The following is a 142,886-nucleotide window of genomic DNA, read 5'->3' as shown; positions in this document are numbered from 1 at the left end:
CTGCCCCACGGGGTTGATATGGGGATCCCAGGAGGTGGTAACAGGACTTCCCCATGAGCTGTAAAGCGTCCTAGCCATGGACAGGATGAAAAGGAAGCTTCCATCCTCCTTTGTCCTGTAGCCATCCAAGTCCCCACTCTAGATTCAACCACTACCAAGTGTTTAGGTTAATGTTCCAGACATTTAGTGACTGAACACTTAAACACACTGCTTCTGAACCATCGGTCATTTTTTTTCCGAAGACTTTTTCTGCATTTAGTCACTTTCAACTTCATACCATAGCACTAGTAAGCAGCCCCTAAGAAAGTTTTCATTGTGCAGTACAGGGAACTTAGGCACAGCCCAACAGGCACCAACCCCATGCTCTCAATGACTGGATTGTTCTGATTTCTATACTGTCTCACCCAGATAAAGGTATTTGCCCAAACAGTGTCTGTTGGAGCTTTTCTTCTTTTTCTTTCGTGGTAAGGGGACTCAACCTACAAACTCACTCTTACTGATTTTCAAGCAGTTCATCACAGGCCCTATGTGGCAAGGTAGGTTTCCAGAACTGACTTCTTTTGTATAAATGAAACTTGGTGCCCCGAACACCAACATTTCCTCCCTTTCCCCTCCCTCCAGCCCCTATTCTATTCTCTGTTCCTATGCATTTGACTATTTTAGGTTCCACATGTAAGTGTCATCCTGCAGTATTTGTCTTTCTGTGTCTGGCTTATTTCGCTTAACACCAAGTCCCCCAGGGCCATCCATGTTGTCACAACTGACAGGATTTCCTTCCTTTTGAAGGCTGAATAGTCACCCATTGTATGGACACACCACATTGTCTTTGTGCATTTGTTCATCAATGGACCTTCAGTTGTTTCGCTATATTAGCTTTTGTGAATGCAGAACACGGGAGTGTAGGTATCATTCAGAAGACCAGATTTCAATACTTTTGGATGTGTTAGCCCAAAGTGGGATTGCTAGATCAAATGGTACTTCTTTTTTAAATGTCTTGAAGCACTTCCATATTGTTTTTTCATATTGACTGCGTCAGTTTACATACTCTGTTGGGCAACTTTTAAAAGGTCATTGATTGATTGATTGATTGATTGAATGAATGATTGAGGGAGCGGGGTGGAATCCCAGGCAGGGATTTGATCCCAGACACCTTGAGATCATGACCTGGGTCGAAATCAAGAGAGGGACACTTAACCAACTGATGAAATAATCAATATGGTCAGGAAGATCGGGCATTCCTGCTGGAATCAGTGTGGAAGCTACCCTTAACCCAGGTTCCCTGCAGGACAGAGGCTTGATGGTGTGGAGAAAAGACAGATTTCTGAGGGGGAAACCTGTGTCTATGTTTACAGTGAGAGAAGACAATGTACTCACGGTGCTGTTGTGTGTGTGTGTGTGTGTGTGTGTGTGTGTGTGTGTTTGAGACAGGCAAAAACTGAGGGACAGGGAAGCACACAAAGAGAATGAGACACACTCATAAGAGAGAGAGAGACAGGTGAGAGAGAGAGGAGAGATGTGTGTTGACCCAGGAGACACGTACCACTGACACTACACATTACCAATGTCTACACTCTCAAAAAACTACTCATACTGCACACGCCAAGAAATACACTTGAGCGTGGCTCCTCAGTACCATTCAGTCCATGCAGGTAACCAAAGCCTCTGTATGCTCTGGCCAATGTTCACATGTGGAAAAGTCCCTGAGTTATTCTTGAGCACCTCAAACAATATACTGAGGTATATTCTGTGTCCTTCTAGGTGTCCGAAATGAGGAAACACTGCGCGCCAATCATGCAAGGAGGTATGAGGTTGCTGCTGAGGTGAGCTTGCCAGTCTTTCCCTGAGAAACACAAGTGCTATGTTAGAGTCTTTCCAATCAGCTTCTGTGGTAAATATGACAATGTATATTTTCGATGATACTGTTACTATCCGTGATGGGGAGAGTGGAGAGTGGTTGCCTCTAGCCAACGGTCACCTTGGTCAGGGAGACATTGACCACTGGCAGTGCCAAACCTGGTAACAAACAGCGTCCTAGGATGTTTTTCAGCAGCCGCACTTTTTCCTTCTGGGTGAACCATTTTGTAGTCTGCATCCTCAGTGTTCTTTAGAGACACATATCCAGGAGAAACAACTTCTGACAGGCATCCTATTCATTGGCTTTTGTGGCCTTTCACTCGACTGCTGAGTCCCATCTTGTATCGTAAAGACGCAAAGGGAACTGAAGACTGGTGCCAATAGTGTATGTCATGATCTCACCCTGATGGTGTTTCCTTTCCTAACATTCAGGTGGCCGAAGGAGCACAGGACACGGGTATGTATCCCGGAAACTGTCTCTTGCTGAGAAAAATGTTTAGATGGTGATGCAGGTGGGGCATTGTTGTTGACTTCAGTCTAGAGAGCTACCCTAATTCCAGAGGCCTGGGAGGACTGGTGCTTGTGAGGTGGGGGGGAAGGACCTACGTCCCAGGTGAGAAAACTATGGGATGCTTCTACAGTAGGAGAAAGATAATGAATTCCTCGACTGTGGTGTGTTTTTGTGGGCAAGAGTCCCGGGGTGGTTCTGTGTGTGTGTGTGTGTGTGTGTGTGTGTGTGTGTGTGTCACGTGATTGTGACTGTGAATGTGTGTTGAGTGTGTTTTCTTGGGAGACACACAGACTAAGCCACACAAAATGAGACAGACACACTGCAAGAGAGACAGAGAGAGAAAGATACATGTGGGTTTGCCCAGAGAATACGTGTCACTGACACTGCACAATGATTAATGTCTACATTCTCACACACTCCTCCTACTGCACACCTCAAGGAATACTGCTGTGCACGGCTCAGCAGTAACATTTAGTCCATGCAGGTCACCGAAGCCTCAATATGCTCTGGCCCATGTTCATATCAAGGAACAGTCCCTGAGGTATACTTGAGCAGCACCAACATGGTACTGACAGGTGTTGTGGTCTTTCTAGGTGTCCCCGAGGAGGAAAGACGGCGGCCCCGTCCTGTGCCCAGTCACCAGGCTGTTGCTGAGGTGAGCTTCCTGTCTTTCCTTGAGGAACACAAGTGCTTCCGTAGAGTCTTTGCAATCAACATCTGTTGTAAATGTGACAATGTACCGTTGAGGTGATAATGTTATTTTCCCTGTGGGGAGAAACATGTTGTCAATTTCCATGGTTGTTTCTTGCCAACTGTCCCCTTGGTCAGGGGGACATTTTCCACTGGCAGTGCCAAACCTGCTAGTAAACAGCGTCCTAGGATCTTTTTCGGCAGCCGCACTTTTTCCTTCTGGGGGAACCATTTTGTAGTCTGCATCCTCGGTGTTCTTTAGAGACACGTCTCCAGGTAAAACGACTTCTGACAGGCATATTATCTTTGCTTTTGTGGCCTTTGACTCAAACACTGTGTCCCATCCTGAATCCCAAAGTCACGAAGCGAACCGAAGGATGGTACACATACTGTACATCATGATCTCACCCTGATGGTGTTTTCTTTTCTAACATTCAGGTGGCCGTAGGAGCACGAGAAGAAGGTATGTGTCCTGGAAACTGTTTCTTGCTGAGGAAAATGTTTCGGGTGAGGTGTAGGTGGGGCATTCTTGCTGTCTTCAGTCTGGAGAGTACCCGGATATCAGGGTCCTGGGGGGACAGGTGATTGAGTGTGGGGGGGGAAAGACCGACATCCCCGGTGAAATCTATGTCCATGTTTCTGTAGTATGAGAAAGACAAGGGATTCCATCTGTGCGGTGTGATTGTGTGTGCATGAGTCTTGGGGTTGTTCTGTATCTCTGTATGTCGCATGATGGTGAGTGTGTATGCGTGCGTGCGTGCGCGCGTGCGTGTGCATTTTTGAGAGGCTCAGAGACAAAGAGAGCCACACACAGGAAGAGACAGACACAGTGAAAGAGAGGGAGAGAGAGAGAGAGAGAGAGAGAGAGAGAGAGATGTGGGTTTTCCCAGAGATATGGGCCACTGACATTCGACAATGACCGATATCTACAATGCAGAGTCCTGGGAGGACTGGTGCTCGAGGGTGGGGGCGAAAGACCGACGTCCCAGGTGACAAACTAGGTGATGTTTCTACAGTATAAGAAAGATGCTGTATATCTTTTGTGCGGAGTAATTTTGTGTGTTGAGTCTGGGGGTTGTTCTGTATGTGGGTGTATGTCGCGGGATCGTGACAGTGTATGTCTGCGTGTGTGTGTGTTTTCTTGAGAGACACAGAGAAAAAGCCACACAGAGAAAGAGACAGACACATTTCAAGAGAGGGAGAGCGAGAGCGAGCGACAGAGAGAGAGACAGACGTGGGCTTGCCCACGAGATATGTGCCACTGACACTGAAAACTGACCAAAGTCTACATTCTCAAAAATCTCTGCGTACTGCACACTTCCAGGAATACTGCTGAGCGTGGCTCAGCAGTAACATTCCGTCCATGCAGTTGGCAAAAGCCTCCGTACGCTCTCGCCCATGTTCCTATAAGGAACAGTCCCGGAGGTATTCTTGAGCAGCACCAAGAAGATAGTGACATGTATTCTGTGTCCTCCTAGGTGTCGCTAAGGTGAAAAAGCGGCGGCCCCTTCCTGAAAGGAGGCAGCAGGCTGGTGCTGAGGTGAGCTTTCCTGTCTTTCCCTGAAGGAGCACAATTGCTTTCTTAGAGGCTTTCCAATCCACCTCTGTTGTACCTATGACAGCCTACATTTTCGAGGATACTGTTGCTTTCCCGGATGGGGACAGTGGTGAGTGGTTGCCTCTTGCCAACGGTCACCTTGGCCAGGGGGACATTGACCACTGGCAGTGCCAAACCTGGTAACAAACAGTGTCCTAGGATCTTTTCCGTCAGCAGCCATCTGTCCTGCTTGGGTGAAGAATTTTGTAGTAGGCATCCTCAGTGGTCCTGAGAGACACATCCCCAGGAGAAACAACTTCTGACAGGCATCCTATTCATTGGCTTTTGTGGCCTTCGACTCAACCGCTGAGTCCCATCTTGTATCGTAAAGACGCAAAGGGAACTGAAGAGTGGTGCCAATAGTGTATGTCATGATCTCACCCTGATGGTGTTTTCTTTCCTAACATTCAGGTGGCCGAAGGAGCACAGGACACGGGTATGTATCCCGGAAACTGTCTCTTGCTGAGAAAAATGTTTAGCTGGTGATGCAGGTGGGGCATTGTTGTTGACTTCAGTCTGGAGAGCTACCCTAATTCCAGAGGCCAGGGAGGACTGGTGCTTGTGAGTGGGGGGGAAGGACCTACGTCCCAGGTGACAAAACTATGGGATGCTTCTACACTAGGAGAAAGATAATGAATTCCTCGAGTGGGGTGTGTTTTTGTGGGCATGAGTCCCGGGGTGGTTCTGTGTGTGTGTGTGTGTGTGTGTCTGTGTGTGTGTGTGTGTCTGTGTGTCACGTGATTGTGACTGTGAATGTGTGTTGAGTGTGTTTTCTTGGGAGACACACAGACTAAGCCACACAAAATGAGACAGACACACTGCAAGAGAGACAGAGACAGAAAGATACATGTGGGTTTGCCCAGAGAACAGGTGTCACTGACACTGCACAATGATTAATGTCTACATTCTCACACACTCCTCCTACTGCACACCTCAAGGAATACTGCTGTGCACGGCTCAGCAGTCACATTTAGTCCATGCAGGTCACCGAAGCCTCAATATGCTCTGGCCCATGTTCATATCAAGGAACAGTCCCTGAGGTATACTTGAGCAGCACCAACATGGTACTGACAGGTGTTGTGGTCTTTCTAGGTGTCCCCGAGGAGGAAAGACGGCGGCCCCGTCCTGTGCCCAGTCACCAGGCTGTTGCTGAGGTGAGCTTCCTGTCTTTCCTTGAGGAACACAAGTGCTTCCGTAGAGTCTTTGCAATCAACATCTGTTGTAAATGTGACAATGTACCGTTGAGGTGATAATGTTATTTTCCCTGTGGGGAGAAACATGTTGTCAATTTCCATGGTTGTTTCTTGCCAACTGTCCCCTTGGTCAGGGGGACATTTTCCACTGGCAGTGCCAAACCTGCTAGTAAACAGCCTCCTAGGATCTTTTTCGGCAGCCGCACTTTTTCCTTCTGGGGGAACCATTTTGTAGTCTGCATCCTCGGTGTTCTTTAGAGACACGTCTCCAGGCAAAACGACTTCTGACAGGCATATTATCTTTGCTTTTGTGGCCTTTGACTCAAACACTGTGTCCCATCCTGAATCCCAAAGTCACCAAGCGAACCGAAGGATGGTACACATACTGTACATCATGATCTCACCCTGATGGTGTTTTCTTTTCTAACATTCAGGTGGCCGTAGGAGCACGAGAAGAAGGTATGTGTCCTGGAAACTGTTTCTTGCTGAGGAAAATGTTTCGGGTGAGGTGTAGGTGGGGCATTCTTGCTGTCTTCAGTCTGGAGAGTACCCGGATATCAGGGTCCTGGGGGGACAGGTGCTTGAGTGTGGGGGGGGAAAGACCGACATCCCCGGTGAAATCTATGTCCATGTTTCTGTAGTATGAGAAAGACAAGGGATTCCATCTGTGCGGTGTGATTGTGTGTGCATGAGTCTTGGGGTTGTTCTGTATCTCTGTATGTCGCATGATGGTGAGTGTGTATGCGTGCGTGCGTGCGTGCGTGCGTGCGCTTTCTTGAGAGGCTCAGAGACAGAGAGACAGAGCCACACACAGGAAGAGACAGACACAGTGAAAGAGAGGGAGAGAGAGAGTAGAGAGAGAGATGTGGGTTTGCCCAGAGATATGGGCCACTGACATTCGACAATGACCGATATCTACAATGCAGAGTCCTGGGAGGACTGGTGCTCGAGGGTGGGGGCGAAAGACCGACGTCCCAGGTGACAAACTAGGTGATGTTTCTACAGTATAAGAAAGATGCTGTATATCTTTTGTGCGGAGTAATTTTGTGTGTTGAGTCTGGGGGTTGTTCTGTATGTGGGTGTATGTCGCGGGATCGTGACAGTGTATGTCTGCGTGTGTGTGTGTTTTCTTGAGAGACACAGAGAAAAAGCCACACAGAGAAAGAGACAGACACATTTCAAGAGAGGGAGAGCGAGAGCGAGCGACAGAGAGAGAGACAGACGTGGGCTTGCCCACGAGATATGTGCCACTGACACTGAAAACTGACCAAAGTCTACATTCTCAAAAATCTCTGCGTACTGCACACTTCCAGGAATACTGCTGAGCGTGGCTCAGCAGTAACATTCCGTCCATGCAGTTGGCAAAAGCCTCCGTACGCTCTCGCCCATGTTCCTATAAGGAACAGTCCCGGAGGTATTCTTGAGCAGCACCAAGAAGATAGTGACATGTATTCTGTGTCCTCCTAGGTGTCGCTAAGGTGAAAAAGCGGCGGCCCCTTCCTGAAAGGAGGCAGCAGGCTGGTGCTGAGGTGAGCTTTCCTGTCTTTCCCTGAAGGAGCACAATTGCTTTCTTAGAGGCTTTCCAATCCACCTCTGTTGTACCTATGACAGTCTACATTTTCGAGGATACTGTTGCTTTCCCGGATGGGGACAGTGGTGAGTGGTTGCCTCTTGCCAACGGTCACCTTGGCCAGGGGGACATTGACCACTGGCAGTGCCAAACCTGGTAACAAACAGTGTCCTAGGATCTTTTCCGTCAGCAGCCATCTGTCCTGCTTGGGTGAAGAATTTTGTAGTAGGCATCCTCAGTGGTCCTGAGAGACACATCCCCAGGAGAAACAACTTCTGACAGGCATCCTATTCATTGGCTTTTGTGGCCTTCGACTCAACCGCTGAGTCCCATCTTGTATCGTAAAGACGCAAAGGGAACTGAAGAGTGGTGCCAATAGTGTATGTCATGATCTCACCCTGATGGTGTTTTCTTTCCTAACATTCAGGTGGCCGAAGGAGCACAGGACACGGGTATGTATCCCGGAAACTGTCTCTTGCTGAGAAAAATGTTTAGCTGGTGATGCAGGTGGGGCATTGTTGTTGACTTCAGTCTGGAGAGCTACCCTAATTCCAGAGGCCAGGGAGGACTGGTGCTTGTGAGTGGGGGGGAAGGACCTACGTCCCAGGTGACAAAACTATGGGATGCTTCTACACTAGGAGAAAGATAATGAATTCCTCGAGTGGGGTGTGTTTTTGTGGGCATGAGTCCCGGGGTGGTTCTGTGTGTGTGTGTGTGTGTGTGTGTGTGTGTGTGTCTGTGTGTCACGTGATTGTGACTGTGAATGTGTGTTGAGTGTGTTTTCTTGGGAGACACACAGACTAAGCCACACAAAATGAGACAGACACACTGCAAGAGAGACAGAGACAGAAAGATACATGTGGGTTTGCCCAGAGAACAGGTGTCACTGACACTGCACAATGATTAATGTCTACATTCTCACACACTCCTCCTACTGCACACCTCAAGGAATACTGCTGTGCACGGCTCAGCAGTCACATTTAGTCCATGCAGGTCACCGAAGCCTCAATATGCTCTGGCCCATGTTCATATCAAGGAACAGTCCCTGAGGTATACTTGAGCAGCACCAACATGGTACTGACAGGTGTTGTGGTCTTTCTAGGTGTCCCCGAGGAGGAAAGACGGCGGCCCCGTCCTGTGCCCAGTCACCAGGCTGTTGCTGAGGTGAGCTTCCTGTCTTTCCTTGAGGAACACAAGTGCTTCCGTAGAGTCTTTGCAATCAACATCTGTTGTAAATGTGACAATGTACCGTTGAGGTGATAATGTTATTTTCCCTGTGGGGAGAAACATGTTGTCAATTTCCATGGTTGTTTCTTGCCAACTGTCCCCTTGGTCAGGGGGACATTTTCCACTGGCAGTGCCAAACCTGCTAGTAAACAGCCTCCTAGGATCTTTTTCGGCAGCCGCACTTTTTCCTTCTGGGGGAACCATTTTGTAGTCTGCATCCTCGGTGTTCTTTAGAGACACGTCTCCAGGCAAAACGACTTCTGACAGGCATATTATCTTTGCTTTAGTGGCCTTTGACTCAAACACTGTGTCCCATCCTGAATCCCAAAGTCACCAAGCGAACCGAAGGATGGTACACATACTGTACATCATGATCTCACCCTGATGGTGTTTTCTTTTCTAACATTCAGGTGGCCGTAGGAGCACGAGAAGAAGGTATGTGTCCTGGAAACTGTTTCTTGCTGAGGAAAATGTTTCGGGTGAGGTGTAGGTGGGGCATTCTTGCTGTCTTCAGTCTGGAGAGTACCCGGATATCAGGGTCCTGGGGGGACAGGTGCTTGAGTGTGGGGGGGGAAAGACCGACATCCCCGGTGAAATCTATGTCCATGTTTCTGTAGTATGAGAAAGACAAGGGATTCCATCTGTGCGGTGTGATTGTGTGTGCATGAGTCTTGGGGTTGTTCTGTATCTCTGTATGTCGCATGATGGTGAGTGTGTATGCGTGCGTGCGTGCGCGCGTGCGTGTGCATTTTTGAGAGGCTCAGAGACAAAGAGACAGAGCCACACACAGGAAGATACAGACACTGAAAGAGAGGGAGAGAGAGAGAGAGAGAGAGAGAGAGAGAGAGAGAGAGAGAGATGTGGGTTTGCCCAGAGATATGGGCCACTGACATTCGACAATGACCGATATCTACAATGCAGAGTCCTGGGAGGACTGGTGCTCGAGGGTGGGGGCGAAAGACCGACGTCCCAGGTGACAAACTAGGTGATGTTTCTACAGTATAAGAAAGATGCTGTATATCTTTTGTGCGGAGTAATTTTGTGTGTTGAGTCTGGGGGTTGTTCTGTATGTGGGTGTATGTCGCGGGATCGTGACAGTGTATGTCTGCGTGTGTGTGTGTTTTCTTGAGAGACACAGAGAAAAAGCCACACAGAGAAAGAGACAGACACATTTCAAGAGAGGGAGAGCGAGAGCGAGCGACAGAGAGAGAGACAGACGTGGGCTTGCCCACGAGATATGTGCCACTGACACTGAAAACTGACCAAAGTCTACATTCTCAAAAATCTCTGCGTACTGCACACTTCCAGGAATACTGCTGAGCGTGGCTCAGCAGTAACATTCCGTCCATGCAGTTGGCAAAAGCCTCCGTACGCTCTCGCCCATGTTCCTATAAGGAACAGTCCCGGAGGTATTCTTGAGCAGCACCAAGAAGATAGTGACATGTATTCTGTGTCCTCCTAGGTGTCGCTAAGGTGAAAAAGCGGTGGCCCCTTCCTGAAAGGAGGCAGCAGGCTGGTGCTGAGGTGAGCTTTCCTGTCTTTCCCTGAAGGAGCACAATTGCTTTCTTAGAGGCTTTCCAATCCACCTCTGTTGTACCTATGACAGTCTACATTTTCGAGGATACTGTTGCTTTCCCGGATGGGGACAGTGGTGAGTGGTTGCCTCTTGCCAACGGTCACCTTGGCCAGGGGGACATTGACCACTGGCAGTGCCAAACCTGGTAACAAACAGTGTCCTAGGATCTTTTCCGTCAGCAGCCATCTGTCCTGCTTGGGTGAAGAATTTTGTAGTAGGCATCCTCAGTGGTCCTGAGAGACACATCCCCAGGAGAAACAACTTCTGACAGGCATCCTATTCATTGGCTTTTGTGGCCTTCGACTCAACCGCTGAGTCCCATCTTGTATCGTAAAGACGCAAAGGGAACTGAAGAGTGGTGCCAATAGTGTATGTCATGATCTCACCCTGATGGTGTTTTCTTTCCTAACATTCAGGTGGCCGAAGGAGCACAGGACACGGGTATGTATCCCGGAAACTGTCTCTTGCTGAGAAAAATGTTTAGCTGGTGATGCAGGTGGGGCATTGTTGTTGACTTCAGTCTGGAGAGCTACCCTAATTCCAGAGGCCAGGGAGGACTGGTGCTTGTGAGTGGGGGGGAAGGACCTACGTCCCAGGTGACAAAACTATGGGATGCTTCTACACTAGGAGAAAGATAATGAATTCCTCGAGTGGGGTGTGTTTTTGTGGGCATGAGTCCCGGGGTGGTTCTGTGTGTGTGTGTGTGTGTGTGTCTGTGTGTGTGTGTGTGTCTGTGTGTCACGTGATTGTGACTGTGAATGTGTGTTGAGTGTGTTTTCTTGGGAGACACACAGACTAAGCCACACAAAATGAGACAGACACACTGCAAGAGAGACAGAGACAGAAAGATACATGTGGGTTTGCCCAGAGAACAGGTGTCACTGACACTGCACAATGATTAATGTCTACATTCTCACACACTCCTCCTACTGCACACCTCAAGGAATACTGCTGTGCACGGCTCAGCAGTCACATTTAGTCCATGCAGGTCACCGAAGCCTCAATATGCTCTGGCCCATGTTCATATCAAGGAACAGTCCCTGAGGTATACTTGAGCAGCACCAACATGGTACTGACAGGTGTTGTGGTCTTTCTAGGTGTCCCCGAGGAGGAAAGACGGCGGCCCCGTCCTGTGCCCAGTCACCAGGCTGTTGCTGAGGTGAGCTTCCTGTCTTTCCTTGAGGAACACAAGTGCTTCCGTAGAGTCTTTGCAATCAACATCTGTTGTAAATGTGACAATGTACCGTTGAGGTGATAATGTTATTTTCCCTGTGGGGAGAAACATGTTGTCAATTTCCATGGTTGTTTCTTGCCAACTGTCCCCTTGGTCCGGGGGACATTTTCCACTGGCAGTGCCAAACCTGCTAGTAAACAGCGTCCTAGGATCTTTTTCGGCAGCCGCACTTTTTCCTTCTGGGGGAACCATTTTGTAGTCTGCATCCTCGGTGTTCTTTGGAGACACATCTCCAGGCAAAACGACTTCTGACAGGCATATTATCTTTGCTTTTGTGGCCTTTGACTCAAACACTGTGTCCCATCCTGAATCCCAAAGTCACCAAGCAAACCGAAGGATGGTACACATACTGTACATCATGATCTCACCCTGATGGTGTTTTCTTTTCTAACATTCAGGTGGCCGTAGGAGCACGAGAAGAAGGTATGTGTCCTGGAAACTGTTTCTTGCTGAGGAAAATGTTTCGGGTGAGGTGTAGGTGGGGCATTCTTGCTGTCTTCAGTCTGGAGAGTACCCGGATATCAGGGTCCTGGGGGGACAGGTGCTTGAGTGTGGGGGGGGAAAGACCGACATCCCCGGTGAAATCTATGTCCATGTTTCTGTAGTATGAGAAAGACAAGGGATTCCATCTGTGCGGTGTGATTGTGTGTGCATGAGTCTTGGGGTTGTTCTGTATCTCTGTATGTCGCATGATGGTGAGTGTGTATGCGTGCGTGCGTGCGTGCGTGCGCTTTCTTGAGAGGCTCAGAGACAGAGAGACAGAGCCACACACAGGAAGAGACAGACACAGTGAAAGAGAGGGAGAGAGAGAGTAGAGAGAGAGATGTGGGTTTGCCCAGAGATATGGGCCACTGACATTCGACAATGACCGATATCTACAATGCAGAGTCCTGGGAGGACTGGTGCTCGAGGGTGGGGGCGAAAGACCGACGTCCCAGGTGACAAACTAGGTGATGTTTCTACAGTATAAGAAAGATGCTGTATATCTTTTGTGCGGAGTAATTTTGTGTGTTGAGTCTGGGGGTTGTTCTGTATGTGGGTGTATGTCGCGGGATCGTGACAGTGTATGTCTGCGTGTGTGTGTGTTTTCTTGAGAGACACAGAGAAAAAGCCACACAGAGAAAGAGACAGACACATTTCAAGAGAGGGAGAGCGAGAGCGAGCGAGAGAGAGAGACAGACGTGGGCTTGCCCACGAGATATGTGCCACTGACACTGAAAACTGACCAAAGTCTACATTCTCAAAAATCTCTGCGTACTGCACACTTCCAGGAATACTGCTGAGCGTGGCTCAGCAGTAACATTCCGTCCATGCAGTTGGCAAAAGCCTCCGTACGCTCTCGCCCATGTTCCTATAAGGAACAGTCCCGGAGGTATTCTTGAGCAGCACCAAGAAGATAGTGACATGTATTCTGTGTCCTCCTAGGTGTCGCTAAGGTGAAAAAGCGGCGGCCCCTTCCTGAAAGGAGGCAGCAGGCTGGTGCTGAGGTGAGCTTTCCTGTCTTTCCCTGAAGGAGCACAATTGCTTTCTTAGAGGCTTTCCAATCCACCTCTGTTGTACCTATGACAGTCTACATTTTCGAGGATACTGTTGCTTTCCCGGATGGGGACAGTGGTGAGTGGTTGCCTCTTGCCAACGGTCACCTTGGCCAGGGGGACATTGACCACTGGCAGTGCCAAACCTGGTAACAAACAGTGTCCTAGGATCTTTTCCGTCAGCAGCCATCTGTCCTGCTTGGGTGAAGAATTTTGTAGTAGGCATCCTCAGTGGTCCTGAGAGACACATCCCCAGGAGAAACAACTTCTGACCGGCATCCTATTCATTGGCTTTTGTGGCCTTCGACTCAACCGCTGAGTCCCATCTTGTATCGTAAAGACGCAAAGGGAACTGAAGAGTGGTGCCAATAGTGTATGTCATGATCTCACCCTGATGGTGTTTTCTTTCCTAACATTCAGGTGGCCGAAGGAGCACAGGACACGGGTATGTATCCCGGAAACTGTCTCTTGCTGAGAAAAATGTTTAGCTGGTGATGCAGGTGGGGCATTGTTGTTGACTTCAGTCTGGAGAGCTACCCTAATTCCAGAGGCCAGGGAGGACTGGTGCTTGTGAGTGGGGGGGAAGGACCTACGTCCCAGGTGACAAAACTATGGGATGCTTCTACACTAGGAGAAAGATAATGAATTCCTCGAGTGGGGTGTGTTTTTGTGGGCATGAGTCCCGGGGTGGTTCTGTGTGTGTGTGTGTGTGTGTGTGAGTGTGTGTGTGTGTGTGTCACGTGATTGTGACTGTGAATGTGTGTTGAGTGTGTTTTCTTGGGAGACACACAGACTAAGCCACACAAAATGAGACAGACACACTGCAAGAGAGACAGAGACAGAAAGATACATGTGGGTTTGCCCAGAGAACAGGTGTCACTGACACTGCACAATGATTAATGTCTACATTCTCACACACTCCTCCTACTGCACACCTCAAGGAATACTGCTGTGCACGGCTCAGCAGTAACATTTAGTCCATGCAGGTCACCGAAGCCTCAATATGCTCTGGCCCATGTTCATATCAAGGAACAGTCCCTGAGGTATACTTGAGCAGCACCAACATGGTACTGACAGGTGTTGTGGTCTTTCTAGGTGTCCCCGAGGAGGAAAGACGGCGGCCCCGTCCTGTGCCCAGTCACCAGGCTGTTGCTGAGGTGAGCTTCCTGTCTTTCCTTGAGGAACACAAGTGCTTCCGTAGAGTCTTTGCAATCAACATCTGTTGTAAATGTGACAATGTACCGTTGAGGTGATAATGTTATTTTCCCTGTGGGGAGAAACATGTTGTCAATTTCCATGGTTGTTTCTTGCCAACTGTCCCCTTGGTCAGGGGGACATTTTCCACTGGCAGTGCCAAACCTGCTAGTAAACAGCGTCCTAGGATCTTTTTCGCCAGCCGCACTTTTTCCTTCTGGGGGAACCATTTTGTAGTCTGCATCCTCGGTGTTCTTTAGAGACACGTCTCCAGGCAAAACGACTTCTGACAGGCATATTATCTCTGCTTTTGTGGCCTTTGACTCAAACACTGTGTCCCATCCTGAATCCCAAAGTCACCAAGCGAACCGAAGAATGGTACACATACTGTACATCATGATCTCACCCTGATGGTGTTTTCTTTTCTAACATTCAGGTGGCCGTAGGAGCACGAGAAGAAGGTATGTGTCCTGGAAACTGTTTCTTGCTGAGGAAAATGTTTCGGGTGAGGTGTAGGTGGGGCATTCTTGCTGTCTTCAGTCTGGAGAGTACCCGGATATCAGGGTCCTGGGGGGACAGGTGCTTGAGTGTGGGGGGGGAAAGACCGACATCCCCGGTGAAATCTATGTCCATGTTTCTGTAGTATGAGAAAGACAAGGGATTCCATCTGTGCGGTGTGATTGTGTGTGCATGAGTCTTGGGGTTGTTCTGTATCTCTGTATGTCGCATGATGGTGAGTGTGTATGCGTGCGTGCGTGCGCGCGTGCGTGTGCATTTTTGAGAGGCTCAGAGACAAAGAGACAGAGCCACACACAGGAAGAGACAGACACTGAAAGAGAGGGAGAGAGAAAGAGAGAGAGAGAGAGAGAGAGAGAGAGATGTGGGTTTGCCCAGAGATATGGGCCACTGACATTCGACAATGACCGATATCTACAATGCAGAGTCCTGGGAGGACTGGTGCTCGAGGGTGGGGGCGAAAGACCGACGTCCCAGGTGACAAACTAGGTGATGTTTCTACAGTATAAGAAAGATGCTGTATATCTTTTGTGCGGAGTAATTTTGTGTGTTGAGTCTGGGGGTTGTTCTGTATGTGGGTGTATGTCGCGGGATCGTGACAGTGTATGTCTGCGTGTGTGTGTGTTTTCTTGAGAGACACAGAGAAAAAGCCACACAGAGAAAGAGACAGACACATTTCAAGAGAGGGAGAGCGAGAGCGAGCGACAGAGAGAGAGACAGACGTGGGCTTGCCCACGAGATATGTGCCACTGACACTGAAAACTGACCAAAGTCTACATTCTCAAAAATCTCTGCGTACTGCACACTTCCAGGAATACTGCTGAGCGTGGCTCAGCAGTAACATTCCGTCCATGCAGTTGGCAAAAGCCTCCGTACGCTCTCGCCCATGTTCCTATAAGGAACAGTCCCGGAGGTATTCTTGAGCAGCACCAAGAAGATAGTGACATGTATTCTGTGTCCTCCTAGGTGTCGCTAAGGTGAAAAAGCGGCGGCCCCTTCCTGAAAGGAGGCAGCAGGCTGGTGCTGAGGTGAGCTTTCCTGTCTTTCCCTGAAGGAGCACAATTGCTTTCTTAGAGGCTTTCCAATCCACCTCTGTTGTACCTATGACAGTCTACATTTTCGAGGATACTGTTGCTTTCCCGGATGGGGACAGTGGTGAGTGGTTGCCTCTTGCCAACGGTCACCTTGGCCAGGGGGACATTGACCACTGGCAGTGCCAAACCTGGTAACAAACAGTGTCCTAGGATCTTTTCCGTCAGCAGCCATCTGTCCTGCTTGGGTGAAGAATTTTGTAGTAGGCATCCTCAGTGGTCCTGAGAGACACATCCCCAGGAGAAACAACTTCTGACAGGCATCCTATTCATTGGCTTTTGTGGCCTTCGACTCAACCGCTGAGTCCCATCTTGTATCGTAAAGACGCAAAGGGAACTGAAGAGTGGTGCCAATAGTGTATGTCATGATCTCACCCTGATGGTGTTTTCTTTCCTAACATTCAGGTGGCCGAAGGAGCACAGGACACGGGTATGTATCCCGGAAACTGTCTCTTGCTGAGAAAAATGTTTAGCTGGTGATGCAGGTGGGGCATTGTTGTTGACTTCAGTCTGGAGAGCTACCCTAATTCCAGAGGCCAGGGAGGACTGGTGCTTGTGAGTGGGGGGGAAGGACCTACGTCCCAGGTGACAAAACTATGGGATGCTTCTACACTAGGAGAAAGATAATGAATTCCTCGGGTGGGGTGTGTTTTTGTGGGCATGAGTCCCGGGGTGGTTCTGTGTGTGTGTGTGTGTGTGTGTCTGTGTGTGTGTGTGTGTGTGTGTGTGTGTCTGTGTGTCACGTGATTGTGACTGTGAATGTGTGTCGAGTGTGTTTTCTTGGGAGACACACAGACTAAGCCACACAAAATGAGACAGACACACTGCAAGAGAGACAGAGACAGAAAGATACATGTGGGTTTGCCCAGAGAACAGGTGTCACTGACACTGCACAATGATTAATGTCTACATTCCCACACACTCCTCCTACTGCACACCTCAAGGAATACTGCTGTGCACGGCTCAGCAGTCACATTTAGTCCATGCAGGTCACCGAAGCCTCAATATGCTCTGGCCCATGTTCATATCAAGGAACAGTCCCTGAGGTATACTTGAGCAGCACCAACATGGTACTGACAGGTGTTGTGGTCTTTCTAGGTGTCCCCGAGGAGGAAAGACGGCGGCCCCGTCCTGTGCCCAGTCACCAGGCTGTTGCTGAGGTGAGCTTCCTGTCTTTCCTTGAGGAACACAAGTGCTTCCGTAGAGTCTTTGCAATCAACATCTGTTGTAAATGTGACAATGTACCGTTGAGGTGATAATGTTATTTTCCCTGTGGGGAGAAACATGTTGTCAATTTCCATGGTTGTTTCTTGCCAACTGTCCCCTTGGTCAGGGGGACATTTTCCACTTTCAGTGCCAAACCTGCTAGTAAACAGCCTCCTAGGATCTTTTTCGGCAGCCGCACTTTTTCCTTCTGGGGGAACCATTTTGTAGTCTGCATCCTCGGTGTTCTTTAGAGACACATCTCCAGGCAAAACGACTTCTGACAGGCATATTATCTTTGCTTTTGTGGCCTTTGACTCAAACACTGTGTCCCATCCTGAATCCCAAAGTCACCAAGCGAACCGAAGGATGGTACACATACTGTACATCATGATCTCACCCTGATGGTGTTTTCTTTTCTAACATTCAGGTGGCCGTAGGAGCACGAGAAGAAGGTATGTGTCCTGGAAACTGTTTCTTGCTGAGGAAAATGTTTCGGGTGAGGTGTAGGTGGGGCATTCTTGCTGTCTTCAGTCTGGAGAGTACCCGGATATCAGGGTCCTGGGGGGACAGGTGCTTGAGTGTGGAGGGGGAAACACCGACATCCCCGGTGAAATCTATGTCCATGTTTCTGTAGTATGAGAAAGACAAGGGATTCCATCTGTGCGGTGTGATTGTGTGTGCATGAGTCTTGGGGTTGTTCTGTATCTCTGTATGTCGCATGATGGTGAGTGTGTATGCGTGCGTGCGTGCGTGCGTGCGTGCGCTTTCTTGAGAGGCTCAGAGACAGAGAGACAGAGCCACACACAGGAAGAGACAGACACAGTGAAAGAGAGGGAGAGAGAGAGTAGAGAGAGAGATGTGGGTTTGCCCAGAGATATGGGCCACTGACATTCGACAATGACCGATATCTACAATGCAGAGTCCTGGGAGGACTGGTGCTCGAGGGTGGGGGCGAAAGACCGACGTCCCAGGTGACAAACTAGGTGATGTTTCTACAGTATAAGAAAGATGCTGTATATCTTTTGTGCGGAGTAATTTTGTGTGTTGAGTCTGGGGGTTGTTCTGTATGTGGGTGTATGTCGCGGGATCGTGACAGTGTATGTCTGCGTGTGTGTGTGTTTTCTTGAGAGACACAGAGAAAAAGCCACACAGAGAAAGAGACAGACACATTTCAAGAGAGGGAGAGCGAGAGCGAGCGACAGAGAGAGAGACAGACGTGGGCTTGCCCACGAGATATGTGCCACTGACACTGAAAACTGACCAAAGTCTACATTCTCAAAAATCTCTGCGTACTGCACACTTCCAGGAATACTGCTGAGCGTGGCTCAGCAGTAACATTCCGTCCATGCAGTTGGCAAAAGCCTCCGTACGCTCTCGCCCATGTTCCTATAAGGAACAGTCCCGGAGGTATTCTTGAGCAGCACCAAGAAGATAGTGACATGTATTCTGTGTCCTCCTAGGTGTCGCTAAGGTGAAAAAGCGGCGGCCCCTTCCTGAAAGGAGGCAGCAGGCTGGTGCTGAGGTGAGCTTTCCTGTCTTTCCCTGAAGGAGCACAATTGCTTTCTTAGAGGCTTTCCAATCCACCTCTGTTGTACCTATGACAGTCTACATTTTCGAGGATACTGTTGCTTTCCCGGATGGGGACAGTGGTGAGTGGTTGCCTCTTGCCAACGGTCACCTTGGCCAGGGGGACATTGACCACTGGCAGTGCCAAACCTGGTAACAAACAGTGTCCTAGGATCTTTTCCGTCAGCAGCCATCTGTCCTGCTTGGGTGAAGAATTTTGTAGTAGGCATCCTCAGTGGTCCTGAGAGACACATCCCCAGGAGAAACAACTTCTGACAGGCATCCTATTCATTGGCTTTTGTGGCCTTCGACTCAACCGCTGAGTCCCATCTTGTATCGTAAAGACGCAAAGGGAACTGAAGAGTGGTGCCAATAGTGTATGTCATGATCTCACCCTGATGGTGTTTTCTTTCCTAACATTCAGGTGGCCGAAGGAGCACAGGACACGGGTATGTATCCCGGAAACTGTCTCTTGCTGAGAAAAATGTTTAGCTGGTGATGCAGGTGGGGCATTGTTGTTGACTTCAGTCTGGAGAGCTACCCTAATTCCAGAGGCCAGGGAGGACTGGTGCTTGTGAGTGGGGGGGAAGGACCTACGTCCCAGGTGACAAAACTATGGGATGCTTCTACACTAGGAGAAAGATAATGAATTCCTCGAGTGGGGTGTGTTTTTGTGGGCATGAGTCCCGGGGTGGTTCTGTGTGTGTGTGTGTGTGTGTGTCTGTGTGTGTGTGTGTGTGTGTGTCTGTGTGTCACGTGATTGTGACTGTGAATGTGTGTCGAGTGTGTTTTCTTGGGAGACACACAGACTAAGCCACACAAAATGAGACAGACACACTGCAAGAGAGACAGAGACAGAAAGATACATGTGGGTTTGCCCAGAGAACAGGTGTCACTGACACTGCACAATGATTAATGTCTACATTCCCACACACTCCTCCTACTGCACACCTCAAGGAATACTGCTGTGCACGGCTCAGCAGTCACATTTAGTCCATGCAGGTCACCGAAGCCTCAATATGCTCTGGCCCATGTTCATATCAAGGAACAGTCCCTGAGGTATACTTGAGCAGCACCAACATGGTACTGACAGGTGTTGTGGTCTTTCTAGGTGTCCCCGAGGAGGAAAGACGGCGGCCCCATCCTGTGCCCAGTCACCAGGCTGTTGCTGAGGTGAGCTTCCTGTCTTTCCTTGAGGAACACAAGTGCTTCCGTAGAGTCTTTGCAATCAACATCTGTTGTAAATGTGACAATGTACCGTTGAGGTGATAATGTTATTTTCCCTGTGGGGAGAAACATGTTGTCAATTTCCATGGTTGTTTCTTGCCAACTGTCCCCTTGGTCAGGGGGACATTTTCCACTGGCAGTGCCAAACCTGCTAGTAAACAGCCTCCTAGGATCTTTTTCGGCAGCCGCACTTTTTCCTTCTGGGGGAACCATTTTGTAGTCTGCATCCTCGGTGTTCTTTAGAGACACATCTCCAGGCAAAACGACTTCTGACAGGCATATTATCTTTGCTTTTGTGCCCTTTGACTCAAACACTGTGTCCCATCCTGAATCCCAAAGTCACCAAGCGAACCGAAGGATGGTACACATACTGTACATCATGATCTCACCCTGATGGTGTTTTCTTTTCTAACATTCAGGTGGCCGTAGGAGCACGAGAAGAAGGTATGTGTCCTGGAAACTGTTTCTTGCTGAGGAAAATGTTTCGGGTGAGGTGTAGGTGGGGCATTCTTGCTGTCTTCAGTCTGGAGAGTACCCGGATATCAGGGTCCTGGGGGGACAGGTGCTTGAGTGTGGAGGGGGAAACACCGACATCCCCGGTGAAATCTATGTCCATGTTTCTGTAGTATGAGAAAGACAAGGGATTCCATCTGTGCGGTGTGATTGTGTGTGCATGAGTCTTGGGGTTGTTCTGTATCTCTGTATGTCGCATGATGGTGAGTGTGTATGCGTGCGTGCGTGCGTGCGTGCGTGCGCTTTCTTGAGAGGCTCAGAGACAGAGAGACAGAGCCACACACAGGAAGAGACAGACACAGTGAAAGAGAGGGAGAGAGAGAGTAGAGAGAGAGATGTGGGTTTGCCCAGAGATATGGGCCACTGACATTCGACAATGACCGATATCTACAATGCAGAGTCCTGGGAGGACTGGTGCTCGAGGGTGGGGGCGAAAGACCGACGTCCCAGGTGACAAACTAGGTGATGTTTCTACAGTATAAGAAAGATGCTGTATATCTTTTGTGCGGAGTAATTTTGTGTGTTGAGTCTGGGGGTTGTTCTGTATGTGGGTGTATGTCGCGGGATCGTGACAGTGTATGTCTGCGTGTGTGTGTGTTTTCTTGAGAGACACAGAGAAAAAGCCACACAGAGAAAGAGACAGACACATTTCAAGAGAGGGAGAGCGAGAGCGAGCGACAGAGAGAGAGACAGACGTGGGCTTGCCCACGAGATATGTGCCACTGACACTGAAAACTGACCAAAGTCTACATTCTCAAAAATCTCTGCGTACTGCACACTTCCAGGAATACTGCTGAGCGTGGCTCAGCAGTAACATTCCGTCCATGCAGTTGGCAAAAGCCTCCGTACGCTCTCGCCCATGTTCCTATAAGGAACAGTCCCGGAGGTATTCTTGAGCAGCACCAAGAAGATAGTGACATGTATTCTGTGTCCTCCTAGGTGTCGCTAAGGTGAAAAAGCGGCGGCCCCTTCCTGAAAGGAGGCAGCAGGCTGGTGCTGAGGTGAGCTTTCCTGTCTTTCCCTGAAGGAGCACAATTGCTTTCTTAGAGGCTTTCCAATCCACCTCTGTTGTACCTATGACAGTCTACATTTTCGAGGATACTGTTGCTTTCCCGGATGGGGACAGTGGTGAGTGGTTGCCTCTTGCCAACGGTCACCTTGGCCAGGGGGACATTGACCACTGGCAGTGCCAAACCTGGTAACAAACAGTGTCCTAGGATCTTTTCCGTCAGCAGCCATCTGTCCTGCTTGGGTGAAGAATTTTGTAGTAGGCATCCTCAGTGGTCCTGAGAGACACATCCCCAGGAGAAACAACTTCTGACAGTCATCCTATTCATTGGCTTTTGTGGCCTTCGACTCAACCGCTGAGTCCCATCTTGTATCGTAAAGACGCAAAGGGAACTGAAGAGTGGTGCCAATAGTGTATGTCATGATCTCACCCTGATGGTGTTTTCTTTCCTAACATTCAGGTGGCCGAAGGAGCACAGGACACGGGTATGTATCCCGGAAACTGTCTCTTGCTGAGAAAAATGTTTAGCTGGTGATGCAGGTGGGGCATTGTTGTTGACTTCAGTCTGGAGAGCTACCCTAATTCCAGAGGCCAGGGAGGACTGGTGCTTGTGAGTGGGGGGGAAGGACCTACGTCCCAGGTGACAAAACTATGGGATGCTTCTACACTAGGAGAAAGATAATGAATTCCTCGAGTGGGGTGTGTTTTTGTGGGCATGAGTCCCGGGGTGGTTCTGTGTGTGTGTGTGTGTGTGTGTCTGTGTGTGTGTGTGTGTGTGTGTGTGTCTGTGTGTCACGTGATTGTGACTGTGAATGTGTGTCGAGTGTGTTTTCTTGGGAGACACACAGACTAAGCCACACAAAATGAGACAGACACACTGCAAGAGAGACAGAGACAGAAAGATACATGTGGGTTTGCCCAGAGAACAGGTGTCACTGACACTGCACAATGATTAATGTCTACATTCTCACACACTCCTCCTACTGCACACCTCAAGGAATACTGCTGTGCACGGCTCAGCAGTCACATTTAGTCCATGCAGGTCACCGAAGCCTCAATATGCTCTGGCCCATGTTCATATCAAGGAACAGTCCCTGAGGTATACTTGAGCAGCACCAACATGGTACTGACAGGTGTTGTGGTCTTTCTAGGTGTCCCCGAGGAGGAAAGACGGCGGCCCCATCCTGTGCCCAGTCACCAGGCTGTTGCTGAGGTGAGCTTCCTGTCTTTCCTTGAGGAACACAAGTGCTTCCGTAGAGTCTTTGCAATCAACATCTGTTGTAAATGTGACAATGTACCGTTGAGGTGATAATGTTATTTTCCCTGTGGGGAGAAACATGTTGTCAATTTCCATGGTTGTTTCTTGCCAACTGTCCCCTTGGTCAGGGGGACATTTTCCACTGGCAGTGCCAAACCTGCTAGTAAACAGCCTCCTAGGATCTTTTTCGGCAGCCGCACTTTTTCCTTCTGGGGGAACCATTTTGTAGTCTGCATCCTCGGTGTTCTTTAGAGACACATCTCCAGGCAAAACGACTTCTGACAGGCATATTATCTTTGCTTTTGTGGCCTTTGACTCAAACACTGTGTCCCATCCTGAATCCCAAAGTCACCAAGCGAACCGAAGGATGGTACACATACTGTACATCATGATCTCACCCTGATGGTGTTTTCTTTTCTAACATTCAGGTGGCCGTAGGAGCACGAGAAGAAGGTATGTGTCCTGGAAACTGTTTCTTGCTGAGGAAAATGTTTCGGGTGAGGTGTAGGTGGGGCATTCTTGCTGTCTTCAGTCTGGAGAGTACCCGGATATCAGGGTCCTGGGGGGACAGGTGCTTGAGTGTGGGGGGGGAAAGACCGACATCCCCGGTGAAATCTATGTCCATGTTTCTGTAGTATGAGAAAGACAAGGGATTCCATCTGTGCGGTGTGATTGTGTGTGCATGAGTCTTGGGGTTGTTCTGTATCTCTGTATGTCGCATGATGGTGAGTGTGTATGCGTGCGTGCGTGCGTGCGTGCGTGCGCTTTCTTGAGAGGCTCAGAGACAGAGAGACAGAGCCACACACAGGAAGAGACAGACACAGTGAAAGAGAGGGAGAGAGAGAGTAGAGAGAGAGATGTGGGTTTGCCCAGAGATATGGGCCACTGACATTCGACAATGACCGATATCTACAATGCAGAGTCCTGGGAGGACTGGTGCTCGAGGGTGGGGGCGAAAGACCGACGTCCCAGGTGACAAACTAGGTGATGTTTCTACAGTATAAGAAAGATGCTGTATATCTTTTGTGCGGAGTAATTTTGTGTGTTGAGTCTGGGGGTTGTTCTGTATGTGGGTGTATGTCGCGGGATCGTGACAGTGTATGTCTGCGTGTGTGTGTGTTTTCTTGAGAGACACAGAGAAAAAGCCACACAGAGAAAGAGACAGACACATTTCAAGAGAGGGAGAGCGAGAGCGAGCGACAGAGAGAGAGACAGACGTGGGCTTGCCCACGAGATATGTGCCACTGACACTGAAAACTGACCAAAGTCTACATTCTCAAAAATCTCTGCGTACTGCACACTTCCAGGAATACTGCTGAGCGTGGCTCAGCAGTAACATTCCGTCCATGCAGTTGGCAAAAGCCTCCGTACGCTCTCGCCCATGTTCCTATAAGGAACAGTCCCGGAGGTATTCTTGAGCAGCACCAAGAAGATAGTGACATGTATTCTGTGTCCTCCTAGGTGTCGCTAAGGTGAAAAAGCGGCGGCCCCTTCCTGAAAGGAGGCAGCAGGCTGGTGCTGAGGTGAGCTTTCCTGTCTTTCCCTGAAGGAGCACAATTGCTTTCTTAGAGGCTTTCCAATCCACCTCTGTTGTACCTATGACAGTCTACATTTTCGAGGATACTGTTGCTTTCCCGGATGGGGACAGTGGTGAGTGGTTGCCTCTTGCCAACGGTCACCTTGGCCAGGGGGACATTGACCACTGGCAGTGCCAAACCTGGTAACAAACAGTGTCCTAGGATCTTTTCCGTCAGCAGCCATCTGTCCTGCTTGGGTGAAGAATTTTGTAGTAGGCATCCTCAGTGGTCCTGAGAGACACATCCCCAGGAGAAACAACTTCTGACAGGCATCCTATTCATTGGCTTTTGTGGCCTTCGACTCAACCGCTGAGTCCCATCTTGTATCGTAAAGACGCAAAGGGAACTGAAGAGTGGTGCCAATAGTGTATGTCATGATCTCACCCTGATGGTGTTTTCTTTCCTAACATTCAGGTGGCCGAAGGAGCACAGGACACGGGTATGTATCCCGGAAACTGTCTCTTGCTGAGAAAAATGTTTAGCTGGTGATGCAGGTGGGGCATTGTTGTTGACTTCAGTCTGGAGAGCTACCCTAATTCCAGAGGCCAGGGAGGACTGGTGCTTGTGAGTGGGGGGGAAGGACCTACGTCCCAGGTGACAAAACTATGGGATGCTTCTACACTAGGAGAAAGATAATGAATTCCTCGAGTGGGGTGTGTTTTTGTGGGCATGAGTCCCGGGGTGGTTCTGTGTGTGTGTGTGTGTGTGTGTCTGTGTGTGTGTGTGTGTGTGTGTGTCTGTGTGTCACGTGATTGTGACTGTGAATGTGTGTCGAGTGTGTTTTCTTGGGAGACACACAGACTAAGCCACACAAAATGAGACAGACACACTGCAAGAGAGACAGAGACAGAAAGATACATGTGGGTTTGCCCAGAGAACAGGTGTCACTGACACTGCACAATGATTAATGTCTACATTCTCACACACTCCTCCTACTGCACACCTCAAGGAATACTGCTGTGCACGGCTCAGCAGTCACATTTAGTCCATGCAGGTCACCGAAGCCTCAATATGCTCTGGCCCATGTTCATATCAAGGAACAGTCCCTGAGGTATACTTGAGCAGCACCAACATGGTACTGACAGGTGTTGTGGTCTTTCTAGGTGTCCCCGAGGAGGAAAGACGGCGGCCCCGTCCTGTGCCCAGTCACCAGGCTGTTGCTGAGGTGAGCTTCCTGTCTTTCCTTGAGGAACACAAGTGCTTCCGTAGAGTCTTTGCAATCAACATCTGTTGTAAATGTGACAATGTACCGTTGAGGTGATAATGTTATTTTCCCTGTGGGGAGAAACATGTTGTCAATTTCCATGGTTGTTTCTTGCCAACTGTCCCCTTGGTCAGGGGGACATTTTCCACTGGCAGTGCCAAACCTGCTAGTAAACAGCCTCCTAGGATCTTTTTCGGCAGCCGCACTTTTTCCTTCTGGGGGAACCATTTTGTAGTCTGCATCCTCGGTGTTCTTTGGAGACACGTCTCCAGGCAAAACGACTTCTGACAGGCATATTATCTTTGCTTTTGTGGCCTTTGACTCAAACACTGTGTCCCATCCTGAATCCCAAAGTCACCAAGCGAACCGAAGGATGGTACACATACTGTACATCATGATCTCACCCTGATGGTGTTTTCTTTTCTAACATTCAGGTGGCCGTAGGAGCACGAGAAGAAGGTATGTGTCCTGGAAACTGTTTCTTGCTGAGGAAAATGTTTCGGGTGAGGTGTAGGTGGGGCATTCTTGCTGTCTTCAGTCTGGAGAGTACCCGGATATCAGGGTCCTGGGGGGACAGGTGCTTGAGTGTGGGGGGGGAAAGACCGACATCCCCGGTGAAATCTATGTCCATGTTTCTGTAGTATGAGAAAGACAAGGGATTCCATCTGTGCGGTGTGATTGTGTGTGCATGAGTCTTGGGGTTGTTCTGTATCTCTGTATGTCGCATGATGGTGAGTGTGTATGCGTGCGTGCGTGCGTGCGTGCGCTTTCTTGAGAGGCTCAGAGACAGAGAGACAGAGCCACACACAGGAAGAGACAGACACAGTGAAAGAGAGGGAGAGAGAGAGTAGAGAGAGAGATGTGGGTTTGCCCAGAGATATGGGCCACTGACATTCGACAATGACCGATATCTACAATGCAGAGTCCTGGGAGGACTGGTGCTCGAGGGTGGGGGCGAAAGACCGACGTCCCAGGTGACAAACTAGGTGATGTTTCTACAGTATAAGAAAGATGCTGTATATCTTTTGTGCGGAGTAATTTTGTGTGTTGAGTCTGGGGGTTGTTCTGTATGTGGGTGTATGTCGCGGGATCGTGACAGTGTATGTCTGCGTGTGTGTGTGTTTTCTTGAGAGACACAGAGAAAAAGCCACACAGAGAAAGAGACAGACACATTTCAAGAGAGGGAGAGCGAGAGCGAGCGACAGAGAGAGAGACAGACGTGGGCTTGCCCACGAGATATGTGCCACTGACACTGAAAACTGACCAAAGTCTACATTCTCAAAAATCTCTGCGTACTGCACACTTCCAGGAATACTGCTGAGCGTGGCTCAGCAGTAACATTCCGTCCATGCAGTTGGCAAAAGCCTCCGTACGCTCTCGCCCATGTTCCTATAAGGAACAGTCCCGGAGGTATTCTTGAGCAGCACCAAGAAGATAGTGACATGTATTCTGTGTCCTCCTAGGTGTCGCTAAGGTGAAAAAGCGGCGGCCCCTTCCTGAAAGGAGGCAGCAGGCTGGTGCTGAGGTGAGCTTTCCTGTCTTTCCCTGAAGGAGCACAATTGCTTTCTTAGAGGCTTTCCAATCCACCTCTGTTGTACCTATGACAGTCTACATTTTCGAGGATACTGTTGCTTTCCCGGATGGGGACAGTGGTGAGTGGTTGCCTCTTGCCAACGGTCACCTTGGCCAGGGGGACATTGACCACTGGCAGTGCCAAACCTGGTAACAAACAGTGTCCTAGGATCTTTTCCGTCAGCAGCCATCTGTCCTGCTTGGGTGAAGAATTTTGTAGTAGGCATCCTCAGTGGTCCTGAGAGACACATCCCCAGGAGAAACAACTTCTGACAGGCATCCTATTCATTGGCTTTTGTGGCCTTCGACTCAACCGCTGAGTCCCATCTTGTATCGTAAAGACGCAAAGGGAACTGAAGAGTGGTGCCAATAGTGTATGTCATGATCTCACCCTGATGGTGTTTTCTTTCCTAACATTCAGGTGGCCGAAGGAGCACAGGACACGGGTATGTATCCCGGAAACTGTCTCTTGCTGAGAAAAATGTTTAGCTGGTGATGCAGGTGGGGCATTGTTGTTGACTTCAGTCTGGAGAGCTACCCTAATTCCAGAGGCCAGGGAGGACTGGTGCTTGTGAGTGGGGGGGAAGGACCTACGTCCCAGGTGACAAAACTATGGGATGCTTCTACACTAGGAGAAAGATAATGAATTCCTCGAGTGGGGTGTGTTTTTGTGGGCATGAGTCCCGGGGTGGTTCTGTGTGTGTGTGTCTGTGTGTGTGTGTGTGTGTGTCTGTGTGTCACGTGATTGTGACTGTGAATGTGTGTTGAGTGTGTTTTCTTGGGAGACACACAGACTAAGCCACACAAAATGAGACAGACACACTGCAAGAGAGACAGAGACAGAAAGATACATGTGGGTTTGCCCAGAGAACAGGTGTCACTGACACTGCACAATGATTAATGTCTACATTCTCACACACTCCTCCTACTGCACACCTCAAGGAATACTGCTGTGCACGGCTCAGCAGTCACATTTAGTCCATGCAGGTCACCGAAGCCTCAATATGCTCTGGCCCATGTTCATATCAAGGAACAGTCCCTGAGGTATACTTGAGCAGCACCAACATGGTACTGACAGGTGTTGTGGTCTTTCTAGGTGTCCCCGAGGAGGAAAGACGGCGGCCCCGTCCTGTGCCCAGTCACCAGGCTGTTGCTGAGGTGAGCTTCCTGTCTTTCCTTGAGGAACACAAGTGCTTCCGTAGAGTCTTTGCAATCAACATCTGTTGTAAATGTGACAATGTACCGTTGAGGTGATAATGTTATTTTCCCTGTGGGGAGAAACATGTTGTCAATTTCCATGGTTGTTTCTTGCCAACTGTCCCCTTGGTCCGGGGGACATTTTCCACTGGCAGTGCCAAACCTGCTAGTAAACAGCCTCCTAGGATCTTTTTCGGCAGCCGCACTTTTTCCTTCTGGGGGAACCATTTTGTAGTCTGCATCCTCGGTGTTCTTTAGAGACACGTCTCCAGGCAAAACGACTTCTGACAGGCATATTATCTTTGCTTTTGTGGCCTTTGACTCAAACTCTGTGTCCCATCCTGAATCCCAAAGTCACCAAGCGAACCGAAGGATGGTACACATACTGTACATCATGATCTCACCCTGATGGTGTTTTCTTTTCTAACATTCAGGTGGCCGTAGGAGCACGAGAAGAAGGTATGTGTCCTGGAAACTGTTTCTTGCTGAGGAAAATGTTTCGGGTGAGGTGTAGGTGGGGCATTCTTGCTGTCTTCAGTCTGGAGAGTACCCGGATATCAGGGTCCTGGGGGGACAGGTGCTTGAGTGTGGGGGGGGAAAGACCGACATCCCCGGTGAAATCTATGTCCATGTTTCTGTAGTATGAGAAAGACAAGGGATTCCATCTGTGCGGTGTGATTGTGTGTGCATGAGTCTTGGGGTTGTTCTGTATCTCTGTATGTCGCATGATGGTGAGTGTGTATGCGTGCGTGCGTGCGTGCGTGCGTGCGCTTTCTTGAGAGGCTCAGAGACAGAGAGACAGAGCCACACACAGGAAGAGACAGACACAGTGAAAGAGAGGGAGAGAGAGAGTAGAGAGAGAGATGTGGGTTTGCCCAGAGATATGGGCCACTGACATTCGACAATGACCGATATCTACAATGCAGAGTCCTGGGAGGACTGGTGCTCGAGGGTGGGGGCGAAAGACCGACGTCCCAGGTGACAAACTAGGTGATGTTTCTACAGTATAAGAAAGATGCTGTATATCTTTTGTGCGGAGTAATTTTGTGTGTTGAGTCTGGGGGTTGTTCTGTATGTGGGTGTATGTCGCGGGATCGTGACAGTGTATGTCTGCGTGTGTGTGTGTTTTCTTGAGAGACACAGAGAAAAAGCCACACAGAGAAAGAGACAGACACATTTCAAGAGAGGGAGAGCGAGAGCGAGCGACAGAGAGAGAGACAGACGTGGGCTTGCCCACGAGATATGTGCCACTGACACTGAAAACTGACCAAAGTCTACATTCTCAAAAATCTCTGCGTACTGCACACTTCCAGGAATACTGCTGAGCGTGGCTCAGCAGTAACATTCCGTCCATGCAGTTGGCAAAAGCCTCCGTACGCTCTCGCCCATGTTCCTATAAGGAACAGTCCCGGAGGTATTCTTGAGCAGCACCAAGAAGATAGTGACATGTATTCTGTGTCCTCCTAGGTGTCGCTAAGGTGAAAAAGCGGCGGCCCCTTCCTGAAAGGAGGCAGCAGGCTGGTGCTGAGGTGAGCTTTCCTGTCTTTCCCTGAAGGAGCACAATTGCTTTCTTAGAGGCTTTCCAATCCACCTCTGTTGTACCTATGACAGTCTACATTTTCGAGGATACTGTTGCTTTCCCGGATGGGGACAGTGGTGAGTGGTTGCCTCTTGCCAACGGTCACCTTGGCCAGGGGGACATTGACCACTGGCAGTGCCAAACCTGGTAACAAACAGTGTCCTAGGATCTTTTCCGTCAGCAGCCATCTGTCCTGCTTGGGTGAAGAATTTTGTAGTAGGCATCCTCAGTGGTCCTGAGAGACACATCCCCAGGAGAAACAACTTCTGACAGGCATCCTATTCATTGGCTTTTGTGGCCTTCGACTCAACCGCTGAGTCCCATCTTGTATCGTAAAGACGCAAAGGGAACTGAAGAGTGGTGCCAATAGTGTATGTCATGATCTCACCCTGATGGTGTTTTCTTTCCTAACATTCAGGTGGCCGAAGGAGCACAGGACACGGGTATGTATCCCGGAAACTGTCTCTTGCTGAGAAAAATGTTTAGCTGGTGATGCAGGTGGGGCATTGTTGTTGACTTCAGTCTGGAGAGCTACCCTAATTCCAGAGGCCAGGGAGGACTGGTGCTTGTGAGTGGGGGGGAAGGACCTACGTCCCAGGTGACAAAACTATGGGATGCTTCTACACTAGGAGAAAGATAATGAATTCCTCGAGTGGGGTGTGTTTTTGTGGGCATGAGTCCCGGGGTGGTTCTGTGTGTGTGTGTGTGTGTGTGTGTCTGTGTGTGTGTGTGTGTGTGTCTGTGTGTCACGTGATTGTGACTGTGAATGTGTGTCGAGTGTGTTTTCTTGGGAGACACACAGACTAAGCCACACAAAATGAGACAGACACACTGCAAGAGAGACAGAGACAGAAAGATACATGTGGGTTTGCCCAGAGAACAGGTGTCACTGACACTGCACAATGATTAATGTCTACATTCCCACACACTCCTCCTACTGCACACCTCAAGGAATACTGCTGTGCACGGCTCAGCAGTCACATTTAGTCCATGCAGGTCACCGAAGCCTCAATATGCTCTGGCCCATGTTCATATCAAGGAACAGTCCCTGAGGTATACTTGAGCAGCACCAACATGGTACTGACAGGTGTTGTGGTCTTTCTAGGTGTCCCCGAGGAGGAAAGACGGCGGCCCCGTCCTGTGCCCAGTCACCAGGCTGTTGCTGAGGTGAGCTTCCTGTCTTTCCTTGAGGAACACAAGTGCTTCCGTAGAGTCTTTGCAATCAACATCTGTTGTAAATGTGACAATGTACCGTTGAGGTGATAATGTTATTTTCCCTGTGGGGAGAAACATGTTGTCAATTTCCATGGTTGTTTCTTGCCAACTGTCCCCTTGGTCCGGGGGACATTTTCCACTGGCAGTGCCAAACCTGCTAGTAAACAGCCTCCTAGGATCTTTTTCGGCAGCCGCACTTTTTCCTTCTGGGGGAACCATTTTGTAGTCTGCATCCTCGGTGTTCTTTAGAGACACGTCTCCAGGCAAAACGACTTCTGACAGGCATATTATCTTTGCTTTTGTGGCCTTTGACTCAAACTCTGTGTCCCATCCTGAATCCCAAAGTCACCAAGCGAACCGAAGGATGGTACACATACTGTACATCATGATCTCACCCTGATGGTGTTTTCTTTTCTAACATTCAGGTGGCCGTAGGAGCACGAGAAGAAGGTATGTGTCCTGGAAACTGTTTCTTGCTGAGGAAAATGTTTCGGGTGAGGTGTAGGTGGGGCATTCTTGCTGTCTTCAGTCTGGAGAGTACCCGGATATCAGGGTCCTGGGGGGACAGGTGCTTGAGTGTGGGGGGGGAAAGACCGACATCCCCGGTGAAATCTATGTCCATGTTTCTGTAGTATGAGAAAGACAAGGGATTCCATCTGTGCGGTGTGATTGTGTGTGCATGAGTCTTGGGGTTGTTCTGTATCTCTGTATGTCGCATGATGGTGAGTGTGTATGCGTGCGTGCGTGCGTGCGTGCGTGCGCTTTCTTGAGAGGCTCAGAGACAGAGAGACAGAGCCACACACAGGAAGAGACAGACACAGTGAAAGAGAGGGAGAGAGAGAGTAGAGAGAGAGATGTGGGTTTGCCCAGAGATATGGGCCACTGACATTCGACAATGACCGATATCTACAATGCAGAGTCCTGGGAGGACTGGTGCTCGAGGGTGGGGGCGAAAGACCGACGTCCCAGGTGACAAACTAGGTGATGTTTCTACAGTATAAGAAAGATGCTGTATATCTTTTGTGCGGAGTAATTTTGTGTGTTGAGTCTGGGGGTTGTTCTGTATGTGGGTGTATGTCGCGGGATCGTGACAGTGTATGTCTGCGTGTGTGTGTGTTTTCTTGAGAGACACAGAGAAAAAGCCACACAGAGAAAGAGACAGACACATTTCAAGAGAGGGAGAGCGAGAGCGAGCGACAGAGAGAGAGACAGACGTGGGCTTGCCCACGAGATATGTGCCACTGACACTGAAAACTGACCAAAGTCTACATTCTCAAAAATCTCTGCGTACTGCACACTTCCAGGAATACTGCTGAGCGTGGCTCAGCAGTAACATTCCGTCCATGCAGTTGGCAAAAGCCTCCGTACGCTCTCGCCCATGTTCCTATAAGGAACAGTCCCGGAGGTATTCTTGAGCAGCACCAAGAAGATAGTGACATGTATTCTGTGTCCTCCTAGGTGTCGCTAAGGTGAAAAAGCGGCGGCCCCTTCCTGAAAGGAGGCAGCAGGCTGGTGCTGAGGTGAGCTTTCCTGTCTTTCCCTGAAGGAGCACAATTGCTTTCTTAGAGGCTTTCCAATCCACCTCTGTTGTACCTATGACAGTCTACATTTTCGAGGATACTGTTGCTTTCCCGGATGGGGACAGTGGTGAGTGGTTGCCTCTTGCCAACGGTCACCTTGGCCAGGGGGACATTGACCACTGGCAGTGCCAAACCTGGTAACAAACAGTGTCCTAGGATCTTTTCCGTCAGCAGCCATCTGTCCTGCTTGGGTGAAGAATTTTGTAGTAGGCATCCTCAGTGGTCCTGAGAGACACATCCCCAGGAGAAACAACTTCTGACAGGCATCCTATTCATTGGCTTTTGTGGCCTTCGACTCAACCGCTGAGTCCCATCTTGTATCGTAAAGACGCAAAGGGAACTGAAGAGTGGTGCCAATAGTGTATGTCATGATCTCACCCTGATGGTGTTTTCTTTCCTAACATTCAGGTGGCCGAAGGAGCACAGGACACGGGTATGTATCCCGGAAACTGTCTCTTGCTGAGAAAAATGTTTAGCTGGTGATGCAGGTGGGGCATTGTTGTTGACTTCAGTCTGGAGAGCTACCCTAATTCCAGAGGCCAGGGAGGACTGGTGCTTGTGAGTGGGGGGGAAGGACCTACGTCCCAGGTGACAAAACTATGGGATGCTTCTACACTAGGAGAAAGATAATGAATTCCTCGAGTGGGGTGTGTTTTTGTGGGCATGAGTCCCGGGGTGGTTCTGTGTGTGTGTGTGTGTGTGTGTGTGTGTGTGTGTGTGTGTGTGTCTGTGTGTCACGTGATTGTGACTGTGAATGTGTGTTGAGTGTGTTTTCTTGGGAGACACACAGACTAAGCCACACAAAATGAGACAGACACACTGCAAGAGAGACAGAGACAGAAAGATACATGTGGGTTTGCCCAGAGAACAGGTGTCACTGACACTGCACAATGATTAATGTCTACATTCTCACACACTCCTCCTACTGCACACCTCAAGGAATACTGCTGTGCACGGCTCAGCAGTCACATTTAGTCCATGCAGGTCACCGAAGCCTCAATATGCTCTGGCCCATGTTCATATCAAGGAACAGTCCCTGAGGTATACTTGAGCAGCACCAACATGGTACTGACAGGTGTTGTGGTCTTTCTAGGTGTCCCCGAGGAGGAAAGACGGCGGCCCCGTCCTGTGCCCAGTCACCAGGCTGTTGCTGAGGTGAGCTTCCTGTCTTTCCTTGAGGAACACAAGTGCTTCCGTAGAGTCTTTGCAATCAACATCTGTTGTAAATGTGACAATGTACCGTTGAGGTGATAATGTTATTTTCCCTGTGGGGAGAAACATGTTGTCAATTTCCATGGTTGTTTCTTGCCAACTGTCCCCTTGGTCAGGGGGACATTTTCCACTGGCAGTGCCAAACCTGCTAGTAAACAGCCTCCTAGGATCTTTTTCGGCAGCCGCACTTTTTCCTTCTGGGGGAACCATTTTGTAGTCTGCATCCTCGGTGTTCTTTAGAGACACGTCTCCAGGCAAAACGACTTCTGACAGGCATATTATCTTTGCTTTTGTGGCCTTTGACTCAAACTCTGTGTCCCATCCTGAATCCCAAAGTCACCAAGCGAACCGAAGGATGGTACACATACTGTACATCATGATCTCACCCTGATGGTGTTTTCTTTTCTAACATTCAGGTGGCCGTAGGAGCACGAGAAGAAGGTATGTGTCCTGGAAACTGTTTCTTGCTGAGGAAAATGTTTCGGGTGAGGTGTAGGTGGGGCATTCTTGCTGTCTTCAGTCTGGAGAGTACCCGGATATCAGGGTCCTGGGGGGACAGGTGCTTGAGTGTGGGGGGGGAAAGACCGACATCCCCGGTGAAATCTATGTCCATGTTTCTGTAGTATGAGAAAGACAAGGGATTCCATCTGTGCGGTGTGATTGTGTGTGCATGAGTCTTGGGGTTGTTCTGTATCTCTGTATGTCGCATGATGGTGAGTGTGTATGCGTGCGTGCGTGCGTGCGTGCGTGCGCTTTCTTGAGAGGCTCAGAGACAGAGAGACAGAGCCACACACAGGAAGAGACAGACACAGTGAAAGAGAGGGAGAGAGAGAGTAGAGAGAGAGATGTGGGTTTGCCCAGAGATATGGGCCACTGACATTCGACAATGACCGATATCTACAATGCAGAGTCCTGGGAGGACTGGTGCTCGAGGGTGGGGGCGAAAGACCGACGTCCCAGGTGACAAACTAGGTGATGTTTCTACAGTATAAGAAAGATGCTGTATATCTTTTGTGCGGAGTAATTTTGTGTGTTGAGTCTGGGGGTTGTTCTGTATGTGGGTGTATGTCGCGGGATCGTGACAGTGTATGTCTGCGTGTGTGTGTGTTTTCTTGAGAGACACAGAGAAAAAGCCACACAGAGAAAGAGACAGACACATTTCAAGAGAGGGAGAGCGAGAGCGAGCGACAGAGAGAGAGACAGACGTGGGCTTGCCCACGAGATATGTGCCACTGACACTGAAAACTGACCAAAGTCTACATTCTCAAAAATCTCTGCGTACTGCACACTTCCAGGAATACTGCTGAGCGTGGCTCAGCAGTAACATTCCGTCCATGCAGTTGGCAAAAGCCTCCGTACGCTCTCGCCCATGTTCCTATAAGGAACAGTCCCGGAGGTATTCTTGAGCAGCACCAAGAAGATAGTGACATGTATTCTGTGTCCTCCTAGGTGTCGCTAAGGTGAAAAAGCGGCGGCCCCTTCCTGAAAGGAGGCAGCAGGCTGGTGCTGAGGTGAGCTTTCCTGTCTTTCCCTGAAGGAGCACAATTGCTTTCTTAGAGGCTTTCCAATCCACCTCTGTTGTACCTATGACAGTCTACATTTTCGAGGATACTGTTGCTTTCCCGGATGGGGACAGTGGTGAGTGGTTGCCTCTTGCCAACGGTCACCTTGGCCAGGGGGACATTGACCACTGGCAGTGCCAAACCTGGTAACAAACAGTGTCCTAGGATCTTTTCCGTCAGCAGCCATCTGTCCTGCTTGGGTGAAGAATTTTGTAGTAGGCATCCTCAGTGGTCCTGAGAGACACATCCCCAGGAGAAACAACTTCTGACAGGCATCCTATTCATTGGCTTTTGTGGCCTTCGACTCAACCGCTGAGTCCCATCTTGTATCGTAAAGACGCAAAGGGAACTGAAGAGTGGTGCCAATAGTGTATGTCATGATCTCACCCTGATGGTGTTTTCTTTCCTAACATTCAGGTGGCCGAAGGAGCACAGGACACGGGTATGTATCCCGGAAACTGTCTCTTGCTGAGAAAAATGTTTAGCTGGTGATGCAGGTGGGGCATTGTTGTTGACTTCAGTCTGGAGAGCTACCCTAATTCCAGAGGCCAGGGAGGACTGGTGCTTGTGAGTGGGGGGGAAGGACCTACGTCCCAGGTGACAAAACTATGGGATGCTTCTACACTAGGAGAAAGATAATGAATTCCTCGAGTGGGGTGTGTTTTTGTGGGCATGAGTCCCGGGGTGGTTCTGTGTGTGTGTGTGTGTGTGTGTGTGTCTGTGTGTGTGTGTGTGTGTGTCTGTGTGTCACGTGATTGTGACTGTGAATGTGTGTCGAGTGTGTTTTCTTGGGAGACACACAGACTAAGCCACACAAAATGAGACAGACACACTGCAAGAGAGACAGAGACAGAAAGATACATGTGGGTTTGCCCAGAGAACAGGTGTCACTGACACTGCACAATGATTAATGTCTACATTCTCACACACTCCTCCTACTGCACACCTCAAGGAATACTGCTGTGCACGGCTCAGCAGTCACATTTAGTCCATGCAGGTCACCGAAGCCTCAATATGCTCTGGCCCATGTTCATATCAAGGAACAGTCCCTGAGGTATACTTGAGCAGCACCAACATGGTACTGACAGGTGTTGTGGTCTTTCTAGGTGTCCCCGAGGAGGAAAGACGGCGGCCCCATCCTGTGCCCAGTCACCAGGCTGTTGCTGAGGTGAGCTTCCTGTCTTTCCTTGAGGAACACAAGTGCTTCCGTAGAGTCTTTGCAATCAACATCTGTTGTAAATGTGACAATGTACCGTTGAGGTGATAATGTTATTTTCCCTGTGGGGAGAAACATGTTGTCAATTTCCATGGTTGTTTCTTGCCAACTGTCCCCTTGGTCAGGGGGACATTTTCCACTGGCAGTGCCAAACCTGCTAGTAAACAGCCTCCTAGGATCTTTTTCGGCAGCCGCACTTTTTCCTTCTGGGGGAACCATTTTGTAGTCTGCATCCTCGGTGTTCTTTAGAGACACATCTCCAGGCAAAACGACTTCTGACAGGCATATTATCTTTGCTTTTGTGGCCTTTGACTCAAACACTGTGTCCCATCCTGAATCCCAAAGTCACCAAGCGAACCGAAGGATGGTACACATACTGTACATCATGATCTCACCCTGATGGTGTTTTCTTTTCTAACATTCAGGTGGCCGTAGGAGCACGAGAAGAAGGTATGTGTCCTGGAAACTGTTTCTTGCTGAGGAAAATGTTTCGGGTGAGGTGTAGGTGGGGCATTCTTGCTGTCTTCAGTCTGGAGAGTACCCGGATATCAGGGTCCTGGGGGGACAGGTGCTTGAGTGTGGGGGGGGAAAGACCGACATCCCCGGTGAAATCTATGTCCATGTTTCTGTAGTATGAGAAAGACAAGGGATTCCATCTGTGCGGTGTGATTGTGTGTGCATGAGTCTTGGGGTTGTTCTGTATCTCTGTATGTCGCATGATGGTGAGTGTGTATGCGTGCGTGCGTGCGTGCGTGCGTGCGCTTTCTTGAGAGGCTCAGAGACAGAGAGACAGAGCCACACACAGGAAGAGACAGACACAGTGAAAGAGAGGGAGAGAGAGAGTAGAGAGAGAGATGTGGGTTTGCCCAGAGATATGGGCCACTGACATTCGACAATGACCGATATCTACAATGCAGAGTCCTGGGAGGACTGGTGCTCGAGGGTGGGGGCGAAAGACCGACGTCCCAGGTGACAAACTAGGTGATGTTTCTACAGTATAAGAAAGATGCTGTATATCTTTTGTGCGGAGTAATTTTGTGTGTTGAGTCTGGGGGTTGTTCTGTATGTGGGTGTATGTCGCGGGATCGTGACAGTGTATGTCTGCGTGTGTGTGTGTTTTCTTGAGAGACACAGAGAAAAAGCCACACAGAGAAAGAGACAGACACATTTCAAGAGAGGGAGAGCGAGAGCGAGCGACAGAGAGAGAGACAGACGTGGGCTTGCCCACGAGATATGTGCCACTGACACTGAAAACTGACCAAAGTCTACATTCTCAAAAATCTCTGCGTACTGCACACTTCCAGGAATACTGCTGAGCGTGGCTCAGCAGTAACATTCCGTCCATGCAGTTGGCAAAAGCCTCCGTACGCTCTCGCCCATGTTCCTATAAGGAACAGTCCCGGAGGTATTCTTGAGCAGCACCAAGAAGATAGTGACATGTATTCTGTGTCCTCCTAGGTGTCGCTAAGGTGAAAAAGCGGCGGCCCCTTCCTGAAAGGAGGCAGCAGGCTGGTGCTGAGGTGAGCTTTCCTGTCTTTCCCTGAAGGAGCACAATTGCTTTCTTAGAGGCTTTCCAATCCACCTCTGTTGTACCTATGACAGTCTACATTTTCGAGGATACTGTTGCTTTCCCGGATGGGGACAGTGGTGAGTGGTTGCCTCTTGCCAACGGTCACCTTGGCCAGGGGGACATTGACCACTGGCAGTGCCAAACCTGGTAACAAACAGTGTCCTAGGATCTTTTCCGTCAGCAGCCATCTGTCCTGCTTGGGTGAAGAATTTTGTAGTAGGCATCCTCAGTGGTCCTGAGAGACACATCCCCAGGAGAAACAACTTCTGACAGGCATCCTATTCATTGGCTTTTGTGGCCTTCGACTCAACCGCTGAGTCCCATCTTGTATCGTAAAGACGCAAAGGGAACTGAAGAGTGGTGCCAATAGTGTATGTCATGATCTCACCCTGATGGTGTTTTCTTTCCTAACATTCAGGTGGCCGAAGGAGCACAGGACACGGGTATGTATCCCGGAAACTGTCTCTTGCTGAGAAAAATGTTTAGCTGGTGATGCAGGTGGGGCATTGTTGTTGACTTCAGTCTGGAGAGCTACCCTAATTCCAGAGGCCAGGGAGGACTGGTGCTTGTGAGTGGGGGGGAAGGACCTACGTCCCAGGTGACAAAACTATGGGATGCTTCTACACTAGGAGAAAGATAATGAATTCCTCGAGTGGGGTGTGTTTTTGTGGGCATGAGTCCCGGGGTGGTTCTATGTGTGTGTGTGTGTGTGTGTCTGTGTGTGTGTGTGTGTGTGTGTGTCTGTGTGTCACGTGATTGTGACTGTGAATGTGTGTCGAGTGTGTTTTCTTGGGAGACACACAGACTAAGCCACACAAAATGAGACAGACACACTGCAAGAGAGACAGAGACAGAAAGATACATGTGGGTTTGCCCAGAGAACAGGTGTCACTGACACTGCACAATGATTAATGTCTACATTCTCACACACTCCTCCTACTGCACACCTCAAGGAATACTGCTGTGCACGGCTCAGCAGTCACATTTAGTCCATGCAGGTCACCGAAGCCTCAATATGCTCTGGCCCATGTTCATATCAAGGAACAGTCCCTGAGGTATACTTGAGCAGCACCAACATGGTACTGACAGGTGTTGTGGTCTTTCTAGGTGTCCCCGAGGAGGAAAGACGGCGGCCCCGTCCTGTGCCCAGTCACCAGGCTGTTGCTGAGGTGAGCTTCCTGTCTTTCCTTGAGGAACACAAGTGCTTCCGTAGAGTCTTTGCAATCAACATCTGTTGTAAATGTGACAATGTACCGTTGAGGTGATAATGTTATTTTCCCTGTGGGGAGAAACATGTTGTCAATTTCCATGGTTGTTTCTTGCCAACTGTCCCCTTGGTCAGGGGGACATTTTCCACTGGCAGTGCCAAACCTGCTAGTAAACAGCCTCCTAGGATCTTTTTCGGCAGCCGCACTTTTTCCTTCTGGGGGAACCATTTTGTAGTCTGCATCCTCGGTGTTCTTTGGAGACACGTCTCCAGGCAAAACGACTTCTGACAGGCATATTATCTTTGCTTTTGTGGCCTTTGACTCAAACACTGTGTCCCATCCTGAATCCCAAAGTCACCAAGCGAACCGAAGGATGGTACACATACTGTACATCATGATCTCACCCTGATGGTGTTTTCTTTTCTAACATTCAGGTGGCCGTAGGAGCACGAGAAGAAGGTATGTGTCCTGGAAACTGTTTCTTGCTGAGGAAAATGTTTCGGGTGAGGTGTAGGTGGGGCATTCTTGCTGTCTTCAGTCTGGAGAGTACCCGGATATCAGGGTCCTGGGGGGACAGGTGCTTGAGTGTGGGGGGGGAAAGACCGACATCCCCGGTGAAATCTATGTCCATGTTTCTGTAGTATGAGAAAGACAAGGGATTCCATCTGTGCGGTGTGATTGTGTGTGCATGAGTCTTGGGGTTGTTCTGTATCTCTGTATGTCGCATGATGGTGAGTGTGTATGCGTGCGTGCGTGCGTGCGTGCGTGCGCTTTCTTGAGAGGCTCAGAGACAGAGAGACAGAGCCACACACAGGAAGAGACAGACACAGTGAAAGAGAGGGAGAGAGAGAGTAGAGAGAGAGATGTGGGTTTGCCCAGAGATATGGGCCACTGACATTCGACAATGACCGATATCTACAATGCAGAGTCCTGGGAGGACTGGTGCTCGAGGGTGGGGGCGAAAGACCGACGTCCCAGGTGACAAACTAGGTGATGTTTCTACAGTATAAGAAAGATGCTGTATATCTTTTGTGCGGAGTAATTTTGTGTGTTGAGTCTGGGGGTTGTTCTGTATGTGGGTGTATGTCGCGGGATCGTGACAGTGTATGTCTGCGTGTGTGTGTGTTTTCTTGAGAGACACAGAGAAAAAGCCACACAGAGAAAGAGACAGACACATTTCAAGAGAGGGAGAGCGAGAGCGAGCGACAGAGAGAGAGACAGACGTGGGCTTGCCCACGAGATATGTGCCACTGACACTGAAAACTGACCAAAGTCTACATTCTCAAAAATCTCTGCGTACTGCACACTTCCAGGAATACTGCTGAGCGTGGCTCAGCAGTAACATTCCGTCCATGCAGTTGGCAAAAGCCTCCGTACGCTCTCGCCCATGTTCCTATAAGGAACAGTCCCGGAGGTATTCTTGAGCAGCACCAAGAAGATAGTGACATGTATTCTGTGTCCTCCTAGGTGTCGCTAAGGTGAAAAAGCGGCGGCCCCTTCCTGAAAGGAGGCAGCAGGCTGGTGCTGAGGTGAGCTTTCCTGTCTTTCCCTGAAGGAGCACAATTGCTTTCTTAGAGGCTTTCCAATCCACCTCTGTTGTACCTATGACAGTCTACATTTTCGAGGATACTGTTGCTTTCCCGGATGGGGACAGTGGTGAGTGGTTGCCTCTTGCCAACGGTCACCTTGGCCAGGGGGACATTGACCACTGGCAGTGCCAAACCTGGTAACAAACAGTGTCCTAGGATCTTTTCCGTCAGCAGCCATCTGTCCTGCTTGGGTGAAGAATTTTGTAGTAGGCATCCTCAGTGGTCCTGAGAGACACATCCCCAGGAGAAACAACTTCTGACAGGCATCCTATTCATTGGCTTTTGTGGCCTTCGACTCAACCGCTGAGTCCCATCTTGTATCGTAAAGACGCAAAGGGAACTGAAGAGTGGTGCCAATAGTGTATGTCATGATCTCACCCTGATGGTGTTTTCTTTCCTAACATTCAGGTGGCCGAAGGAGCACAGGACACGGGTATGTATCCCGGAAACTGTCTCTTGCTGAGAAAAATGTTTAGCTGGTGATGCAGGTGGGGCATTGTTGTTGACTTCAGTCTGGAGAGCTACCCTAATTCCAGAGGCCAGGGAGGACTGGTGCTTGTGAGTGGGGGGGAAGGACCTACGTCCCAGGTGACAAAACTATGGGATGCTTCTACACTAGGAGAAAGATAATGAATTCCTCGAGTGGGGTGTGTTTTTGTGGGCATGAGTCCCGGGGTGGTTCTGTGTGTGTGTGTCTGTGTGTGTGTGTGTGTGTGTCTGTGTGTCACGTGATTGTGACTGTGAATGTGTGTTGAGTGTGTTTTCTTGGGAGACACACAGACTAAGCCACACAAAATGAGACAGACACACTGCAAGAGAGACAGAGACAGAAAGATACATGTGGGTTTGCCCAGAGAACAGGTGTCACTGACACTGCACAATGATTAATGTCTACATTCTCACACACTCCTCCTACTGCACACCTCAAGGAATACTGCTGTGCACGGCTCAGCAGTCACATTTAGTCCATGCAGGTCACCGAAGCCTCAATATGCTCTGGCCCATGTTCATATCAAGGAACAGTCCCTGAGGTATACTTGAGCAGCACCAACATGGTACTGACAGGTGTTGTGGTCTTTCTAGGTGTCCCCGAGGAGGAAAGACGGCGGCCCCGTCCTGTGCCCAGTCACCAGGCTGTTGCTGAGGTGAGCTTCCTGTCTTTCCTTGAGGAACACAAGTGCTTCCGTAGAGTCTTTGCAATCAACATCTGTTGTAAATGTGACAATGTACCGTTGAGGTGATAATGTTATTTTCCCTGTGGGGAGAAACATGTTGTCAATTTCCATGGTTGTTTCTTGCCAACTGTCCCCTTGGTCCGGGGGACATTTTCCACTGGCAGTGCCAAACCTGCTAGTAAACAGCCTCCTAGGATCTTTTTCGGCAGCCGCACTTTTTCCTTCTGGGGGAACCATTTTGTAGTCTGCATCCTCGGTGTTCTTTAGAGACACGTCTCCAGGCAAAACGACTTCTGACAGGCATATTATCTTTGCTTTTGTGGCCTTTGACTCAAACTCTGTGTCCCATCCTGAATCCCAAAGTCACCAAGCGAACCGAAGGATGGTACACATACTGTACATCATGATCTCACCCTGATGGTGTTTTCTTTTCTAACATTCAGGTGGCCGTAGGAGCACGAGAAGAAGGTATGTGTCCTGGAAACTGTTTCTTGCTGAGGAAAATGTTTCGGGTGAGGTGTAGGTGGGGCATTCTTGCTGTCTTCAGTCTGGAGAGTACCCGGATATCAGGGTCCTGGGGGGACAGGTGCTTGAGTGTGGGGGGGGAAAGACCGACATCCCCGGTGAAATCTATGTCCATGTTTCTGTAGTATGAGAAAGACAAGGGATTCCATCTGTGCGGTGTGATTGTGTGTGCATGAGTCTTGGGGTTGTTCTGTATCTCTGTATGTCGCATGATGGTGAGTGTGTATGCGTGCGTGCGTGCGTGCGTGCGTGCGCTTTCTTGAGAGGCTCAGAGACAGAGAGACAGAGCCACACACAGGAAGAGACAGACACAGTGAAAGAGAGGGAGAGAGAGAGTAGAGAGAGAGATGTGGGTTTGCCCAGAGATATGGGCCACTGACATTCGACAATGACCGATATCTACAATGCAGAGTCCTGGGAGGACTGGTGCTCGAGGGTGGGGGCGAAAGACCGACGTCCCAGGTGACAAACTAGGTGATGTTTCTACAGTATAAGAAAGATGCTGTATATCTTTTGTGCGGAGTAATTTTGTGTGTTGAGTCTGGGGGTTGTTCTGTATGTGGGTGTATGTCGCGGGATCGTGACAGTGTATGTCTGCGTGTGTGTGTGTTTTCTTGAGAGACACAGAGAAAAAGCCACACAGAGAAAGAGACAGACACATTTCAAGAGAGGGAGAGCGAGAGCGAGCGACAGAGAGAGAGACAGACGTGGGCTTGCCCACGAGATATGTGCCACTGACACTGAAAACTGACCAAAGTCTACATTCTCAAAAATCTCTGCGTACTGCACACTTCCAGGAATACTGCTGAGCGTGGCTCAGCAGTAACATTCCGTCCATGCAGTTGGCAAAAGCCTCCGTACGCTCTCGCCCATGTTCCTATAAGGAACAGTCCCGGAGGTATTCTTGAGCAGCACCAAGAAGATAGTGACATGTATTCTGTGTCCTCCTAGGTGTCGCTAAGGTGAAAAAGCGGCGGCCCCTTCCTGAAAGGAGGCAGCAGGCTGGTGCTGAGGTGAGCTTTCCTGTCTTTCCCTGAAGGAGCACAATTGCTTTCTTAGAGGCTTTCCAATCCACCTCTGTTGTACCTATGACAGTCTACATTTTCGAGGATACTGTTGCTTTCCCGGATGGGGACAGTGGTGAGTGGTTGCCTCTTGCCAACGGTCACCTTGGCCAGGGGGACATTGACCACTGGCAGTGCCAAACCTGGTAACAAACAGTGTCCTAGGATCTTTTCCGTCAGCAGCCATCTGTCCTGCTTGGGTGAAGAATTTTGTAGTAGGCATCCTCAGTGGTCCTGAGAGACACATCCCCAGGAGAAACAACTTCTGACAGGCATCCTATTCATTGGCTTTTGTGGCCTTCGACTCAACCGCTGAGTCCCATCTTGTATCGTAAAGACGCAAAGGGAACTGAAGAGTGGTGCCAATAGTGTATGTCATGATCTCACCCTGATGGTGTTTTCTTTCCTAACATTCAGGTGGCCGAAGGAGCACAGGACACGGGTATGTATCCCGGAAACTGTCTCTTGCTGAGAAAAATGTTTAGCTGGTGATGCAGGTGGGGCATTGTTGTTGACTTCAGTCTGGAGAGCTACCCTAATTCCAGAGGCCAGGGAGGACTGGTGCTTGTGAGTGGGGGGGAAGGACCTACGTCCCAGGTGACAAAACTATGGGATGCTTCTACACTAGGAGAAAGATAATGAATTCCTCGAGTGGGGTGTGTTTTTGTGGGCATGAGTCCCGGGGTGGTTCTGTGTGTGTGTGTGTGTGTGTGTCTGTGTGTGTGTGTGTGTGTGTCTGTGTGTCACGTGATTGTGACTGTGAATGTGTGTTGAGTGTGTTTTCTTGGGAGACACACAGACTAAGCCACACAAAATGAGACAGACACACTGCAAGAGAGACAGAGACAGAAAGATACATGTGGGTTTGCCCAGAGAACAGGTGTCACTGACACTGCACAATGATTAATGTCTACATTCTCACACACTCCTCCTACTGCACACCTCAAGGAATACTGCTGTGCACGGCTCAGCAGTCACATTTAGTCCATGCAGGTCACCGAAGCCTCAATATGCTCTGGCCCATGTTCATATCAAGGAACAGTCCCTGAGGTATACTTGAGCAGCACCAACATGGTACTGACAGGTGTTGTGGTCTTTCTAGGTGTCCCCGAGGAGGAAAGACGGCGGCCCCGTCCTGTGCCCAGTCACCAGGCTGTTGCTGAGGTGAGCTTCCTGTCTTTCCTTGAGGAACACAAGTGCTTCCGTAGAGTCTTTGCAATCAACATCTGTTGTAAATGTGACAATGTACCGTTGAGGTGATAATGTTATTTTCCCTGTGGGGAGAAACATGTTGTCAATTTCCATGGTTGTTTCTTGCCAACTGTCCCCTTGGTCAGGGGGACATTTTCCACTGGCAGTGCCAAACCTGCTAGTAAACAGCCTCCTAGGATCTTTTTCGGCAGCCGCACTTTTTCCTTCTGGGGGAACCATTTTGTAGTCTGCATCCTCGGTGTTCTTTAGAGACACGTCTCCAGGCAAAACGACTTCTGACAGGCATATTATCTTTGCTTTTGTGGCCTTTGACTCAAACTCTGTGTCCCATCCTGAATCCCAAAGTCACCAAGCGAACCGAAGGATGGTACACATACTGTACATCATGATCTCACCCTGATGGTGTTTTCTTTTCTAACATTCAGGTGGCCGTAGGAGCACGAGAAGAAGGTATGTGTCCTGGAAACTGTTTCTTGCTGAGGAAAATGTTTCGGGTGAGGTGTAGGTGGGGCATTCTTGCTGTCTTCAGTCTGGAGAGTACCCGGATATCAGGGTCCTGGGGGGACAGGTGCTTGAGTGTGGGGGGGGAAAGACCGACATCCCCGGTGAAATCTATGTCCATGTTTCTGTAGTATGAGAAAGACAAGGGATTCCATCTGTGCGGTGTGATTGTGTGTGCATGAGTCTTGGGGTTGTTCTGTATCTCTGTATGTCGCATGATGGTGAGTGTGTATGCGTGCGTGCGTGCGTGCGTGCGTGCGCTTTCTTGAGAGGCTCAGAGACAGAGAGACAGAGCCACACACAGGAAGAGACAGACACAGTGAAAGAGAGGGAGAGAGAGAGTAGAGAGAGAGATGTGGGTTTGCCCAGAGATATGGGCCACTGACATTCGACAATGACCGATATCTACAATGCAGAGTCCTGGGAGGACTGGTGCTCGAGGGTGGGGGCGAAAGACCGACGTCCCAGGTGACAAACTAGGTGATGTTTCTACAGTATAAGAAAGATGCTGTATATCTTTTGTGCGGAGTAATTTTGTGTGTTGAGTCTGGGGGTTGTTCTGTATGTGGGTGTATGTCGCGGGATCGTGACAGTGTATGTCTGCGTGTGTGTGTGTTTTCTTGAGAGACACAGAGAAAAAGCCACACAGAGAAAGAGACAGACACATTTCAAGAGAGGGAGAGCGAGAGCGAGCGACAGAGAGAGAGACAGACGTGGGCTTGCCCACGAGATATGTGCCACTGACACTGAAAACTGACCAAAGTCTACATTCTCAAAAATCTCTGCGTACTGCACACTTCCAGGAATACTGCTGAGCGTGGCTCAGCAGTAACATTCCGTCCATGCAGTTGGCAAAAGCCTCCGTACGCTCTCGCCCATGTTCCTATAAGGAACAGTCCCGGAGGTATTCTTGAGCAGCACCAAGAAGATAGTGACATGTATTCTGTGTCCTCCTAGGTGTCGCTAAGGTGAAAAAGCGGCGGCCCCTTCCTGAAAGGAGGCAGCAGGCTGGTGCTGAGGTGAGCTTTCCTGTCTTTCCCTGAAGGAGCACAATTGCTTTCTTAGAGGCTTTCCAATCCACCTCTGTTGTACCTATGACAGTCTACATTTTCGAGGATACTGTTGCTTTCCCGGATGGGGACAGTGGTGAGTGGTTGCCTCTTGCCAACGGTCACCTTGGCCAGGGGGACATTGACCACTGGCAGTGCCAAACCTGGTAACAAACAGTGTCCTAGGATCTTTTCCGTCAGCAGCCATCTGTCCTGCTTGGGTGAAGAATTTTGTAGTAGGCATCCTCAGTGGTCCTGAGAGACACATCCCCAGGAGAAACAACTTCTGACAGGCATCCTATTCATTGGCTTTTGTGGCCTTCGACTCAACCGCTGAGTCCCATCTTGTATCGTAAAGACGCAAAGGGAACTGAAGAGTGGTGCCAATAGTGTATGTCATGATCTCACCCTGATGGTGTTTTCTTTCCTAACATTCAGGTGGCCGAAGGAGCACAGGACACGGGTATGTATCCCGGAAACTGTCTCTTGCTGAGAAAAATGTTTAGCTGGTGATGCAGGTGGGGCATTGTTGTTGACTTCAGTCTGGAGAGCTACCCTAATTCCAGAGGCCAGGGAGGACTGGTGCTTGTGAGTGGGGGGGAAGGACCTACGTCCCAGGTGACAAAACTATGGGATGCTTCTACACTAGGAGAAAGATAATGAATTCCTCGAGTGGGGTGTGTTTTTGTGGGCATGAGTCCCGGGGTGGTTCTGTGTGTGTGTGTGTGTGTGTGTCTGTGTGTGTGTGTGTGTGTGTGTCTGTGTGTCACGTGATTGTGACTGTGAATGTGTGTCGAGTGTGTTTTCTTGGGAGACACACAGACTAAGCCACACAAAATGAGACAGACACACTGCAAGAGAGACAGAGACAGAAAGATACATGTGGGTTTGCCCAGAGAACAGGTGTCACTGACACTGCACAATGATTAATGTCTACATTCTCACACACTCCTCCTACTGCACACCTCAAGGAATACTGCTGTGCACGGCTCAGCAGTCACATTTAGTCCATGCAGGTCACCGAAGCCTCAATATGCTCTGGCCCATGTTCATATCAAGGAACAGTCCCTGAGGTATACTTGAGCAGCACCAACATGGTACTGACAGGTGTTGTGGTCTTTCTAGGTGTCCCCGAGGAGGAAAGACGGCGGCCCCGTCCTGTGCCCAGTCACCAGGCTGTTGCTGAGGTGAGCTTCCTGTCTTTCCTTGAGGAACACAAGTGCTTCCGTAGAGTCTTTGCAATCAACATCTGTTGTAAATGTGACAATGTACCGTTGAGGTGATAATGTTATTTTCCCTGTGGGGAGAAACATGTTGTCAATTTCCATGGTTGTTTCTTGCCAACTGTCCCCTTGGTCCGGGGGACATTTTCCACTGGCAGTGCCAAACCTGCTAGTAAACAGCCTCCTAGGATCTTTTTCGGCAGCCGCACTTTTTCCTTCTGGGGGAACCATTTTGTAGTCTGCATCCTCGGTGTTCTTTAGAGACACATCTCCAGGCAAAACGACTTCTGACAGGCATATTATCTTTGCTTTTGTGGCCTTTGACTCAAACACTGTGTCCCATCCTGAATCCCAAAGTCACCAAGCGAACCGAAGGATGGTACACATACTGTACATCATGATCTCACCCTGATGGTGTTTTCTTTTCTAACATTCAGGTGGCCGTAGGAGCACGAGAAGAAGGTATGTGTCCTGGAAACTGTTTCTTGCTGAGGAAAATGTTTCGGGTGAGGTGTAGGTGGGGCATTCTTGCTGTCTTCAGTCTGGAGAGTACCCGGATATCAGGGTCCTGGGGGGACAGGTGCTTGAGTGTGGGGGGGGAAAGACCGACATCCCCGGTGAAATCTATGTCCATGTTTCTGTAGTATGAGAAAGACAAGGGATTCCATCTGTGCGGTGTGATTGTGTGTGCATGAGTCTTGGGGTTGTTCTGTATCTCTGTATGTCGCATGATGGTGAGTGTGTATGCGTGCGTGCGTGCGTGCGTGCGTGCGCTTTCTTGAGAGGCTCAGAGACAGAGAGACAGAGCCACACACAGGAAGAGACAGACACAGTGAAAGAGAGGGAGAGAGAGAGTAGAGAGAGAGATGTGGGTTTGCCCAGAGATATGGGCCACTGACATTCGACAATGACCGATATCTACAATGCAGAGTCCTGGGAGGACTGGTGCTCGAGGGTGGGGGCGAAAGACCGACGTCCCAGGTGACAAACTAGGTGATGTTTCTACAGTATAAGAAAGATGCTGTATATCTTTTGTGCGGAGTAATTTTGTGTGTTGAGTCTGGGGGTTGTTCTGTATGTGGGTGTATGTCGCGGGATCGTGACAGTGTATGTCTGCGTGTGTGTGTGTTTTCTTGAGAGACACAGAGAAAAAGCCACACAGAGAAAGAGACAGACACATTTCAAGAGAGGGAGAGCGAGAGCGAGCGACAGAGAGAGAGACAGACGTGGGCTTGCCCACGAGATATGTGCCACTGACACTGAAAACTGACCAAAGTCTACATTCTCAAAAATCTCTGCGTACTGCACACTTCCAGGAATACTGCTGAGCGTGGCTCAGCAGTAACATTCCGTCCATGCAGTTGGCAAAAGCCTCCGTACGCTCTCGCCCATGTTCCTATAAGGAACAGTCCCGGAGGTATTCTTGAGCAGCACCAAGAAGATAGTGACATGTATTCTGTGTCCTCCTAGGTGTCGCTAAGGTGAAAAAGCGGCGGCCCCTTCCTGAAAGGAGGCAGCAGGCTGGTGCTGAGGTGAGCTTTCCTGTCTTTCCCTGAAGGAGCACAATTGCTTTCTTAGAGGCTTTCCAATCCACCTCTGTTGTACCTATGACAGTCTACATTTTCGAGGATACTGTTGCTTTCCCGGATGGGGACAGTGGTGAGTGGTTGCCTCTTGCCAACGGTCACCTTGGCCAGGGGGACATTGACCACTGGCAGTGCCAAACCTGGTAACAAACAGTGTCCTAGGATCTTTTCCGTCAGCAGCCATCTGTCCTGCTTGGGTGAAGAATTTTGTAGTAGGCATCCTCAGTGGTCCTGAGAGACACATCCCCAGGAGAAACAACTTCTGACAGGCATCCTATTCATTGGCTTTTGTGGCCTTCGACTCAACCGCTGAGTCCCATCTTGTATCGTAAAGACGCAAAGGGAACTGAAGAGTGGTGCCAATAGTGTATGTCATGATCTCACCCTGATGGTGTTTTCTTTCCTAACATTCAGGTGGCCGAAGGAGCACAGGACACGGGTATGTATCCCGGAAACTGTCTCTTGCTGAGAAAAATGTTTAGCTGGTGATGCAGGTGGGGCATTGTTGTTGACTTCAGTCTGGAGAGCTACCCTAATTCCAGAGGCCAGGGAGGACTGGTGCTTGTGAGTGGGGGGGAAGGACCTACGTCCCAGGTGACAAAACTATGGGATGCTTCTACACTAGGAGAAAGATAATGAATTCCTCGAGTGGGGTGTGTTTTTGTGGGCATGAGTCCCGGGGTGGTTCTGTGTGTGTGTGTCTGTGTGTGTGTGTGTGTGTGTCTGTGTGTCACGTGATTGTGACTGTGAATGTGTGTTGAGTGTGTTTTCTTGGGAGACACACAGACTAAGCCACACAAAATGAGACAGACACACTGCAAGAGAGACAGAGACAGAAAGATACATGTGGGTTTGCCCAGAGAACAGGTGTCACTGACACTGCACAATGATTAATGTCTACATTCTCACACACTCCTCCTACTGCACACCTCAAGGAATACTGCTGTGCACGGCTCAGCAGTCACATTTAGTCCATGCAGGTCACCGAAGCCTCAATATGCTCTGGCCCATGTTCATATCAAGGAACAGTCCCTGAGGTATACTTGAGCAGCACCAACATGGTACTGACAGGTGTTGTGGTCTTTCTAGGTGTCCCCGAGGAGGAAAGACGGCGGCCCCGTCCTGTGCCCAGTCACCAGGCTGTTGCTGAGGTGAGCTTCCTGTCTTTCCTTGAGGAACACAAGTGCTTCCGTAGAGTCTTTGCAATCAACATCTGTTGTAAATGTGACAATGTACCGTTGAGGTGATAATGTTATTTTCCCTGTGGGGAGAAACATGTTGTCAATTTCCATGGTTGTTTCTTGCCAACTGTCCCCTTGGTCAGGGGGACATTTTCCACTGGCAGTGCCAAACCTGCTAGTAAACAGCCTCCTAGGATCTTTTTCGGCAGCCGCACTTTTTCCTTCTGGGGGAACCATTTTGTAGTCTGCATCCTCGGTGTTCTTTAGAGACACGTCTCCAGGCAAAACGACTTCTGACAGGCATATTATCTTTGCTTTTGTGGCCTTTGACTCAAACTCTGTGTCCCATCCTGAATCCCAAAGTCACCAAGCGAACCGAAGGATGGTACACATACTGTACATCATGATCTCACCCTGATGGTGTTTTCTTTTCTAACATTCAGGTGGCCGTAGGAGCACGAGAAGAAGGTATGTGTCCTGGAAACTGTTTCTTGCTGAGGAAAATGTTTCGGGTGAGGTGTAGGTGGGGCATTCTTGCTGTCTTCAGTCTGGAGAGTACCCGGATATCAGGGTCCTGGGGGGACAGGTGCTTGAGTGTGGGGGGGGAAAGACCGACATCCCCGGTGAAATCTATGTCCATGTTTCTGTAGTATGAGAAAGACAAGGGATTCCATCTGTGCGGTGTGATTGTGTGTGCATGAGTCTTGGGGTTGTTCTGTATCTCTGTATGTCGCATGATGGTGAGTGTGTATGCGTGCGTGCGTGCGTGCGTGCGTGCGCTTTCTTGAGAGGCTCAGAGACAGAGAGACAGAGCCACACACAGGAAGAGACAGACACAGTGAAAGAGAGGGAGAGAGAGAGTAGAGAGAGAGATGTGGGTTTGCCCAGAGATATGGGCCACTGACATTCGACAATGACCGATATCTACAATGCAGAGTCCTGGGAGGACTGGTGCTCGAGGGTGGGGGCGAAAGACCGACGTCCCAGGTGACAAACTAGGTGATGTTTCTACAGTATAAGAAAGATGCTGTATATCTTTTGTGCGGAGTAATTTTGTGTGTTGAGTCTGGGGGTTGTTCTGTATGTGGGTGTATGTCGCGGGATCGTGACAGTGTATGTCTGCGTGTGTGTGTGTTTTCTTGAGAGACACAGAGAAAAAGCCACACAGAGAAAGAGACAGACACATTTCAAGAGAGGGAGAGCGAGAGCGAGCGACAGAGAGAGAGACAGACGTGGGCTTGCCCACGAGATATGTGCCACTGACACTGAAAACTGACCAAAGTCTACATTCTCAAAAATCTCTGCGTACTGCACACTTCCAGGAATACTGCTGAGCGTGGCTCAGCAGTAACATTCCGTCCATGCAGTTGGCAAAAGCCTCCGTACGCTCTCGCCCATGTTCCTATAAGGAACAGTCCCGGAGGTATTCTTGAGCAGCACCAAGAAGATAGTGACATGTATTCTGTGTCCTCCTAGGTGTCGCTAAGGTGAAAAAGCGGCGGCCCCTTCCTGAAAGGAGGCAGCAGGCTGGTGCTGAGGTGAGCTTTCCTGTCTTTCCCTGAAGGAGCACAATTGCTTTCTTAGAGGCTTTCCAATCCACCTCTGTTGTACCTATGACAGTCTACATTTTCGAGGATACTGTTGCTTTCCCGGATGGGGACAGTGGTGAGTGGTTGCCTCTTGCCAACGGTCACCTTGGCCAGGGGGACATTGACCACTGGCAGTGCCAAACCTGGTAACAAACAGTGTCCTAGGATCTTTTCCGTCAGCAGCCATCTGTCCTGCTTGGGTGAAGAATTTTGTAGTAGGCATCCTCAGTGGTCCTGAGAGACACATCCCCAGGAGAAACAACTTCTGACAGGCATCCTATTCATTGGCTTTTGTGGCCTTCGACTCAACCGCTGAGTCCCATCTTGTATCGTAAAGACGCAAAGGGAACTGAAGAGTGGTGCCAATAGTGTATGTCATGATCTCACCCTGATGGTGTTTTCTTTCCTAACATTCAGGTGGCCGAAGGAGCACAGGACACGGGTATGTATCCCGGAAACTGTCTCTTGCTGAGAAAAATGTTTAGCTGGTGATGCAGGTGGGGCATTGTTGTTGACTTCAGTCTGGAGAGCTACCCTAATTCCAGAGGCCAGGGAGGACTGGTGCTTGTGAGTGGGGGGGAAGGACCTACGTCCCAGGTGACAAAACTATGGGATGCTTCTACACTAGGAGAAAGATAATGAATTCCTCGAGTGGGGTGTGTTTTTGTGGGCATGAGTCCCGGGGTGGTTCTGTGTGTGTGTGTGTGTGTGTGTCTGTGTGTGTGTGTGTGTGTGTCTGTGTGTCACGTGATTGTGACTGTGAATGTGTGTTGAGTGTGTTTTCTTGGGAGACACACAGACTAAGCCACACAAAATGAGACAGACACACTGCAAGAGAGACAGAGACAGAAAGATACATGTGGGTTTGCCCAGAGAACAGGTGTCACTGACACTGCACAATGATTAATGTCTACATTCTCACACACTCCTCCTACTGCACACCTCAAGGAATACTGCTGTGCACGGCTCAGCAGTCACATTTAGTCCATGCAGGTCACCGAAGCCTCAATATGCTCTGGCCCATGTTCATATCAAGGAACAGTCCCTGAGGTATACTTGAGCAGCACCAACATGGTACTGACAGGTGTTGTGGTCTTTCTAGGTGTCCCCGAGGAGGAAAGACGGCGGCCCCGTCCTGTGCCCAGTCACCAGGCTGTTGCTGAGGTGAGCTTCCTGTCTTTCCTTGAGGAACACAAGTGCTTCCGTAGAGTCTTTGCAATCAACATCTGTTGTAAATGTGACAATGTACCGTTGAGGTGATAATGTTATTTTCCCTGTGGGGAGAAACATGTTGTCAATTTCCATGGTTGTTTCTTGCCAACTGTCCCCTTGGTCAGGGGGACATTTTCCACTGGCAGTGCCAAACCTGCTAGTAAACAGCCTCCTAGGATCTTTTTCGGCAGCCGCACTTTTTCCTTCTGGGGGAACCATTTTGTAGTCTGCATCCTCGGTGTTCTTTAGAGACACGTCTCCAGGCAAAACGACTTCTGACAGGCATATTATCTTTGCTTTTGTGGCCTTTGACTCAAACTCTGTGTCCCATCCTGAATCCCAAAGTCACCAAGCGAACCGAAGGATGGTACACATACTGTACATCATGATCTCACCCTGATGGTGTTTTCTTTTCTAACATTCAGGTGGCCGTAGGAGCACGAGAAGAAGGTATGTGTCCTGGAAACTGTTTCTTGCTGAGGAAAATGTTTCGGGTGAGGTGTAGGTGGGGCATTCTTGCTGTCTTCAGTCTGGAGAGTACCCGGATATCAGGGTCCTGGGGGGACAGGTGCTTGAGTGTGGGGGGGGAAAGACCGACATCCCCGGTGAAATCTATGTCCATGTTTCTGTAGTATGAGAAAGACAAGGGATTCCATCTGTGCGGTGTGATTGTGTGTGCATGAGTCTTGGGGTTGTTCTGTATCTCTGTATGTCGCATGATGGTGAGTGTGTATGCGTGCGTGCGTGCGTGCGTGCGTGCGCTTTCTTGAGAGGCTCAGAGACAGAGAGACAGAGCCACACACAGGAAGAGACAGACACAGTGAAAGAGAGGGAGAGAGAGAGTAGAGAGAGAGATGTGGGTTTGCCCAGAGATATGGGCCACTGACATTCGACAATGACCGATATCTACAATGCAGAGTCCTGGGAGGACTGGTGCTCGAGGGTGGGGGCGAAAGACCGACGTCCCAGGTGACAAACTAGGTGATGTTTCTACAGTATAAGAAAGATGCTGTATATCTTTTGTGCGGAGTAATTTTGTGTGTTGAGTCTGGGGGTTGTTCTGTATGTGGGTGTATGTCGCGGGATCGTGACAGTGTATGTCTGCGTGTGTGTGTGTTTTCTTGAGAGACACAGAGAAAAAGCCACACAGAGAAAGAGACAGACACATTTCAAGAGAGGGAGAGCGAGAGCGAGCGACAGAGAGAGAGACAGACGTGGGCTTGCCCACGAGATATGTGCCACTGACACTGAAAACTGACCAAAGTCTACATTCTCAAAAATCTCTGCGTACTGCACACTTCCAGGAATACTGCTGAGCGTGGCTCAGCAGTAACATTCCGTCCATGCAGTTGGCAAAAGCCTCCGTACGCTCTCGCCCATGTTCCTATAAGGAACAGTCCCGGAGGTATTCTTGAGCAGCACCAAGAAGATAGTGACATGTATTCTGTGTCCTCCTAGGTGTCGCTAAGGTGAAAAAGCGGCGGCCCCTTCCTGAAAGGAGGCAGCAGGCTGGTGCTGAGGTGAGCTTTCCTGTCTTTCCCTGAAGGAGCACAATTGCTTTCTTAGAGGCTTTCCAATCCACCTCTGTTGTACCTATGACAGTCTACATTTTCGAGGATACTGTTGCTTTCCCGGATGGGGACAGTGGTGAGTGGTTGCCTCTTGCCAACGGTCACCTTGGCCAGGGGGACATTGACCACTGGCAGTGCCAAACCTGGTAACAAACAGTGTCCTAGGATCTTTTCCGTCAGCAGCCATCTGTCCTGCTTGGGTGAAGAATTTTGTAGTAGGCATCCTCAGTGGTCCTGAGAGACACATCCCCAGGAGAAACAACTTCTGACAGGCATCCTATTCATTGGCTTTTGTGGCCTTCGACTCAACCGCTGAGTCCCATCTTGTATCGTAAAGACGCAAAGGGAACTGAAGAGTGGTGCCAATAGTGTATGTCATGATCTCACCCTGATGGTGTTTTCTTTCCTAACATTCAGGTGGCCGAAGGAGCACAGGACACGGGTATGTATCCCGGAAACTGTCTCTTGCTGAGAAAAATGTTTAGCTGGTGATGCAGGTGGGGCATTGTTGTTGACTTCAGTCTGGAGAGCTACCCTAATTCCAGAGGCCAGGGAGGACTGGTGCTTGTGAGTGGGGGGGAAGGACCTACGTCCCAGGTGACAAAACTATGGGATGCTTCTACACTAGGAGAAAGATAATGAATTCCTCGAGTGGGGTGTGTTTTTGTGGGCATGAGTCCCGGGGTGGTTCTGTGTGTGTGTGTGTGTGTGTGTCTGTGTGTGTGTGTGTGTGTGTGTCTGTGTGTCACGTGATTGTGACTGTGAATGTGTGTCGAGTGTGTTTTCTTGGGAGACACACAGACTAAGCCACACAAAATGAGACAGACACACTGCAAGAGAGACAGAGACAGAAAGATACATGTGGGTTTGCCCAGAGAACAGGTGTCACTGACACTGCACAATGATTAATGTCTACATTCTCACACACTCCTCCTACTGCACACCTCAAGGAATACTGCTGTGCACGGCTCAGCAGTCACATTTAGTCCATGCAGGTCACCGAAGCCTCAATATGCTCTGGCCCATGTTCATATCAAGGAACAGTCCCTGAGGTATACTTGAGCAGCACCAACATGGTACTGACAGGTGTTGTGGTCTTTCTAGGTGTCCCCGAGGAGGAAAGACGGCGGCCCCGTCCTGTGCCCAGTCACCAGGCTGTTGCTGAGGTGAGCTTCCTGTCTTTCCTTGAGGAACACAAGTGCTTCCGTAGAGTCTTTGCAATCAACATCTGTTGTAAATGTGACAATGTACCGTTGAGGTGATAATGTTATTTTCCCTGTGGGGAGAAACATGTTGTCAATTTCCATGGTTGTTTCTTGCCAACTGTCCCCTTGGTCAGGGGGACATTTTCCACTGGCAGTGCCAAACCTGCTAGTAAACAGCCTCCTAGGATCTTTTTCGGCAGCCGCACTTTTTCCTTCTGGGGGAACCATTTTGTAGTCTGCATCCTCGGTGTTCTTTAGAGACACGTCTCCAGGCAAAACGACTTCTGACAGGCATATTATCTTTGCTTTTGTGGCCTTTGACTCAAACACTGTGTCCCATCCTGAATCCCAAAGTCACCAAGCGAACCGAAGGATGGTACACATACTGTACATCATGATCTCACCCTGATGGTGTTTTCTTTTCTAACATTCAGGTGGCCGTAGGAGCACGAGAAGAAGGTATGTGTCCTGGAAACTGTTTCTTGCTGAGGAAAATGTTTCGGGTGAGGTGTAGGTGGGGCATTCTTGCTGTCTTCAGTCTGGAGAGTACCCGGATATCAGGGTCCTGGGGGGACAGGTGCTTGAGTGTGGAGGGGGAAACACCGACATCCCCGGTGAAATCTATGTCCATGTTTCTGTAGTATGAGAAAGACAAGGGATTCCATCTGTGCGGTGTGATTGTGTGTGCATGAGTCTTGGGGTTGTTCTGTATCTCTGTATGTCGCATGATGGTGAGTGTGTATGCGTGCGTGCGTGCGTGCGTGCGTGCGCTTTCTTGAGAGGCTCAGAGACAGAGAGACAGAGCCACACACAGGAAGAGACAGACACAGTGAAAGAGAGGGAGAGAGAGAGTAGAGAGAGAGATGTGGGTTTGCCCAGAGATATGGGCCACTGACATTCGACAATGACCGATATCTACAATGCAGAGTCCTGGGAGGACTGGTGCTCGAGGGTGGGGGCGAAAGACCGACGTCCCAGGTGACAAACTAGGTGATGTTTCTACAGTATAAGAAAGATGCTGTATATCTTTTGTGCGGAGTAATTTTGTGTGTTGAGTCTGGGGGTTGTTCTGTATGTGGGTGTATGTCGCGGGATCGTGACAGTGTATGTCTGCGTGTGTGTGTGTTTTCTTGAGAGACACAGAGAAAAAGCCACACAGAGAAAGAGACAGACACATTTCAAGAGAGGGAGAGCGAGAGCGAGCGACAGAGAGAGAGACAGACGTGGGCTTGCCCACGAGATATGTGCCACTGACACTGAAAACTGACCAAAGTCTACATTCTCAAAAATCTCTGCGTACTGCACACTTCCAGGAATACTGCTGAGCGTGGCTCAGCAGTAACATTCCGTCCATGCAGTTGGCAAAAGCCTCCGTACGCTCTCGCCCATGTTCCTATAAGGAACAGTCCCGGAGGTATTCTTGAGCAGCACCAAGAAGATAGTGACATGTATTCTGTGTCCTCCTAGGTGTCGCTAAGGTGAAAAAGCGGCGGCCCCTTCCTGAAAGGAGGCAGCAGGCTGGTGCTGAGGTGAGCTTTCCTGTCTTTCCCTGAAGGAGCACAATTGCTTTCTTAGAGGCTTTCCAATCCACCTCTGTTGTACCTATGACAGTCTACATTTTCGAGGATACTGTTGCTTTCCCGGATGGGGACAGTGGTGAGTGGTTGCCTCTTGCCAACGGTCACCTTGGCCAGGGGGACATTGACCACTGGCAGTGCCAAACCTGGTAACAAACAGTGTCCTAGGATCTTTTCCGTCAGCAGCCATCTGTCCTGCTTGGGTGAAGAATTTTGTAGTAGGCATCCTCAGTGGTCCTGAGAGACACATCCCCAGGAGAAACAACTTCTGACAGGCATCCTATTCATTGGCTTTTGTGGCCTTCGACTCAACCGCTGAGTCCCATCTTGTATCGTAAAGACGCAAAGGGAACTGAAGAGTGGTGCCAATAGTGTATGTCATGATCTCACCCTGATGGTGTTTTCTTTCCTAACATTCAGGTGGCCGAAGGAGCACAGGACACGGGTATGTATCCCGGAAACTGTCTCTTGCTGAGAAAAATGTTTAGCTGGTGATGCAGGTGGGGCATTGTTGTTGACTTCAGTCTGGAGAGCTACCCTAATTCCAGAGGCCAGGGAGGACTGGTGCTTGTGAGTGGGGGGGAAGGACCTACGTCCCAGGTGACAAAACTATGGGATGCTTCTACACTAGGAGAAAGATAATGAATTCCTCGAGTGGGGTGTGTTTTTGTGGGCATGAGTCCCGGGGTGGTTCTGTGTGTGTGTGTGTGTGTGTGTCTGTGTGTGTGTGTGTGTGTGTCTGTGTGTCACGTGATTGTGACTGTGAATGTGTGTCGAGTGTGTTTTCTTGGGAGACACACAGACTAAGCCACACAAAATGAGACAGACACACTGCAAGAGAGACAGAGACAGAAAGATACATGTGGGTTTGCCCAGAGAACAGGTGTCACTGACACTGCACAATGATTAATGTCTACATTCTCACACACTCCTCCTACTGCACACCTCAAGGAATACTGCTGTGCACGGCTCAGCAGTCACATTTAGTCCATGCAGGTCACCGAAGCCTCAATATGCTCTGGCCCATGTTCATATCAAGGAACAGTCCCTGAGGTATACTTGAGCAGCACCAACATGGTACTGACAGGTGTTGTGGTCTTTCTAGGTGTCCCCGAGGAGGAAAGACGGCGGCCCCATCCTGTGCCCAGTCACCAGGCTGTTGCTGAGGTGAGCTTCCTGTCTTTCCTTGAGGAACACAAGTGCTTCCGTAGAGTCTTTGCAATCAACATCTGTTGTAAATGTGACAATGTACCGTTGAGGTGATAATGTTATTTTCCCTGTGGGGAGAAACATGTTGTCAATTTCCATGGTTGTTTCTTGCCAACTGTCCCCTTGGTCCGGGGGACATTTTCCACTGGCAGTGCCAAACCTGCTAGTAAACAGCCTCCTAGGATCTTTTTCGGCAGCCGCACTTTTTCCTTCTGGGGGAACCATTTTGTAGTCTGCATCCTCGGTGTTCTTTAGAGACACGTCTCCAGGCAAAACGACTTCTGACAGGCATATTATCTTTGCTTTTGTGGCCTTTGACTCAAACTGTGTCCCATCCTGAATCCCAAAGTCACCAAGCGAACCGAAGGATGGTACACATACTGTACATCATGATCTCACCCTGATGGTGTTTTCTTTTCTAACATTCAGGTGGCCGTAGGAGCACGAGAAGAAGGTATGTGTCCTGGAAACTGTTTCTTGCTGAGGAAAATGTTTCGGGTGAGGTGTAGGTGGGGCATTCTTGCTGTCTTCAGTCTGGAGAGTACCCGGATATCAGGGTCCTGGGGGGACAGGTGCTTGAGTGTGGGGGGGGAAAGACCGACATCCCCGGTGAAATCTATGTCCATGTTTCTGTAGTATGAGAAAGACAAGGGATTCCATCTGTGCGGTGTGATTGTGTGTGCATGAGTCTTGGGGTTGTTCTGTATCTCTGTATGTCGCATGATGGTGAGTGTGTATGCGTGCGTGCGTGCGTGCGTGCGCTTTCTTGAGAGGCTCAGAGACAGAGAGACAGAGCCACACACAGGAAGAGACAGACACAGTGAAAGAGAGGGAGAGAGAGAGTAGAGAGAGAGATGTGGGTTTGCCCAGAGATATGGGCCACTGACATTCGACAATGACCGATATCTACAATGCAGAGTCCTGGGAGGACTGGTGCTCGAGGGTGGGGGTGAAAGACCGACGTCCCAGGTGACAAACTAGGTGATGTTTCTACAGTATAAGAAAGATGCTGTATATCTTTTGTGTGGAGTAATTTTGTGTGTTGAGTCTGGGGGTTGTTCTGTATGTGGGTGTATGTCGCGGGATCGTGACAGTGTATGTCTGCGTGTGTGTGTGTTTTCTTGAGAGACACAGAGAAAAAGCCACACAGAGAAAGAGACAGACACATTTCAAGAGAGGGAGAGCGAGAGCGAGCGACAGAGAGAGAGACAGACGTGGGCTTGCCCACGAGATATGTGCCACTGACACTGAAAACTGACCAAAGTCTACATTCTCAAAAATCTCTGCGTACTGCACACTTCCAGGAATACTGCTGAGCGTGGCTCAGCAGTAACATTCCGTCCATGCAGTTGGCAAAAGCCTCCGTACGCTCTCGCCCATGTTCCTATAAGGAACAGTCCCGGAGGTATTCTTGAGCAGCACCAAGAAGATAGTGACATGTATTCTGTGTCCTCCTAGGTGTCGCTAAGGTGAAACAGCGGCGGCCCCTTCCTGAAAGGAGGCAGCAGGCTGGTGCTGAGGTGAGCTTTCCTGTCTTTCCCTGAAGGAGCACAATTGCTTTCTTAGAGGCTTTCCAATCCACCTCTGTTGTACCTATGACAGTCTACATTTTCGAGGATACTGTTGCTTTCCCGGATGGGGACAGTGGTGAGTGGTTGCCTCTTGCCAACGGTCACCTTGGCCAGGGGGACATTGACCACTGGCAGTGCCAAACCTGGTAACAAACAGTGTCCTAGGATCTTTTCCGTCAGCAGCCATCTGTCCTGCTTGGGTGAAGAATTTTGTAGTAGGCATCCTCAGTGGTCCTGAGAGACACATCCCCAGGAGAAACAACTTCTGACAGGCATCCTATTCATTGGCTTTTGTGGCCTTCGACTCAACCGCTGAGTCCCATCTTGTATCGTAAAGACGCAAAGGGAACTGAAGAGTGGTGCCAATAGTGTATGTCATGATCTCACCCTGATGGTGTTTTCTTTCCTAACATTCAGGTGGCCGAAGGAGCACAGGACACGGGTATGTATCCCGGAAACTGTCTCTTGCTGAGAAAAATGTTTAGCTGGTGATGCAGGTGGGGCATTGTTGTTGACTTCAGTCTGGAGAGCTACCCTAATTCCAGAGGCCAGGGAGGACTGGTGCTTGTGAGTGGGGGGGAAGGACCTACGTCCCAGGTGACAAAACTATGGGATGCTTCTACCCTAGGAGAAAGATAATGAATTCCTCGAGTGGGGTGTGTTTTTGTGGGCATGAGTCCCGGGGTGGTTCTGTGTGTGTGTGTGTGTGTGTGTGTGTCTGTGTGTGTGTGTGTGTCTGTGTGTCACGTGATTGTGACTGTGAATGTGTGTTGAGTGTGTTTTCTTGGGAGACACACAGACTAAGCCACACAAAATGAGACAGACACACTGCAAGAGAGACAGAGACAGAAAGATACATGTGGGTTTGCCCAGAGAACAGGTGTCACTGACACTGCACAATGATTAATGTCTACATTCTCACACACTCCTCCTACTGCACACCTCAAGGAATACTGCTGTGCACGGCTCAGCAGTCACATTTAGTCCATGCAGGTCACCGAAGCCTCAATATGCTCTGGCCCATGTTCATATCAAGGAACAGTCCCTGAGGTATACTTGAGCAGCACCAACATGGTACTGACAGGTGTTGTGGTCTTTCTAGGTGTCCCCGAGGAGGAAAGACGGCGGCCCCGTCCTGTGCCCAGTCACCAGGCTGTTGCTGAGGTGAGCTTCCTGTCTTTCCTTGAGGAACACAAGTGCTTCCGTAGAGTCTTTGCAATCAACATCTGTTGTAAATGTGACAATGTACCGTTGAGGTGATAATGTTATTTTCCCTGTGGGGAGAAACATGTTGTCAATTTCCATGGTTGTTTCTTGCCAACTGTCCCCTTGGTCCGGGGGACATTTTCCACTGGCAGTGCCAAACCTGCTAGTAAACAGCCTCCTAGGATCTTTTTCGGCAGCCGCACTTTTTCCTTCTGGGGGAACCATTTTGTAGTCTGCATCCTCGGTGTTCTTTAGAGACACGTCTCCAGGCAAAACGACTTCTGACAGGCATATTATCTTTGCTTTTGTGGCCTTTGACTCAAACACTGTGTCCCATCCTGAATCCCAAAGTCACCAAGCGAACCGAAGGATGGTACACATACTGTACATCATGATCTCACCCTGATGGTGTTTTCTTTTCTAACATTCAGGTGGCCGTAGGAGCACGAGAAGAAGGTATGTGTCCTGGAAACTGTTTCTTGCTGAGGAAAATGTTTCGGGTGAGGTGTAGGTGGGGCATTCTTGCTGTCTTCAGTCTGGAGAGTACCCGGATATCAGGGTCCTGGGGGGACAGGTGCTTGAGTGTGGGGGGGGAAAGACCGACATCCCCGGTGAAATCTATGTCCATGTTTCTGTAGTATGAGAAAGACAAGGGATTCCATCTGTGCGGTGTGATTGTGTGTGCATGAGTCTTGGGGTTGTTCTGTATCTCTGTATGTCGCATGATGGTGAGTGTGTATGCGTGCGTGCGTGCGTGCGTGCGTGCGCTTTCTTGAGAGGCTCAGAGACAGAGAGACAGAGCCACACACAGGAAGAGACAGACACAGTGAAAGAGAGGGAGAGAGAGAGTAGAGAGAGAGATGTGGGTTTGCCCAGAGATATGGGCCACTGACATTCGACAATGACCGATATCTACAATGCAGAGTCCTGGGAGGACTGGTGCTCGAGGGTGGGGGCGAAAGACCGACGTCCCAGGTGACAAACTAGGTGATGTTTCTACAGTATAAGAAAGATGCTGTATATCTTTTGTGCGGAGTAATTTTGTGTGTTGAGTCTGGGGGTTGTTCTGTATGTGGGTGTATGTCGCGGGATCGTGACAGTGTATGTCTGCGTGTGTGTGTGTTTTCTTGAGAGACACAGAGAAAAAGCCACACAGAGAAAGAGACAGACACATTTCAAGAGAGGGAGAGCGAGAGCGAGCGACAGAGAGAGAGACAGACGTGGGCTTGCCCACGAGATATGTGCCACTGACACTGAAAACTGACCAAAGTCTACATTCTCAAAAATCTCTGCGTACTGCACACTTCCAGGAATACTGCTGAGCGTGGCTCAGCAGTAACATTCCGTCCATGCAGTTGGCAAAAGCCTCCGTACGCTCTCGCCCATGTTCCTATAAGGAACAGTCCCGGAGGTATTCTTGAGCAGCACCAAGAAGATAGTGACATGTATTCTGTGTCCTCCTAGGTGTCGCTAAGGTGAAAAAGCGGCGGCCCCTTCCTGAAAGGAGGCAGCAGGCTGGTGCTGAGGTGAGCTTTCCTGTCTTTCCCTGAAGGAGCACAATTGCTTTCTTAGAGGCTTTCCAATCCACCTCTGTTGTACCTATGACAGTCTACATTTTCGAGGATACTGTTGCTTTCCCGGATGGGGACAGTGGTGAGTGGTTGCCTCTTGCCAACGGTCACCTTGGCCAGGGGGACATTGACCACTGGCAGTGCCAAACCTGGTAACAAACAGTGTCCTAGGATCTTTTCCGTCAGCAGCCATCTGTCCTGCTTGGGTGAAGAATTTTGTAGTAGGCATCCTCAGTGGTCCTGAGAGACACATCCCCAGGAGAAACAACTTCTGACAGGCATCCTATTCATTGGCTTTTGTGGCCTTCGACTCAACCGCTGAGTCCCATCTTGTATCGTAAAGACGCAAAGGGAACTGAAGAGTGGTGCCAATAGTGTATGTCATGATCTCACCCTGATGGTGTTTTCTTTCCTAACATTCAGGTGGCCGAAGGAGCACAGGACACGGGTATGTATCCCGGAAACTGTCTCTTGCTGAGAAAAATGTTTAGCTGGTGATGCAGGTGGGGCATTGTTGTTGACTTCAGTCTGGAGAGCTACCCTAATTCCAGAGGCCAGGGAGGACTGGTGCTTGTGAGTGGGGGGGAAGGACCTACGTCCCAGGTGACAAAACTATGGGATGCTTCTACACTAGGAGAAAGATAATGAATTCCTCGAGTGGGGTGTGTTTTTGTGGGCATGAGTCCCGGGGTGGTTCTGTGTGTGTGTGTGTGTGTGTGTCTGTGTGTGTGTGTGTGTCTGTGTGTCACGTGATTGTGACTGTGAATGTGTGTTGAGTGTGTTTTCTTGGGAGACACACAGACTAAGCCACACAAAATGAGACAGACACACTGCAAGAGAGACAGAGACAGAAAGATACATGTGGGTTTGCCCAGAGAACAGGTGTCACTGACACTGCACAATGATTAATGTCTACATTCTCACACACTCCTCCTACTGCACACCTCAAGGAATACTGCTGTGCACGGCTCAGCAGTCACATTTAGTCCATGCAGGTCACCGAAGCCTCAATATGCTCTGGCCCATGTTCATATCAAGGAACAGTCCCTGAGGTATACTTGAGCAGCACCAACATGGTACTGACAGGTGTTGTGGTCTTTCTAGGTGTCCCCGAGGAGGAAAGACGGCGGCCCCGTCCTGTGCCCAGTCACCAGGCTGTTGCTGAGGTGAGCTTCCTGTCTTTCCTTGAGGAACACAAGTGCTTCCGTAGAGTCTTTGCAATCAACATCTGTTGTAAATGTGACAATGTACCGTTGAGGTGATAATGTTATTTTCCCTGTGGGGAGAAACATGTTGTCAATTTCCATGGTTGTTTCTTGCCAACTGTCCCCTTGGTCAGGGGGACATTTTCCACTGGCAGTGCCAAACCTGCTAGTAAACAGCCTCCTAGGATCTTTTTCGGCAGCCGCACTTTTTCCTTCTGGGGGAACCATTTTGTAGTCTGCATCCTCGGTGTTCTTTAGAGACACATCTCCAGGCAAAACGACTTCTGACAGGCATATTATCTTTGCTTTTGTGGCCTTTGACTCAAACACTGTGTCCCATCCTGAATCCCAAAGTCACCAAGCGAACCGAAGGATGGTACACATACTGTACATCATGATCTCACCCTGATGGTGTTTTCTTTTCTAACATTCAGGTGGCCGTAGGAGCACGAGAAGAAGGTATGTGTCCTGGAAACTGTTTCTTGCTGAGGAAAATGTTTCGGGTGAGGTGTAGGTGGGGCATTCTTGCTGTCTTCAGTCTGGAGAGTACCCGGATATCAGGGTCCTGGGGGGACAGGTGCTTGAGTGTGGGGGGGGAAAGACCGACATCCCCGGTGAAATCTATGTCCATGTTTCTGTAGTATGAGAAAGACAAGGGATTCCATCTGTGCGGTGTGATTGTGTGTGCATGAGTCTTGGGGTTGTTCTGTATCTCTGTATGTCGCATGATGGTGAGTGTGTATGCGTGCGTGCGTGCGCGCGTGCGTGTGCATTTTTGAGAGGCTCAGAGACAAAGAGACAGAGCCACACACAGGAAGAGACAGACACTGAAAGAGAGGGAGAGAGAGAGAGAGAGAGAGAGAGAGAGAGAGAGAGAGAGATGTGGGTTTGCCCAGAGATATGGGCCACTGACATTCGACAATGACCGATATCTACAATGCAGAGTCCTGGGAGGACTGGTGCTCGAGGGTGGGGGCGAAAGACCGACGTCCCAGGTGACAAACTAGGTGATGTTTCTACAGTATAAGAAAGATGCTGTATATCTTTTGTGCGGAGTAATTTTGTGTGTTGAGTCTGGGGGTTGTTCTGTATGTGGGTGTATGTCGCGGGATCGTGACAGTGTATGTCTGCGTGTGTGTGTGTTTTCTTGAGAGACACAGAGAAAAAGCCACACAGAGAAAGAGACAGACACATTTCAAGAGAGGGAGAGCGAGAGCGAGCGACAGAGAGAGAGACAGACGTGGGCTTGCCCACGAGATATGTGCCACTGACACTGAAAACTGACCAAAGTCTACATTCTCAAAAATCTCTGCGTACTGCACACTTCCAGGAATACTGCTGAGCGTGGCTCAGCAGTAACATTCCGTCCATGCAGTTGGCAAAAGCCTCCGTACGCTCTCGCCCATGTTCCTATAAGGAACAGTCCCGGAGGTATTCTTGAGCAGCACCAAGAAGATAGTGACATGTATTCTGTGTCCTCCTAGGTGTCGCTAAGGTGAAAAAGCGGCGGCCCCTTCCTGAAAGGAGGCAGCAGGCTGGTGCTGAGGTGAGCTTTCCTGTCTTTCCCTGAAGGAGCACAATTGCTTTCTTAGAGGCTTTCCAATCCACCTCTGTTGTACCTATGACAGTCTACATTTTCGAGGATACTGTTGCTTTCCCGGATGGGGACAGTGGTGAGTGGTTGCCTCTTGCCAACGGTCACCTTGGCCAGGGGGACATTGACCACTGGCAGTGCCAAACCTGGTAACAAACAGTGTCCTAGGATCTTTTCCGTCAGCAGCCATCTGTCCTGCTTGGGTGAAGAATTTTGTAGTAGGCATCCTCAGTGGTCCTGAGAGACACATCCCCAGGAGAAACAACTTCTGACAGGCATCCTATTCATTGGCTTTTGTGGCCTTCGACTCAACCGCTGAGTCCCATCTTGTATCGTAAAGACGCAAAGGGAACTGAAGAGTGGTGCCAATAGTGTATGTCATGATCTCACCCTGATGGTGTTTTCTTTCCTAACATTCAGGTGGCCGAAGGAGCACAGGACACGGGTATGTATCCCGGAAACTGTCTCTTGCTGAGAAAAATGTTTAGCTGGTGATGCAGGTGGGGCATTGTTGTTGACTTCAGTCTGGAGAGCTACCCTAATTCCAGAGGCCAGGGAGGACTGGTGCTTGTGAGTGGGGGGGAAGGACCTACGTCCCAGGTGACAAAACTATGGGATGCTTCTACACTAGGAGAAAGATAATGAATTCCTCGAGTGGGGTGTGTTTTTGTGGGCATGAGTCCCGGGGTGGTTCTGTGTGTGTGTGTGTGTGTGTGTCTGTGTGTGTGTGTGTGTGTGTCTGTGTGTCACGTGATTGTGACTGTGAATGTGTGTTGAGTGTGTTTTCTTGGGAGACACACAGACTAAGCCACACAAAATGAGACAGACACACTGCAAGAGAGACAGAGACAGAAAGACACATGTGGGTTTGCCCAGAGAACAGGTGTCACTGACACTGCACAATGATTAATGTCTACATTCTCACACACTCCTCCTACTGCACACCTCAAGGAATACTGCTGTGCACGGCTCAGCAGTCACATTTAGTCCATGCAGGTCACCGAAGCCTCAATATGCTCTGGCCCATGTTCATATCAAGGAACAGTCCCTGAGGTATACTTGAGCAGCACCAACATGGTACTGACAGGTGTTGTGGTCTTTCTAGGTGTCCCCGAGGAGGAAAGACGGCGGCCCCGTCCTGTGCCCAGTCACCAGGCTGTTGCTGAGGTGAGCTTCCTGTCTTTCCTTGAGGAACACAAGTGCTTCCGTAGAGTCTTTGCAATCAACATCTGTTGTAAATGTGACAATGTACCGTTGAGGTGATAATGTTATTTTCCCTGTGGGGAGAAACATGTTGTCAATTTCCATGGTTGTTTCTTGCCAACTGTCCCCTTGGTCAGGGGGACATTTTCCACTGGCAGTGCCAAACCTGCTAGTAAACAGCGTCCTAGGATCTTTTTCGGCAGCCGCACTTTTTCCTTCTGGGGGAACCATTTTGTAGTCTGCATCCTCGGTGTTCTTTAGAGACACGTCTCCAGGCAAAACGACTTCTGACAGGCATATTATCTTTGCTTTTGTGGCCTTTGACTCAAACACTGTGTCCCATCCTGAATCCCAAAGTCACCAAGCGAACCGAAGGATGGTACACATACTGTACATCATGATCTCACCCTGATGGTGTTTTCTTTTCTAACATTCAGGTGGCCGTAGGAGCACGAGAAGAAGGTATGTGTCCTGGAAACTGTTTCTTGCTGAGGAAAATGTTTCGGGTGAGGTGTAGGTGGGGCATTCTTGCTGTCTTCAGTCTGGAGAGTACCCGGATATCAGGGTCCTGGGGGGACAGGTGCTTGAGTGTGGGGGGGGAAAGACCGACATCCCCGGTGAAATCTATGTCCATGTTTCTGTAGTATGAGAAAGACAAGGGATTCCATCTGTGCGGTGTGATTGTGTGTGCATGAGTCTTGGGGTTGTTCTGTATCTCTGTATGTCGCATGATGGTGAGTGTGTATGCGTGCGTGCGTGCGCGCGTGCGTGTGCATTTTTGAGAGGCTCAGAGACAAAGAGACAGAGCCACACACAGGAAGAGACAGACACTGAAAGAGAGGGAGAGAGAGGGAGAGAGAGAGAGAGAGAGAGAGATGTGGGTTTGCCCAGAGATATGGGCCACTGACATTCGACAATGACCGATATCTACAATGCAGAGTCCTGGGAGGACTGGTGCTCGAGGGTGGGGGCGAAAGACCGACGTCCCAGGTGACAAACTAGGTGATGTTTCTACAGTATAAGAAAGATGCTGTATATCTTTTGTGCGGAGTAATTTTGTGTGTTGAGTCTGGGGGTTGTTCTGTATGTGGGTGTATGTCGCGGGATCGTGACAGTGTATGTCTGCGTGTGTGTGTGTTTTCTTGAGAGACACAGAGAAAAAGCCACACAGAGAAAGAGACAGACACATTTCAAGAGAGGGAGAGCGAGAGCGAGCGACAGAGAGAGAGACAGACGTGGGCTTGCCCACGAGATATGTGCCACTGACACTGAAAACTGACCAAAGTCTACATTCTCAAAAATCTCTGCGTACTGCACACTTCCAGGAATACTGCTGAGCGTGGCTCAGCAGTAACATTCCGTCCATGCAGTTGGCAAAAGCCTCCGTACGCTCTCGCCCATGTTCCTATAAGGAACAGTCCCGGAGGTATTCTTGAGCAGCACCAAGAAGATAGTGACATGTATTCTGTGTCCTCCTAGGTGTCGCTAAGGTGAAAAAGCGGCGGCCCCTTCCTGAAAGGAGGCAGCAGGCTGGTGCTGAGGTGAGCTTTCCTGTCTTTCCCTGAAGGAGCACAATTGCTTTCTTAGAGGCTTTCCAATCCACCTCTGTTGTACCTATGACAGTCTACATTTTCGAGGATACTGTTGCTTTCCCGGATGGGGACAGTGGTGAGTGGTTGCCTCTTGCCAACGGTCACCTTGGCCAGGGGGACATTGACCACTGGCAGTGCCAAACCTGGTAACAAACAGTGTCCTAGGATCTTTTCCGTCAGCAGCCATCTGTCCTGCTTGGGTGAAGAATTTTGTAGTAGGCATCCTCAGTGGTCCTGAGAGACACATCCCCAGGAGAAACAACTTCTGACAGGCATCCTATTCATTGGCTTTTGTGGCCTTCGACTCAACCGCTGAGTCCCATCTTGTATCGTAAAGACGCAAAGGGAACTGAAGAGTGGTGCCAATAGTGTATGTCATGATCTCACCCTGATGGTGTTTTCTTTCCTAACATTCAGGTGGCCGAAGGAGCACAGGACACGGGTATGTATCCCGGAAACTGTCTCTTGCTGAGAAAAATGTTTAGCTGGTGATGCAGGTGGGGCATTGTTGTTGACTTCAGTCTGGAGAGCTACCCTAATTCCAGAGGCCTGGGAGGACTGGTGCTTGTGAGTGGGGGGGAAGGACCTACGTCCCAGGTGACAAAACTATGGGATGCTTCTACACTAGGAGAAAGATAATGAATTCCTCGAGTGGGGTGTGTTTTTGTGGGCATGAGTCCCGGGGTGGTTCTGTGTGTGTGTGTGTGTGTGTGTGTGTCTGTGTGTGTGTGTCTGTCTGTCTGTGTGTCACGTGATTGTGACTGTGAATGTGTGTTGAGTGTGTTTTCTTGGGAGACACACAGACTAAGCCACACAAAATGAGACAGACACACTGCAAGAGAGACAGAGACAGAAAGATACATGTGGGTTTGCCCAGAGAACAGGTGTCACTGACACTGCACAATGATTAATGTCTACATTCTCACACGCTCCTCCTACTGCACACCTCAAAGAATACTGCTGTGCACAGCTCAGCAGTAACATTCAGTCCATGCAGGTCACCGAAGCCTCAATATGCTCTGGCCCATGTTCATATCAAGGAACAGTCCCTGAGGTATACTTGAGCAGCACCAACATGGTACTGACAGGTGTTGTGGTCTTTCTAGGTGTCCCCGAGGAGGAAAGACGGCGGCCCCGTCCTGTGCCCAGTCACCAGGCTGTTGCTGAGGTGAGCTTCCTGTCTTTCCTTGAGGAACACAAGTGCTTCCGTAGAGTCTTTGCAATCAACATCTGTTGTAAATGTGACAATGTCCCGTTGAGGTGATAATGTTATTTTCCCTGTGGGGAGAAACATGTTGTCAATTTCCATGGTTGTTTCTTGCCAACTGTCCCCTTGGTCAGGGGGACATTTTCCACTGGCAGTGCCAAACCTGCTAGTAAACAGCGTCCTAGGATCTTTTTCGGCAGCCGCACTTTTTCCTTCTGGGGGAACCATTTTGTAGTCTGCATCCTCGGTGTTCTTTAGAGACACATCTCCAGGAAAAACGACTTCTCACAGGCATATTATCTTTGCTTTTGTGGCCTTTGACTCAAACACTGTGTCCCATCCTGAATCCCAAAGTCCCCAAGCGAACCGAAGAATGGTACACATACTTTACCTCATGATCTCACCGTTATGGTGTTTTCTTTTCTATCATCCAGGTGGCTGGAGGAACACGAAAAAAAGATATGTGGCTTGCAAAGTCTTTCTTGCTGAGAAAAATGTTTCGGAGGCGGTGTAAGTGGGATATTCTTGTTGTCTCCAGTCCGGAGAGTCCCTGGATATCTGGGTCCTGGGGGAATGTTGCTTGAGTGTGGGGTAGAAAGTATGACATCCCAGGGGAAATCTATGTCCATGTTTCTACAGAGGAGAGAGATAATGTATTCTTTCTGTGCAGTGTGATTCTGTGTGCACGAATCTTGGGGTTGTTTTGTATGTGTCTGTATGTGTCATGATTGTGAGTGTGTATGCGCATGTGTGTGTGTGTATGTTTCTTTGTGTTTGTGTGTTTTCCTAGGAGACTCAGAGCCAGAGAGACAGAGCCACACACAGAAAGAGACAGACACATTGGAAGAGAGGGAGAGAGAGTGAGAGATGTGGGTTTGCCCAGAGATATAGGCCACTGACACAGGACAATGACCAACATCTACCATGCAGAGTCCTGGGAGGACTAGTGGAAAGACCGAAGTCCTAGGTGACAATCTAGGTTATGTTTCTACAGTATAAGAAAGCAACTGTATTCCTTGTGTGTGATGTAATTTTGTGTATTGACTCTGGGGGTTGTTCTGTATGTGTGTGTATGTCGCAGGATCGTGATTGTGTATGTTGTGTCTGTTTGTGTCTTTTCTTGAGAGACTCAGAGACAAAGCCACATACAGAAAGAGGCAGATACATTGAGAGAGAGAGAGAGAGAGAGAGAGAGAGAGAGATAGAGAGAGAGAGATGTGGGTTTGCCCATGAGATATGTGCCAATGACACTGAAAAATGACCAACGTCTACATTCTCAAAACTCTCTGCATACCGCACACTTCAAGGAATACTGCTGAGTGTGGCTCAGCAGTAATACTCAGTCCCTACAGGGAACAAAAGCCTCCATATGCTCTGGCCCATGTTCATGTAAGAAGAGTCCCGGAGGTAATCTTGAGCAGCACCAAGAAGATACTGACATGTGACCTGTTTCCTTCTAGATGTCCCTAAGGTGGAAGAGCTGAGGGCCCTTCGTCAAATGAGGCAGCAGGCTTTTGCTGAGGTGACTTTACCTGTCTTTCCCTGAGGAACACAAGTGCTTTCTCAGAGTCTTTCCAATCATCTTCTGTTGTAAATATGACAATGTACATTTTAGTTGGTATTGCTACTTTCCCTGCTGGGTAGAATGGTGAGTGGGTGGCTCTTGCCATTTTTAACATTGGTCAGGGGGCATTTACCACTGGCCATGCCAAAGCTTGTAAGAAAGAGTGTTATCAGCACTTTTTCATCAGCAGCAATTTTTCCTACTTGGGTGAAGAATTTTGTACTCAGCATCCAAAGTGTTCACGAGAGACACATCCACAGGAAAAACAACTTCTGACAGGCATCCTATTCATTTGCTTTTGGGGCCCTTGACTCAAGCACTGTGTGCCATCTGGTTTCCTAAAGTCAAGAGGAGAACCAAAGAGCAGTGCTATGAGTGTACATCATGGTCTCACCCTGATGGTGTTCCTTTTCTCTACATTTAGGTCCTGGCAAGAGCAATGGAATGTGGTATGTATTTTGGAATCAGTCTCTTGCTGATGAAATAATCTATATGGTCAGGACGCTGGGGCATTCCTGCTGGCCTCGTTCTGGAGAGCTACCCTGACTCTAGGTTCCTTGTAGGACCAAGGCTTTAGGAGGTAGAGAAAAGACAGATTTCCCAGGGGAAAAGCTATGCCCATGTTTACAGTGTGAGAAGACAATGTATTCACTATGTGTTGTGTGTGTGCGTGTGTGTGCGTGTGTTTGTGTATGCCCGTGTGTGTGTTTGAGAGAGACAGAAATGAGAGTCAGGGAAACACACAGAGAACAAGACACACTCATAATAGAGAGAGAGAGTGAGGTGAGAGGGAGAGAGATGTGTTTTCCCCAAGAGACATGTGCCACTGACACTGCACAAGACGAATGTTTACATTCTCAAAAAACTCCTCTTATTGCACATTTCAAGGAATAATGCTGACGGTAGCTCAGCAGTAACATTCAGTCCATGCAGGTGACCAAAGACTCAATATGCTCTGGCCCATGTTCATATCAAGCAACAGTCCATGAATTATTCTTGAGCAGCACCAACAAGGTACTGAGGTGCATTCTGTGTCCTTCTAGAAGTCCCTAAGGAGGAAACGCTGCAGGAACTTCCTGAAAGGAGACAGCAGGCTGTTGCTGAGGTGAGCTTGCCTGTTTTCCCCTGAGGAACACATGTGCTTTCTTAGATATTTCCAATCACTTCTATTGTAAATGTGACAATGTATGTTTCAGATGATATGGTTATTTCCCTGGTGGGGAGACTGGTGAGTGGTTGCCTCTTGCCAACTGTCACCTTGGTCAGGGGGACGTTTACCACTGGCAGTGCCAAACCTGGTAAGAAGCAGTGTCAAAGGATCTTTTTCCTCAGCAGCAATTTTTCCTGCTTGGTGAAGAAATTTGTAGTCGCCACCCTAGTGGTCTTGGAAGACACATCTCCAGGAAAAACAACTTCTGACAGGCATCCTATTCATTTGCTTTGGGGGACCTTTGACTCAACCACTGTGTCCCATCTTCTATCCTTGAGTCACCAAGAGAACTGAAGAGTGGTGCAAATAGCGTATATCATGATCTTACCCTGATGGTGTTTTCTTTCCTAACATTCAGGTTGCCGCAGGAGTACAGGAGAAAGGTATGTATTCTGGAAAAAAATTTCCTGCTGAGGAAAATGTTTAGATGGTGATGTAGGTGAGGAATTCTTGTTGTCTTCAGTCTGGAGAGTTACACTGATTCCAGAGTCCTGAGAGGACTTAGTCTAAGGTGGGGGGGGGGGAGGAAGACCGATGTCCCAGGTGAAAAACTATGTCCACGTTTCTACACTATGAGAAAGATAATGTATTCTTTGAGTGTGGATTGATTTTGTGTGCATGAGTCTTGGGGTTGTTCTCTATGTGTCTGTGTAGCATGACTGTTAGCGTGTGTGTGTGTGTGTGTGTGTGTGTGTGTGTGTTTCAGAGAGTCAGAAACGAGACAGTCACATTGAGAGAGAGAGAGAGAGAGAGAGAGAGAGAGAGAGAGAGAGAGGAGAGATAGCAAGAGATGTGTCCTTCCCCAGGAGATATGTGCCACTGACACTGCACAATGGCCAATGTCTACATTCTCCAAACACTCCTCATACTTCACACTTCAAGGAATACAGCTGAGCGTGGCTCAGCAGTAACACTCAGTCCATGCAGGTAACAAAAGCCTCCATCAACTCTGGCCCATGTTCATATCAAGGAACAGTCCCTGAGTTATTCTTGAGCAGCATCAACAAGGTACTGACGTGTATTCTGTGTCCTTTTAGATGTCCCTAAGGAAGAAAAGCTGCGTGCCCTTCCTGAAAGGAAGCAGAAGGCTGTGGCTGAGGTGAGCTTGCCTGTCTTTCCCTGAGGAACACAAGTGCGTACTTAGTGTCCTTCCAATCATCTTCTATTGTAAATATGACAATGTACATGGTAGATGATATTGTTACTTTTGCTGGTGGGGAGAGTGGTGAGTGGCTGCCTCTTACAAACTGTAACCCTGGTCAGGGGGATATTTACCACTGGCAGTGCCAAACCTGGTAAGAAACAGTGTTATTGGGTATTTTTCGTCAGCAGCAATTTTTCCTACATAGGTGAAGAATTTGGTAGTTGGCATCCTAATCGGTCTTGAGACACATCCCAGGGAAAAACAACTTCTGACAGGCATCCTATTCATTGGGTTTTGTGGCCTTTGACTCAACCACTGTGTCCCATCTTGTATCCGAAAGTCACCAAGAGAACCGAAGAGTGGTGCAAATACTGTATATCATTATCTCACCCTGATGGTGTTTTCCTTCCTAACATTCAGGTGGCCGTAGGAGCACGGGAGAAAGGTATGTATTCTGGAAACAGTTTCTTTCTTTTCTTTTTTTTTTTTTCAACGTTTATTTATTTTTGGGACAGAGAGAGACAGAGCATGAACGGGGGAGGGGCAGAGAGAGAGGGAGACACAGAATCGGAAACGGGCTCCAGGCTCTGAGCCATCATCCCAGAGCCTGACGCGGGGCTCGAACTCCCGGACCGCGAGATCGTGACCTGGCTGAAGTCGGACGCTTAACCGACTGCGCCACCCAGGCGCCCCAATTCTGGAAACAGTTTCTTGCTGAGGAAAATGTTTAGATGGTGATTAGGTGGGCATTCTTGTTGTCTTCAGTCTGGAGACCTACCCTGATTCCAGAGTCCTGGGAGGACTTAGTCTAAGGATGGGGGGGAAAGACCAATGTCCCAGGTGAAAAACTATGTCCATGTTTCTACACTATGAGAAAGATAATGTATTCCTTGAGTGCGGAGTGATTCTGTGTGCATGAGTCTTGGGGTTGTTCTGTTTGTGTATCTATGTCGTGTGATTGTGTGTTTGTGTGTGTGTGTGTGTTTGCTTCAGAGACTCAGAGACAGAGACACAGAAACACACACAGAAAGAGACAGTAACATTAGAGAGAGAGAGAGAGAGAGAGAGAGAGAGAGAGAGAGAGAGAGATGTGGGTTTGCCCAGGAAATATGTGACACTGACACTGCACAATGACCAGTATCTACATTCTCAAAAGACTCCTCATACTGCGCACTTCAAGGAATACAGCTGAGTGTGGCTCAGCAGTCACATTCAGTCTATGCAGGTAACCAAAGCCTCCGTATGCTCTGGCCCATGTTCATATCAAGCAACAGTCCTTGAGTTATTCTTGAGGAGGACCAACAAGGTACTGACGTGTATTCTGTGTCCTTCTAGGTGTCCCTAAGGAGGAAGAGCGGCGGCCCCTTCCTGAAAGGAGGCAGCAGGCTGTGGCTGAGGTGAGCTTGCCTGTCTTTCCCTGAGGAACACAAGTGCTGTCTTAGAGGCTTTCCAATCAACTTCTGTTGTACATATGACAGTCTACATTTTTGAGGATACTGTTACTTTCCCTGATGGGGACAGTGGTGAGTGGTTGCCTCTTGCCAACTGAAACCTTGGTCAGGGGGACATTGACCACTGGCAGTGGCAAACCTGGTAACAAACAGTGTCCTAGGATCTTTTTTGGCAGCAGCAACTTTTCCAGCTTGGGTGAAGAATTTTAGAGTCGCCATCCTAAGTGGTCTTGGCACATACATCCCAGGGGAAAAAAAACTTTTTACAGGCATACTATTCATTTGATTTGGGGACCTTTGACTCAAGCACTGTGTGCTATTTGGTTTCCTAAAATCAAGGGGAGAACCAATGTGCAGTGCTATGAGTTTATATCATGATCTCACCCTGGTGTTGTTTCCTTTCTCTACATTCAGGTCATCAAGAGAGCAATGGAATATGGTATGTATTTTGGAATCTGTCTCCTGCTGATGAAAGAATCTATATGTTCAGGAAGCTGGGGCATTCCTGATGGCATCAGTCTGGAGAGCTACCCTGAAGCCAGGGTTCTGGTAGGACAGAGGCTTGAGGGTGTGGAGAAATGACAGATTTCCCAGGGGAAACCTATGTCCATTTTTAGAGTGTGAGGAAGACAATATAATCAGTGTGTGGGGTGTGTGTGTGTACGCACAAGTGTGTTTGAGAGAGGCAGAACCTGAGGGACAGAGAAACTTACAAAGAGAATGAGACACACGAGAGAGAGATAGAGAGAGAGAGAGAGAGAGAGAGAGAGAGGAAAGAGAGAGAGAGAGAGAATGCGTGTTTCCCCGGGAGATATGTGCCACTGACACTGCACAATGTCTGATGTTTAGTGTCTCAGCAAACTCCTCCTACTGCAGACTTCAAAGATTATTGCTGAGTGAGGCTCAGCAGTCACATGCAGTCCATGCAGGTTACCAAAACCTCTGTATGGCCTGGCCCATATTCATTTCACAGAACAGTCCCTGAGTTATTCTTGAGCAGCACCAACAATGTACTGACCTGTTTTCTGTGTCCTTTTAGGAGTCACTGTGGAGAAAAAGCTGCAGTCCGTTACAGTAAGGAGGCAAAAGACTGTTGCAGAGGTGAGCTTGCCTGTCGTTCCCTGAGGCATACAAGTGCTTTCTTAGTGTCTTTCCAATCAACTTCTGTTCTAAATATGATGGTGTACATTTTAGATGATATTGTTACTTTCCCTGGTGGGGAGAGTGGGGAGTGCTTGCCTCTTGCCAACTGTAACCTTGGCCAGGGGGACACTGACCACTGGCAGTGCCAAGCATGGTAAGAGACAGTGTCAAAGGATCTTTTTTGTTCGCAGCAATATTCCCTCCTTGGGGGAAGAATTTTGCACTCTGCATCTTAAGTGTTCTTTAGACACATCCCCAGGGAAAACAACATCATACAGGCATCTTATTCATTTGCTTGTGTGGCCTTTGACTCAACCACTGTGTCCCATCTTGTATCCTAAAGTCACGAAGAGAACTCAAGAGTGGTGCAAATACTGTATATCGTGATCTCACCCTGATGGTGTTTTCTTTCCAAACATTCAGGTGGCCATAGGAGCTCGAGAAGAAGGTACGTATTCTGGAAACAGTTTCTTGCTGAGGAAAACATTTAGATGTTGATGTAGGTGGGACATACTTATTGTGTTCAATCTGGAGAGCCACCCTGATTCCAGAGACCTGGGACGTCTTAGGCCAAGTGTGTGTGTGGGGGGGTGTGATGTATTCCTTGATTGCAGAGTGATGCTGTGTGCATGAGTCTTGGTGTTGTTCTGTATGTGTCTGTATGCAGTGCAACTGTGAGTGTGTACGTGTGTGTGTGTGTGTGCGTGTGCGTGTTTACTTGAGAGCCTCACAGACAGAGACACAGAGGCACATACAGAAAGAGATAGACATATTGAAAAAAGTGAGAGAGAGACAGAGAGAGAGATGTGAGTTTCCCCAGGTGATCTGCGCCACTGACACTGCACAATGGCCAATGTCGACTTTCTCCAAAAGCTCCTCATAGTGCACACTTCAAGAAATACAGCTGAGTGTGGTCAGCAGTGACATTCAGTCCATGCAGGCACCAAAGCCTCCATATGCTGTGGCGCATTTTCTTATCAAGGATCACTCCCTGCGGTATTCTTGAGCATTACAGACAACGTACTGACATGTATTCTTTATGCCTCTAGGTGCTTGTAAGGAGGAAAATGTGTGGGCCGTTCCTGTCAGGAGACACCAAGGTGTTGCTGAGGTGAACTTGCCTGTCTTTGCCTATGGAAGACACGTTGATTACTTAGTGTACCTCCAGTCATATTCAGTGCCATAGGACTATGTACATTTTACATGATAGCATTCAATTCCGTGGTAGACAGATTGGTGAGTGGTTGTCCCTTGCCAACTGTAACTTGATCCAGAGGACATTAACCACTGGCAATGCCAATCCTGCTAAGAAACAGTGTCATAGGATCTTTCCTGAGCATCAATTTTTCCTGCTTGGGTGAGGAAGTTTGTAGTCGGCACCCTAAATGGTCTTCAGAGACACATCCCCAGGAAAAAACAACTTCAGACAGGCATCCTATTCATTTGTTTTTGGGGACCTTTGACTCAAGCACTGTGTGCATCTGGTTTCCTAAATTCCAGAGGAGAACCAAAGACCAGTGCAATGCGTGTTCATCATGGTCTGACCCTGATGGTGTTTCTTTTCTCTACATGCAGGTTGCCGCGGGACAAACAGGATATGGTATGTACTTTGGAATCAGTCCCCTGCTGATAAAATAATCTAGGTGGTCAGGAAGATGGGGCATTCCTGCTGGCATCAGTCTGGGGAGCTACCCTGACTCCAGGTTCCCTGTAGTACAGAGGCTTGAAGGTGTGGGGAAAAGACAGATTGCCCAGGGGAAAACCTGCGTCCATGTTTACAGTGTGAGGAAGACAATGTATTCACTGTGTGTGTGTGTGTGTGTGTGTGTGTGTGTGTGTGAGTGCATGTATGTTTGAGTCAGACAGAAACTCAGGGACAGGGAAGGAGACAGGGAAACACACCAAGAGAAAGAGACACACACATTCATTAGAGAGATGGAGAGAGACACAGAGAGAGAGGAGAGACAGCGAGAGGTGTGCCCTTCCCTAGGAGATATGTGCCACTGACACTGCACAATAATCAATGTCTACATTCTCAAACAACTCCTCAAACTGCACACTTCAAGGAATACTGCTGAGCGTGGCTCAGCAGCAACCTTCAGTCCATGCAGGTAACAAAAGCCTCCGTACGCTCTGGCCCATGTTCATATCACGGAACAGTCCCTGAGTTTTCTTGAGCAGCACCAACAATGTACTGACGTGTGTTCTGTGTCCTTCTAGGTGTCCCTGAGGAGGAAAAGATGTGGGCCGTTCCTGTCAGGAGGCAGCAGGATGTTGCTGAGGTGAGCTTGCCTGTCTTTCCCTGAGGAACACAAGTCATTTCTTAGTGTCTTTCCAATCAACGTCTGTTGTAAATCGGACAATGTACTTTTTAGATGATATTGTTACTTTCCGGGGTGTGGAGTGTGGAGTATGGGTGCCTCTTGCCAAATGTAACCTTGGCAGGGGGACATTCACCACTGGCAGTGCTAAACCTGGTCATAAACAGTGTCAAAGGATCTTTTTCGTCAGCAGCAATTTTTCCTGCTTGGGTGAGGAATTTTTTAGTCAGCATCCTCAGTGATCTTCAGAGACACATCCCCAGGAAACAACAACTTCTGACGGGCATGCTATTCATTTGCTACTGGGGACCTCTGACTCAAGCACTGTGTGCCATCTGGTTCCTAAAGTCCATAGGAGAGTGAAAGCCCAGTGCAATGAGAGTTCATCATGATCTGACCCTGATGGTGTTTCTTTTCTCTACAATCAGGTGGCCGCGGGAGCAACAAAATATGGTATGTATTTTGGAAGCAGTCCCCTGCTGATGAAATGATCTATGTGGTCAGGAAGTTGGGATATTCCTGCTGGCATCAGTCTGGAGAGCTACCCTGACTCTAGGTTCCCTGTAGGACAGAGGCGTGAGGGTGTGGAGAAAAGATAGATTTCCCAGGGGACAACCTATATCCATGTTTGCAGTGTGAGGAAGACAATGTATTCACTATGTGTTGTGTTTCTGTGTGTGTGCGTGGGGGTCTGAGGGTGACAGAAACTGAAAGACAGAGAAAGAGACAGGGAAACACATAAAGAGAAAGAGACACATGCTTTCATGAGACAGAGAGAGAGGAGAGAGTGAGAGGGAGAGAGAGAGGGGGGAGACAGAGAGAGAGACAGAGAGAGAGAGACAGACAGAGAGAGATTGGGGGGGGGGGTGTATCCCCAGGGGATATGTGTCACTGACCCTGCACAATGCTCAATGTCTAGTTTCTCAACAAAACTCCTCATACTGCACACTATACGGATTATTGCTGAGTGTGGCTCAGCAGTAACATTCAGTCCATGCAGGCAACCAAAGCCTCCATAGGCTGTGGTGCATTTTCTTACCAAGGATCACTCCCTGTTGTATTCTTGAGCATTACCGACAGCGTACTGACATATATTCTGTATGCTTCTAGGTGTCCCTAAGGAGGAAACTATGTGGGCTGTTCCTGTCAGGAGACACCAAGGTGTTGCTGAGGTGAACTTGCCTGTCTTTGCCTATGGAAGACAAGTTGATTACTTAGTGTATCTCCAGTCATATTCGGTGCCATAGGACTATGTACATTTTACATGATTGCATTCAATTCCGTGGTAGGGAGATTGGTAAGTGGTTGTCTCTTGCCAACTGTAACTTGATCCAGAGGACATTAACCACTGGCAATGCCAATCCTGCTAAGAAACACTGTCATAGGATCTTTCCTGAGCATCAATTTTTCCTGCTTGGGTGAGGAGTTTGTAGTTGGCACCCTGAATGGTCTTCAGAGACACATCCCCAGGAAAAACAACTTCAGATAGGCATCCTATTCATTTGTTTTTGGGGACCTTTGACTCAAGCACTGTGTGCATCTGGTTTCCTAAAGTCCAGAGGAGAACCAAAGACCAGTGCAATGCATGTTCATCATGGTCTGACCCTGATGGTGTTTCTTTTCTCTACATTCAGGTTGCCGCGGGACAAACAGAATATGGTATGTACTTTGGAATCAGTTCCCTGCTGATGAAATAATCTATGTGGTCAGGAAGTTGGGATATTCCTGCTGGCATCAGTCTGGAGAGCTACCCTGACTCCAGGTTCCCTGTAGGACAGAGGCTTGAGGGTGTGGGGAAAAGACAGATTGCCCAGGGGAAAACCTGTGTCCATGTATACAGTGTGACAAAGACAATGTATTCACTGTGTGTGTGTGTGTATTGCTGAGTCAGACAGAAACTGAGAGACAGGGAAGGAGACAGGGAAACACACTAAGAGAATGAGACACACACATTCATTAGAGAGACAGAGAGAGAGACACAGAGGGAGGAGAGACAGCGAGAGATGTGTCTTGCCCCAGGAGATATGTGCCACTGACACTGCACAATAACCAATGTCTACATTCTGAAAAAAACCCTCCTACTGCACATTTCAATGATTATTGCTGAGTGTGGCTCAGCAGTAACCTTCTGTCCATGCAGGTAAGGAAATCCGCCGTATGCTCTGCCCATGTTCCTATCAAGGATAAGTCCCTGAGCTTTCTTGAGCAGTACTAACAATGTCCTGATGTGTGTACTGTGTCCTTCTAGGTGTCCCTGTGGAGGAAAAGATGTGGGCTTTTCCTGTAAGGACGCACCAGGCTGTTGGTGAGGTGAGCTGGCCTGTCTTCCCTTGAGGAACACAATTACTTTCTTAGTGTCTTTCCAATCAACTTCTGTTGTAAATTTGACATTATACATGGTAGATGATATTGTTACTTTCCTTGGCGGGGAGAGTGGTGAGTGCTTGTCTCTTGCCAACTGTTATTGGTGAGGGGGACATTTACCAGTGGCAGTGCCAAACCTGGTGATAAATAGTGTGTTAGGATTAATTTTATCAGAAGCAATTTTCCCTGCTTGGGTGAAGAATTTTAGAGTCTCTATACTAAGTGAACTTGAGAGACACATCCCCCAGAATATATAACTTCTGACAGGCATCCTATTCGTTTGCTTTTGTGGCCTTTGACTCAACCACTGTGTTCCCTATTGGATCCTAATATCACCAATATCTAAAGAGTGGTGCAATCAGTGTGCCTCACCTTCTTACCCTTGTGCTGTTTTCTTTTCTATAGTTTCCTGTGGTCTCTGGAACCATGGAGAATGGTAGGTATTCAGGAATCAATCATTTGCTGTCTTTAGTCAGGGGAGTGCTTCTGATTTTGGGTTTCCATTGAAAGGAGGATCACAGACGTAGTCACAAAGCGATTTGTCGAAGGGTAAACCATGTTCATGTGTTTACAGGCACTCGTGTGGCATTCAGGTAGTGAGTTTCTGTGCGTGGAGATTGGGTGAGTCTCTTTGTGAACTGACAAGTGTGTGAAGTGAGCATGTATGTGCTTGTATGTGGTCTCTGTGTGAGAAGTTTATGTTCCTCTAGATTAACATGTCCCTAAAGAGCACAGTTGCTGGTGTGAACTTTGCCATTCATAAGAAAAATCCCATCACCGAGCTTCATGATGTGTGTCTGTATGTCAAAGGATATAAATACGGACAATTTAAATATAGTTAGTATATTATACACCAAATATAGCTTGTTTAGGCTGAAAAAAGTCCTATTAATAGCCAGGAAAACATTCACAGGATTCTGAACGGGAAATATGTTTTCAGAATCCATAGGATTCTGTGAATCAAGACTTCAGTTCAAGGTAGACCTCAACTCTGAGGAGGCTGTTTCATTGCCTTCAGGGCACTTGGATCGATCCTGATTAAGGAGAAGGAGCCCTAATGGTATCTAATTGGACTCTGAGGAAAGGAAGCTTATGGAAGTGATGAATTATGGAGGGGTTGGCACGGGCTGTGGGGATGGGGGCTGGACGGGGAGACGAGGCCCTTTAACCCCCAATTCCTAGCACTTTCTCTCACGCCTCTACTTTCTGAGGCAGACCCTGAATTTCTAGGCTGAGGTTGTCATCAGTAATAATTTCAGTCCTTGCTCCTGATCCTCCTTGTGTGGGGCACCCGCCAGTGCTGAGACTAGAGTGATCACAGAGTCCGTGCTCCATCATACTTCAGCAGTAAAGGGATAACTGCCCCAGGGTTACTGCCTTCCTGCCCCTCCTATCCTTTCTAAAAAGGAGATTCAAGGAGCCTGAGAAGGAATCCTCCCCCTCTTAGCTGGACGGCTGGGGCAGGTGGCCCCTGGTGCAGGCATATGCCACACCCAGTTCTGGAGGGCATCTGAGAAGAGGATCCTCCAGCTTCTAGAAATCCTTTCTTTCAAGCTCTTAGTGTCCCAGGGGTGTGGAAGATAATGCCTGCTGTGTGTGGTCAAATGCAGGAATGAAACCAGCAGCCAGGCTCTAAGGATCCTTGCTCCTTCAAATACTTCAGCCTGAAAGGGTGAGAGCACGGTCCAGGGTCGTGGACTAGATGTTAAGCGGGAAATATTGAGGGGTTGCAGAGGGAAGACACGAAGGACATCCAGGCTATGTGAGGGTGGGAGGGGACACCACGGTGGCAGGATTATTTGAATCAGTGTAGCATCAGCACCTGGGCCCAGCCTTGTCCTCACCGAGGATGACATTTGGGCTCCTTCTGGGTGGGATGAGGCAGGATGAGCCGGCATGCCGGGTGAGGGTACCGTATGGACATCTTCCTAAAAGCCTGGGGAGAGGGGCGTCCTTCCTGTGCCAGCCTCTTCTCCACCTACCAGACACTTTCATTGGTGGACACTGGGGAGGAGCAGACAATGGAGTCAGGTCTCCTGTTCTCCCACCTGGGACACGCCAGCAGGGATGGAACCAGGGTCAGGCCAGACACAAGTACGTTTCCAGGCCTGATCCACCTGGCCAGGAGGGACCAGTTTTCACTTTTCACCTGCTTCTGGCCATCACCTGACAGCCAGTCCTTGTCTACACACTATTGGCCAAGGGTTGTCTGGCTGGAAACACATTCATACAAAAGGGATCTCATCCCATGTGACCAGGGCAGCTGTAGAACATTCTAGTTGCAGAGGAGGTGAGAGGGGCACAGGCTCCAGTGCACAGGGAGCTCAGCAAAGTGGTGGGGGCTGATCCCAGAGTGGAGGTGGTCCTTGCTGTGCTCTTTCCTGGCCCGAGGACATCGGTGTGAGAGTTTGTCTGAAAGGTATGGGAACTGACAGGTCCAAATACTGTCTCTGACCTTCCTTCCACTCACGGGCACAGGAGCCATAGCTCTGGATGGTCACTGCAAGGGCACCGACAGCCTCTCTGTCATTGCTCGTCCCCCAGGGGCTCAGCCCTAGGCAGCCCATGTTTGGCCCCAATAAGCGCCTGCTGTTCACAGCCTTGGGCTGGGAACTAGTTTAGGGGCAGAAAGGTCCCTCCTCAGCTCACCCAGGCCTGTTGGGCCCCACACTATGCTAGCTGTCTGCCCAGGCACTGGTCCAGATCAGAATGAGAAGGGTGGGCTCCTGAAGACAGTGAGGTACTCCCCCTCTGCCCCGCCGCTCTGATTACACCCAGCATGAGTGTGGGGGTGTCATGCTCTTCACTCTGTTTATAATGTGCCCCTGCTGGGATTCCCCTAAGACCTGGGTGTTGACCTTCCATTCTAAGTGTCCCCAGGGCCTCACGCAGTGGCTGCCACATACGCATGAGCCCAGGGAGAACCTACCAAGGAATGGTCAGCTCAGGCCAGCAAGCTCCTCTGCAGAAACCTCCAGGACTGGGAGGTCACGTCTTCCTCATGTGTACATCCTAAAGCTGTGCTATCCAGGGCAGCAGCCACTTGCCACATAGCCATTAGCCGCCCTAGCCACGTTTCTGGTGCCCGGGAGACGCATGTTTACAACGCAGAACATTTCCACCCTCACAGAGGGTTCTTCTGGGCAGCTGCTCTGAGCCGGGCACAGGGTCTGCTCGTGGAACCCGCCAAACCCTATGTCTGTCTGTAACAGTTGGAATGTCAGGTTGCGCAGGTGGCACCTTCTTGCGAGGGTGAGAGCTATCGTGATCCACTGCAGCTGGGGAAGTACCAGATGAAGGGGGATCCTTTCTCTTGCTTGAAGGTTTGCAACTGTGGTCAATGCCTTGTGGAAGGGCTCTGCCTTTGCCAAGCCCAGGGAAGGTCTGAGGACCCAGAGGAAGGGCAAGTGATGCCGGCTGAGCCAGCATGGCCTCACAGGGAGTTGCAGGAATGGTGGAGCCCCTGTCTCTAATAACCTGCTTGCTCATGCTTGTGTCTCTAAAGATTGGGTGTTGGAGAGCCTGTCTGACTCTGGAACCGATGATGAATAGTCGTCAGATAGGGAACTGCACTCAGGTAGGAATCAATGGGAGAGGGTTTCTGGGAACAGCTGGCTTATACCTGCTGCTTTGTAGACTTAGAATGGGAGGTATGAAATCAGAAAGACAAAGCAAGGATGTGCGAAGCCTTGTTTTGTTCTTTTAATATAATAGTAGCGTCTTTTAATAGAATAGATGTGTTCTCCCTCTGGGCTTTGAATGTACTCTGTCTGTAACCATCTTTTTAAAGTTTTTTTTTTAAACCAAGTTGGTTAACATATAGTGTAATAATGGTTTCAGTAATAGAATTTAGTGACTTATCACTTCCATAGAACACCCAGTGGTCATCCGCACCAAGTGCCCTCCCTAATGCTCATCACCTATTTAGTACATCCCTCTACCCAACACCCTTCTAACAACCCTCAGTGTGTGAAGAGTTAATCAGTCACTTATGGACTGTCTTCATCTCTGTTTTTACCTTATTTTTCCTTCCATTCTCCTATGTTCATCTGTTTTGTTAGATTCCACACATGAGTGAAATCATATGATATTTGTCTTTCTCTGACTGACTTAATTTGCTTACCATAACACATTCTAGTTGCATCCACGTTGTTGCAAAAGGCAAGATTTCATTCTTTTGGATCATGGAATAATATTCTATTCTATGTAGAGAGATAGATAGATAGATAGATAGATATAGATATAGATATAAAAATAGGTATCTATATATAGACAGATATATATATATCTATATATTCCTTATCCATTCATCAGTCACTGGACACCTTGGCTCCTTCCATAATTTGGCTATTATTGACAGTGCCATTATAAACACTGGGGTGCATGTGCCCCTTTGAGTCAGCACTCCCGTATCCTTTGGATAAATATCTAATCATGCAATTGCTAGGACGTAGGGTAGCTCTCTTTGTAATTTTTTTGCAGACCTCCATACTATTTTCCGGAGTGGCTGCACTAGTTTGCATTCCCACCAACAGGCAAAAGTGTTCCCCCTTCTCCGCATCCTCGCCAACATCTATTGTTACCTGCGTTGTTAATTTGAGCCATGCTGACGGTGTGAGGTGGTATCTCATTCTGCTTTTGATTTGTATTGCCCTGATGATGACTGCTGTTGAGCCTCTTTTCATGTGTCTGTTAGCCATCTGGTTGTCTTCTTGGGAGAAACGTCTGTTCATGTCTTTTGACCATTTCTTCCCTGAATTCCTTGTTTTTTGGGTGTTGAGTCTGCTAGTTCTTTACAGATGTTGGAAACTAACCCTTTATCTGATATGTCCTTTGCAAATACCTTCTCTGATTCCACCAGTTTTGTTGGTTGTTTCCGTTGCCGTGCAGAAGCTTTTTTTCATCTTGATGAGGTCCCAAGAGTTTTGTTTTTGTTTGTTTGTTTTGTTTTTGTTGTTGGCTTTTGTTTCCTTTCTCTCCTGAAACATGTCTATCAAGATGTTGCTGTGGCTGAGGTCAAGAGGTTGTTGCCTGTTTTCTCCTCTAGGATTGTGATGGTTTTCTGTCTCACATGTAGCTCTTTCATCCATTTTGAGTTCATTTTTGTGTATAGTAGGTAAGCGGTCCCATTGCATTCTTCTGCATGTCACTATCCTGTTTTCCCAATACCATTTGCTGAAGAGACTGTCTTTTTCCATTGGATATTCTTTCCTCTTTTGTCAAAGATGACTTGGCTATACACTTGTGAGTCCATTTCTGGGTTCTCTATTCTGTTCCATTCATGTATGTCTCTGTGTTCGTGCCAGTACCATACTCTCTTAGTGATTATAGCATTGTAACATAGCTTGAGGTCTGGAATTGTGATGCTTCCATGTTTGGTTTTCTTTTTCAACATCACTTGAACTATTCGGGGTCTTCTCTGGTTCCACACATATTTTAGAATTGTTTGTTCTAGCTCTGTGGAGAATGCTAATGTTACTTGATAGGGACTGCATTGAGGCTGTAGATTGCTTTGGGGAGTATCAACGTTTGAACAGTATTTTTTCTTCCAATCCATGAGCGTGGAATGCCATTCCAATTCTTTGTGTCTTCTTCAATTTCTTCATCAGCTCTCAATACTTTTTAGCGTACAGATCTTTTACCTCCTTGGATACATTTCTTCCTATGTATCTTATGGTTTGGGATGCAATTGTTAATGGGACAGATTCCTTAATTTCTCTTCCTTCTGCTTCATTATTGGTGTATAGAATGCAATTGATTTCTGTACATTGGTTTCATATCCTGTGACTTTGCTGAATTCATGTAACGGTTCTAGCAGTTGTTTGGTGGAGTCTTTTCTTTTTTAAAGATGAAATTCATTGTCAAATTGGTTTCCATACAACACCCAGTGCTCATCCCGAAAGGTGCCCTCCTCAAAGCCCATCACCCACTTTCCCCTCCCTCCCACCCTCCATCAACTCTCAGTTTATCCTCAGTTTTAAAGGGTCTCTTATGGTTTGACTCCCTCCCTCTCTAACTTTTTTTTCCTTCCCCTCCCCCATAGTCTTCTGTTAAGTTTCTCAGGATCCACATAAGAGTAAAACATATGGTATCTGTCTTTCTCTGGATAACTTATTTCACTTAGCGTAACACTCTCCAGTTCCATCCACGTTGCTACAAAAGGTCATATTTCATTCTTTCTCATTGCCAAGTAGTATTCCACTGTGTATATAAACCACAGTTTCTTTATCCATTCACCAGTTGATGGACATTTAGGCTCTTTCCATAATTTGGCTATTGTTGAAAGTGCTGCTAGAAACATCGGGGTACAAGTGCCCCTATGCATCAGCACTCCTGTATCCCTTGGGTAATTCCTAGCAGTGTTCTTCCTGGGTCATAGGGTAGATCTATCTTTACGTTTTTGAGGAACCTCCACACTGTTTTCCAGAGTGGCTGCACCAGTGTGCATTCCCACCAACAGTGCAAGAGGATTCCCATTTCCCCGCATCCTGTCCAGCATTCTATAGAGGTCTCTGGATGTGTTCACTTTAGCCACTCTGACTGTCGTGAGGTGGTATCTCAGTGTGGTTTTGATTTGTATTTCCCTGATGAGGAGTGGTGGCATTGAGTATCTTTTCATGTGCCTGTTGGCCATCTGGATGTCTTCTTTGGAAAAGTGTCTATTCACGTCTTCTGCCCACTTCTTCGCTGGAGAATGTGTTTGTTGGGTGTGGAGTTTGGGGAGTTCTGTATGGATTTTGGAAACTAGCCCTTTGTCTGATATGTCATTTGCAAATATCTTTTCCTATTCCATCGGTTGCCTTTTAGTTTTGTTGACTGTTTCCTTTGCAGTGTAGAAGCTTTTCATCTTGATGAGGCCCCAATAGTTCATTTGTGCTTTTAATTCCCTTGCCTTTGGAGATGTGTCAAGGAAGAAATTGCTGCAGCTGACTTCAGAGCGGTTTTTTCCTGCTTACTCCTCTAGGGTGTTGACGGTTTCCTGTCTCACATTCAGGTCCTTTATCCATTCTGAGTTTATTTTTGTGAATGGTGTAAGACAGTTCTCTAGTTTCATTCTTCTGCATGTCGCTGTCCAGTTCTCCCAGCACCATTTGTTAAAGAGACTGTCTTTTTTCCATTGGATATTCTTTCCTGCTTTGTCAAAGATGAGTTGGCCATACATTTGTGGGTCCAATTCTGGAGTCTCTATCCTATTCCATCGGTCTATGTGTCTGTTTTCGTGCCAATACCATACTGTCTTGATGATTACAGTTTTGTAGTAGAGGCTAAAGTCTGGGATTGTGATGCCTCCCGCTTCGGTGTTCTTCTTCAATATTACTTTGGCTATTCGGGGTCTTTTGTGGTTCCATACAAATTTTAGGATTGCTTGTTCTAGCTTGGAGAAGAATGCTGGTGCAATTTTGATTGGAATTGCTTTGAATATGTAGATTGCTTTGGGTAGTATTGACATTTTAACAACTTTATTCTTCCAATCCATCAGCATGGAATGTTTTTCCATTTCTTTGTATCGTCTTCAATTTCCTTCATAAGCATTCTATAGTTTTCAGCATACAGATCTTTGACATCTTTGGTTAGGTTAATTCCTAGGAATTTTATGATTCTTGGTGCCATTGTGAAAGAAATCAGTCACTTTATTTGTCTTTCTGTTGCTTCATTATTAGTGTATAACAATGCAACTGATTTCTGTACATTAATTTTCTATCCTGCGACTTGGCTGAATTCATGTGTCAGTTCTAGCAGGCTTTTGGTGGAGTCTGTTGGGTTTTCCATGTAGAATATCATGTCATCTGCAAAAAGTGAAAGCTTGACTTCATCTTTGCCAATTTGGATGCCATTGATTTCCTTTTGTTGTCTGATTGCTGATGCTAGCACTTCCAACACTATGTTAAACGACAGTGGTGAGAGTGGACATCCCTGTGGTGTTCCCGATCTCAGGGGGAAAGCTCTCAGTTTTTCCCCATCGAGGATGATATTAGCTGTCAGCTTTTCATAAATAGCTTTTAGGATGTTTAAGTATGTTCCTTCTGTCCCAACTTTCTCAAGGTTTTTCTTTATTAAGAAAGCATGCTGGTCTTGTCAAATGCTTTTTCTGCGTCGATTGACAGGACCATATGGTTCGTATCTTTTCTTTTATTAATGTGATGTATCCCATTGATTCATTTGCAAATGTTGAACCAGCCCTGCAGCCCAGGAACGAATCCCACTTGATCATGGTGAATAATTCTTTTTGTACGCTGTTGAATTCGATTTGCTAGTATCCTGTTGAGAATTTTTGCATCCATATGCATCAGGGATATTGGCCTGTAGTTCTCTTTGTTTGCTGCGTCTCTGTCTGGTTTGGGAATCAAAGTGATGCTGGCTTCATAGAATGAGTCTGGAAGCTTTCCTTCCCCTTTCTATATTTTGGGACAGCTTGAGAAGGATAGATATTATCTCTGCTTTAAATGGCTGATAGAATTCCCCAAGGGAAGCCATCTGGTCCTGGACTCTTATTTGTTGGGAGATTTTTGATAACTGATCCAATTTCTTCGCTGGTTATGGGTCTGTTCAAGTTTTCTATTTCTTCCTGTTTGAGTTTTGGAAGTGTGTGGGTGCTGAGGAATTTGTCCATTTCTTCCGGGTTGTCCCGTTTGTTGGCCTATAATTTTTCATAGTATTCCCTGATAATTGCTTGTATTTCAGAAGGATTGGTTGCTGATCGCTTAGATTCCACCCACATCTGCCTAATTTACCCCAATAACCACCAGAAGCCTAGCAGAACAGACTCTCCGGAGCCAAGCATAGACGAGAGGCCCACGGAAGAGGGTAGGAAGGGTGGAGAGGCGGTGCGCGCTACACGTATTGGCGGGAGGGAGCCAGAGCGGTGGAGGGGCAGCCAGCACACCCGGCAAGGAGGAGCCCCTGAGTCTGGCTTGCAAAAGCGGAGGGGCCGGATGGAGTGTGTTCTGACAGCCAGTGGGACTTAACATCTGGAATGTTATAAGTCAATTGCTATGCTCGGAGAGCGGGAGGGAGAGTTGTTGAGCCCCGGACAACAGAGCTCAGCTTGGCGGGGAACAAAGGCGCCCGAAGCGCCATCTCCCTCGCCCACCCCCCAGCCAAAATCCCAAAGGGAGCCAGTTCCCGTCACGGAACTTGCTTGCACCCGCAAACACCCAATGCTGTGCTTATGCGGATCCATCCCTCCGACAGGTCTGCCTCCCTCCCGTTGCCACTAGGCCCCTCCAAAGCGGACCACCGAAGGCAAAGCGAGCTGAGCCTGCACCTCCCGCCCCTGTGCACCTTGCAGACCCACCCCGGCTAATACGCCAGATCCCATCGAAGCAGCACCACAAGCCTGGCAGTGTGCAAGTAGCCCAGACAGAGGCCACACCACTCCACAGTGAGTCCTGCTCCTGGGAGAGGGGGAGATAAGGTACAGGCCAGTCTGACTGTGGCCTCAGCGGTGGGCTGGGGGCAGACATCAGGTCTGACTGCGGCCCCGCCCACCAACTCAAGATACTCCAGACAGCACAGAGGAAGAGCCCTGCAGTTCCGCGCCACTCCAGGGACTATCCAAAATGACGAAACGGAGGAATTCTCCTCAAAAGAAACTCCAGGAAGTAGCGCCAGCTTACGAACTGATCAAACACGATGTAAGCAATAGAGCAGAAAATGAATGCAAAATAATAGCCATAAAATTAATTGCTGGGCTTGACAAAAGTATAGAGGCCAGCAGAGAATCTATTACTACAGAGATCAAGGGACTAAGAAACAGTCAGGAGGAGCTAAAAAATGCTATAAGCGAGCTGCAAAATAAAATGGAGGTGACTACAGCTCGGACTGAAGAGGCAGAGGAGAGAATAGGTGAATTAGAAGATAAAATTATGGAAAAAGAAGAAGCTGAGAAAAAGAGAGATAAAGAAACATGGCCACTTTGAAATGGTCTTACCGCTCTGCTTCTTTGAAGAATTCTTACTTCTTTCATAATTCTTCCTGAGAAGGACACGAAGTTGGGGTCAAATTTCAAATCCCAAAGTTGGAGTTCCTTTTGTGCACTCTTATTTCTGAAAGTTAAAATTTCCACAAATCAATCCAAATGAAATAAGCAGAGGCAATGATCCACTTATAAAATTCTCCTCTAGGGGCGCCTGGGTGGCGCAGCCGGTTAAGCGTCCGACTTCAGCCAGGTCACGATCTCGCGGTCCGGGAGTTCGAGCCCCACGTCGGGCTCTGGGCTGATGGCTCGGAGCCTGGAGCCTGTTTCTGATTCTGTGTCTCCCTCTCTCTCTGCCCCTCCCCCGTTCATGCTCTGTCTCTCTCTGTCCCAAAAATAAATAAAAAACGTTGAAAACAAAATTTAAAAAAATAATAATAAAATAAAATAAAATAAAATTCTCCTCTAATCTAACGATGTCTTCTATCGTCCTCTGTGCTGACATGGTACCCTGAAATCATGATGTCTTCGCTCTGACATTTGCCTAGGGTCTTAGGATCTTTCTATATCATTCTCCCCCTCCAGACTTCCCCTAACTTTGCACTGACAGAAAAAAACAGAGTTGTTTCCTCCAAGATATCGTTTTCGTCCCAACTGTCACATTTTAGTTGGAGCATCTGAGATGCCAGGGGTTCTACGCAGTCTCCGCTTCAGGACACACACACACACACACACACACAAACACAGAAAAATAACACTTACTTTTGTACAATAGTCATGAATCTTCGTAACTCATGCTGCCTTTTTTTCTGGATCCAACGTTGTATGCATAGCCATGTCTCTCTTCACTCTGTAGTCTTTATGCATTTCATCTGTTAGACCTTTACAAAAAAAAAGTTTAGAAAAGATATAGCTAAAGAAGCAAGAATAGTGTAAACTCTCTCGTGTAAACGAGAGAAGCCTTGACCACTGCACCTGCAAGAGGAAGAACCAGCAGAGAGAAGGCAGCTCTGGGCCATATGGAGTATTATGAAAAGCCGGTACTTCTACATCCTAACACCTGGGGCTCACAAGGGGTGGACTTCTCTGAAGACTGCATAAATCTGTAGTACCTGTCAGGTAGCATAGCTCAGGAACCAGCATTATAGGCTCATGGGGCGTGTCCTGTTGGCTCTTTTTCCATTTGCCTTTGCTGACCAAAAGTGGCTGAGTTAGGTCAGTGACCACTAGACCCTGTTGCTGCTCAACAGAAACAAGAAAGAACACTGATGTACTATCAGTGAAGCCTCAGCAAAGTCACATAAATATGTACAGAAGTGCATTTTGGGGTCACCAACAGAGGCCTGGGGGTGTGCTGGTGATACGGTTTCCTCAAGTTTAAGAACGCATTAAAGATACTCTTAATATTCTCTTAGATAGACGTCCCGCAGATGGCCTCTTTTTTTCGGTCAACACACGTAGCCAAGGAGAGCGGGATTCTCACAGACATTATATTGGGGGTCATTGTACGATCCTTTCACTACCTATAAGTAAACGTATGACAGACTCTTAGGATCTGTATTTCTCACTACAGCACTGTCTTAAAGATTCCTCAAACATACTTGAGAACTTTCAAGAGGATTCCCAGACGAAGGGGTGGGCAACAAACCCAGTCAACTTTTTAGAGTTGCAATTCCACATCTATTCCCAACATGCCTCCCGCATCATTTCTCCTAAACTCTCAGTCCCTGCTTCCAGGAGGAAGAGATATTTGCCAAGACTTCCTACTCCTGGGCTGCAATTTCCGTGCCACAAACTGCCTTTACTCTCCAACACACAGCAATGGTTCTTCATAGATCCTTCCATGCCGATCAGCAAGGTCCTCATCAGTAGGAATTTAGCCACATGAATTCTGGTATTATTTGCCTGCTAAACATCCCGAGAACTTCAAAGGAGTTCCTACCCGCGACAAAACTTCACATCCAGTGTTCATGGCTCTTTTTCTCTTAAGCTGAACTATTAGTTTTAATTCGTATGATCTCATTGCAGACTATACGTGGGGTTTTTTTCACACATAGAGTAGTCTTTACTTATTTGAAAGACAGCTGGGATTCACCCCCATTTTCCTGGTTCTAGAGTCTTCAGGCCCAAGCTTGTGCAGGTGTCTACATGTGTGTAGAATCATGGCATCCTTTTAGGGCCTCATCTATCAAAACCTTTGGACGAGCTATTCTTCCTGTCAAAAACTTTGGGAAACACGCTTCTTATTTCCCATAGCTGCCATGCAACATCCTAGAAGGATCTCCTCCTCCAACATCAACTTCTGCATCTAAACAGGAGTTCTGTGGTCCTTCTTTGCAGCATTATGAAACCTTTTTTAAAGGCCAGGATGGTACTTTCCTTCTAAGGGCTCATCGATCGATTCCAGGATTTTTCTAGAGATCATGACAACAGGGCAACTAAATTGCCATCTGTCATTAGACTGAGTTCCCACCAGGGCATCCCAAGACGACCCAAATCGTTTCAAATATTTCAGCCCATCTGTTTTTTTTCCTCAATTAAACCTGCTGAAACCACAGTCTTAGGTTTCTTTTACATCCAAGGCTCCTGCCTATCAACTCGTGCCAAGAAGGTAGTTTGTCTTCATGTGATAAATCGTCTAATTATCCCCAAACCCACTGCTCTGTGATGCCAGCATGTGTGAATTTACTACAACCTATATATATTTGAACTTCTATGTGCTAGTCATGGTATCAGACAGAAGAGGTATTTACAAGGAGCAAAACCAACATTGTCATGCCCTGGTAGAACTCTGTCTACAGAGAGGGGAGAGATTCATAAAATAACCACTCAAATACAGAATTCCGAATTGGGATAGACGCTATGAAATGCAAGAGCACAACAGAACAGGGGGACCCCACAGAGGCCTGAGGTTGCAGGTTGGTGTGGGGGTGGGGCGGATGTACTCTGGATACCCAGCACGGTTCTTCTCAGTCAAGGACATTTGAGGTCAATTTGGAGAATGAACAAGCAAATATCAGCCTGGTATCTCCATCTACCACCTCCATCAGAGCCTAAGTCAACCCCAAAGTCCCTAATCTTCTCACACCGACTCCCCCATTGTAGTAAATAACTCTGGGCATCCACTCACTTCCTACCTCTCCCACCCTAATCCTGGTCACCATTATCATTGACCTAAAGTGACTTAGCCACCTCCTCACTGATGTCTCTGCCTCCCTTTTTACCCACATACAGCCCGTTCCTTGTAATTAGACACATATCTGTAAAATAAAACGTATCACTTCATCCATCTGTATAACATCTGACAATATCTCATTTGTCTCAGTGGACAGAACTTTATACAACGTGGCCCCCACTTCATCCTCTGATTTCATACCCTACAACCCAAGGATGTCCTCCCCGCAACCATGTGCACTTCTTCACAGAATAATCTAGCCTTGTTTGGGATCTGGATACATCTCGCCCATCTGGAAAGTGGGGTCTTTTCTCTTCTCCCTCATTTGCACACAGCTTGCTCCTTTCAGACCTTCACATACCAGCTTCTCAGAGCTTTCCATGACCACCTACCCTGAACCACCAGACACCGTCCATAATACCTCTCAGTGTTCATTATGTGGATATATCCCTCATAACCCTTAGAACAGTCTTGTCTGCCGTATCTCTTCCTGCTGTAAGGATGCAAGTTCCTTAAGAACAGACAACTCAGTAGTCTTACCAATGTATACCCAAGATGTGTAATGGGCACTCATTAAGTGCTTTTTTGGACTGAATGAACAAGAACTAAGTATGAAGCACAAGTGAGGATAATGTAATAGCACCATCCCCTTGAAGGGATGCCAGAAGGCTGTGTAGCCTTAGTGGTTCCAAGTAGCCATGGTTTGGATTCCAGTATAAAAATACAAGCTGTTTTTTTAAAAAATATTTATAAGTTCTTTCCATTTGCTACAGATATCTGTAATTCCTTTCTCTCATCTGCCAAAGCTAGAAAACTAATCTCGTCAACTAGCGTATCTTTGTGCACCAAGCTAAGTTTACTTAGGTTTTTCTGAACAGAGATTGAGGAATCCATGAGTTCTGCGATTCCACACACAGCTGGCATGGTTCCAGGTGGTAATTAGTCATTTGTTTCTTCTTTTCAAACCAAATTCTATAGGGCTCAAACTTCTATATAAGGAAAGTGTTCACATATGAAGTCTTGCCATATTTTCTACCCAATGTTCCATCAACATGTTTCAAACTACCATAGCCTCCTCTTAGGCCCACGGGAGAGGCCATATTGGAGCCATTCTAATCATGTGACATTACCCTATATATGAGGCACTCGAATGCATGGATAATAGATCTGTCAAGTTACACTACCACTACGGAGAAATTTTATAATAGATTATATATATGTTATAGGTTAATAGATGACGTTATATTATTAGAATCTAACATACAGGACTCTATATTGCACATGTATTTTTATGAGACGTATATTTGACTACATAATAAGAACAAAATGAGATTTAAATACATTGAAAGACAGGAGATTTCCTACCTCCTTCTGGTAGTCTACAAAGGTGATTTCCTCACCACCTGATTTCTTAAACGTACTTCTGGGAGTCTCCTCCCAATTAATAGTATCCACTCGATAGGTTCTATTGTTATACCTGTGGAATGGTCACAACACCTAGTATTATTCCCAACATATTTATGGCATGGGATCATGTAAGAAGTGAGAAGCTTTAAATCCTACAAGAAATTTCAGGATATATCCACTTTAGTAAATTCATATGACATATAATTCACCTATGTAAGGCTACAATCCAATGGTTTCAGTATATTCACAGAGTTGTAAATCCTATACATTTGCCTACCCACCCTATTTCACATGAATTGAATGATACAGTATGTGACCTTTCCTGACAGCCTTCTTCCACTTCGTGTACTACTTTTCAAGGTTTATCTATGCTGTAGCATGATTGGTATTTCATTCCTTTTTGTTGCCAAATGACACACTATTTTATGGATATACATTTTTATTTCCCTTTGTCAGCTGATGAACATTTGAGTTGTTAACACCTTTGAGCTATTACGAAAAATGAGATCATGGACATTCATGTATCAATTCTGGTAGGCATTGGTGTTCATTTCTCTTGGGTATAAAACTAGGAATAAATTGCTGACTCATATGGTGACACTATATTTAGCATATTGAGAAGGGCCATCCTGTTTTCCAAAGAGACCACACCATTTTTACTTCTACCAGCAGTATTTGACGGGTGGTTCCAACTTTTTCACATCCTTGCTAACACTTAATCTCTGCCTTTTCAAATTTAGCCATCATACTATGAAGGGGTATTTCACTGTGGTTTGACTTTGCATTTCCCTGATGGCCAATAATATTGAGTATCTTTTCATGTGATTATTGGCCATTTGTATATTTTCTTTGGAAGCCTGTCTATTCAGATCCTTTGCCCATTTTTTGAAAGTTGGGTTAAAGAAATAAGTGAAAGTTAGGTTCTCTTTTCATTATTGACTTGTAAACATTTCTTACATATGGAGAAGCAAGTTGTTCCGGAGATATGTGATTTCAAACGTTCTCTCATTCTGTTCCTTTTTTTTTTTCTTTCTTTTTCTTAACTTTAAATTTTTTGTAACGTTTATTTATTGTTGAGACAGAGAGAGACAGAGCATGAACAGGGGAGGGGCAGAGAGAGAGGAAGACACAGAATCTGAAGCAGGCTCCAGGCTCCTAGCCATCAGCCCAGAGCCCGACGCGGACTGCGACATCGTGACCTGAGTTGAGTCGGACGCTTAACCGACTGAGCCACCCAGGCGCCCCCCCCCCTTTTTTTTTTACTTCAAAGAAAGAAAGTTTTCAATTTGGTGAAGTCCAATTTATGTTTTCCTTCTGTCATCCCTTCTCTGTTGGCATTTTATTTTATAAGGTTTTCTCTAAGCCAAAGTCAAGAAAATTTACTCCTAGATTTCCTTCTAGGAATTTTATAGAGTTTTAACGCTTACCTTTAGGTCTATTTTTAGTTAATTTGGGGGATAAATTGGAGTTAATTTTGTATCTTCTGTGAGGAATGGCCAGGTGGATATCCAGTGGTCCCAGCAATATTTGAGGAAACGAGTATTCCTTCCCCAAGAAAGCAGTCTTGAAAGTCTTGAAAATCAATGGCCTATAAATGTGAGGGTTAACTCCAGAATTCCCAATTCTATTCCATTGATTTTTAGGTCTATCGTCATACCAGTATCCCACTGTCCTGATTCCGAGAGCTTTGTCGTAAATTTTGAAATTGGGAAGCAAGAATAAAGTCGAGGACTCCTAAGATGATGCTGGCCAAGCAGCTTTACATCCACGCTCTTCAGCTTAAAATGTCTGGTCTAGAAGAAGATTAAAAGTAAAACACTTCCGTCAAGTGGACATTTGCGAATGGATGATAATTAAGCCCTGATTTTTAAAAATAGTTAGACACAAAGCAAGAGAAATGAAATTTGGAAGGAGCATATTCTGTTACATGTGAGAGCAGGTTCAGAGCAGGTGACTGGATCAACATCAGGAATCACAAGAGCAGCAAAATCTACAACTGAATCTTATCTCTCTCTCATGCTGTAGAGCCAGATGAGGAAAGCGTGGATGGATTCTCACCATTCCCATGCTATTTCTGCCTCTGACCTTTATGTTTATTGATTCGAAAACTGTAGGACCATCTCTTATGGGGGGAAAAGGTTCTCAAAGAGATTGGATAGGTTTGTAAAAAGCAGACTCACAGGACACCTGTGTGGCGCAGTTGGTCAAGTGTCCGACTTCAGCTCAGGTCATGATCTCATGGTTCGTGGGTTCGAGCCCCACATCAGACTCTGTGCTGACAGTGCAGAGCCTGGAGCCTGCTTCAGATTCTGTGTCTCCCTCTCTGTCTCTGTCTCTGTCTCTCTCTCTGCCCCTCCCCCACACTCTCTCTGCTTCTCTCAAAAAAAAGAATAAACATTAAAAAAGTTAATGAACACAGATGTAAAAACAATTGATCCAACTAATTCTTTAAAATTTCCATAGCATCTTTCCTTTGGGATTTGTTATCACCATGCATTATTAGATCAAGCAGTTTGCATTCGGAGCAGTTTGTGGTTCACATCAGCACAGAGGGTAATGCTGGTTTCATACTCAAGAATAGAAGCACTATATCCAGGCCAGATTACCAGCCTGCAAACAGAAGACATTAGATGTAAGGGTCAAAGTCCAAGCTCTGAACAAGGAAGCAAGCGTCCCAGGGTTGGAACTTGGGGTCTAAAATTGGTGCTTAGGAGTCAAGCAGTTTCAATTTCTTATTTCTAGTAAGAACTGATCTTTTGAAGGACCTTTCCAATAGAGATTTACCTGATGGGCTAGTTATAACTCTTACACTCTCTTTGTTAAACCATATTGTTACCACCCACAGGCTCACACACCTATAGCCACACACATGCGTATGTATGTATGTATGTGAGAATATATAGGATATAGGTGTATAAAGTATAAACATATACACAATATATATACATACATACATACATACATACATGTAGCTATAATTACTATGATTGAAAGTAAGAAAAATTTATTATCCAAATTTGAGAAGATTTAGACTTCTTATGAGGTTTATATAACTACCGAATACCTCAAGGTTTATGCTTATCATTCTAGGACTGTAAGAGTGAATCTTTTCACTTCGTTTCAAATTCACATGAAATTCTAACTGAATCGTTCATGGCCAGTGGGTACCACTGAAAAGACCATCACTTATAAATCCTACTGCTTCAAATGAGAGTCACTTTCTCAAATGCTTCTATGGTCAGGTCTGTAGAATGTGAGGCTTTCCACTGTGTACTTACGATTGAGGAACTCCGTGGCCTCATTCTCGTTGTAATAGTTGCGACCAACTTGCTTCAAATCCATCATCTTCAAAATTCTAGAAATTGGAAGAATGGATTTCGTGCCAACCGCAGTGAATATTATTAAGATTTACTAACAAACACGGAGATACACTGGGGCGAAGAAATCGATCAGTGACTTTGTTTTACAAACGATTAACGGGAAGTGCCTGATACAACAAGGAAATGACATTGTAAGGTAGATATTAAGGCCCCTTGAACCTCCATTTTTCCCTCCTTTACATAATCTACAACAAAGGGTCATGGGAAGGTCATCAGAAGGTCCTTCATCCCCAGAAATGAACTGAAACCTCTTTTGCAGACTACGTGCCTCTAATTTTCATTTTCACTATTTGTGCATCACCGTAAGTGTAGACCACCAAACAAATGTAGGGGTGCCTGCGCCAGACTTTGGCTCAGGGCATGATCTTGCACTGAGGGCTCAAGCCCCGCACTGGGCTCTGTGCTGACAGCTCGGAGCCTGGATCCTGCTTCAGATTTTGTGTCTCCCTCTCTCTGCCCCTCCCCTGCTTGTGCTCTTTCTCTCTCTCTTACAAAAATAAAAAAACATTAAGAAAAGAAAACAAATGCACATTTACTCCAGGAGAAAGAGGCATCGCTGTGCACAGTTGACATCTGCCCCTCCCTCGACAGGGAGCAGGCATGGGATGTGGGGGTAGGCAGGAAGAACAATGTCAACAATAAGCCACAGAACTCAAGCACATCTAGGTGAGGTTCCAGTGCCGATGCATCTCAAAGATCGCTTGCCCTCCCAGAACATGAGGAGACCTCGAGAACACAAATTCTAGGACCAAACAGCTATGTACAGTGCCACTGACACACTAACATACAACCAAATCTCAAGCAAATGAAATCTCACAAACACACTTGCTAGAGAGAGTGTTGTAATAACATAAGCAGTCCAGTGAGGTGGGTTTGAGTCACTGAAGAATTCAGTGATGACCTTCACAATCTTGTTGCCCCACCGGCTGACCAGTTCTGTTTTCTGAGGTAAAGAAACAACAAAAAGGTCTAGTGCTCCTTCCAAGGAGAGGACGCTCATTACTGGACCACAAATCAACAGGTCACTTGGGTGTCTGGCAGGAGCAATCTTAACCCCCAGAGACACAGGCAGGTAGAATATACGATTTAGGAGACCCAAATGAGGGTCCGAGTTGAATATTTACAATGATTTTTTTTTAACTTAAGCTCCTGTAAATTATGCACTTGCTAACTAAATACAGGAGTTTATTGAAGTGGGGTGTCTGGGTGGCTCAGTCGGTGAAATGTCTGACTTCAGCTCCGATCATGATCTCACATTTTATGGGCTCTAGCCCTATATCGGGCTTTGTGCTGACAGCTCAGAGCCTGGCGCCAGCTTCAGATTCTGTGTCTCCCTCTCTCTCTGCCCCTCCCCTGCTCACACTCTGCCTCTCTCTCTCTCTCTCTCTCTCTCTCTCTCTCTCTCTCAAAAATAAACGTTTAAAAAAATAGTTTTTAAAGTTTATTGAAGAGGGTCGGCTGGGTGGCTCAGTCAGTTAAGCCTCTGACTCTTGATTTCAGCTCAGGTTATGATCTCACGGTTCAGGGGTTTGAGCCCCACTTCAGGCTCTGTGCTGTGTCAAACCTGCTTAAGATTCTTTCTCTCTGCCCCTCCCCCAATTGCTCACTCTCAAAAATATTAAATTAAGGAAAAGAAATGGAATATTAAGTCCTTCCAGTTCTGTGTGTGTATGCGTGTGTGTGTGTGTGAAGATTTGGAACAAGAAATAAAAACTTTTTCAATACTTCGTTAGCATTTGAGCCCTATTTGCCATTGGAAAGGTAAAAAATATATATTTTGTTCTTAAATTCATTTTAACCACAAAAATGAGGCATGAGGGAACATCAGTGATAGCCAAACACGGCATGTGGGTTTTGTTACAAATCCTATGGGCAAGAGATCGAGAGGTGTCCATGAACCATTGTATGAAAAAGGTATATTTGCTATAATACAGGGAGAATGTGAGAGAAAGAAAGAACAAAGGTCAAGAAAATGTCCACTAACAGGAGTGCCTGCATGGCTCAGTTGGTTAAGTGCCCAACTCTTGACTTCAGCACAGGTCATGATCTTGTGGTTTGTGGGTTCAAGCCCTGTGGCCCTGCACAATCAGTGCAGAGCCTGCTTGGGATTCTCTCGCCCTTGCTCTCTGCTCCTCCCCTACATGTGCTTTCTCTCTCTCAAAATAAGTCAATAAACTTAAAGAAGATGTCCAATCACATTACTTACCCTGCTTTTGTAGTTTATGAGGCAGTAATAAAGAGTTCCCATCTAATGTGGGACACTCTCCAATTACATGTTTATGCTGGCAGAGCAAATCTGTACGAACTTTTCCATCTTCAACCTCTGGCATGTAATCAATGTTGTACTTATACGTGAGGAGTTGAGGGCGAGAGGTCACTCGGAAATGGTTGGTGAATAGCTTCACCACTCTACCTTGCATTCCTGCAAAAACCGAGGCACATGTCAATAATGAAACAAGTTGACCAATCGCTCCCAAAACAATGGAGACACCACAATCTTGAGAGCTTAAGGTAGGTCAAACCAAGACATGAACAAGTAACGTACACTTATACACACCTGATGCCCAGACTATGTACCGGCCTTTTAGAGGAATCCTCACACAAACATACATTTAGAGTTAAAACAGGAGATTAAAATATTAAATTAACAGCAACAAGAGATCAAAAGAAAACCTCTTGTAACACAAAGCTTCCAAAAGGGGAGGGTGAGTGGGGAGCCACTGTTTGTAATAGTGTTTAGCATTCAAAAAAAAAAAAAGGCTCAGCATAACCAAAGAACTGGGTCATTTGATTTTAGTTGCTATAAAAGGAAAAGAAAACTGGCAAGTACATCCAGGTCCCTAAAATAGGTCTCTATTTCTGCAAAGGTGGAGGTTATTACAACATGAGAGGGTGGGAAGGTACCTCTACTCACAGTGATGGGGTGAAGCTCTAAGATTCTCAAACACAAAGGAACCTCAGAACAAGATCAACACGAACAATTCCCTAACGCTAGGTTGTTAAAGGCCACCACACCTGTTGTGGAGTCTTTCACATGTTCCAAGTACTGTCGGGTATTCACCACCTGGTCTTGAAAAATGGCTCCAAGAACCCTTTTCCCCTTCAGCGACAGTGCCTGCAATCCAGCCCCCCGCTGAAGTTCCTCTGCACAGAAACAAATGCAAAAACCATGAATTTTATAGGATAAAAAACAAATGGAAACGTAAACAAAGGACAATGTTAAGTACAACTTAAGTTGAGGTGGTTGGAGGTAGAAAAGAGGGTTGTCAAAGGATCCAAACAACAGTAGTTCGGTAATGGATCACCAGAGAAGGTGAATGTTACCCAGAAGCCTTTCTCAACAAGACCCCATTCCGTGTCAGCGGCTACCCGAGCACCACATTCATTGCTGCTATGGCGTTTGCCTCCTTTCATCCGGTATTTGTTCAGAGGGCAAGCTTCTTCTAATCAGAAACTTTGTCCTTTCTCTACCTTCTTTATAGGCTAATCACCTGGTACCAGAGTGCCCTCTAGTGGGCATCAGAAAATGCTGACTAAATAAACAGTCCTTTCAAAAAAAATGCATGAGAGGTGTTTGAGTGGCCTCAGTGGATGAAGCTGAGGACTCTTGGTTGCAGCTCAGGTCATTATTTCACAGTTCCTGAATTCGAGCCCTGCATCAGAGCTCTGTGCTGACAGCATGGAGTCTGCTTGGGATTCTCTCTCTGCCCCTCCCCTGCTCTTGCTCTCTCGGTCTCTCTACATCAACAAACTGAAAAAAAAATTATCAAAAGCCAGTTTCATGATTTTTTTTTAAAACAACTGATCGATTTTTTTTAACAGCAACTGGGAAAGGCTCTCATGTTATTTTTATCACACTGTAATATTCATCTAATTGAACTATTTTACAAGGTGACTATTTGAGCACAGTGCAAGGCAACCTTTCACAGATTATGAAAGAAACCTCCGTAAATGGGTAATACAGTCCATGCCTTGGGTTGCACAAACTGGTTTTCTTCAAAATGTTACTTCTGGAAGCTATTATCCCTAGCTTATGATGCTCTTAAACAAACACAGTCTGAATTTCCATAATAGAAAATCATTTCATTTTACGCATAAGTTTTTAAATGATTTTTATCAAACTCTCAACTAATTCCTGACACACCCAGCAATCAAATTTATCATATTCAAACTTCAGTGAAAGAAAACACCAAGCATCATTCACTAGTACTTGTTACATACGGTCTACTTACATAAAATAGTAAAAACCCCTGAGATGTAAAAATAGGTGTCTTAATATTGTATATTCATGTTTATCACGTCGTCTTACGGGGTCTGGATTTTGTCTCAGTTTATTATAAAAGTATCTACAACAGAGGATACCAAAAGCAGAGGAAACAGGAGCAAAATAGACAAGTGGGAATTCAACCTAAAAACTTTCTGTACAGCAAATGAATCAATCGACAGAATGATCACAGAGAGGGAAAGGATGAGAAGAGGAATAATTAGCAGGCCTCTGCAAAGTGATGGAGAAACCTGGGTAAAAGGGATGGCCGTCTACACCACCTTCCATAAAATCACATCAAGTGCTCCCTCTCTGCTTCCTTCATGTTTCCCTCCCACACCTTGTTCCCACGCCTCTGCTTCTAGGAGAGAGATCACATGCTACACGTTCCTACCCAAAGAAACAAATAGCCACGAAAGAACACACACCCATTTCTGGAGGTGATGAATATGTTTAGTACCTTCGTTATAGTGATGGTATCACAGGGGAGTGCATAGGAGAAAATTCATCAAGATGTATACAATCAATGTGTGCAATTTGTTGTAAAAAGAGGGAGGCAGAGAACATCAAGTTAAGGCAGCAAATGTTAACAGTTGATGAATCGCAGTTAACAACTGATGAATTCAGTTGATCAATATATCAAGATGCTTTGTGCTGTGCTTGAATTCCTCCGCCCACCACCCCCACAGGTTTCAAATTGTATCAAAATTCAGAGGCCTAGAAGCTGTGAAGAAAGCATTTGTGCATTCCTACTTAGCAAATGCAGGATGTAAGCTGTCAACTGAGAGAAGAGGCAGAGCTGAAATAAAAGCAAGGTTATTTATTTGGGGTCTCAGAATTGCAGTTTGGGAAAGACACCTGTGGGCAGCAACCAAAAGAGTGCCTCTACCCTCCCCACCCCCATCCAGGGAATAAAAGTAAGAGGTTTTTGAAGACAAGAGGGAATGCTTGTATAAGTCATTTACTACGAATTCTGATGACCAAGACTGGTGTTGGTGGCAGGAAAGTAAACTTGGTGACCGTACCTGGTTTCTAAGGCTATCACTAAGCGGGGTCTCTCACTGTAGCAAGCTGCAGGTGTTTGGCCCGGTTCCAACATTTGTGCTTCTCCTACCGGTGAGGATGTGCATAAGGCCCATCTCCTTCCTGGCCTCTGGCTCCATTGGAAAACCTGTTGACATAAGTGACTATTTCATGTCACCTTTCACAATGTAATATATTGAAGAAGATAATATTAAGAGGCCAAAAGTGAAGCTTGGGCTCATGTCCGTGTTGTGGTGAAAGCAGGCAACCCAAACCCTAAAGCCCTTGATGCAGTGGCTGGCACACAGTAGGTCCTCCATATAGGGTTCTAGTATATGGGGGGGGGTGTTGGTTACCAAGCAACCATTTCGCATTCTCTGGGCCCCCCGGGGACTCTCGGTGGAGATAGTGGGGTGGTGGGATTGTGGCTGAGGCTCCCCTTGCCCAGCAAGAAGCAGGCGTAGGTCTCAGGCCAGGCCAGTAGGATGCTCCGTCCTTGGAACGGGAACCTCCAACAGCTGGAGCTCCTTCCCCCTGAGTGGTGGCACCCTAACCACTCTGTCCTTGCCAGGCGACTATTCCCAAGGGTCTCTCTTTCTGGGGCTACCTTGCTTTCAGCCCAGTCCTCCAGGCCCCCCTTGGACTCGGGGAATGCCCATTATCCTTCCAGCTTCTTTTCTTTTCCCTCGGCTAGTCAAAATCCTCTTCTCTGGCTTAGGACACTGACACATGGAGACAAGGGGCTCTGAATCTCCTCAGCAAGAGGGCTGCTCTGAGCTGTCCCCAGTCCTAGTGACCGGAGGGCTGAAACCCGGGGGGGCTCTCGAGGGCAGGATGCAAGTCCTTTAAGCGGACTTCAAAGCCTTAACAGGACCTTGGAAGACTGCCAATCCTTCTTGTTCATGCCACTCCAGCCCCACTGGCCTCCTAGCTAGTTGTCCCACCCAGTGGCACCCTGCTACCTCAGGGCCTTTGCACTTGCTGTTCCCTTTGCCTGGAATGCTCTTCCTCCAGAAATCCCCCAATCTACGCTTCTCCTCTTTGCTCAATGGCATCTCCTCATGGGGCCTCCCTCAAGCACCCTACTTCAAAAATACACCTGTCTCCTTTGCCTACTTCAGTTTTCTCCAGAAACTTCCAACATCCCACATCATCTGCTTATTTGTTTTTCTGTCTACCTCCTACGCCCTGTGAGGGCAGGCTTTTGCCCAACTTGCTCACTCCCGTATCCTCAGTACAGTAACCTGGCCTGTGGTAGGTGTCAATAAACGTTTGTAAACCCGAGGTGCCGTCTGGGTGGACGCGGTCAGGAACCTGGTGGAAGGAGCGTTGGTCGCAAAGGGTCTTGGCTGACTCAGTCCTGGCAGACAAGTGCCCTATTGGGGTCCTGGAAGGATCCCTCTCTGCCACTCTCCCAGTGACCTGCGTGCGGGGGAGGGAGCCACGCAAGGCCCGGCCAATCTGGGTGGAGAGCCACTGTGTCTTGGAGGACTCAGTAATAATAATACTGATGATGATGATGATGATGATGACGGCAGCTTTTATGGTTGCGGGTGTTTTTTCCTAGGTCTCTGTTAAGTGCTTTATATTCACTATCTCGTTTGCGTCTGGTATCGTTCCGAAGAGGTGGTCCTAGTACATCCATTGGATACATACACATATATTTTAATGTTTGTTTATTTTAGAGACAGACAAAGCACAAGCGGAGTCGGGGCACAGACAGAGGGAGACAGAATGGGAAACAGGTTCCAGGCTCTCAGCAGTCAGCACAGAGCCCGACGCGGGGCTCGAACCCGCGAACCGTGAGATCATGACCTGAGCCGAAGTCGGACATTCAACCGACTGAGCCACCCAGGCGCCTCTATTACATCCATTTAAAGACGGGAACCATGGGGCTTGGAGCGTGTCAGTAACAGGCTCCACCGCCTCAGGCCACTTCCCTGCAGCCCGGCCAGGAGCTGCTCTGGGCCTGAACGCTGCATTTCCGCCCTGCCCAAAGGAGGGGGAGTGGGCGCTGGGCCGCCGGGCGTGGGAGGCGGGGCTTCCCGCGGAGGCGGGGCTGCTGGTGGTAGGGGCCCAGAGCGTGCGACGCCCCGAGGACCTTCCCGCCAGGGGCCAGGCTGCGCGGCGGGCGGCGGCGGTTCCTCACCGGAAGCGCGGCGTCTGCGGCGCCGGGTCGTCACCGGAAGCGGGGCCGCGGCGGCTCCTCACCAGATGTGCGGCGGCGGCGGCTCCTCACCGGAAGCGCGGCGACGGCGGCGGCGGCTCCTCATCGGAAGCGCGGCGGCGGCGGCGGCTCACCGGAAGCGCGGCGGCGGCAGCGGCGGCGGCTCCTCACCGGAAGCGCGGCGGCGGCGGCGGCTCCTCACCGGAAGCGCGGCGTCTGCGGCGCCCGGTCGTCACCGGAAGCGGGGCCGCGGCGGCTCCTCACCAGATGTGCGGCGGCGGCGGCTCCTCACCGGAAGCGCGGCGGCGGCGGCGGCGGCGGCGGCTCCTCATCGGAAGCGTGGCGGCGGCGGCGCCTCACCGGAAGCGCGGCGGTGGCGGCGGCGGCGCCTCACCGGAAGCGCGGCGGTGGCGGCGGCGGCGGCGCCTCACCGGAGGCGCGGCGGCGGCGGCGGCGGCGCCCCACCGGAGGCGCCGCGCGGGCGGAGGCGCGGCGCGGCCTGACGTAACCGGGCGCTCGGCCCCGCCGAACGCGGCTGACGCTGCGCGGCCAGAGAGCAGGCCCCGCCGCCGCCTGGGCTTGGAACGCAGCGCGCGCGGCCATGGCCTCCGGCGCCGCAGCTAAGCGGGCGCAGGGCGAGCGGGCGGCGGGACGGCAGCCCCGGCCCCGGCCCCGGCCCCAGCGCGGGGCTGACCGTGTGCCCCCTCGTCTCGTCCCACAGAGGCGGACCCTCGACAGAGGCTGCTGCGCACCGTCAAGAAGGAGGTGGGTGCCGCAGGCGGGGGCGGGGGCTCGGGGCGCGATCCTGGGGGAGGGGGCTTCCAAAGATGGATCCAAAGATCCAGCAGACAGCGTTGGGATCATTAAGGTGCTCATAACAGAAGAGAGCTGTCCCTGCGGTTTTTGAAACAGAAAAGTTTCTGTGGTTTGTAAGAAGAATTTTCAAAGGAGTTTAATTTATTCATGTCCATTTGTTCACTTCACAAGTAACTCTTCAGTGCCTGTTAGCTACTAAGTGTTATCCTGTTGTTGTAGAATACAAACGTTCCAAAACCAGGCTCTGCACCCCAGGAGTTTGTTTTCAGCACTGTCCTTTGTGTTATTTACTCTATTTAGTGCTTACTAGGTGCCAGAGTCTCGTAGAGCTTGTAGTGATCATTGTTATTTTGTATTGGCATTTGTTCCAGGTACCGTAAGTTCCCGGTGAGGAATCCGAGTTTTCAAGGACTGGGTAGAATCGACGGTAAGCGTGCAGAGTGAGTCGTTCAGTTTGCCAGGTAGAGAGGCAGAAGGGCCGACATTTGTGTGTTTGACAGTGTTTGCAAACTGTCACGATTACGTGCTTGGCGGGGTACACAGCAGTGCAGAGGCGAAGGTGTGCGAGTGACCTTAGCGGGATTTATGAGCAGCTGGGTTTTGCTGGTAGAAAACGTGTGCTAGGACAATGGTTGGGAATGGGGTGAATACCTAGGTAAGACAAGCTTATGGAAGTTTCTTAGTGCTGTAGGAAGGAGTAGATCTTCCCCGATAGGCCTCGGGCAATTTCTTCGGTAGAATGCTTTTAGCGGCAAATAATGGGTGACGTCTAACAGTGACTAAAACAGCAGGAACCAGAAATGTTTTGATGGTTCAGTGATGTCATCAGGATGCCAGTCGTCTCTTGTTCAGGTTTGGAGCTGGTGGTATTTTTCTTTCTCCTTTCCGGCGTGGCTAATTAGCCACGGCTCCAGGTGTCACATTCTCGCACGGCAACTTCCAGTGGGTGGGAAGGACTGCTTTCCTTTGGTGTTTCTTTTCACTAGGAAGAGGCTTGCAGCAGACTTCCTCTAACATCTTAAAGACTAGGTTAGGTCACACACTCATTCGCAGCGGGTCCCTGGTAAATCAGGTTCTGTGATTGGCTTAGAATAATCCTTTCTCTTTTTGAAGCCGGGGTGAGGCCACCTTCTCTGTGTATGGAGACAATAAATATCCAAATAAAGTTGTGATTCTCTAGCAAGAATGAAGACTGTGCAATGGCTCTTAGGGAGGGAGCCAGCAGTATTTGATGCAGGGATTTTGGAGGATTTGAGGCAGAAGACTAATAAGATTAGATTTGAGTTAGGACACTCCGGTTGATGCATAAAATACAGATCACCAAGCCTTTTTCCTAAAGAGCCAGTGAATGTTTTAGGTGATGTGGTCTCTGAGCTCTGCCCCTGTAGTGTGAAAGCAGCCATAGCAGTATGCAAGTGAAGACATGGACTATGCCCCAAGAAAACACTGTTTACAGAACCAGATGGCAGGTAGGATTTGGCCTGTGGCCGTAGTTTGCTGAAGCCTCATATGGAGGATAGGTTATAGGAAACCACATAAAGAGACTGGGAGGCAAAGGAAGCTCCTGTTTCCTTAGCCTAGTATTAGGCCATTATGAAACTTTCAGCTGTGTAGATTGAAAACGTCAGGGGGTTCAATTTATTCCATTAATTTTTCATTCTGGGCCTTGTGTCTTTCTCATTTGTTTTGGTTAACTTTGTTTTAATCACTTAAGAAATAAGAATAATATTTGGTGCCTTTTTTTTTCCCTGCGAAAATCATCAGTTAAGAACTCATGTTTGACTAGGGCGCTGGCAAGGGAAAGATAAAGCAGAGACCGAAACAGTATAGTTAATACGAATTTGTGATTCCTGACTCTAAAAAGTTAGAGGGTGAGAGAGAACTCTCAGAAGATTCCGAGGTTTCCAGGTTGTGTGCAGGCATTTAAATTGGACGTGAAGAATGAGTAGGACTTTATCAGATGAACAGAGGAGAGCAGCAGGAATGAGGACACAGTAATTATGACTTTTGATTATCTTGGCAATAACTGCCTTTAATAGGTGAACTTTTTTTAATTTTTTAAGAAATGAAGGAAAGGAAACAAACAAAAAACTATAATTAGTAGTATGTTTGTATACTGGGTCTGATAGTTCTGTTTTTTCTAGAACAATCCCTGTTACTTCTCTTGATTCCTATCTGCCAGAAAAAATGAACTAAGTCCTAGTGTGTGGGAGAAAGTTAACTGATTTTTCATATTTGAGAGGAACTTGTATATGGTAGAACATAGTGGCAACCACCAGGATTCTCTTTTTTTTTTTTTTTTCTGAGTAAAATAGGATTGTTGCTTGTTGCACGCTTTCTGACATCAAGATTTCATCTATTCCTTTTAAACCATTCTTCAAATGGATATATAGGAATGTAGGACTTTTCAAGGCAAATACCAAGAAAAAGAGTTTCCAGGAAAGGTATTCTGTGACATAACCTTCTGACTGTAACCACGTGTAAGACATCAACCCAAATAATAGAAATTTCGTATAACTCAGTTGTGTTGGAGGCACCCTAACGACACCCAGATTTGATTATTGACTAGAAGAGCTCACAGACTTCGGCATATAGTTGTAGTCATGCCTGTGATTTGGTATGGGGCCAGGCTAGAAAGGCCAATCTGCACCGAGCAATATCGTGCATGGGGTGAAGTCCAGAGGAGACCAAGCGCAGGCTTCCAGGAATCCTTTCTGTATGGAGTTAGTAGGATGTGCTAAATTCCTCCAGCATGAAATTAGGACAGCACAAGTGAAATGTTGTGGGCCAGTACGAGGCTTATGGATACTCAGTGCCCGAGGTTTCATCAAATGCTAATCACATAGCCATCTTCTCCTTAGCATGTCCCCAAATTCCAGGTGTCCAGAAGGAAATCAAGTGTGCGGCCTGAAGCACATTGATTGTACCAGCACTTAGGCAGAGTGAGCGACTCTTAACCAGCTAGGGAATGGTGGGAACCCTCCTGAAATCCAAGATCCCAGGGAACCACCAAGGGCCGGTCATTCAAGCAGGATGTTCTGAGGGTAGCCCTCTTTGGCCCGCTGGATGAAACCTGTTCTGCATAGGAATTATAGCCCTGACTTAATTTTTGGTGCTGTCTTAAGAGTTTATTGCACTAGCAAGTAATATGATGGTTACCATGGTACTGGTTTCAGTTTCATCATCCATATGAAGTAGGTATTTGCACAAAAATTACTAGGGCAATATTAGGTCATTATAATCTTTTTTTATGTGGCTAAGCTTTCATTATGACTCTTACATATGGTAAATGTAATGATTTTCGACTTAAAATTAGAATAAAATCTCTTAATTATATGGAAAACCCAGGTTTGATTCATAGTGCTGAATCCCTGTTTAAATTCTTTTTTTCAACGTTTTTTTAATTTATTTTTGGGACAGAGAGAGACAGAGCATGAACGGGGGAGGGGCAGAGAGAGAGGGAGACACAGAATCGGAAACAGGCTCCAGGCTCCGAGCCATCAGCCCAGAGCCTGACGCGGGGCTCGAACTCACGGACCGCGAGATCGTGACCTGGCTGAAGTCAGATGCTTAACCGTCTGCGCCACCCAGGCACCCCTGAATCCCTGTTTATACTTACAAGATATTTGATCATATTCACCAAGTGTTTTCTTGCCTAAGTATACAAATAACTTTTGTATTTTTGTATTTTGCTGTATGTATTTTCATATACTTCCATATAGGAGACAGTCCCCCTATTGTGTTACTTTGATCTCTGTCTTAATTTTCAAGGTGACTGTATCATGCGTTAATATATGCTAAGAGTAGCTTCAGTGGATACCATGTGTTGTTGTTGGTGTTGTTTTATGCATTTAAGAAGCCTTATTTTTACAGAAGTTTTAAGTTCACAGCAAAATATAATCGAAAGTACAGAGTCTCCATATACCATACCCCTGTACACACCTAGCCTCCCCTGTTGTCAACATGTTACACGACAGTGGTCCATTTTTAGTAGTATATTTGTTTCAGTTCCTTGGTTTAGTTTTGAGCAAGAGAGCATGCATGTGTGTGAGCAGCAAAGGGGCAGGGGAGAGGGGGGAAAGAATCCTGTGCTGTCAGGACAGAGCCTGATGTAGGACTTGATCCCATGAACTGTGAGATCATGACATGAGCTCAGATCCAGACTTGGATGCTGAACCAACTGAGCCACCCAGGCACCCTGAGAGCAGTGGTGCATTTTGTATGGACACTAACTCTTCATTTTGAGGCCCAGTCTCTAATTTGCATTAGTGTTCATCCTTGGTGTTCTAGATTCTATGAGTTTTCACAAATGTGTAATGATGTGAATCCACCTTTGTGGTATCGTGTGAAAGAGTTTCACTGCCTTAAAAGTCCTCTGTGCTGTACCCCTTTATCCCTTCATTCACCCCAACCCTTACCTCCATAGCCGTGCTCTTTCCAGAGTGTCATATAGTTAGAATCATACGGTGGATATCTTTGAATGTTTAGAAAGTTAAAATTCCCTGGTAATTGAAGGTCGGCATTCAAGACATTCTTTGCCCTTTGTTTTGTTTTGTTGCTCTTCAGTAGAGGATCTGATGACCTATGCCTTCCATGAAAAAAAGCATGATTTCTCTAGCTGTGTGTCACCTAATGGGGAGGGTTGAGAAAAATGACATCATGAACCACTACATAGCACTCACATTGGGATCATCCTCCTCTGTGATGTGCGGTGGGTGTAGACAGACTCTCTAGCAATGGAAGAAGACAGTCCCAAGAGGTTAGAACTTTATCAAAGCGGAATGCCAAATCCTTCTTACTTACCTTGCCATTGGAAATAAGGTCAGGGAGAGTGTGTTTGCTATGGTGTGGCCATGCTGCAAAGGACAATAGCTATAGAGCACACTTTGTGAGGCAGTGTTTCATCCTAAAAGTGAACAGTCTCTACTGAAGGCTGGGGCAGTTCTGCCGTGTTAGAGCAAAATAAAGATACTGTCTTTTAACTCCTCTAGTAGTGGAAGTCCAGAAAAATCATGCTAGTTTCAGTTTGACATTGTCAGCTTACGACCATCATTCTCCTAACGATACCATTTTTCTCCAGTGTCATAGAGTCAGTCAGTGATGGTCATTGGAAACATCGGTTCACCTGTAGGTGTCAAATTCTGATAAAACCTATTCTTGCTTTTGGTCAATAAGGAGGAGAAAGTAAGATTTCTTAGTGCTTGAACCCTACCAATCGTATAATTACCATTCAGTGTAGTGCGGTTTCCAGGTGTGGTCCCAAAGGCATACTTTTTAACAAATCATAAGCCGTACACTTGTAATTTCCTCTATTTTTCGATTGTTGATTTAACATGTATTTTGCTTTCTTCTCTAGGAGGAGATAAGAATGCTGAGGAAGACTCTATAACCAGGTAGGATTTTTATGGATTTGTAAAAATCACATTTGTTGGGGTACCTGGGGGGCTCAGTCGGTTAAGGGTGTGACTCTTGATTTCCACTCAGGTTTGTGAGTTCAAGCCCCACGTCGGGTTTTGCGCTGACAGGCTCCATGGGATCTCTTCCCCTCTTTCTGTGTGCACTCACTCTCAAAGTATAAAGGAATGAAATGAAATGAAATGAAATGGAAATTGAAAGGAAAGGAAAGGAAAGGAAATGAATGAAGTGAAAATTATGTGTTTCCTAAGGGAACGCAGAGAACAAAAGCAGTTGTTGTGTGTTCTACCCTGGACTAGACACTATGTCTTATGGGTAACGTCTGTTCAGTTATATAGTCACTGCATAGCTTTGCAAAGTAGCTGTGTTATTGTAGCCTACCTTTTATTTCTTTGGCAAATGTGGTTCAGGGAGGTGGATTACTCGCCCCACGATTGCATAGTTAATGAGTAGCTGAGGGCTTTGCCCATCAGCCCGTGAAGCTTCCACATCCATTCTCTGGTTCCTCAGCAGCTCTGAGATGAAGATAGAGATCCTAGTGCAGATCAACTCAGAACGTCAAAGGTAATGATGTCAGAACTCTAATTGAGGGTTTTCTTAAGAATCCAGGTTAGTCCAAGCATTTGCCCTTATATATCTGACCACTAGTGCTGACAAAAGTCATTAGTGCAGTGGTAACTAGTCCCTTGCTTTTACCATCAGAGATTTAAGGGTGGATGTCAACTATGGCCATGGTGTCACAGTTTTTACATAATAAGCAAGATCTTGTCAGGCAGCACCTTAGATGTGGTGATATCTCCTCTTTTGAGCCAAATGATTTTTCTGTAAGGGAAGGATATCTAGTTGTAGACCATGTTACGTTAATTAAATTCAGCCTCTCTTTCGAGGATTTTGCTCTATGATTCTCTGTTGCCTAAGTTCCCAGTCTGGTTTCCCTTTGGGCTAGTACCCTTGACTAGTTCTAGGAAGCTTTCTCTTTGTTTGGAGTTGTGTTTCCCCATGACTTTTCTGTACTGTGTTTTTGCCTTTTAACTTTCTTCTCTGGTTTTCTTGGTATTTTTTTTCCATTAATTTTTCCACTTCTGCCAGCGAAGGACTCTCCATTTTTCCAGAGGCCAAATCAAAAGCACTTAGAATCTCACGATTTAGGGAACCTCAGAGATTAATTCATCAAAATACCCTCTGGTACTTCAACCTCTGTTTAACCTCCTTGCCCAATGGTTGTTTCCATGGAGAACTTGAAACTCAAAAGAGATTGAAGTGACCTATTTGGATATGATAAGTGACAGAAATGAGATTTCAATTCGGGTTCTTTTCTTGGTTTCTTTCTTTCCTTTACTTGTTTCTTTTTTGTCTTCATCTTGCAGGCAAGTGTTTTAATAATAGAAAGCGGGAGAGTGTATCTTATGAATACAATGAAGGAGAGTAAGAATCGAATTAGCAGAGGAGAGCAGGTTTCAAGAAGAACAACACTGAGTTGGATAGGAATAAGAGTTCAAGAAGAGACGTCAGAATATGGGGGTTTATGCCAAGTAAGATAAAGGCGAATGACAGGAATGAAGGACCCAGGATTAGGGGAGTTGTTTAGAAAGGCATTTCTAGGTCTGTTTCTGCTTTTTCTCTGTTTGCTCATTTGTTCCCTTTTTTAGATTCTACATAGAAGTGAAATCATATAGGATTTGTCTTTCTCTGACTTATTTCACTTAGCCTCATACCATCTAGGTATATCCATGTTGTTGCAGACGGCAAGATCTCATTCTGTTTTATAGCTGTGTAATATTCCAGTGTGTGTGTGTGTGTGTGTGTGTGGGTGGGTGTGTGGGTGTGTGTGGGTGTGTGTATACATGGTTTGTTCATCTGTTGATGGACAATTGGGTTGCTTCCATATCTTGTCTATTGTAAATAATGCTATAATAAAGATAGGGGTGCATATATCTTTTCAAATTAGTATTCCATTTCCCTTGGGTAACGAAATACCCAGTAGTGGAATTACTGGATCCTATGGTATTTGTATTTTTAATTTGTTGAGGCCCCTCCATACTGGCTTTCACTGTGGCGATACCAATTTACATCCCGACCAGTGCGCAAGGGTTGTTTTTTCTCCACACCCTGAGCATCCCTTGTTGTTTCCTGTGTGTTGAAATTGTGCCATTCTGACAGATGTGAGGTGAGAAGTCATTGTGGTAACGTTTGTAGATTTAATTTTCAACCATTTCAGAGAATTCCCTGCTTGTCACCCTTGGTTATGGAAACTCAGACTGGGTCTTTCCTGGAGATTTCACAGGTTAGGAGAGGTGGAGGCAAAACAGTGAACGGAAAGCTTTTTTAAAACGGGGTCCAAATTTTGTAAGACCTGTACTCTTGAAACCGTAAAACACTGATGAAAGAAATTGAAGGTGACGGAAAGAGAAAGACATCCGATGCTCATAGATGGGAAGAATACTTATTTTGAAAGTGTCTACACTACCCAAAGCAATCTACAGATGTAATGCAATCCCTGTCAACGTACCAACAGCATTTGTCACAGAGCTAGACAAACGATCCTAAACGTTGTATAGAACCACAAAAGACCTTGAATGGCCAAAGCAATATTGCGAAAGAGGAAACCTGGAGGTATCGCAATCTCAGATTTCAATTTTATTCCAAAGCTGTAGTAATCCGAACAGTATGGTGGGTACTGGCGTAAAAAGTAGCCACATAGCTCAATGGTCTAGAACCGAAAACCCAGAACTAAATCCACCACTGTATGGTCAGTTCATCTTCCACAAACAGGAAAGACTATGCAGTGGGGAAAAGGCCGTCTCTTCACCAAATGGTGTTGGGAAGAGTGGACAAGCCACATGCAAAGAATGAACCTGGAGCAATTTCTTTACCATACACACAAATGAAATGTATTAAAGACCTAAGTGTGAGACTTGAAACCATAAAAAAAAAAATCCTTGAAGAGAGCACAGGCCGTCATTTCTCTGACTGTGGCTGTAGCAACATTTTACTAGTTCTGTCTCCTGAGCCAAGGGAAACAAAGCAAGAACAAACTATGGGGACTACATCAAGCTACAAAGCTTTTGCACCATGAAGGAAACCGTCAAAACTAAAAGGCAACCTCTGGGATGGGAGAACATATTTGCAAATGTTTTGCAAATCCAGTAAAGGGTTAGTATCCACAACGTATAAAAAATTGATACAAGTCAACACCCCCCTCCAAAAAACCCGTTTCAAAATGAGCAGAAGACATGACCAGACATTTTTCCAAAGACACCATACAGATGGTCAACAGACACATGTAAAGATGCTCCCCAAAACTACAACGAGATGCCACGTCACACCTATCAGAATGGCTAAACTCCAGGACACAAGAAGCAAGTGTCTGCGAGGATGTGGAGACAAGGGAACCCTCTTGCACTGTTGGTGGAAATGCAAGTGGGTGAAGCCCCTGTGGAAAATAGTATGGAGGTTCCTCAAAAACTTAAAAACAGAACTATCCTATGATCCAGTAATTGCACTACTGTATACTACCCAAGAGAATACAAAAACACGAAATCCATGGGACACACGCACCCCTGTGTTTATTGCAGCATTATTTCCAGTAGCCATCTCAAGCGTCCTTTGACAAATGAGTGAATGAGGAAGAAGTCTTATATGTATGTGTGTGTGTGAATATGTATGTCCATACACACGCACACACACACACACACACACACACACAAACACACTGGAATATTACTCAACCATAAAACAATGAACTCTTGCCATTTGCAATCACCTGGATGGAGCCTGAGAGTAGTATGTTAAGCAAAGTCAGGGAAAGACAAACACCATATGATTTTACTCGTGTAGCACTTAAGAAACAACGGATGAGCAAAGGGAGAGAAAAAAGGGAGGACAAAGCAAGAAACAGGCTCTTAACTGCCGAGAACAGATGGTTCCCAGAGAGGAGGTGTGTGGTGGGCGGCGTGAAGGAGGTGATGGGGATGATGGAGTGAGTGCCCTTGTCATGATGAGCACGGGGTGAGTATGGAGTTGATGAATCACTGTATTGTACAACTTAAACTAATATAACACTGGATTTAAAAAAAATTTTTTTTTCAACGTTTTTTATTTATTTTTGGGACAGAGAGAGACAGAGCATGAACGGGGGAGGGGCAGAGAGAGAGGGAGACACAGAATCGGAAACAGGCTCCAGGCTCCGAGCCATCAGCCCAGAGCCTGATGCGGGGCTCGAACTCACGGACCGCGAGATCGTGACCTGGCTGAAGTCGGACGCTTAACCGACTGCGCCACCCAGGCGCCCCTACTGGATGTTAATATTACTGGAATTAAAATAAAACTTAGTGGAAAAAACAGAGGCCAACTTTTAATTATAATAAGAAACTTCGTTGAATAAACAGATAGCTGACCTTTCACTTAATTTTTGAAATTTTGTTTTTAAAAAAGTGAACATGTTTTTGTTGTGTATTTTTGCTCTAAAGGCTTTCTGACAAACCTGGTCCTGGAGATTCATGGCCTACATCAGCTAGCCAAGACGTAGATTTCGGTACCAAGGTAAAGTACCCTCCTGTGAAACTCACTTTCCTGCTCTGAATTTAGTTTTCTCCCTTATTTACTCTGAAAATTTAAGAGTAGCCTGTGCATCATCATTTTATGTGTGTAATGGAAATTTAGCAAGAACAAACCCCTTGACAGATACATGACACGTTGAATTTTTTGTTTTGTTTTGTTTTGTTTTACTTTGGTAAATCCTAGGGGTGGGGGATGAGAAAAGAATGGGCTGGAAAATATATAATGACCGTTGAATTATATTGGGAAAAGCTTTCCCATAATGGAGGAAATATGACATTTGGTTAAGGATAAGGATGCTTACTGTGATACTAACATGACTGATAATACTGAAGCCTAATGAAATCTTATTGGATCCAATTATCTATTGTATGTTGCCCCCGCCCCAGGCAATTTTTATTTTGAGAGCGAGATACAGGATTTTTCTTGTCTCTATCCTATGTTCTATATTTAGACTAAAATAATATAGAAAATGTAGAAACTTAGATGTTTACATTATTTCTCAACATTTACCTTACAAAGGTGTTTCCCTGTATTTTTGAAATAACTCCATGAAGAGTAAGTTAAAATTGTGCATCTCCCTGAAGAATACGTATTTTGCTGAGAAGAGTAGCCCTATAAGCAGAGGCTCTTCTTAGCCAAGTTGTCAAGTTTCTAATTTCAGAAATCTTTCATATTCTAGCTTTTAAAAATATCTCCTCCTAGTCCTTGTGTCTGATTCTAAAATTTAAAGTTTCAGACATCTGATAGTTATTTAAATATTCCTTTCAAAGCCCCTAAATCATTTTAAGCTACTGGAGGTTAGGAAACATACTTGTTTGACTCCTGGAGCTCCTAGAATGAAGTCTTGCTTGGAAGAAGCAATGTCACAGGTTTTGAATGTGAAAAAATGAGTAGGGAAATGGAATTCCGTAGAATGGAATTTGAAAAGTAATGAAATACGCATGATGTATCACAATTAGATATGTGAATTTAAAAAGTCAGGCTTCAGTTTATATTCCGTTTAGTGTTTAATACGTATAAACGCAAAGGAATTCTATTGAGAAAATCAGGAGTTACATACGAAAGAAGGTTACCATATATTTTTAGTCTCCTCCCATTGTGAGCTTAGAATTGCAGAGAAAAAGTCCTCAGCCTTTGTTTTTTCAACCCCATCTGTGTCCCGTCACATACATCCTTTGAAGGTTCACATTTCTTTCTAGAATTCTCATTCCCAGTTCTTTCTCCATAGTGAAAGTTGATGTGTTAGAAACCTTTCTTTTTCTGTTTTTTCGTTGGTCCAGTAATAATTTATAGCTTTTAGGAAGCGATAGATGCCAGTAATCGAACAATTTATTTTATAGTGAAAAAACTTAAATATTACAGTATTTATAACCAGATTACTGTAGAGTGCTAAAAGTCAGTATTATTAGGGATACACTGTGAATCAAAGCCTCTGTTTTACGTATACATGATATATATGTATACTATATATGCATACACTATATATTTATATAATATATATATACTATATATGTGTACTATATATATATACTATATATATATACACTATATACATATAGTGTATATATATATGCCATATATATACACTATATATATATACACTATATATATACACTATATATATTCACTATATATACACTATATATGTATACTATTTCTATATATACTATATAGATATATATAACATATATATATGTGTGTGTATATATATATATATATATATACTACTGTTCATAGTATATTCCCAATCCTACTTATGTACCTGTTGAAAAATATATGTTGTTTCCACTTACCTTATTTTGCTCACATTTCTCCTTTTCTTCCTTGTCTTAAGCTCATGCTTGATTGATTGGTCGTGTCTTATATTGTTTCCTTTTTTCCTCTTCTCCCCCCATAGTTTTTAATGTAATTTTTATGTTTTAAAAGTTTATTTATATTGGAGAGAGAGAGAGAGAGAGACAGAGTGCAAGCGGGGTAGGGGTAGAGGCAGAGGGAGACACAGAATCCAAAGCAGGCTCCAGGCTCCGAGCTGTCAACACAGAGCTCAATGAAGGTCTCAAACCCACAAACCGGGAGATCATGACTCATGAGCTGAAATTGGAGGCTGAACTGACTGAGCCACCGACGTGTCCCCCCCCCCACCATGCTCTTTTTTAATGATTTACCCCTACCCTAATTTGTCTTTGCAGAAAACATTTCTTTAGTGTCTGTTCTTTTAGTACATCACTTTCTGTCAACTCCATTGTCAACATATTGGTTATGGAATTCTACTGTCTGTGTGGTTTTCATCCATGACTCATTGCCCCACAAGGTTTATTATTCTTTTCTTCTCTTTCTTGGAAGGAGGTGAGCTAAATGTTTTTGTAATGTTTGTATTCCTCTTGGAAAGGGAGGGAGAGAGAGAAAGAATGACCAAGTGCTTGTTGTTGTGATCTGAAAATAGGCAAGGTATGATCTCAGTCGTTTTATATTTGTGGAGGGCTGTTTTGTGACCCAGGATGTCATTTATATTGGAGAATGTTCAATGTGGACTTGAGAAGAATGTGCATTCTACTGCTGTTGGACGAAGAGATCTCAATATATCGGTGTTGATATCCATGTATGTAAATGTATATATTAAGGCCAATATATATGTATGTATATCTGAATACATCTGGTCCAATGACACATAGGATCTGTGTTTTCTTACTGATTTTCTGCCTTGACGATCCGCCTATTGCCCCGAGTGGAGTCTTAAAGTCGTCTACAATCATGGTATTTGTATGTATACATTTATTCATGTTTGTGATTCATCGATCCATACATGTGGGCCTTTCACTTTGGGGACATAAACATTTATAATTGTTAGCTCCTCTTGATGGATAGACCCCTTAATTACGATATAATGTCCTTCTGAATCTGTTACTACAGTGTTTGGTTTAAAATCTAGTCTTTCTGGTGGAAGTGTGGTGACTCCAGCTTTCTTTTGACTTCTAGTAGCATGATAGGTGGTTCCCCATAGCTTCACTTTGACTCTGGAGGTGTCCTGGGGGCTAAAATCAGTGTCTTGTTGACAGCATATAGATGGATCTTGTTCTTTGGTTTTGTTTTGTGTTTTATCCATTCGGATTCCCTGTGTCTTTTGATTGGGGCATTGAGTCTATTCACACTCAGAGTGATTAGTTAAAGATATGGATTTAGTGTCATTGTGTTATCTGAAGGTTTCATGCTTTTGGTGAGGCCTCTGGTCCTTTGTAGTCTCTGCTGCTTTCCACTCACAGAGTCGCCCCTTAGGGTCTCCTGCAGGGCTGATTTAGTGTTCATGAACTCCATTAGGTTGTGTTTGTCTTGGAAAGCCTTTCTGTCATTTTCTATTCTAAATGACAGCCTTGCTGGGGAAAGGATTCTTTGCTGCATATGTTCCCATTTATCACATTGACTGTTTCCTACCCCTCCCTTCTGCCCTGCCAAGTTTCATTGGACAGGTCTCCTGCTACCCTTATGTGTCTTCCCTTGCAGATTAAGCCCCGTTTGTCCCTAGCTGCTTTCAGAATTCTCTCTTGATCTTTGTATTTTTCCAGTTTCGCTTTGAACATGTTGTGGTGTTGACCTGGTTTTGTTGATTTGGAAGGGAATTCTCTGTGCTGCCAGGACTTGGATGCCTGTTTCCTCCCCCAGATGAGGGAAGCTCTCAGCTATAAGTTGTTCAAATAAACCTTCTGCCCCTTTCTCTCACTCTTCTTCTTCTGGGACTCCTATGATGTGGCTATTATTTCGTCTTACTGAATCAATTAGATCTCTGGTACCTGCCTCGTGGTCTAGTCATTTCGTTTCTTTCCTTTCTCTGCTTCATCTTTGTCCATATCTTCTGTTTCACCGATTCTGTCTGCTTCTTTACCCATCCTTGCTGTCACTGCATCTAGTTTATGTTGTATCTCCTTTACAACATTTCGTTTTCAGCATTCAACGTGACGATTCCAAAAACTTGATCAGATATATTGTTTCTGTCTCTTTTGAGCACTTGTCTGGCTGTCCTTTCGTCCTGGAATTGTTTTTGAGGAGAATTCTTCCGTTTTGTCGTTTTGGCTAGTTTCCTGTCCTTTATGTGTTGTAATAGCTTGTTCTGTGTCCCACACCTGTGAGTACTACTGTATTAAAAAGGGATCACACACTGTCCAGAGCCTGGCAGTCGAACGAGTGTTTTTGGGGTGTGTTGTGTGCACTCTTTTGGTGCATCTTTGCTTGCTTCTCACACTATTTGGAGTGGTAGTTTGGGCCTTCCACCCGGTGTGCTTTGATTTGTTTGTTGATGTAATCTTGGGAAAAAGGAGAAGAGGGTGGTGAAGAATCCTTAGCCCAAACAAAGAGAGAAGTGACAGGAGTGGAAAAAAAGACCAGGCAGTGACTCAAAGGAGCTCTAGGGCTTAATGTAGAAAGAGAGGGAGGAAAATGCAGGAGATCTGGAAAAGTATAGAGAAAATGCCCGATCAAACAAACAAGGAACCAGAACAGAGGAACAAAGAATCTCTCTCTCTCACACACACACACACACACACACACACACACACACAAATATACATGTATATATGTGTATATACGTGTATATATGTGTATATATATATATTTATTTACATATGTATATGTGTATATATATATATATTTATATATATACATACTTCCTCTTCTCCCTGATTCCAGAGGGAGAAGAGGAAAGAGGAGAGTAGAAAGAGAAAAAAGGGAAAAGACAAGAAAGGGAAAGAAAAGATGGGCGCCTGAGTGGCTCAGTTGGTGAAGCGTCTGACTCTTGAATTTGGGTCAGGTCATGTTCTCGCTGTTGGTGGGTTCGATACCCCCACCAGGCTCTGCAGTGAGAGGATGGAACCTCCTCGGATTCTCTCTCTCTCCCTCTCTCTGCCTGTCTTCTGCTTGATCACTCACTCTCTCTCTCTCCAAATAAAGAAATAAATGTTAAAAAAGAAAAGGAAAGACAAAAGAATAATAACTCAAATGAAAACAAACAAACTAAGATAGAAAACCGGAGGAGAGTTGTCTATTGGTGCCTGGGACTGGTGGCTGTGCTGGTCTAGACGACGGGCTGTCTGGTCCCATCAGTGTCAGTCTCACTCCCATAGAGAAGCAGTTACCAGGCACAGAGAGGCAGGGTTTGGTGTAATAGGCTGCCTCCACGGAGGCTCACTGTCCGTTCCCTGAAGCCCCACGATGTAGGTCATGGGGAGAGAAATGGCGACCTCCCAATCTCTCCTGCCCACACGAGGTGTCTCAAAACTCACTGTTTAGGCCATCCTCACAGAATAGCCTGGGGGGCCGGCTTGCCCTGCTGCACAGTCTCCTGTGCTCCCTGAGCACTGAGCTGGGATTCAAAACCTTGTAGGATCCCGCTTTGCTCGGACCTGGTAGTGGAGTTGCACCACTGTGCGCAGTGGACAGAGGGCCTCTGGCTCGTGCCTGGCTCGTCTTTTTCCCTTGGGCAGGGCAATACCGCCTCTTTCCACCATACTCAAGGTGTTCTCTCCCAGTGTAGCCCTGAGATTGCTACCAAGCCTAAGGGCGGCTCCCTCCCCACCAGGCATGGGAGGTGGCAGCTCTGGTCTAGAGAAAGTCTGGAAACCTTGAACATTCTGTTTTTTGGCTTCTAAGGCTGTTTTGCAAAGTAGAAACTGGCTCTCTGGACCTCTCCTTGGTCGGTGGTCCGGACAGGTTTTCTCTTATCCAAATACACTTCCCACAGCCTCTCTCTCTTCCTTTCATTTCTCCACCAAAGGGCTTCCCCCACTCTATGCCTGTGCTGACCATTTTATTTCTTCCAATTCACATACACACACTTCTGTCCCGCCAAGCTGTCTGTTTGCACATGTGGAGATTTTTCTGTCCTTCTGCAGCCTGTGTTTCTGGCATTCCAAGTGTTGTGACCTCAATACTGCTGTGTTTGAGGGACAAGGGAAATTCTGATCCCCCTCCTCTGCCATCTGAACTCCTCCCGCCTCCCTTTACTTTCCTTTTCACAACTTCAGAGTTCTGTGTAGGTTTGCATTATTATATCAGTTCAATATGTTTTATAGATATTTATGATGGGCTTTTTTCTTACTTGAACTGTATTGATCTGAATTTTCTGTCTTTTTGTTTTTTTTAAGTTTATTCATTTATTAATTGGAGAGAGAGACAGAGAGAGCACAAGTGGGGAGGGGCAGAGAGACAGAGGGAGAGAGAGAAGATCCCAAGCAGACCCTGCACTGTCAGCGCAGAACCAGATGGGGGGCTTGAACCCATGAACTGTGAGATCATGCCCGGAGCCAAAATCAAGAGTCAGGTGCTAACTGACTGAGGCATCCAGGCGGCCCTAACATTTTCTTCCTACGTCCACGGGGTACTTTAAATTTAATATGCCCTAGTTTAAAGACATTGTTTCTGACGCTTTCCCTTTCCTCTTTCCCGACTCTTTGTAATCTGCTCTGTCTTTTGTGTTCCCTAGTCTAATAAATAGCATTCCCGAAACAGGAAAAGTCCTGGACTCCGAACTTCCCTGAAATGACCGCATGCTGTCACTCACCACATTCGATAGTTTGTACCTGCTTCCCATTTTTCATATGTTATTCCTGTAATTCACTCTCTCACCTATAATTTTGCAGTACTCTTCTGGTTTTGCTGTCTTTATGTTCATCCTACATTGCCTACATTGTCCTACATCCTACGTTGCCAGAGTGACCTTTCTAAAACATACTTGTGACGATGTCACTCCTCTGCTTATTCAATGGATCCCCATTACCTGAAGGAGAAAATTCTTGTTCTAGCATAACACTGCTCTTTTTTTTTTTTTTTTTGGTTTCGTCCTGATGTTCCGGTAATATCTCTCTGTCTATCCCATTCCCAATAACTCTGTTCCAGGTTTGCCATATTGCATAGGTGTTGTGACTTACTATGTTATTTCATACTTGATCCTTTTGCTCATTCTAGAATGCCCTTCACACCCTCCCCGTGCACTTTGTCTTTTAAGATACAGCCCTATCTTCCCAGCGTTTGCTGAGCTTCCCAAATGTAAGTGTTTCCTCCTTTGTGCGTTCACTGTATGTTATTCACTTCCCTTGTAGAACTAGAGGATGGTATTTTTCTGTCCTTACCTGTTTTCATGCATCTCTACCGCTACTAGCATATAGAACAGGTCTGTCTTTTATTTCTCTTTCCAGCTCCTCCCCGGATCGTGGCTGTGACTTGACAGATACAGTATGTGCTTGTCTTTCCGAGTGGGTGAGTGCATGACCAAATGAATTAATGTGATGTTTTTCTGAAGTTGGGTTTTTGTTTTGTGCTGTTTTTCTAGGAAGGAACAGCAAAGTCAGCAATGGAAGCAAAGGAAGATGGTGTTGGTATTATTGAAAATGTGCCACCAGAGCAAACAGTTAATGACAGTGTGACTTCTGCTGGTGGAGTGCATAAAAATTGCAGAAGTGGTAAGCTAGTGAATCTCTGTGAGTTGTTTTCCTATGATTCAATACTAGTATGAGAAAAATCTAAAAGTATGTAGATCCAAATATATTATCCTTTTTTCGTGAAGATATTTTTCTGTTGCTATCTTTCTTTATGAGTATCCCAAGTACGACCCCCTTTTACTTCCGGAAAATCTCGAACCCCCTGAACATCTTTTCTGCTATTGCTTTTATTTTATTGAAATATTCATGAATGGAGATAGACTTGTGTATGTGTTTAAAGTTCATAGTAACACATGTTTTCATTAATTTATCTGTGACCGTATTCTCTAGATATGATGTCAGCATTAGAATTAGGAGAAGAGGAAGATGTAGAATCACCTTCTCTTCCTGAGGTACTGTCTTCTTCTTATTTTTAAGTATAAGCATGGAGTGATGTTAAAACGTCCAAGAGATGCTTTGACTTTACTCTCTCATCTCTGCATTTGCCCACAGAAACAACTTCCTTCTATGTTTTCCTATATGTGATAAAATAATTATGTGTTAATTATGAGCACACAGCATAGTAGAGTTCTGCTAATTTGCAGACGTAATGAAAGTTGTGTAGTATTAGTGCAGAAAACGAAGGCTTGGAGGGAATGAGTTTGGGTTTTGAAGTTAAGGTATCTGAAACACTAAAGAATTACTCTAGGTCAACGTATGGCCAAGTGTATGATCCTGTGGTGTATACGGGATCATGTGTCAGACTCCTCCTGACATCCAGAAAGAGTTTGGATTATGGTGTTTACAACTTGAACCTTCCAAAGATATGGCCTGGGACTTGATAATAATATGTTTGGATTGTCAAGTAGATCTACAAGGAGCATTGGGATTATGATGAGCACAGTTTGGTTTAGTGGTGCTTCAATAAGTAAAACCCATTTTGGATAATTAAAATAACTTCGCAGTCCTACTTGTGGTAATGTAAGTAAAGTAATGATGACCTATTCTAAGGTGACAACTAGGGAAGGAGGTGAAAAGTCCTGATCTCTTAGGCTCAGGCAGCTGCTGCATAATGCTACAAGCACTGTACTTGAAATCAAAAGACATGCTAGCATCTTGGTTCCGTCACTTCCTAGCTGTGGCATCTTGGAAAAACTTGCTTGAATGTCAATGACCTCGTTCCTAAAAATGGCACTAATAGCCACCTCTTGGTTATGTGGAATGAACAAATGTGGCAACGTTTTGTAAACTGTAAAGCGTGCTATAGAAATAGAAGACAAAATGATCGCAGTGGCTTTTAGTGACTTACTATATATTGAGGATACTTTGTTTGGTGAATGTTTGTTTATTGTTGAGAGCGGGGTGGGGGGACAGAAGATCCGAAGCAGGCTCTGCACTGAGAGCAAGGAGCCCAATGCAGGACTCGAACTCATGAAATTGAGAACATGACCTGAGCCAAAGTTGGGCGCCTAGTCGACTAAGTCACCCAGGCCCCCCAAGAAAATACTTGTTTGAAATGTGAAGATGTCTGAAGGCCAATAAAATGGCCATAGTGTCCAGAAAAGAATGGGAAAGTAGGAACGGGGTTTTGATTTTCTAATTTGGCTCTATGTTAAGTTCCAGTAATCTCTTGGTGGAGACATCATACAGGTATGCAGTTGACCCTTGAACCAGGTGGGTTTGTACCGTGGGAGTCCACTTACACACAGATATTTTTCAATAAATAGAGTACTCTCCTGTAAACGTATTTTCTGTTCCTTATGATTTTATTTTTCTTCTTTTTTTTTAATTATTTATTTTGAGAGAGAGAGTGGACAGAGCATGTTAGTAGGGGAAGCGGGGGCAGAGAGAGAATCTTCATCAGGCTCCACACTGCCAGTGCTGAACCTATCATGGGGCTTGAACGCAAGAAGTATAGATCATGATCTGAGCCAAAGTCAAGAGCCTGACCTTTAACCGACAGTGCCACCCAGCACCCCTTCCTTCCGATTTTCTTAGTAACCTTTTCTTTAGTTTATAGTGTAAGAAGACAGTATGTTAGATATATATCATATATATGTATATATATATTTTATACATATACACGTATATATGTGTATATATATATATACATATATATAACAGAGGAAACATGCATTAATCGATTGTTTATATTGTTGGTAAGGTCAGCATTCCATTATCCTAACCCTGAACTTCCATGCTCAGTTTATAGAGTTAATGGCCAAATGAGGCCGAAAAGGTAGTTTAGATCCAGAGAGCACGTACAAGGGCTTCTGCTTTAATGTTCTGGTTTTTAACATATATATATATATATATATATATATATATATATGTATACACTTTTTGATTTTTATGTGTAATTGCTTTCAAAGTAGGAAATTTAGTAGGAGTTTTTTTTTTTTGGGGGATTTTGTTTTTGAGGATTCAAAAGATACTTGTGGATTTTCAAGTGCATGGCCATCAGAGCCCGTAACCCTTGCTCAAGCAGCCTAACATAAACAGTATGGACATGAAATGATTGAGGAACTTTATTTTATCAAGACTCTATTATTTCCATGTCAGTGGCTTTCCCTTGCCTCCGATGGTCATGTAAAGGATCTACTACTGAATCAAGGAGGGGCTATTTCTACTGTAGTCTGTGAACATTGTTCACTGAGTGGTATAGAGTGGAAGTCAGTTAAAAGGATTATAAGTGGAAAAAAGTACTGTTGGTTAGTGGCATTGGCAAAGTTGTTTGAAGTACTGAGGAGAGATTCTGGGCCTCAAGCTCCCCATTTGCTGCCACTTGTGGTAGAATAAAGAATAACTTGAGTATAATTTGTATGGGGACCACTTGTATTGGCATGCCACCTGCCTGAAGTATCACATTGTATTGGAACGCAAAATATAGCAACAGTAATCAGTGCAGACATTTAGAGCTGACTATGTGCCACGTACCCTTCTAAGTTGTTCATGTGTTTTTTCCTATTGTAATCTTCCCAACATCCCAGTGAAGTAGATACTATTAGTATTTATTTTGAGATCACTTTTTTAAGGTTATTTGTTTTCAGAGATACAGAGAGAGAGAGAGAGAAAGAGGTTGTGGGGAAGGGCAAGTAGGGAGAGAGAGAAAGACGGGGGTGGGGGAGAGAGAGAGAGAGAGAGAGAGAGAGAGAGAGAGAGAGAGAGAGAATGAATCCCAAACAGGCTCCTCGCTGTCCACACAGAGCTCATTGTGGGGCTCAATCACATGACCCTGAAATCATGTCCTGAGCCGAAATCAAGAGCCAGACACTGAAGCGACTGAGCCACCCAGGTGCCCCAGTAAGTGATGTTATTACCTTCATTTTACAGATGCAGAGACTGACACACGGAAGTTTTCGGTAGTGTACTCAAGGTTGTACAGCTCATAACCAGCAGAATTGGGAATTCAGACCCAGGCATTCTGGCTCCTACTAGGATACTGCTTCTCAGTCTGTTCCATGAAATATCTTGTTGTCACTGAAAACAGCATGTTCAGTTTTATCATCACGAGAATAACAATGTCATTCACCTATGTGAAAATTTAAAATCATAGTTGACGCGGTGCTTGTAATGTGAAAACCGAAATGTTTACCATAAGGCAATTTCCTAGATTTCCTCCATTTGACCAGTAGATACATTTGTACGGTTATCTGATCATATATAATTTAAAATCATTAAAAATGTTATGTTTTTGTAGTACAGTAAGGTTGGTAAACTATTCTGTAAGAGTATTGAAACATTTCATCTTTGTTGGCCATAGCCTCTGTTGTAGCAGCTCAACTCTGCTGTTATGACCTCAAAGTAGCCATCATCAGCATGTAGGGGAGAGTGTGACTGGGTCCAATAAGATTTTAGTTACAGGGGCACTTGGGCGGCTTAGTTGGTTGAGCGTCCTGTCTCTTAATTTCCATTCAGGTCATGATCCCAAACCCCACATCATGAGACCGGTCATGAGACCGAGCCCCACATCAGGCTTCACCCTGAGCTTGGAGCCTGCTTACGATTTTCTCTGTCTCTCCCTCTGCCTCTCTTCCCCATTTGTGCATGTTCTCTCTCTCTCTCTCTCTCTCTCTCTCTCTCACTCTCACTCTCTCAAGTCAAAAAAGAAAATAATTTAGTTACAGAAATAGGTGATGGTGTTCTATTAGATTGTCAGTAGTTAAAATTATTTTTTTCTTTATTTTAGTTGCAAGAAGCACAGGATCGACATGCAGAGGCCATAAGACATGCTGAGGAGATGAAAGATCATATGCAAAAGTAGAATTCTACCCTCAGAGAAAATAGCGTGAGTATTTATAGAGCAGATAAGCAGTGTAGTATGAGAAATGTATTAGTTATGCCAGTATATCATTGTTAAGTGGATACAAATTCCAGCTTTGAGCTAGTTTGAAATGCAGAATCGTGGCATCTTATCTCTCAATTTTGTACCTTATCCACAAAACACAAAGAGGAAAATGGCACAATTGCCAAATCTTCCTCTTGATAAAATTTTAAGAATTTATGTAATAATACCCTCATTTGTTCAGAAATTATATGGTATTTTTTTAAATTTATGTGTGAGAATAATTATCTTAAGATCTGCATTTTAGGCTAAAAGTTCAACATGCCAGATGGGAAGAAACCATTAAACAGCAAGTGGCCCAAATTCAAGATCTTCAGAGCAACTTGTTAAGGATAAGTTTGGTAAGTGGGTCTCTTAATGTCTGTCCTACTGAAAAGGAATCCTTATTTCACTAGTAGTAGTACATGAGAATGTTTTGGCTCATATGGAAAATCTCACTGATCTAAAGGTTAGGTTGAGGGGCGCCTGGGTGGCGCAGTCGGTTAAGCGTCCGACTTCAGCCAAGTCACGATCTCGCGGTCCGTGAGTTCGAGCCCCGCGTCAGGCTCTGGGCTGATGGCTCACAGCCTGGAGCCTGTTTCTGATTCTGTGTCTCCCTCTCTCTGCCCCTCCCCCGTTCATGCTCTGTCTCTCTCTGTCCCAAAAATAAATAAACGTTGAAAAAAAATTAAAAAAAATAAAAATAAAAATGAAGATTAGGTTGATATTGTTCCTACTTGCTACTAGTGATGTAATTCTTCTATAGAGATGACGCTGGGACGCCTGGGTGGCGCAGTCGGTTAAGCGTCCGACTTCAGCCAGGTCACGATCTCGCGGTCTGGGAATTCGAGCCCCACGTCAGGCTCTGGGCTGATGGCTCAGAGCCTGGAGCCTGTTTCCGATTCTGTGTCTCCCTCTCTCTCTGCCCCTCCCCCGTTCATGCTCTGTCTCTCTCTGTCCCAAAAATAAATAAACGTTGAGAAAAAAATTAAAAAAAAAAAAGAGATGAAGTTGATTGAATTCATAAAGGAATGATGTTTGTAGTGAGATTTTCATAAAACCATTGTGAGAGTCTAAGTAAAGCAACATTTTATATATACCACAGTGAGCGTTTGGTTTAGTCCACCTTTTGGCTATTGTTAATAATGCTGCTGTGAACATTGGCATACAGATGTGTGAGTCCCTGCTAATATTTTTCAGGGTGTTTCAAACTTGTGCAAACTTTGAGTGATCATTTGATCTTGAATTCTGACTTTCTTTTGTAATCTCATCCCTTTAGTGACAGTTTCGAACGGGTTATTTTAATGATGATTTGTTGTAGTTTGTAATTAGAAGTTTGCAATTTATTGTCTTTATCAAGAATGACTAGGGGCGCCTTGGTGGCGCAGTCTGTTAAGCGTCCGACTTCAGCCAGGTCACGATCTCGCAGTCCGTGAGTTCGAGCCCCGCGTCGGGCTCTGGGCTGATGGCTCAGAGCCTGGAGCCTGTTTCCGATTCTGTGTCTCCCTCTCTCTCTGCCCCTCCCCCGTTCATGCTCTGTCTCTCTCTGTCCCAAAAATAAATAAACGTTGAAAAAAAAAATTTAAAAAAAAAAAGAATGACTAGCAGGTCGTTATGCAAACGTCCTTCAAAGGAATGGAGTTTTCTCTTTGTTGGATTTGTAAAGGAAAAGAAATGCCAGTAAAATAGTAGAAATGTCTGCTCTGTCAGGGCCTTATCTAGTAACATAGTGCTCCTACCTTTGCAAGTTCAGGAACTCATTTTCTTTTTCCACTCACTTGAGTTAATCAGCCTTCCAGAGGTTTCACAATTCAATCTCAGAAAAGACTAATGTGCCGTTCAAGATTCTAATTTATTGATATGTAGTGAAACCCCAACTGTTTTCCAAGCAGAACGGTTAATGTCATCGCACTCTCAGCCTCCTTTGTAGGATTTACATTGTAAATCCTAAGTGGGTGCAATGAGGTAGATACACTGACCAACTCGTTTCTGTCCATCACACAAGCTATATAATAATACACATGCAAGTTTCATTAGACAGCTATACCCGTCAGGGGAACTAGAACATCCTGTTGACTGGTCCTTTTTGTGGCTGAAGAGACACTGAAAATTATTTTCTTTTCTAGACCTCTTATAAATGAATCACATTGTATTAGGGTACTTTCACGCAAGTAACATGACACTCTGTTGATCAGTCTTCTGTGAATGAGAGTGCTAGGCGTTGTCCTGCTACTGTGTCCTAAAGAAATCTTTAAGGTCTCAAAGACTAAAATTTGTAAGAATATCTGAAACTGATGAAGCTTATTAAAGAATAAGGAGGGATTTTCTGTAGATCCCTATAGAAAGGAATTAGGGTTATGGCACGAAATTAGCTGCCACTTTAAGGTGTTCCCTGTGAATCAAAAACTTAAGATAGCTTCCAGCCAACTCAGTCCATAGCTCTGACTTCTCTAGAAGGTCCTTATCTCCTGAATCCCCAAACCAGAGGCTACCTGGGTGAAGATATTTGATGCACACAGTTTTGAGGTGAAGAATCTGGATTGGGAAGAAGAGGTAGCTCTAGCCAACTTAACCTTCCTAACAATATAGCCAAGTATGCGTCTGAAAGGAACTTCAGAAGACTTCCATAAGTTGAGATCTCTATGGACTAAGAAATTACTCAAAAGGAAACAAGGCAAACCAGTGATCACCCAGCCCTTGTGATAAGTATTGTGTTATAAATGAAAAGCGAGACAAAGTATGCTGGTCAGCATCCTAAGGGTAAGGGTGCCTCCTAAGACTCAATAAGAAAAACACACTCAAAGTAACACCGAAAAGAGCCCCAATAAAATGTACATGATTAGCTGTCTACAGAGGTAATCCATGTCAAGTAATGATTTTTGAGTGTGTGGTTGAGGATGTTGTCTATGAACACCTAGACGATAGAGCAAAAAGTCCACATGGCCTAGGTAAAGGGGTCAGAGCCGGAAATGTGAGTTGGAGAATCTGGTTTTGAAGCCTTAAGAGCAATTCAAAAGACAGATAGCAAGGGGCAAGAACTCAATGCCAGGGGTTGCCGTCCTTTAGAAATAAGGTGGGGTTCGAAGAGCAGAGGGAGGGTATGGGCATTGTTACCCGCTGCTGCTAAGAAGTGAAGCAGGATAAAGACTTTAAAAAGTTAAAACAAAAAAAAGGTCCTTGATGACCCTCAAAATTTCTTAGTGGAATGATGGGAATGAAAGTTAGATTTTAGGGGCGCCTGGGTGGCGCAGTCGGTTGAGCGTCCGACTTCAGCCAGGTCACGATCTCGCGGCCCGTGGGTTCGAGCCCCGCGTCGGGCTCTGGGCTGATGGCTCAGAGCCTGGAGCCTGTTTCCGATGCTGTGTCTCCCTCTCTCTCTGCCCCTCCCCCGTTCATGCTCTGTCTCTCTCTGTCCCAAAAATAAATAAATGTTGAAAAAAAAATTTAAAAAAAAAAAAAAAAAAAAAAAAAAAAGAAAGTTAGATTTTAGTGTAAAAGAAGGAAATAAGTGAAGAAAAGTTGAATCTGTGGATGAGACGATACATTAAAGAATGTTCGAGTCCACTGCAAGGGGAGAAGCAGGGTGATAGATGGACAAGGCTTCAAAACTTAAGCAAATGGTTAGTAGAAAAGGAGAAATTGCAGTCTTTCTTCCTTATGCAGCCAGAACTGGGATTTACACATTTATAGCATTTTACCAACTGCCAAGCTCTGGGGACAGCTCTTCTGATATGCTTTTACCACAAAGCCTTAATCTCTTCATCAGAGTACCTGCTAAAGCAGCCTAACGTAAACAGTATGGATATGAAATGATTGAGGAACTTTAGTTTCGCAAGACTTGATTATTTCCATGTCAGTGGCTTTCCCTTGCCTCTGATGGTCATGTAAAGCATCTATTACTCAATCTAGGAGGTGCTATTTGTACTGTAGTCTGTGAGTATTGTCCACTGAGTAGTATAGAGAGGGAGTTAGTTAAAAGTAGTATAAGCGGGGAAAAAAAAGTACTGTTTGCTAGGGGCGCCTGGGTGGCTTGGTCGGTTAAGCGTCCGACTTCGGCTCAGGTCATGATCTCACCGTCCATGAGTTCGAGCCCCGCGTCGGGCTCTGTGCTGACCGCTCGGAGCCTGCAGCCTGTTTCAGATTCTGTGTCTCCCTCTCTCTTTGCCCCTCCACTGTTCATGCTCTGTCTCTCTCTGTCTCAAAAATAAATAAACGTTAAAAAAAAAAAGTACTGTTTGCTAGTGGCATTGGCAAAAGTTGTGTGAAGTACTGAGGAGAGATTCTGGGCCTCATGCTCCCCGTTTGCTGCCACTTGGCGGTGGTATGAAGAATAACTTCAGTATAATTTGTATAGGGGACCACTTGTATTGGCATGCCACCTGCCTAAACTATCACATTGTATTGGAACGCCAAATACAGCAACAGTAATCAGGCTAAATGCATACACTTAGAGCTGACTATGTGCCACGTACCCTTCTAAGTTGTTCATGTATTATTTCCTAATTTTATGTTCCCAATATCCCAGTGCGGTAGATACTATTATTATTTATTTTGAGATCACTTTTATAAGGTTATTTGTTTTCAGAGAGAGAGCGAGAGAGAGGGAAATTGTGGGGAAGGGCAGGTAGGGAGAGAGAGAAAGAGGGTAGAGACAGAGTGGGAGGGAGGGAGGGAGGGAGGGTGGGAGGGAGGGGAGAGAGAGAGAGAGAGAGAGAGAGAGAGAGAGAGAAAGAGAGAATGAGAATCCCAAGCAGGCTCCTCGCTGTCCACACAGAGCTCGCTGTGGGGCTCAGTCACGTGACCCTGAGATCACGTCCTGAGCCAAAGTCAAAAGCCAGACACTGAAGCGACTGAGCCACCCAGGTGCCCCAGTAGGTGCTATTATTACCTTCATTTTACAGATGCAGAGACTGAGACACGGAAGTTTTAGGTAGTGTGCTCAAGGTCATACAGCTCATAATGAGCAGAAGTGGGAATTCACACCCAGGCATTCTGGCTCCTACCTAGGTTACTGCTTCTCAAACTGTTCCATGAAATATCTTGTTGTCACTGAAAACAGCATGTTCAGTTTTATAATCACGAGAATAACAGTGTCATTCACATGTGTGTATATGTAAAATCATAGTTGATGTGGTGCTTGGAATATGAAAATAGAAATGTTTGCCCTAAGGGAATTTCCTATATTTCCTCCATTTGACAAGTAAATACATTTGTATGTTTATCAGATCATATATCATATAAAAACATTAAAATTTGGTATTCCAGAGTTTTCTCCTCTTCTTCTCCCTACACCCTCTCTCAGGCTACCTTCATCAGAGAAACCAGAATCTGAAAGCAGAACACTCAATTGACATGGCCCCCACCAGAGGGCACCTGAGCCAGTTTCCAGGGTGCTCTCTATACAGCAATTGGATACCCCTAAACATCTTCCTTGGAATCACTTATGAGCACAAGGATTTTCCAGGAAAACCTTAGTGAAGACTCTGCGACTCGGAAGAACTAAATCGATGTCTAAATTCAATCCAACCTCAGGTCACCAGGCAATAGTGTTTAGTATATTCTGGAACTTAATGCACTGACTCGAAAACTCATTTGAAGGAACAGCCAGGGATTTTCAAGTGCTTAGCCAATTTAGGCTTTTCTAGTGCTCAGAATACTTTCAAGATCAAGGAACAAGACATCGTGTTACTGGTACACCAGACAAAGCAGAACTGAGTTTGCAGTTAGAGCCAAAGGAACACACAGGTTTCTGCAGAATTACGATGGGACTTCAAAGCAGGGGCAAGGTTAGGATTATTTTAGAAATGGTGTCAGATAACTCTCTGAGTTAAAATGAGTGTCCATTGGAAACTAATGCAATGCTGTTACGCTACCTGGAATGAAACTAAAAAAGTTAAACAATGAAATGGGTATCCAGTGTGTGCATCAAGGATTTAAATGCAAGACAATGCAATTACAAAACTAAAGAATTAGTGAATTAAAAAAAACAGTGTTAAGTGGCAAAGTCAAAGAGTGACAGAAACTCGGAAGCAATGGACAAAAAGAGCCTGATTCGACAACAACAACAATTTTTTTTTTAATTACACCAATGCTTAAAAGCTTACAAATCACTGCAAACCCACTTGTAGGGATCTAGGCCAAGGAGAGGATGATGAAGGAGCCTAGATTTGGATCCAAGGATAGTCACGGTGGTTACAATGTAGTTTTATTGGGAGCCGTGGGGAACTGGTTAAAATATTAAGTGGTAAGGGCCAAAGTTTCTGGAGCTCCATGTGCACTTCGTTGGGTGAAGTCACTGGCAGGTTAATCGGGGGATGGTTGGTGGGGGGAGGTTGGGCGGGGCAGGAGAGCAGGCAGAACCACCCACGCCCATCCCCCTGAGACTCAGAGCACCTTTGAAAGCGCCAGGTGCACTACTAGGTAGGCCTCATGTGGGCCTGGATGGAGGCGGTGCCTGAAGGGGCTGGGCCAGCAGGGTTGAACTAGAAATGAGGGTGGGGGCTGGTCGGGGCCAGCCTTGCTGACTGTGGGAGCGTCCCGCGAGGAGGCCAGGCTAGTCCTACTGCCCCTCGGTGACGGCGGTGAGGTACAGGTACAGGGCCAGTCCCGGGAAAGGCTGGCCCTTTCAGAGAGGAGCTTTGCCCCTCTGACCCCGCGGACGTCAGTGCTCAGGCGCTGCGGGGCTGGAAGAGGAACCCTAGGCTACAGGGCATGAAAGAAGGCAACTAAAACCCCACAGATCAGACTAATGCTTCAGGAGGCAGGAACGAAGGTGAGTTGTGTCAGCGGAGTCGGGTGGGTGACCCGTTCGGGTGGCGGTAGCCCTGGGTGTATGTGCCTGTGGGTGTGGGGTGTGTGTGTGTGTGTGTGTGTGTGTGTGTGCGCGCGTGCGCGCGCGCAGGCGCACCATGGGGGTAGGCGGTAGGTGTGAACTCCATGCACACCGGACTCCTACAAGCAAGCAGGGTAACCCACAGTGACCTGTGACTTGGTGTGGGGGGAAAGAATCCTAGTCAATAATTTTCTGCACATCTCCAAGAATGTCTTACCAGGTTCCCTGTTACCACAGGATCCTCCTCTGACAACTTGGCAGTTAGCGGTGTTTGGGGCGTGATTGGAAAACACGTGTAGTTAGCAACCTGAAGCCTTCTTCAAAGTCCTGGTTTGTAAAAGGTGACCAGACAACTACCTAGAGAAGTCGAACATAACTGTGCCCCCTTCCAGGGTCTGTCCCCTTCTGGGCAGCAATGTCAGGTCGGGCCAGGACCCGAGCCCGAGGCCGCGGGCAAGGTCGGGCGCCCTCTCAACGCGCCCCGCTGCAGGGAGCCGCCGCACCTCCCCCGCCTGGAGCCTCCACAGCCTGTTCAGTCTCCTTGGTGCAAAAGATGCTTTATCTTCTTCTCCTACTACTTCCTTCTCATGCGTTTTCTCATCTGCGAATAGACTTCCCTTCCACCCGAGTGGATGGAAAGGTTTCTAAAGAGCTTGGCCGTAGCCAATGACCCCTCTTGGAAAGTGACTTCAAAACAGGCAGCTAACACCCCACAGACATCTCTGAGCTCCTGATTCTCCCTCCCAGACTTGTCGTTTGAAGAAGCTCCATTCTTCCATGTGCTCAGGCGAAAGTCTTTGCATCCGCCCTAGATTCCTGTCGCGAGCCCAAACTTTTCCTGCACACCAGCATCCAGGAAACACTGTCGTCTCCCAATTTTCCAAAAGGTATCTGGCATCTGACAATGTGTCACCACCTCTGTTCCTACCCTCTGGCCCAAGCCACCAGCATCCCTTGCTGCACCTGGCAAGTGGTCTCCAAACTAGTCTTGCTTCCACCCTGGGTTTCCTTCTGCCTGTTTCCCAGCACACAGAACCATATAAATCGGTCCATGCAGTTCCTCTGCCCGACATCCTGTAAAGGTTCCCATTTTCCCAGTCAGAGGCGCATTCTTTGAGATGGCTTCCCTCCTGGGGTGCACCGGTGGCTCATTCCATTAAGCCCTGACTTCAGCTCAAGTCACGATCTCACGGTTTGTAGGTTTGAGCCCCAAGTGTGACGGTGCAGAGCCCGCTTTGGATCCTCTGTCTTTCTCTCTCTCTCTCTCTCTCTCTCCCCCTCTCCCTCCCCCTCTCCCTCTCCCTCCCCCTCTCCCTCTCCCCCTCCCCTGCTTGTTCTCTCTCCCTCCCTCCCTCTCTCTCTCTCTCAGAAATAAACATTGAAAAAAATGGCCTCTCTCCCACTACCTTTCTGACCTAAGCTTCTCTACCTCGTGCTCACCTTGCAGCAGTCACATCGGCCACCTTGTTCTTTCTTGCACGTTTCTACATTAGAAGATTTGCTCTTTCCTCTACCTGTGGCTCGTATAACCTTGTAACTCAGTCTCCTCTTTCTGGTCTTTGATTCAGCGGCAACTTCTCCCTGAGGGTCTGCTTTGTCCCCCATGAATTCAACAAGCCCCCTCACATCCCACCTTCTGGTAATACCCAGTTTTCTGTACTTTGCTTGGTTCTACATTCATATGTCTGTTTGCCATTTACATGTCTCTTTGGAGAGATGCCGATTCAGGTCCTTTCCCCATTAACAAAAAATGGGTTATTAGGTTTTTTGGCTATTGAGTAACAGGAGTTCCTTATATTTTTTTAATTAACCCCTTATACATGGTTTGCAAATACTTTCTCCCATTCCGTAAGTTGCCTTTCATTCTGTTGATTGATTCATTTGCTGTGCAGAAAGTTTTTAGGTTGAATTCCCACTTGTCTATTTTGCTCCTGTTTCCTCTGCTTTTGGTATCCTCTGTTGTAGATACTTTTATAATAAACTGAGACAAAATCCAGACCCCTAAGACGACATGATAAACATGAATATACAATATTAAGACACCTATTTTTATCATGTATGTTACATCTCAGGGGTTTTTAATATTTTATGTAAGTACACCGTATGTAGCAAGTACTAGTGAATGATGCTTGGTGTTTTCTTTCACTGAAGTTTGAATATGATAAATTTGATTGCTGGGTGTGTCAGGAATTAGTTGAGAGTTTGATAAAAATCATTTAAAAACTTATGTGTAAAATGAAATGATTTTCTATTATGGAAATTCAGACTGTGTTTGTTTAAGAGCATCATAAGCTAGGGATAATAGCTTCCAGAAGTAACATTTTGAAGAAAACCAGTTTGTGCAACCCAAGGCATGGACTGTATTACCCATTTACGGAGGTTTCTTTCACAATCTGTGAAAGGTTGCCTTGCACTGTGCTCAAATAGTCACCTTGTAAAATAGTTCAATTAGATGAATATTACAGTGTGATAAAAATAACATGAGAGCCTTTCCCAGTTGCTGTTAAAAAAAATCGATCAGTTGTTTTAAAAAAAAAACATGAAACTGGCTTTTGATAATTTTTTTTTCAGTTTGTTGATGTAGAGAGACCGAGAGAGCAAGAGCAGGGGAGGGGCAGAGAGAGAATCCCAAGCAGACTCCATGCTGTCAGCACAGAGCTCTGATGCAGGGCTCGAATTCAGGAACTGTGAAATAATGACCTGAGCTGCAACCAAGAGTCCTCAGCTTCATCCACTGAGGCCACTCAAACACCTCTCATGCATTTTTTTTGAAAGGACTGTTTATTTAGTCAGCATTTTCTGATGCCCACTAGAGGGCACTCTGGTACCAGGTGATTAGCCTATAAAGAAGGTAGAGAAAGGACAAAGTTTCTGATTAGAAGAAGCTTGCCCTCTGAACAAATACCGGATGAAAGGAGGCAAACGCCATAGCAGCAATGAATGTGGTGCTCGGGTAGCCGCTGACACGGAATGGGGTCTTGTTGAGAAAGGCTTCTGGGTAACATTCACCTTCTCTGGTGATCCATTACCGAACTACTGTTGTTTGGATCCTTTGACAACCCTCTTTTCTACCTCCAACCACCTCAACTTAAGTTGTACTTAACATTGTCCTTTGTTTACGTTTCCATTTGTTTTTTATCCTATAAAATTCATGGTTTTTGCATTTGTTTCTGTGCAGAGGAACTTCAGCGGGGGGCTGGATTGCAGGCACTGTCGCTGAAGGGGAAAAGGGTTCTTGGAGCCATTTTTCAAGACCAGGTGGTGAATACCCGACAGTACTTGGAACATGTGAAAGACTCCACAACAGGTGTGGTGGCCTTTAACAACCTAGCGTTAGGGAATTGTTCGTGTTGATCTTGTTCTGAGGTTCCTTTGTGTTTGAGAATCTTAGAGCTTCACCCCATCACTGTGAGTAGAGGTACCTTCCCACCCTCTCATGTTGTAATAACCTCCACCTTTGCAGAAATAGAGACCTATTTTAGGGACCTGGATGTACTTGCCAGTTTTCTTTTCCTTTTATAGCAACTAAAATCAAATGACCCAGTTCTTTGGTTGTGCTGAGCCTTTTTTTTTTTTTTTGAATGCTAAACACTATTACAAACAGTGGCTCCCCACTCGCCCTCCCCTTTTGGAAGCTTTGTGTTACAAGAGGTTTTCTTTTGATCTCTTGTTACTGTTAATTTAATATTTTAATCTCCTGTTTTAACTCTAAATGTATGTTTGTGTGAGGATTCCTCTAAAAGGCCGGTACATAGTCTGGGCATCAGGTGTGTATAAGTGTACGTTACTTGTTCATGTCTTGGTTTGACCTAACTTAAGCTCTCAAGATTGTGGTGTCTCCATTGTTTTGGGAGCGATTGGTCAACTTGTTTCATTATTGACATGTGCCTCGGTTTTTGCAGGAATGCAAGGTAGAGTGGTGAAGCTATTCACCAACCATTTCCGAGTGACCTCTCGCCCTCAACTCCTCACGTATAAGTACAACATTGATTATATGCCAGAGGTTGAAGATGGAAAAGTTCGTACAGATTTGCTCTGCCAGCATAAACATGTAATTGGAGAGTGTCCCACATTAGATGGGAACTCTTTATTACTGCCTCATAAACTACAAAAGCAGGGTAAGTAATGTGATTGGACATCTTCTTTAAGTTTATTGACTTATTTTGAGAGAGAGAAAGCACATGTAGGGGAGGAGCAGAGAGCAAGGGCGAGAGAATCCCAAGCAGGCTCTGCACTGATTGTGCAGGGCCACAGGGCTTGAACCCACAAACCACAAGATCATGACCTGTGCTGAAGTCAAGAGTTGGGCACTTAACCAACTGAGCCATGCAGGCACTCCTGTTAGTGGACATTTTCTTGACCTTTGTTCTTTCTTTCTCTCACATTCTCCCTGTATTATAGCAAATATACCTTTTTCATACAATGGTTCATGGACACCTCTCGATCTCTTGCCCATAGGATTTGTAACAAAACCCACATGCCGTGTTTGGCTATCACTGATGTTCCCTCATGCCTCATTTTTGTGGTTAAAATGAATTTAAGAACAAAATATATATTTTTTACCTTTCCAATGGCAAATAGGGCTCAAATGCTAACGAAGTATTGAAAAAGTTTTTATTTCTTGTTCCAAATCTTCACACACACACACACGCATACACACACAGAACTGGAAGGACTTAATATTCCATTTCTTTTCCTTAATTTAATATTTTTGAGAGTGAGCAATTGGGGGAGGGGCAGAGAGAAAGAATCTTAAGCAGGTTTGACACAGCACAGAGCCTGAAGTGGGGCTCAAACCCCTGAACCGTGAGATCATAACCTGAGCTGAAATCAAGAGTCAGAGGCTTAACTGACTGAGCCACCCAGCCGACCCTCTTCAATAAACTTTAAAAACTATTTTTTTAAACGTTTATTTTTGAGAGAGAGAGAGAGAGAGAGAGAGAGAGAGAGAGAGAGAGAGAGAGAGGCAGAGTGTGAGCAGGGGAGGGGCAGAGAGAGAGGGAGACACAGAATCTGAAGCTGGCGCCAGGCTCTGAGCTGTCAGCACAAAGCCCGATATAGGGCTAGAGCCCATAAAATGTGAGATCATGATCGGAGCTGAAGTCAGACATTTCACCGACTGAGCCACCCAGACACCCCACTTCAATAAACTCCTGTATTTAGTTAGCAAGTGCATAATTTACAGGAGCTTAAGTTAAAAAAAAATCATTGTAAATATTCAACTCGGACCCTCATTTGGGTCTCCTAAATCGTATATTCTACCTGCCTGTGTCTCTGGGGGTTAAGATTGCTCCTGCCAGACACCCAAGTGACCTGTTGATTTGTGGTCCAGTAATGAGCGTCCTCTCCTTGGAAGGAGCACTAGACCTTTTTGTTGTTTCTTTACCTCAGAAAACAGAACTGGTCAGCCGGTGGGGCAACAAGATTGTGAAGGTCATCACTGAATTCTTCAGTGACTCAAACCCACCTCACTGGACTGCTTATGTTATTACAACACTCTCTCTAGCAAGTGTGTTTGTGAGATTTCATTTGCTTGAGATTTGGTTGTATGTTAGTGTGTCAGTGGCACTGTACATAGCTGTTTGGTCCTAGAATTTGTGTTCTCGAGGTCTCCTCATGTTCTGGGAGGGCAAGCGATCTTTGAGATGCATCGGCACTGGAACCTCACCTAGATGTGCTTGAGTTCTGTGGCTTATTGTTGACATTGTTCTTCCTGCCTACCCCCACATCCCATGCCTGCTCCCTGTCGAGGGAGGGGCAGATGTCAACTGTGCACAGCGATGCCTCTTTCTCCTGGAGTAAATGTGCATTTGTTTTCTTTTCTTAATGTTGTTTTTATTTTTGTAAGAGAGAGAGAAAGAGCACAAGCAGGGGAGGGGCAGAGAGAGGGAGACACAAAATCTGAAGCAGGATCCAGGCTCCGAGCTGTCAGCACAGAGCCCAGTGCGGGGCTTGAGCCCTCAGTGCAAGATCATGCCCTGAGCCAAAGTCTGGCGCAGGCACCCCTACATTTGTTTGGTGGTCTACACTTACGGTGATGCACAAATAGTGAAAACGAAAATTAGAGGCACGTAGTCTGCAAAAGAGGTTTCAGTTCATTTCTGGGGATGAAGGACCTTCTGATGACCTTCCCATGACCCTTTGTTGTAGATTATGTAAAGGAGGGAAAAATGGAGGTTCAAGGGGCCTTAATATCTACCTTACAATGTCATTTCCTTGTTGTATCAGGCACTTCCCGTTAATCGTTTGTAAAACAAAGTCACTGATCGATTTCTTCGCCCCAGTGTATCTCCGTGTTTGTTAGTAAATCTTAATAATATTCACTGCGGTTGGCACGAAATCCATTCTTCCAATTTCTAGAATTTTGAAGATGATGGATTTGAAGCAAGTTGGTCGCAACTATTACAACGAGAATGAGGCCACGGAGTTCCTCAATCGTAAGTACACAGTGGAAAGCCTCACATTCTACAGACCTGACCATAGAAGCATTTGAGAAAGTGACTCTCATTTGAAGCAGTAGGATTTATAAGTGATGGTCTTTTCAGTGGTACCCACTGGCCATGAACGATTCAGTTAGAATTTCATGTGAATTTGAAACGAAGTGAAAAGATTCACTCTTACAGTCCTAGAATGATAAGCATAAACCTTGAGGTATTCGGTAGTTATATAAACCTCATAAGAAGTCTAAATCTTCTCAAATTTGGATAATAAATTTTTCTTACTTTCAATCATAGTAATTATAGCTACATGTATGTATGTATGTATGTATGTATGTATATATATTGTGTATATGTTTATACTTTATACACCTATATCCTATATATTCTCACATACATACATACATACGCATGTGTGTGGCTATAGGTGTGTGAGCCTGTGGGTGGTAACAATATGGTTTAACAAAGAGAGTGTAAGAGTTATAACTAGCCCATCAGGTAAATCTCTATTGGAAAGGTCCTTCAAAAGATCAGTTCTTACTAGAAATAAGAAATTGAAACTGCTTGACTCCTAAGCACCAATTTTAGACCCCAAGTTCCAACCCTGGGACGCTTGCTTCCTTGTTCAGAGCTTGGACTTTGACCCTTACATCTAATGTCTTCTGTTTGCAGGCTGGTAATCTGGCCTGGATAT

The 142,886-nt window shown here is 46.7% G+C and overlaps 2 protein-coding genes and 2 long non-coding RNA genes across 8 annotated transcripts; 2 read left to right on the top strand and 2 right to left on the bottom strand.

Moving 5' to 3' along the window:
• Nucleotides 1-64,232: 64,232 nt before the first annotated feature.
• LOC125159769 (uncharacterized) lies at nucleotides 64,233-90,388 on the top strand. Its single transcript, XM_047848394.1, has 21 exons — nucleotides 64,233-64,241; nucleotides 64,715-64,739; nucleotides 71,337-71,398; nucleotides 71,865-71,889; nucleotides 72,484-72,545; nucleotides 73,009-73,033; nucleotides 73,688-73,749; nucleotides 75,660-75,684; nucleotides 76,285-76,346; nucleotides 76,812-76,836; nucleotides 77,438-77,499; nucleotides 77,964-77,988; nucleotides 78,609-78,670; nucleotides 79,138-79,162; nucleotides 79,820-79,881; nucleotides 80,344-80,368; nucleotides 80,958-81,019; nucleotides 81,479-81,509; nucleotides 84,579-84,650; nucleotides 89,756-89,878; nucleotides 90,266-90,388. The coding sequence occupies exons 3-19, from the start codon at nucleotides 71,375-71,377 to the stop codon at nucleotides 84,623-84,625; spliced, it is 711 nt and encodes a 236-aa protein (XP_047704350.1). The 5' UTR covers nucleotides 64,233-64,241; nucleotides 64,715-64,739; nucleotides 71,337-71,374; the 3' UTR covers nucleotides 84,626-84,650; nucleotides 89,756-89,878; nucleotides 90,266-90,388.
• Nucleotides 90,389-91,813: 1,425 nt separating this feature from the next.
• LOC125159774 (uncharacterized) lies at nucleotides 91,814-97,129 on the bottom strand. 2 transcript variants are annotated; one of them, XR_007149905.1, is made up of 3 exons: nucleotides 96,999-97,129; nucleotides 95,530-95,641; nucleotides 91,814-91,870 (listed from the first exon to the last, which is right to left on the bottom strand). It is a non-coding gene; the product is annotated as an uncharacterized LOC125159774 (long non-coding RNA). The 2 variants fall into 2 exon arrangements; XR_007149906.1 differs by lacking the exon at nucleotides 91,814-91,870 and adding an exon at nucleotides 93,353-93,403.
• A 110-nt stretch (nucleotides 97,130-97,239) lies between these two features.
• On the bottom strand, nucleotides 97,240-106,501 carry LOC125159772 (uncharacterized). The gene is made up of 6 exons (XR_007149902.1): nucleotides 106,388-106,501; nucleotides 104,241-104,386; nucleotides 101,967-102,095; nucleotides 101,158-101,373; nucleotides 98,850-98,926; nucleotides 97,240-97,364 (listed from the first exon to the last, which is right to left on the bottom strand). It is a non-coding gene; the product is annotated as an uncharacterized LOC125159772 (long non-coding RNA).
• Nucleotides 106,502-106,891: 390 nt separating this feature from the next.
• Nucleotides 106,892-129,285, top strand: LOC125159771 (ankyrin repeat domain-containing protein 26-like). Of its 4 annotated transcripts, none has more exons than XR_007149900.1 (9): nucleotides 106,892-107,170; nucleotides 107,593-107,648; nucleotides 112,578-112,614; nucleotides 117,106-117,178; nucleotides 124,512-124,641; nucleotides 124,951-125,012; nucleotides 127,933-127,961; nucleotides 128,789-128,887; nucleotides 129,192-129,285. XR_007149900.1 is itself a non-coding variant. In XM_047848398.1 (9 exons), the coding sequence occupies exons 1-8, from the start codon at nucleotides 107,007-107,009 to the stop codon at nucleotides 128,823-128,825; spliced, it is 588 nt and encodes a 195-aa protein (XP_047704354.1). In that variant the 5' UTR covers nucleotides 106,892-107,006; the 3' UTR covers nucleotides 128,826-128,859; nucleotides 129,192-129,285. The 4 variants fall into 4 exon arrangements, 2 of the variants coding, with proteins under 2 accessions (XP_047704354.1, XP_047704353.1); XR_007149901.1 differs by having other exon boundaries at nucleotides 127,933-127,975; XM_047848398.1 differs by having other exon boundaries at nucleotides 128,789-128,859.
• Nucleotides 129,286-142,886: the final 13,601 nt, after the last annotated feature.

This window comes from Prionailurus viverrinus, unplaced genomic scaffold (assembly GCF_022837055.1).
Source record: "Prionailurus viverrinus isolate Anna unplaced genomic scaffold, UM_Priviv_1.0 scaffold_61, whole genome shotgun sequence".
Taxonomy (NCBI): domain Eukaryota; kingdom Metazoa; phylum Chordata; class Mammalia; order Carnivora; family Felidae; genus Prionailurus; species Prionailurus viverrinus.
The sequence above is the reverse complement of the archived record's forward strand: the minus strand, read 5'-3'. Positions and strand labels throughout refer to the sequence as shown.

What these genes read in the sequence shown, in the direction of transcription:
- LOC125159769 (XM_047848394.1), top strand. Translation starts at nt 71,375, where the DNA reads ATGAGGCAGCAGGCTTTTGCTGAG. An exon ending in AGCAGAAGGCTGTGGCTGAG is followed by an intron (nt 73,750 to 75,659) that starts GTGAGCTTGCCT and finishes CTCTACATTCAG; the next exon opens with GTCATCAAGAGAGCAATGGA. An exon ending in GACACCAAGGTGTTGCTGAG is followed by an intron (nt 77,500 to 77,963) that starts GTGAACTTGCCT and finishes CTCTACATGCAG; the next exon opens with GTTGCCGCGGGACAAACAGG.
- LOC125159771 (XM_047848397.1), top strand. Translation starts at nt 107,007, where the DNA reads ATGGCCTCCGGCGCCGCAGCTAAGCGGGCGCAGGGCGAGCGGGCGGCG. An exon ending in GAGGAAGACTCTATAACCAG is followed by an intron (nt 112,615 to 117,105) that starts GTAGGATTTTTA and finishes TTTGCTCTAAAG; the next exon opens with GCTTTCTGACAAACCTGGTC. An exon ending in AATCACCTTCTCTTCCTGAG is followed by an intron (nt 125,013 to 128,788) that starts GTACTGTCTTCT and finishes TCTTTATTTTAG; the next exon opens with TTGCAAGAAGCACAGGATCG.